The sequence below is a fragment of the Brachyhypopomus gauderio genome, chromosome 18 (assembly GCF_052324685.1).
Source record: "Brachyhypopomus gauderio isolate BG-103 chromosome 18, BGAUD_0.2, whole genome shotgun sequence".
In the NCBI taxonomy this organism is placed as follows: Eukaryota; Metazoa; Chordata; class Actinopteri; order Gymnotiformes; family Hypopomidae; genus Brachyhypopomus; species Brachyhypopomus gauderio.
This window is the reverse complement of record NC_135228.1, coordinates 10,877,972-11,016,350: the sequence shown is the minus strand read 5'-3', so window position 1 is coordinate 11,016,350 and position 138,379 is coordinate 10,877,972. Positions and strand designations below refer to the sequence as shown.

The 138,379-nt window shown below is 46.5% G+C and overlaps 4 protein-coding genes and 1 long non-coding RNA gene across 10 annotated transcripts; 4 read left to right on the top strand and 1 right to left on the bottom strand.

Annotated features, from left to right (window-relative positions):
* The first annotated feature begins 8,015 nt into the window (after positions 1-8,015).
* yipf5 (Yip1 domain family, member 5) lies at positions 8,016-14,947 on the top strand. The gene is made up of 6 exons (XM_076980055.1): positions 8,016-8,169; positions 8,562-8,678; positions 9,751-9,920; positions 13,205-13,350; positions 13,544-13,725; positions 14,305-14,947. The coding sequence occupies exons 2-6, from the start codon at positions 8,569-8,571 to the stop codon at positions 14,465-14,467; spliced, it is 771 nt and encodes a 256-aa protein (XP_076836170.1). The 5' UTR covers positions 8,016-8,169; positions 8,562-8,568; the 3' UTR covers positions 14,468-14,947.
* A 20,793-nt stretch (positions 14,948-35,740) lies between these two features.
* On the top strand, positions 35,741-37,175 carry LOC143482467 (uncharacterized). The gene is made up of 3 exons (XR_013122233.1): positions 35,741-35,860; positions 36,053-36,230; positions 36,410-37,175. It is a non-coding gene; the product is annotated as an uncharacterized LOC143482467 (long non-coding RNA).
* A 1,037-nt stretch (positions 37,176-38,212) lies between these two features.
* Positions 38,213-76,546, top strand: LOC143481375 (glucocorticoid receptor-like). Of its 2 annotated transcripts, XM_076979378.1 has the most exons (10): positions 38,214-39,429; positions 40,340-41,337; positions 59,682-59,848; positions 61,328-61,354; positions 63,141-63,257; positions 64,957-65,241; positions 65,990-66,134; positions 66,239-66,369; positions 71,069-71,226; positions 71,342-76,546. In XM_076979378.1, the coding sequence occupies exons 2-10, from the start codon at positions 40,349-40,351 to the stop codon at positions 71,492-71,494; spliced, it is 2,172 nt and encodes a 723-aa protein (XP_076835493.1). In that variant the 5' UTR covers positions 38,214-39,429; positions 40,340-40,348; the 3' UTR covers positions 71,495-76,546. The 2 variants fall into 2 exon arrangements, with proteins under 2 accessions (XP_076835494.1, XP_076835493.1); XM_076979379.1 differs by lacking the exon at positions 61,328-61,354 and having other exon boundaries at positions 38,213-39,429.
* Positions 76,547-76,802: 256 nt separating this feature from the next.
* On the bottom strand, positions 76,803-128,064 carry LOC143481373 (rho GTPase-activating protein 26-like). Of its 5 annotated transcripts, none has more exons than XM_076979373.1 (24): positions 127,724-128,064; positions 105,661-105,756; positions 103,710-103,771; positions 103,546-103,617; positions 101,840-101,941; positions 101,607-101,717; positions 101,298-101,402; positions 100,835-100,964; positions 100,466-100,566; positions 99,128-99,222; positions 97,842-97,923; positions 96,736-96,772; positions 96,512-96,577; positions 96,060-96,134; positions 94,563-94,647; positions 93,933-93,991; positions 91,133-91,238; positions 90,052-90,211; positions 83,007-83,157; positions 82,307-82,544; positions 78,649-78,684; positions 77,909-77,998; positions 77,530-77,621; positions 76,803-76,943 (listed from the first exon to the last, which is right to left on the bottom strand). In XM_076979373.1, exons 1-24 carry the CDS (start codon positions 127,908-127,910, stop codon positions 76,846-76,848), a joined length of 2,436 nt encoding a protein of 811 aa, XP_076835488.1. In that variant the 5' UTR covers positions 127,911-128,064; the 3' UTR covers positions 76,803-76,845. The 5 variants fall into 5 exon arrangements, with proteins under 5 accessions (XP_076835488.1, XP_076835490.1, XP_076835489.1 ...); XM_076979375.1 differs by having other exon boundaries at positions 127,349-127,866; XM_076979374.1 differs by lacking the exon at positions 127,724-128,064 and adding an exon at positions 105,914-106,094.
* Positions 128,065-131,394: 3,330 nt separating this feature from the next.
* On the top strand, positions 131,395-133,638 carry fgf1b (fibroblast growth factor 1b). The gene is made up of 4 exons (XM_076979931.1): positions 131,395-131,703; positions 132,221-132,437; positions 132,764-132,867; positions 133,182-133,638. The coding sequence occupies exons 1-4, from the start codon at positions 131,692-131,694 to the stop codon at positions 133,371-133,373; spliced, it is 525 nt and encodes a 174-aa protein (XP_076836046.1). The 5' UTR covers positions 131,395-131,691; the 3' UTR covers positions 133,374-133,638.
* Positions 133,639-138,379: the final 4,741 nt, after the last annotated feature.

Genomic DNA, 138,379 nt, shown 5'->3' with positions numbered 1-138,379 from the left:
TGCAGCAGCGGTTTAATGAACTAATGTCCGACCGAAATCGAAACCCGTTTTCAGTACCACGGACAGCGACAGTTCCGCTAACAGCCACCAGCACCCGCGTGGTCTTTACGAAGCCCTTAATAGAGCTCTAATGAGCATTACGGTCGTACCAATAAATACGTCGCACAAAATTGTTTCGATCTTTTGGCCTTCCACAAACTACCGTGTTTCTCCGAGAGCGAGAGCGCGCGCATGGAGTTATCAGGAACCTCTGTGCATTCATTTGTAAGTAGGCCAGAGCCGTTATCATGAATACATGCATGCTTTCGCATTTCAAGAGCTGCTCTTTTCTACTGCGACGGAACACTGTGGCTTTCTTTAGGTCATACTGAATGCTCGCTGTTGGCAGGTCAGCTTTCTTTCCTGTCGCTTCTGATGGCCAAGCACGTGCCCCATGCTTTTAGAATGTCTCGTGAGTTTTGCTTTTCCTTTTTAGTACTTCAGCACTTGGCATTCTTGGCAGGTTCCTGGCTTCTCACGAAATTGTCCTCGAGTACCTCATTCTCAAAATGTCTCAAATGTTTGATATGCCGTGTGCAGGACATGACGGTGCAAAACATATTGAAAAAAAGGTGTTAAAGTTGCACTAGAATCTGATGTTGAAGAGCAATGACTGCCTTCACCTTCATATTCGCATCTGTGTAATATTTCTTGCCCAGATGTGGGTCCTGTCTTTTACTCTTTAATCCTATGTGATTTGTTCTCCTATAGAGAGTCTTCCCTTCTTGGCTTTTCTGTGGATCATCTACTCTTCTAGGGCTTCTGTCTTTTGGTCATTACCCCGTTTTCACTTCGAGATTGTCAGAAGCTTCTTCATGTTAAATGTGGCTCTTCCGGTTCAGATGCTGGAGGACAATAGGCTGGACAGTCACACCGAACACTCCCGTTGTTATGCCGACTCTTTTGCTGTGGACATCTCCATTACTGCATATAATGTTCCATTATGGAAAACCTGCAAGGCTCAGCCTGATGTTTGGACCTTGGGCCTGCACACTTGTACACATATGCTCGGTTCAGAGGAAGGCCGCACTGAAAGAGTTCCACGTTTTCACCCATGCTGCAGTTCAAGGTCTTCAGATCTTCACTGACAACATATCTCAGAAGCTTAGTCCTGATCAAACCGACGCGTAGTAGATACTAGTCTCGCAGTGTCTAAGTCTATGTTTCCTTTTGTCTTTGATATGATAATTGGCAAACACAAAACATTTGAGTGATATGCTCTACGTTTGAACCAAACTACCACCCCCATTTTCAGTTGCTTCGTCTTAGACACGTACATGGCATGTTGCCTTTCTACAGTCAGAAACAAGCTTCTTTGTTCTGACTGAAGAAAGACAGTTTAATGAAGCGGGCTATATATAAAAAAGCATTTTAGTAGTCAAATGTTTTCTATGTGTCCCAATGGTTTTTTCTCTAATGGGTTTTTAAGCAAAAAAAAAAAAAAAAACTTTTCAAAGGAAAAAATAGAAGGAGAGACAGAATGAAAAGCAGAGAGCAGGACAGAAGACCACCATCAACCACCTCCATGTTCTGCACATTGGTATATGAACTACATGGCCCTACCTTATCCTGTACTGGTCCATAACTGACTTGGAATCAGTGGGCGATGGTTGTTACCTTGAGGAACAAGGGCGCTGCTGCACTTTAGCAGGAACATCACGTATACCCAGCGCTGCGGTCAGCACAGGGAAGGTTGGGCATTTGGCAAAGCGTTCAGCGTGTACACAATACCGGCACTGGGCGCTTCAGATTTAGTCTCGCACCAAGCAGGTTTCAATAGACCTCCAACAAACCCGCTGATATTTACCACCCTGCCCTTTGCTGACATTTCTATCCCTTTGCGACATTCACACAAATAAGGTTCGGATGTGTTTGTTTGCGGTTTTGCATGTACGTCAGACACCGACGTAACGGTACCTTGGCAGCCGCGTAGCTGGAGCGTTTGTGCAGAAGTTTAGCTTGGATTAAGAACGCCGGTGGTGGATGTGAGGAAGATCCAGCAGAATTTCATATTTGTGCGTCTTCAGAGTGTCGGGCTTTGTAGCCACGTTGCATCATCATTTCATCATCAATCTTTTCTTTGTCCCTTATGGGGCATCATAAAGCTTCAAAATGATATGTGTGGACTGTGTCCTTTATTTTTGCCATGGGACTAGTGACGTGTGTGCAGTCTGCATATGCAGCCATTATCTAAGATTTGATTTTTACATTTTGTAAGTTGTTGTAATGTTGTAATGATGTGTACAGCGCAGTGTCCAGTAAAGCTGATCAGTTTATTTGCAGTAACATGATGCTATGCAGCTTAACATGAAAGTCTGCAGTATCTTCCTAAATGATAACTTCGCTTTGAATTAATGGGCCCCTTAAAGTGTGTGTGTGTGTGTGTGTATCTGTGCCCAACCTCTGTGGAAATATGGTGTATAAATATGGCTGGGTTGTATATATATATAACTGCCACCCAATGTCCCTTATAATTGTATCCATAGGAAATGATACCTCTTTCTGATATGGTGATATGTGATTTATGATATCTTTTTCCTTCTCTAATGTAATGTTATCAAATATGACCATATCACAATGCATCACGCGTGCATTAACACACACTCACACACCCACAAGCATCCGCCGGGTTCCCGGGAGACCATCAGCCTCTACACAAAGCCTGATCCACATTAAGAGGGCTAGCCGAAGCTTGACCAGCTGGAGTGAGTGGCACCAGCAGACGGGAGTTTGGAAATGAAGGGGGGGGGGGGGGTCTAGCCACTCTTTGCAGCTGATGAAGACTGGCTCTTTCCCTCCATCTCTCTCTCTCTCTCTCTCTCTCTCCCTCTCTCTCTGTCTAAATGGGCTGGGGGTCCATTATCACATGTTGTGATGATGCGGGAGCAATAACGATGCAGCGGCGGGCGGAAGAGAGGAACAGGCACGTGCAGCGCTCTGCTGCGGGGGGATCGTTTACGAGCGCCGTAGGACTAATAACGATCACGAGACCAGCGCAGGGTCAGAAGGGGGCCGTTCGTTTGAGAGGCCCGTGCCGAAGAGGAGGGGCGTGGCACCAGCTCCCCTCAAAAGGGTCCGCGAAAGGCGAGGCATCCTTCTGTGCGCTGCAGTGGTGTCCAGTCTGCCTACTGACACTGTGAACGAAGACCTGTCCTCTTTTGTCATCTTCGGCGAAGCCTCCGCACTTTCGTTCCGTTTGCCGAGTAGATGACAATAACTCGACTCGTGTTTGCTGCGCGCGCCGAGGCGTTGCCAGGCGCTGGCTTGGCCTGAGTGCGGGGAAGTGCCACGTTCGGTTCAAGCTCCGCGGGGATTTGCCGCCTTCAGCGCCTGCGTCGTTTTGTTTTCTTCTCACAAAGTCCGTCACCCCTCCTCCTCTCCAGCCCAGTCCGCCCCCAATCTCTGCTAAACTGGCCACCCACAAAGTCTCTTTTTACACGTTCCCACCAACGCTGTGGCCTAACTGGATTATGCAACGAAAAATGATTTCTACGGCATAATTGTAACTAGGGCATGAAAGGATTGGTCTGGTGTAATTCCAATGAGTCTAGTCATGATACTAACAGTGATAAACATAATCCGGCCCTCTCTTCACAATTCATTGTATTAATGTTGGTCGGGACTGAGTTTTAGATGTAAAATATTGTCCTCACAAAAGATTCCTTCTGGTCTTTATGTAACACACAGCACAAACACCTCGAGGAACATGTAGCTATATGTTTCCATAGGAGAGTTGTTTACGACACGTAGCAGTGAAATGTCCTGCTGTGGAGTGAAGAATTTGCCATCTGCGTCTGTGAGCATGCAATATAACTAAGAGAGGCTTTACGTCAGAACAGCTGTACAACATTTCAAAGACACTGTGCCTTATGGGCTGATGAGGTTCTGTGGAGCGTAGCTTTGCCACAGACGTTTAACGCATCTAATGTCTGATCCAATGGCGAAACTCTCACCCAGTCAGCGTTGGGTTGTAGAATGGTATATCCCCACCCCTTTTGTTTCCCAGTGCATTGTATTCCACACTCCCATGTAGTCATTACATCCAAGAACAGGCTGCTCTTCCTGCCTCTATTTATAGAACTTTGCAGGGAATGGCACGCCAGCGCCACCGAAATCCCTCTTTTATTAAGCCGAGAAGGGTAACGTCTTATGGATGGATTATTTCCGAGATGCGGCTGGATCGAGGGTTCTGCAGCGCACGATGGTGAACCCGGCGGGAGCTGCAGTCGCTGAGGGCGTCGGCCACTGCCAGCTGTGATTCAATTAGAAGGCGTCTGCCACGCCCCTCTGGGGCGCTGCCCTCCTGGCTCCGCCCCCTTGTCCCTGCTCCAGTGTTCTCCCCGGGGGGGAGTCATGGTGTGCCGCCTTATTTCGCAAGGCAGGTTTTTCCTCAGCAAGCGCTTCTTGCCCTTAGGCATGTTGTTTAGGTTGGATTAGACACACGCACACACACACACACACACATACACACACAAGCACGCACACACATTCACACTCTTGCATTTTTATTTTGTGGGGGGTTTCAGATAAGCTATTGTCTTACTGTAACCATGGAAATCTTTTCAAATTGTTGTACACAAAATGCTTTTTCATGTTGACCAGTAAAACATTGCCAAAACATTATTAATATATTGTGTCAACATTATGGAAGATTTGGTATCTACATACATGCATGTGCACAAACCAGATACATAAGCAAACACATACACTCTCACACACACACACACACACACACACACACACACACACACACACACACACGGCAGTTTTTCAATCTCTGGTGCCTAATTACTAATTTATTGCCTATAACCCACATATGAAAAAGTTGTGAAATATACATGGAAGGGGATGATGCCCATGCTGGAGACAGTGGAACCCAGAACGCCTGCTTGACTGCAGGCGCCAGGTTGCTGTGCATCTGAATGGAAGAGGCGGGGCCCTCTGCCGTTAACCTGATCTACAATGGTGCATTTGAAAAAAAACAAGCCTGTCCTATTTCCACAGGTCCCTAATGGATGGAGTCGCATGGAACAAGGCAGGGTGCATGGGATTGTGTGTGTGTGTGTGTGTGTGTGTGTGTGTGTGTGTGTGTGTGTGTGTGTGTGTGTGTGTGTGCGCGCGCGCGCGTGTGTGTGTGTGTGTTGGCAAAAAAAGAAAGTTGTTGCACTAACACCAGAAAACTCTTGAGCTGAAAGGTAATTATGCACCGCAAATGCGCTGCCCTAGATCTTTATATGGCACTCCCACTGACAGTTTTCAATTCTCTTTCATTAATGCAAATAAAAAGCTGGAGCCGTGTGGTGAAAGTTTAAAAAAATGATTAAAAGGGATGATCATTGTACTACAAGAATTAAGGCTGTTTTCATGACCATATGGCAAATTGATTTTTGTTTTCTTGTCAGACTAATAAATCATATAGTCACGCGTGGCTAATAGACCCTTATATGAACACAAGAGCCCTGCAAGTTCATTATTATTTTGGTACATAGATATATGTCAAATGCATTAATCATATCATATATGACTTTTGGACATGAATTATGGATTATGCATTATGTATGACTACATGAAACTCTTCTACTTAGCGTGTAAAATGTTAAAGATATAATGTAAAGGTGAATTCCATTTTGGTGTATATATATATATATATATATATATATATATATATATATATATATATATATATATATATATATATATATATATATATACACACACACACACACACACACACACACACACACACACACCAATACACACACCCACTCAATCCAATCCACTCCCTCTTTCTCAGTCACCCACCTATTGACACTCTATTCCCAGCTGTTGTTCATTTCACCCTCATCAATGTGCCCTTCTTAAGCCCACAGGTTTTAGCCTCCAGTGCTGGATGTTCACATGAGCCTTTAAACATGTGAGGCTTAAACCCTGCCTAAAGTGCCTATGATGCTCCCCGGAAGCATCCACATATAAACCTGCACTGCCAACCAGCTCATAAAGGCTCCGTCACGTACGCGTTACAACTGACTTGTTCCTTGTCCTTTCTGACTCTGCTAGCGTTGTATTACGTTGTGACTCTGAGTCAGTCCTGCGCTGGTCTCTTCACCTCCATACTCCCACCTGCAGCCCCCCTCCCTGTGCTCCCGTAACATCGCCCTTTTCTGTGAGCTCTGTCAGCCGCTTAGGCGCTGTGGCGTCTCAGCTCGGTCTCTCCCTCCCTCTCTCTCTCTCTTTTTTAATCTCTATCCAATATGAATATGCACTGTGGGAAATGGAGATGTATCTTCTCAGCAGTGTTGACTTTATGGCCTGTCGTGTCTCGAACGAGTTGAGTGACAAACCTGAACAGCTACAGCCGAGGGCCTGACTTGATCTGCCACGCCTGTGTGCAATGTGCAGTTATGTTCGAGAAAGTGTGTGTGTGTGTGTGTGTGTGTGTGTGTGTGTGTGTGTGGTGTGTTTATAAAAAAATTGCTATCACGTCAGACACCTGTTTTACTGATTGGTTCTATTTTAAATATCTTCCCCCAGCAGGGAGTTTCCTTCTTGAAAGTCAACCTTCCACAGAAAAGACTGTAAAATCACACAGATCTGGAAAACATTATTGAGTACTTATAAACCCCACATCCTCTGTTTAATGGACAACAACATTCATGGTGTCTTTAGTAGTAGGCAATTATTTTTAAATGGGTTTCATCTAAGGTATCTTCAGGCCTAACTCTGTCTAGAAGTCTTTGTTTTAAGGAAATAACTCATAAAACCTTCTTACTAAGACATTCAGTCTAAGGAATGAACCCTTAACTCTAGGACTAAGAGTTCTAGATAGGAACTATTTGTCTAAAAGTATGTTCTTAAGGAGCTTCTTCAAGGACACACCCTCTACTTACACACCCTCTACTATTCAGATTTTCCTCCAGCTTTTGCATGCATAATTGCATCAATGAACATCTGCACATGAGCAGCACTCTAAGTAGGGTTGTCCTGACCTAAAGGCACACACTGCTAAATGAGGGGCAGTTCTGTTTTAAAGTAAAAATACTTGTGGGCTTTGGCATACAGTACATACCCTGGGTCTGAAGCACCACAGCCCCTAATGAAACTGACCTGTGGCACATAGAGAGAAGGAAACTAGAGAAGTGTAGATTTCTCATATTCTGTGTATGTTTGTGTGTGTGGAGAGCCATGTAAAATGGAGGCAACATAATGAGAGCCCTTCTCCTTCTCTGACCTGCAGTAATGATAGGACCATATCCCGAAAAGTACAAAGTTTGCAGTCAAACACACAGGTGTATTTGGGTCGCGTGCGTTTGGGTCGTGTGCTAACGTGTGTTTGGGTCACGTGCGTTTGGGTCACTTGCACTTGGGTCATTTGCATTTGGTTCATGGCTTCAAGCAGAGTTGTGAGCAGAGGCTCTTATTTTGCACACCACAACAAAAACTTGCAGAGACAGGCTTTGTTGAATTTGGGGGGGGGGGGGGGGGGGGGGGGGGGGTTGTTGTTTTTTTCATATAGTAATGAGATGGATATTGGCATTTTAATGCCTCTGGACACCATAACATCATTCCACCTTTATATAACTGCTATCACGTTGTTTGCACACACACATAATGAATGATTTATAGAGGCTTTCTAAAAACATTTCTGCATCAAGCCATTTATGCGCATATGAAGCACGACTTTGGTATTACGAATGCCTAAATGCTGGAAGTGCTTCTGTTGCCGTTTGACGGCCATAATGCACCCAGCGTAAATATTGAATTACGAAATGTATTCATTGTATATCAATCAAAAGGAAACAACCATATCATATTTCATTTAGGTTAAATTATTATTTTTCATTTTATTTTATTTTTTATTTTTTTGATTTCTCAAAATATTTTTGATCTCTCTGATTTCTCCACGAACGTGGGCAAGAACGTTTACTAAATCGTCTCTTTTTGACCTCTATAAACTACTCCCGTCCATAGAGGGAGGAAGTTACTTTTTCAGCCATATTTTGTTTCCGTCGTGTCAACGTCTCCCGACCCGGAAGTGCTGTGATTTTCTCCTGACACGTAGCTAGCGGGTTTGGCGTCGGTCTCGTCTGGTTAGCGGCGTATGTAAGACTACCGTACACTCAATATCGAACGGTAAGCCCAACTGGTAAAAACTTCCTTCACCTACACCAAACGTTTTGTATATTTCACATTTTGTCGACGTTCGTTTAATGCCTCGTTAGCTGGTTATATAGCTAGCTAGCATCCTAGTCAACATAGCTGTCCTAGCTAACTGTGCCTTAGGTTCGCTAGTGTTATTAATAGTTCCGTCTTTCCCTCGTTTACTTACATACATATTCACGTCCTGTATGTCTGTATATGGACGGTGACTTTCTTTTACACCCTAGCTAGCTGACTTAAGCCAGGCTATTTCTTTACACACACATATAATTGTTGTACTGCAATATATGTGAAATGTAAAGAGTAAATATAGTGTGAGATGATGTCTGTACGTTGACCAACTTTGCCTCCTTCATCTTTACTAGGTTTGCGATGTCTGGGTTCGACAACTTCAACACAGACTTTTACCAGTCTAGCTATAATGTAGACGACCAAAGCCAAGCTGGATATGGCTACAGCAACCCAGAGGACCAATACAACAAGTACACCTTCTTAATGAACCTTCTCACTCTGATTCTTTGGATGTTTTTTTTTCATTTGTCTGGGACTTCCAGAATATTTTGTGCTGTTTTCTGCTTCGCTTTTAGCATTATTCACAGCGTCACTGTAGGGCACCTCTAGTATATGTGTGCGGGTGCCAAGAGAACATTCAAATCAAATCAATTCAAATCAAATCAATTCAAATCAAATCAAATCAAATCAAAGTTTATTTGTATAGCGCTTTTCACAACACATGCTGTCACAAAGCGCTTTACAGGATTTACAAGGTTAACAACACTATGGGTCCAAATCCCTAATGAGCAAGCCAAAGGCAACAGTGGCGAGGAAAAACCCCCTATGATGGTTGGGAAATTAAGACCTGTGTGTACGTGGAACAGTCCCTGTATTAGAAACACCTTTTAGGTGTTGAACCTCCAGCCCGTCTGTTCCTATGTACTGTTTGTGTTCGTGCACGTTCTAGCCCTTCAACGGTGGCGAGGTTCTGACCGCAGCAACACTGCGGTGTGAGAAACACTTGAACCAGCTTAACACCCCGTAACCGTGTTAATGGCATGTTGAAGTTGCTATTATGGTCTGCCTCCCAATGGAACACCTACATCACACCTCCGTGCTCTGGTGCTCATACTTTGGTGCAGCTGTCTTATAGGTGTGTATGTGTAGGAGTTTAGTCCATCTGTCGCCGTGCAGAAATCGTCGACCCACCCTCTACTAAGTTTATTTGGGAGCCGGAGAGCATTAAATGCAGTAATGTGGATGTTGTGTTGGCATGGCAACAGATGTTCTGCTAGCGTGAGGGGAGTTGACACAGAAGTGTTGCTGGAGCAACCAGCCACCCAAAAGGTCCAGTCCCATGATCAGGAGCTGGCCAATGAGAGTTAGACAGTGACCAACACAAACCAGGCACGGCATCTCAGCTGCAGCATCTAAATGCATCTCAACAAAGCACCGCTGCTTAATGAACGGTTTAATGCAGGTGTTCCATTGTTGTAGAGTAGATTGGTAAGATCTGCTGCTCGGATGTTCACAGAGTCTTCGTGTTTGTTCCCTGCCCAGGCAGTTTGGGCAGTATGACTACCAACAGCAGTACTCGGCCCCCCCAGGGATGATGCAGCCCCAGCAGCCTTACACGGGGCAGATCTACCAGCCCCCGCCCACCTACACGCCCGCCCCCCCCCAGTCCATGTACACCAGCAGCTTCGAGGACGAGCCCCCGCTGCTGGAGGGTAAGTGTGAGTGGAGGGGGGAGATGTGTAGTGGAGATGCGTCTGGCCGCTTTGCCAAGGAGCTTGAACATGTATTTGTGTGTTTTAGTTTATGTATTTATATATGGTTTGGATGTGACCTGGGTGCAGGTTTTGTGATGTAGGCACACATGATTAATTAATGTCTAGCCTGGGAAGAGTTTGCCCCTCTCTGAAAAGAATTCAGGCTAATAATAACAGCAGAAGTATCAGTACCACAATAGTGAGCTTTGATCCACACACATTTATTTATGAGGTTAAAAGAATCACAGACTGCTTTAAACGAATGAATAATAATTGATTTAAAATGACAAGGAACTCTATAAAGCAAAGAAATGGACAGAGACTCTGTAGGAGCGTGAAGCGTCTCTACCAAGACCACAGCAGTGGGAGGGGAGGAGTTCAGTTTCCCGCATTTGGCAGACACTCTTGCCAGAGTGACTTGGATATCTAACAGTGTGACAGTACATGGGCTCCCGTTGGACTCTCCTGACCTTTGGACTCATGACCTTGATGCCTTTTTCTGCTGGCTCTGTGCTGTAGTGACTCACCTGTTCATATCACCCGTCTGTGTTTTCCAGTGCGTAAAGTTTTTTGCAAACTCTGAAATTTCAGATATGCATCCATCTCTAATGAAATACTAGCCAGTTGTGTCTTGCTGACAAATACTCCTGCTGCCTGAGACCCAGTAACGATCAACTGCATCTGTTCTGTGTTATATATGTGTTTACGTTGGTCGTATCGCGCAGGACGTTGCGTCTGTAATTAGATTTCTTCACTCATTTATTCAAATTTTTCGTTCGTCACCCATGCGTGTCGAAAGCAAAAAGGGTTCTGATTTCAAGCGCCCCGTATGGCTCGTTAGCCACACAAAGCACGGAGTCGTTTAATGTGCTCCCAGAAATGTTTACTGTTTAGTTTCCCGTTTAGCGCGATCCGTGGTCTCCGGAGCGTACGCTCTTCGTAGCGGAAACGGCGCCAGCGGAATCTCAGCTCCCGTCTTCATTAGTCCACGCTGGCATCTGTTTCTAGCTGGTTTCCTGCTATCACATCAGTCGTCGCGGGTGTTTTTCCTGCTGTCCCCATTAAGGATGTTTGTGGCAAAAGTAGGTCAGACTGCCTGAAAATCTTATTTTTTTATTTTTTAAAAGCGCACACAGCAGTGCTTCTATGATGAAGCAGGGATTGTTCCCTGGATCTGTGGATTTCCAATTAGCAATGCATCAACCATAGCTGTGTCCAAAATGGAGTACTACAAGACCAGTTGAGATCATTATTAATGAGTCTCATTAATGTCTCAGTCACTATCATTTAGAATCTGTATGCACTCAGAAATTGTTCAGAAGGCCTGCTGTGTAAATAACTCCATCTAAAGTCACTAAAGTCATTGCTAATAAGAGTTTTTAATACAGTACTACCACATACTACCATACTAAAGACTATGCCACCAATAGTAGATAGTACTAATTATTAGTATATGTGAAGCGTAATAAAGCATGGTTTTACCGTAATTATAGCCGGATGTGCATATAGTGGCAGTTTTTCTCCTAAAATGTTTTGTAGCAAGCCAACACAGAGAATGACAGACCAATCAGGCGCTGGCTTTTGTCCTACTGAACACTTGTCAATGCATTACGCATTGCCTGGCTTCCTTATAGTGACTGTGATCTCAAGTGTTTATTTACATGACAAGCTTTTAGAATGGGATAGGCTAGCCAGCGGTTGGGTTCAAATTTTAATATTTATAATTATTGGTTGGAAATATGATTCAGTTACAGGTGACAGTGTCGAGGACAGGAATCTTCTAACCCACTCAAGCTTAACCTGAAGTAGCTTTGGGCTACGGCCTTGGGCTGTGGTTGGCAGTCACATGGTGGGTGGCTGTGTCCTTACTCAGTGTCACTGTGGACTATGGCTGAGCATTCCTGTGGGATCTGACTGCCTGAGAGCAGGAATCTTCTTCCTCTGTTAAGCTTAACCTGAATGAAATGTAGAAATGTGTATCAGAGGGTCAACTAGCTCCCACCTAGATTCATCCATTTTGTTTATTCTTACTGTTGTTATTAATTACAAATGTCCCACCTAACTCCTCCAGGACTCCTACCTCTGTAACATTACTCAACTGTAACTGCTTCCTTGTAGATCATTAAAGTTACCGGACGGTCGCATGGACCACCTTTCTGTGCCACCGCTGACCTCAGATCTGTCGACTGGCGGTCAGTCAGACTTGCTGATTCGTTTTGAGTGTGGCCACTGTCCCTGTGGTCTCGTGCAGTCCCGCGGGTCTGCCCTCTGTGAGGTGGACAGCCCTCAGTAATTCTCCCAGCGCCAGTTCCACTAGGCTGTAGTGAGTTACCGGACCGCAGTCAGACGGCGCTGGTGCCAGTGGAGCTGATGGAAGCTCAGGTGCGCCGTACTGTTATTAATGACTTCCTGAAACTGTTATCGATCACGGTTCACGGTGTAGAATTGCCACCCCACCCACAGCCAGCTGTGCTGTGCAGACTTGCCAATCAAGAGAAGTGACATGGGTAGCCGAGTGTGGTGTTTGAGAGGGGTGTGATGTTTGAGAGGGTACATCTTCAAGATTTTCAGCGCAAAATAACTGCCTACGACATAAGACGCAGGACCTGGCCGAATCGCAATCCTTCAAAAGTGAAACGATTGAGCAGTTCTTTCAGTCATTTATTGTGCCTTCTATTTTAAAATGAAAACGTTTCAAAACGTAACAGGACATGAAATCCAGTACCAGATGAACTTTCTAGTCCTCACAGTGTTGTCGTGATAATTCGGTGAGAGAGAGATCGACACACACAGCCACACTCAGTGCACACTCAATGCAAATAGCCATTAAATGGTTCCCTCGGAGCAGTTGTCGGTATCGTGGTATTTCCGCTTTCAGAAGTTTTCCCTGTTCCCTGTCTGTAAAAATGTCACAGTGTAATTTTGGCATATTTGGATTGCAAATGCTCGTTTGTTTGAGTAGCCTTTGTAATTATACGAATGTTTGCTTAAATGGGATCATGTCCTTTTCTTCATTTGTTTACACACAAAAGAGTGCCGTTTTGGTTCTGTGACCATGAGATTTCATTTGGCTACTTAAACCCCGAGTCCTTTGTTTAAGAAAACGAGGGCCTTTTCACAGTCTTTGTTGCAGTGTTTGAAGAGCGTAACTAAATGTTTAGATCTTTCGGTCTGACCCGGTTTTGCCCAGCACACTGAGCGGTTTTGATCGTCGAGCATCATTTTTGCCTTTTGCTTTGCAGAGCTGGGCATCAACTTCGACCACATCTGGCAGAAGACGCTCACGGTGCTACACCCGCTGAAGGCAGCAGATGGCAGTATAATGAACGAGACGGATCTGGCTGGCCCTATGGTCTTCTGCCTGGCCTTCGGGGCCACGCTGCTGTTTGTGAGTGTCGCCGTGGGGCCGAATCCAGGGGGTGTGGGCAAGCAGGCGACTTTTAGCCCTGCGATGGGGTGGAGCTTGCTGGGGTTATACAACCACGTAGCTAATTTGGTCTTATTAGTTCATTAGTCCAAATTAATGCGAATGGTTTAGAACCTTGTAGGCTCCTCATGATCCTCCTCTGGTCTCACCACAGACGGGTAAGATCCAGTTTGGCTACGTGTACGGGATCAGCGCCATCGGCTGCCTGGGGATGTACTGCCTTCTCAACCTCATGAGCATGACGGGCGTCTCCTTCGGCTGCGTGGCCAGCGTTCTGGGCTACTGCCTCTTACCCATGATCCTCCTCTCCAGTTTCGGCGTGGTCTTCTCCTTGCAGTGAGTGCACCTCGTTTCTCTGGGCTAGCATGATAACAACAAGATGGCCTGCTAGTGGGCATGGTTGTTTCTCCATTTTGCCAATGGTTAGTGAATACGGGGAACTGTTATCTCCAGTGTTTCTCCAAGTAGAACATAGACAGACCAAACAACATCTCACATTGGCTTGACGTGGGCAAGGAACCTAAAGCTGACACACCAAACGTTACAAAATGAGGGAAGGAACGCAGCACGTCCTCCAACTTGAGTCATGAGAACCAGTAGGTAGCTTGGTAACTATCTCTGAAAACGAAGAGCTCATTTATTTTAAGGACGTTTGGAGTAATTTATTCCCCTTGATGACGAGGACTTGGAACTGTTTATCTGAGGGAGGTTCACGTTCCTTAGTAAGCAGAAGAACTTACTGGAAAGGAAACAGAAACTCTGACTGAAACCCCAGCTTGGGCCAGAGTGGAGAAAGCTCCAGTCTTTGGTTTGGTAGAAGCACGTTCGATGTGCGTTGACATGGACGTGGTGGCAACTTTCTTTCTGTCACCAAAGTGACCCGTCTGATCAGACTGTCCCCTTGTGTACTTCCAGAGGCATGCTGGGAATCATCCTGACGGCCACCATCATTGGCTGGTGCAGCTTCTCGGCCTCCAAGATCTTCATCTCCGCTCTAGCCATGGATGGACAGCAGCTTCTGGTGGCCTACCCCTGCGCCCTGCTCTACGGGGTCTTCGCCCTCATCTCCGTCTTCTGAGCCCGGGACGTCAGCAGGACACACGGCCACACCAGCACAGACTTTATGAGGACCACTTTGTCGTAAAGTGCATCACCAGTCACTATAGCCGCGATTTGGCTCAGTCGAGAAACGCATTCCATATTCATCATCTGCCAGAAGGGAGCGGCTGTAGCGTTTTTCTTTTTTTTTTTTTCCTTTTTTGTTTTCCCCGCCTCCCCCATTCCCGTCTAAAGACTGTGGCCCCAATAGCAGATTTATAAAGCCTAATTTCTGACCAGTTTTATTTGTTTACTTCTTTTTTCCACAGGTTGATTAAGGAATGAAACTTGTAAATGAAATCTCCCCCCGCGCCAGCCGGAAGGCAAACCTGCGGTGTGTTTAATGGTGAGCGGAGCGCGTAATCGCTACAGGGAGCGCTCGGTCCTCGGCCACGCAGCACACGCTTTGTTGAGACGTTAAAAAACAATAAAAGCACGCGCCTCGGTTTGTTTGCCAGGATCCGTGTGGTGTCTGGTGTTCTTGCCCCCCCCACCACCACCACCCCTTTCTGAATATGCATTGCCTGTACAGCTTGTGTTCGTTCGGATGCTTTGATCAGTATGTGGTGAACATGTGGTGATCACGTCTACAGTCGTCCATCCATATGACACAAGGCTTGGTGGAGAGCTGCTTTATCATTCTCAGCTTTCTTATTTACATGTCCTTCACACCTCCCCCACCCCATGTGGATTTAATTCCCCCCCCCCCTCTCTCACATTACAGCACAGGGTGTTGAAATGCACAGCGTTGAGGCTTCTTAGTAATTCAAATGACCTGTCATTCCAGTACTACGGCGCTACCTTTCCAACTTTCACTTTCATGAGAGTCGGCTTGCAAGGTGGGTTTGTGTCGACTCCTAATTTAGCGGGAAGCAGCTACCGTAGCGTTTGTTAATCTCCTGAGACCGCTGAAGCAGGACCTGGGACAGCTACAGTCTTTGCAAGTGCTCTTCAGTCAAGGACCGTCACAACTCAAGTCTCGTACACTTAAGACGACCTTCTCCGCTCTTTGATCCGCACGCTTCAAGCGAGGAGCCGCTTTGTGCCGCGAGTGTCGGTCGGCCTTGCGCCTCCCACTATATTTACTGCCTGTAATCTAGAGCTGTCCAGTGTTTGTTTTTAATCCATCTTGTCAAGTGGAACATCAGTGATGGATCGGATGGGTTTTTACCCGTGTTGCTTCACAGGCTGTTTTATGAAATAAATGGATGAGCTTTGGTGGAACATGTTAATGTGTCAGAAGAGCGTTTATTGGGTGTTGCCAGCTTGTGTGGGAGGCTGTGGTTGTATTTCTTCTTCAGCCTTTTTATTGGTGGCATCTAAGCATACCCTTTTAAAGAGGAAATGGAAAGCCCCTGCATACAAGGAGATGTGAAGGTTTGTGTAGCAGAAAGTTTTCCAAGCTTAGAGGCCCGTTAAGAGATGATTTTCAGTCCTTTTCAGAACGATTCTCTCATGACTACCCTAGTATATTCCCTATTAGGTGACATTTTAGAGCTCAGAGAGTTTTTTTTTTTTTTTTTAAGGTCAGGCCGGAGGGTTTCGCTCCAGACCTTAAGGACTTTTCACGTCGTTTGTTGTGTCTCAGTTCCCAGTACATCTCAACCAGACACTCTCTGCCTTTAATTAGCTGACTAATGGGTATAAAATGGAACAGAACACAACTGTGTCCGGGGATGGGTGCCTGGGTTGAAAACTCTTTCCACAGACAACAGTAAACCAGTCTTCGGTGTCTCGGGGGACTGCAGCGCTGCACTATTTAACACGCTCCTGCTCAAAGAAACCCATCGAAATTCAGCAGTTACTCATCCAGCCCGTTAAGAATGAATGCAGCTGCCTCCTGTAAAACGCTGAACTCTGCTGTAGCTCTGGGGACCGTGTGCATGGTGACGCTGAGGCACAATGAGATTTTCTATAGCTGGATCTAAAAGCAGACTAATAAAAACCTTTTGAAACCGACACGGCGGACAGTCGCAATCCACAGAGCATAGGATTAGTTTGAACAAAACAAACCCAAGGATGTTGCATAAGCGTCTTCAGTTTTCATACATAAAACGTGTCGTGTGAAGTCCACCTTTTGGAACCATCGGGGTGCCTCAGCATAACAATGGCGTCTGGACAGGTGCGTCCCGACAGAAGACCCTGAATGCGCCGTGTGAGTGCTGGAAGAATCAGCTGTCATGCAACGCACCCTGTGTCTGGGCCACAGCGGGCCCTTTTGGAGTCGTGGTCTGGTGTTCTGTGCAACGGGGCCGATGAATCACTTCTCTTTTGAGTCCTCGTTAAGAAGAAACTAAATACCACTTATGCCACATCTGCTGTCTTACTCCAACTGTTCAACCCCATATTTGGTCCCTTCTACCCATTAGATGGCAGTGTTGAGTCAGTGAGCGACCTGGTTCTCCTCGTGGACCAAGTCAAGCGTGCTCACGTCCGGCAAAGTGTTGCGTAATCCGCTCAGCTGAGGCCCAGATGGTCAGCTTGACGTGACGGCGCTGTGGAAAGGTCTGCTCCGGCAGGGTGTTCCAAGAAAGAGCCGCCTAGAACCCTTCTGCGATTTCGGCGCACGAGGAAGTGATGCGATAACAAGGACCCAGTCAAGTGCAAATGGAAAGTAATGGGCAACGTTTCATCACGCGACAGATCTGTCCGCCGTCGCCGCGCACCCTCATGCGTAATCACTGCCGTGTGTTTTTGTTCACTTGAGCTGCCCGGCCCAGTCCAAACAGACGTCTCATTAGAGCTAAAGGTGTATGCAACCGCTTTGCTCCGACACCTTCACGCCGCGCTGAAGCGGACACGCGCCGACGTGCAAAAGACGCGGCTGTCCAAAACGAGGCGCGAGCTTCAAAAGACACTCTGTGGCAACACCTTCGCACCCGCATTTCTTTAACGACGGTTGTTGTTTACCACAAAATGATGTCTTCTGATTCTTAAAGTCAATATATTTTATGTTGTAACCAAGGACAACTATCACACAGTTGAGCCAAATGAGGCTTTTATGATCGTTCAGTTCACAAACCGTAACAACGAGAACACAAGTGTCGTCATTCCCGCGCATATTGCTTCAGGACTTTACAAATTTACACAACACCGTTTCGTTGTGCAGCTTCAAAGAGAAGCTGTAGCCTACAGCTTTTTCAGAGCCTTAGGAAAATTGGGCTGCATTCAGTAATGCCTTCCTAGGGTTTTCTTTGCTACATTTGTTCTTGAGAAAGGTTATAAGAAAACGTCTACAGACTAATGACATGGATTTTTAAAAATCTTTTTGTTATAATGATGAATCCCTATGTAAAAAGAACGCGCGTGCCAGTTGTACCCAATTAGCAAGTAAACGTCCCGCCAGTCCTCGTAAAAGCTGGACACTGCGCACACAGAGATATGGAACCTGAAGTGTGTAAAATCATCTCACCCCTCCTCTTTATCTTGCCTCCAGAATACCTGCCTCCGTGCTAGTGACACAGAGAGAGAGAGACAGACAGATTTCTTATTTACTACACAGGTGAGGTGGCTGGGACCTTTACTTCACTGATTATTGAATGGCACTATTCTCAAGAAACATAATTTATGATAAAGTATTAGTGTTGTGTTTATTTAAGCCTAGACTAAATGGCCAAAATAAATTTGAAAAAGTTTATTATTGGTATTTTAAACCTATAAAAATATTTTGCACAGATATTTAATCGCTTAAATATGCATAGACGTGCTCAGTGTGGACAGCAAATCTCAGATAAGAAACCACCGAATGTCAGAATCTTTGTTAAAACAGCGATGGTTTAAGAAGAAATGAATTGATAAGAACGGTTGGTGAATTAAGTGCATTGTTCTTAACAAGAATTCTTGGCTATGTGGCCTCTGTTCAAATGGTTAAATAATTGAGGTTTAGCCTTTCATAATTAGATTTCTTGAGGCCATGATGATATGTGCCTTTCCTGGTAGCTTATACAACACAATGAGAAGGTAAAAAAGTTATTAAATGTGAAATGGGGTCTTTACCATCCTACACGACAAGTGATTGATTCCAGTTTCTGATAGTGTTATGACACATTAATGCTTGTCTTGTTGACCCCTGGTAAAGACGGCCACGTTTCCATCTTCCAACGTGACATCCATGGTGCCGTGACACGTGTCAAGACTGTGCGGAACAACGTCACATAAAGATCCATGTCAAGGCATGTTGATGAACGGGGAAACGGTAGACCTGTCTCAGTGTAACCCACAGAGGTACTCGGTCATAGTTACTTAATGCGTTAGGCCTACCGTATAGCATACCGTCCCCATCAACCATCTACAGACCTTATTAACTCACCAGTAGCTGCAAAGTAGTTATTATTAACACATTACTGATCTGAGTTGCTTGCTTGTTCCAACTCTTTAATCCAAACAGAGCATTATGGCTGAACCAGAATTATGTTGGTAAGAGGAGCGAGCCAAAAATAATAATCCCAATGAGTGCGATCGGTGCGGTGTTTGGTGGGGAAACATGGCGATTGGTATTCACTAGCATGGGGCATTATGCAGGCGAGCCGTCGGTGCATGAATATTCAAGGGCGCAACTGTTGCTCGGGCACTGATTGTGACTTCCTGCTGTGCGTGCACTTCATTAGGCTAATTGTTGAACTCGTCGTGCGAACTCCATCAATTCAGAACTCGGTGAACTGCCAGCCTAGCACAAAGACCGCCCAGCTAGCACAAAGACCACCCAGCCTAGCGCAAAAACAGCCAGCCTAGCGCAAAGACCGCCCAGCTAGCGCAAAGACCGCCCAGCCAGCGCAAAGACCGCCCAGCCTAGCGCAAAGACCGCCCAGCCTAGCGCAAAGACCGCCCAGCCTAGCGCAAAGACCGCCCAGCCAGCGCAAAGACCGCCCAGCCTAGCGCAAAGACCGCCCAGCTAGCGCAAAGACCGCCCAGCTAGCACGCTGCACCGGGGCCCACGTGCGATAATCCCGTGAGTGTGAAAGTGAGTACTGACCTGTCCATTCCATTTCCATTGAATCGACGTATTCCACATTTTGATTTTAAAAAAGATAAGTAGCTACATTGAATACTTTGTCATTTGATTGTAATCTCTTCACTATCAGATGATGGGTAGAAAGACTTAAAGACCCAAGACTGTTAAAGTTAATCATGGCAGGAGTCCCTTAGTACTATAAAGACCTTTCATAGCCTCAGAGCAATGTGCTCGAGGTTTGTGACACTGCTATTACTTTGATGCATTGTACTAGCCATGAGCTACTTTGATGTATTGTATTGTACTAGCCATGAGGAAGGCTAAACAGAGTTTTAAACATGCCACTGTTTACAGTAAAACCAACAGCTTGTTTATATTTCAGCTTGTATATACAATTAAAGAAAAGATATATATATATCTGTAATACAAAAAAATAAGTTTTACATAAACATTTTAAGGACCACAGAATAACTCACATTGTTTCCCATATTCTTGCATTCCTTTCTAATACCTGCCATATCAATTGTTATTAGGTGTCTGAATAAGATAAGCGTTTTAATTCTTTTGTTTAAGGCTTTGTGGGAGGAAGCAAGTCTGGACATGCTTGTATTATACACGATTCATCCACGTTAAGTCCAGCAATACAGACTCTCATGAACAGAGTGACTGAATCAGTTGAACATTCACATGTTGGCAAGCGATTAGCATATCTCCATAGCAACTAAAACACTAGGTGTAATGAGCGTCAGGTGAGTCCTGATTGAGTCAACTGAATAGTGTTCAATAAACTAAGAAATGCAAAGATTTAAAGCCAAAAATGGGTGTGTTGGCAACTATTACTGCTGTAAAAGAGCAGGATTTACAGGCAAGTGGGCACTCTTCTTTGAGAGCTACAATCTTTGATCAGACACCAGCAAAAAGCCACGTTCAGAATTTCCCTAATGTGATATGGTTATGGCAAAAGTGAACCTTCATAGTGTTCAGAATGATAATGTGCTATCACCGATCTATAGATAAAAGGTTATCAATGCATCTTTAACCGTATATCATTATCTCTTCTGTTCTCACAGTAGCAGAACGCAACAGATTTTTTTCTTCACCGTGGTGCCTTATCCATGGTGTTATTTCGCCTTTCAAGACAATTATGATTCTCTTTATCTGACTAGCATGTGAGATGAGTTTATGCACAAAACACTCAAGTGAGCAAGGCGGCGTCATTCTGGGACAGAATGTTTCAGTCAGCTTCTGGGTAAAATGACTCAAATGGAATTTGATGACTTGAATGGCTTTCTGTCTCAATAAACACGTCTCATGCACTAATGCACTTTGTCGTTTGCACCTTTCCCCCTTTTCTTCAGTGTGGTCGTTTGCTTGTTATCTCGGTCGTTGCGCGGCAGAGTAAAAAGAACGTCTCCGCTAACATCTCCGCTAAAGCACCAATTAAACGAACATTCTGTGAGGTCTTTAAACAGCTTTCCATTGGCAAGGATGAGCTCAGTGTGAGATCTTCATTTTGTGGGTTTTGCACACTCTTGTATGTACCTAAGGCGGGTTATCACAGTCCTTTAAGATCCAGCTGTATTGCTCTCCTGCCTGGCCAGTGCCTCTTCTACTACTTGTGCAAGTTCTTGCCAGAAAAGATGCATTTAGTCGATTCAGGTATTTAAACAATGATAACAGGGCATGGGCCGAACTTGATTACAATAGGGAATGGAAGCACCATCAATAAGAAACGTTAAGTAAAAGTGCTGTAAAGAGAATAAACAATAACAATAAAGTAAACAATTGAGTAGAGAAAACGATTGAGTATTTCTGTGTTCAAATGAAAGATAAATTATGGAGAGGTATATTTTGTGAATTCATAGGCCAGATGAGTGTGAGCGATGGCACTGCAGTGGGAAGGTTATGGACTGGGAGAGTCAGAATGCCCTAGAGGCGACGGCCTGTCCATCCTGACAGGATTTGCCCACAAGGCAGAGGCCACCGGCAGTCCCCATTTAGAGGGAGGAAGAATCTGAGAGTGAAGAGAAATGAACCAAGAACCTCTTGTGATGGATGTGGGTGACATTTGAAAGCCTATGTTATTTGCAGGAAAAAAAAAAACTTGTCTCAGGTTACTGCACAAAAATGTTATGGAGTGACAGGAAAAAAAATGGCCTACTTCCTGCCTATCTGATGGTCAGAGCAACTCCGGCCTATCACGGGGCACACGTTGGGTCACCTGTGCGGATTTAGGCGGTCCTTTGTGTATGGCTGGCCTGCGATGACATGTGAGCGGCAGGTTGATAGGACATTGCGAGCTTCATGTGTGCTAGAGGTACTGCTCATCCTCCCAGGTTGAGAGCCAATGTTGCTTAGAGGAATTGCTAAGTAGGGGACAGAAAATTGCAGAGACTTGCGAGAAAACAGTGTAAAAAAAACATTCTAAAAACTTTTATTGAGTCTTCAGATATTTTGACAGCTCGCATTCGGGCTTGCCAGAGAGCCATTTGATATTTTTGAAAGTACTTTTCCTCTGACTATTCACACTCAGGCCTTCCAAGATTGCACCACATCTCACCACCGACACTCTTCAGAGAGGCAGAGCTAATGTAATGATTATTTTAGGACTTGGCATAAATATGCGAAAAGTAGCCGGTGCCCCGTTTCCTCGTCAGTCCCATGTTGACCTGGAAATAATTGAACTGCTGCAGGGGTGGTGGTGGTGGTAGGGGGTGTTGGTGCTCCAGCTCTGCACACACTCCGACAGAGCTCTAGATAAATGTCGCCGGGAATGCAACAAAGTGATGGAAATGGCGGAAATGAGGAGATCGAGGAGAGGACGTGTCCGCAGACGCCGAACCGGAAGGAGGAGGATATTTATTACCAGATTATTTCCCATCAGGCGTCGATAGACTATCTTCAGGCCACAATACGGGGCCATGCATCTCGGCTCCTTCGAGGGGCGCTTCTGTGGAACGCACAGACAAAGTTGCATTATAGTATGTAGCAGTGCTCCGCAGCTTTGAAGAACCAATGACGCGTGTCCTCCATGTCCTCCTCTACTCAGCAGATCATGCCAAGGCAAACCGGACACGAATGGACAAACACGAGCACCCTTCTGCTAGCTACATGCTCGTGCCTGTTCACGTTACTGGCATATGGGATCGGTGTACACACAGCTACGGTTCCAACCACCAACAGGGAAACAGCGAGGTGTGGAAATGGCGCTCATACAACCAATAAGAAATATTCAGGAATAGCAGATTTGTTCCACTGTGGGCGCCCAATTAAGCATAACAGTACCAGTGGGGAGAAAAGATCTTGGAGTAAAATGTATTTTGCTTAAATTGTATTCGAGAGAATGATATTAGTTTTTATATATTTTTTACATATTAATAGGTTTTATATTCTTTAAGAATCACACAGCAGAATACCTGAGGAGGTGTCATGCCCTGCTTGCAGGACTTGGTTAAATCAGCACTTTGGAGACATGAATTATTCAGTAGCTCGTTAGATCTCACCGACAGTGCTTATAAGAAATGATTCGGTTATTAGCGTCTGGGTGAGTAATAATTGCTGTTCTGTTTACAGTAAGTATGAGTTGGTGATGAATAGGAGAAGAGGCGTTTAGTGCTTGTCTGGTTTCCAGCTTTAGGGGTGTTGGATTTGAAAACATGGACGAGCCTGAGAACCCATGGTGCTTAACTCTTTATGTTGATGAGCACTTGCAGGATGTGATGACAAGGTATTATGGGAAAAGCTTGGAACTAACACACACACACACACACACTCAAATGTGCAGTTTTGTGTACCTTTATTGTGCATGTGCCTGAAATAGCGGTTCAACATATGAACCCTGCACACACCAGCCACTCTACTGTATTTGAGACCCATCATGCTGGGCCCAGTTTTCCAGTACTTCTCCCTGGACATGACGGCTCAAGTTTTCGGACCACGTGACCATATTTTATGGCCGTTCAAATGCGTAATGGTAAAAGACTTGTTATGACACTGCAGTGAGAATCGAAAAAGGTTCTGCATCCACAGAGATGTATGAATACTTGTTCAGGTTCTTTCATGTCCAGGTGGACACACACGCATACTGTTAGAGTTCATTCAGATGGAATTTCGCTGCGCCCGCCCACGTCGTACATATCAACCTCTCCACTGTTCCACAGAAGACAGTGGGTCAGGCCAGAGGATTACCTACAGCCAGTGTTTTTGTGTGTGTGTGTGTGTGTGTGTGTGTTAGACAAAATCCTTTGTGTGAAGCTAATTAATTTGTGTTTTTGCCATTTTCCCCCCATATGGATTATAACTGTTCATTACTGAGGAATATAGGCTTTTCTCTCTCTCTAACAGAATCTCTTAAAACATTACATTTCACAATTTTTAGATGCAGACACGTGTAACCAACCGTGATTCTCACGTGCCTCTCTCCAGTCTCCATTACTCCATCTGTGTGAATGTAGCACACGTATTGCCCACACTTCTCCTGTCCAGGACCAGATTGGATCATTGGATCCACACAGCTTTGGCCCGTTCTACCCTGGATCGCACCAAGCGACGTGTGAGGGTGGGGGTCGCCGTCTAATTATTGTCCCTGCCTAATTCCTGGAGAAAGCTCCCCCCCACGCACTTATTGGTTTCCCTAATCAACACTTAATGCCGTCCCGCAGCCCTGCTCCGCCTCCACCTCTGCTAATATTTGGTCTGGTCCGTGGCGACCAGCTGAATGGCACGATGAACGCCGGCCCTCAAATCAGCGAAATTTACCGAATCGGGCATGGCGGCTCTGTCAGAGAGCGGCCAAGGGAACACGGACCAGGCTGCATTGTAATATGCGATTAACGCAGTCCGTTCTTAATAATCCCTAATAAAGACATCAAATTGGCTCGACAAATAAATCTGAATTCTATTAAGAAGCCAGGTACAAAGGTAATGAAATGGCTGCAGTTTATGGGGAGGAGAGGTGCACATAAAAAAAAACCCAATAACATAGTATAATATGATAACATGATAATCCTGTAATCCTATATGTGGTAATACTGCAAACCATCATCACGTACAAATGTTTGTCATCACATACTTTTTCTGATATTTGGCCCTTTTTTGTATTGCAGACATGCGATGGTCATTAAGATTCCATTCTTCGTTGGTTATTTGTGATGTGTGCTTGAAAGAAACTTTTCACTGCACTCTGACAGAATGTGAGAGAGCCGTTTGACGGCCCCTGTGTGAAGTCCGCACTCCAGCCGCGCTGGATGAGTGATCACACGGTCCCACCTGACAATGTTCCACCTGATCCATAAACGTGGTGCCTGTACAGCTCTGCTCTGGATGCCTTTGCTAAACTCACCGTTTTTTTTTTTATTGATTGACGTGTCGGGGGGGGGGGGGGGGGGGGATGATGTCATTTCCTCAACCTGTACTGTAGTCGTGATCGTGACTTTGCCCATAGCAAAGTATGCTGTTTGCTACAATCTATGTATCTGTAGTGCGAAGTCAGTGTGGCCCTGTAGATCTGTGTGGATGGAGATGTGTTAGAATAACTTGTGCAGCCACTATAGATCTTACTGTATTCATACGTGTGAATTTGTGTGTGTTTTCTGGGTCTTTCCACCCACTTGTGTGCATTGTTAAATAGGTTTTGTATTATTGTTATAGCATTAAAGCAAAATGCTCTTCTTGTTTCCTTGTTCACTACAGAGTGAAACCGAACCACAGACCGTGTTCCCGTCGTCCTATATGGACGGCTTTCCTCGACCACAACTCCCAGTACCTCTCTACACTGGGCAGTCTCTTTCAGTTGCACGCATTTCCTCAGCAAACTGAAACTCGCGTGGCAAACGTGAACCGCAGAAAAATTTCAGAAGCATGAGCCGTGAATGTTACATCACACTTTCATCTTTGTAGTAATAGTCAGTAGTTCTGTCAGTGACTACGGATTTGTATTCTGACCTTTGTTTTGGAATGAGCATTCAAGTGTCTTGGTTGCGAATTCTGTGTTATCTGTGGAGAAATTCAGTTTGGCCCGTGTGTCAAGGAAGGAGACCTAGCGCAGAAGCTTAACGTATCATCTTCTCCAGCCTAATGAGAATAAAACAGCTCGAGTCGGAGGTGCCATTAAAAGGCTTGCGGACGCCTAATGGCTGTGCTAAGTTGTATCCCTGCGCGCAGGTAAATAGTTTCTGAGCATGTGACAGTGAGGCAGCAAAACAAACGAGAAAAGGTGCAGGAATAAACCAAGAAGGGAAGTGTGACTAACACCCAGCTGCTGATAAACACATTAAACCGAATGAGGCTCAGAGAAAGACACACTATATGAACACGATTGCTGCCGCCGGGTCCCGGTGGGGGGAAGGGAAAAAAAGCATGCCGTTGCTATGGAAACGGCAGGGGATGAGGCCAATCGCTGATCTGGGTCTAAATAGGCTGTGTAGAAGTCAAACTTGTCCTTCGACCTCACCTGTGCCTCTTAATGAGCCCCTGCCTGCGTGTGTGTGTGTGTGTGTGTGTGTGTGTGCCACATCCTATCTCCCCCCCCTCATCCCCTATTCAAGCCTTTCACATTCGTTCATGACGTGGAAGACCATGCCATGTCATTATCTGGCCATTCGAGCCACAACTCTACCGTTGTGGGTTCAGGGGAGGAAACGAATGACGTCACATCCGTCGAGGTCAGGTCCGAGCGCTGTGCACATGTTGGAAGATCTCGGAGGAAGTGACGAGAAGTGGCGGAACTGAGGATTGAGGGGGTTGGTGGTTGGGGCACTTCTTTTGAGCTTGCCAGACTCTGGCTGATTGAACTAATACAGTATAACCAAATGGGTAGTTATGAGACCATTTTCTTGAATGCAGAATTTAAAGATATAATTTAAATGAAATCCTTGTAAACACTGGTGGACAAAACATTATGTTTTCTCGAAAAACAACAAAAAAAACCTTATAGTGTAACCCTTGATTTTCTTATAATTGGTGGTGCTGGTGACATTTGTCAGAGCTGTCATACACCCCAGCTTCCGCGGATGTGGTATGTGTCAGAGGTTGCTGTAGCCCACATTTTTTGGCTGGACTTCTCCCTTCACCTCAGGTCACCGTGACCTCAGTACGAGCCAGATCGAACACGTTCTACGGGTTTGTTTTACGACCATCTCTCATGACCGACATTTAATTAATGTCTTGGGGGATGTCCCAACACTGGACCCCCATCGGCGAGGGCCCACGGACCGCGTGCCACTTGAGAAGTACCTGAGTTCCCGTCACATGCCGCAGGTGTCATCCCCGCCACACTCGCTCGTCTGTTGTGACGGATCAGACACTGCAGATTTTTGCAGGGATTTTTGCAGGGATCCTCTACTGCAGATTCTCACAGAGGTCTATGGGGTGTCGGCTTATAATAGACCAGCCACAAGGAGCCTTAATATAGGCTGGACCAGCGAGGGTGAAAAACACTTCACTCTATGAGCTCTGTTCCACTGTGGTTTTAGCTGATGGAGCACAAACTGTCAGGTTTTGATAGTCAAAATGCAACTCTGGAAAATTCCACGTCATTAGTTTGCTGTAATTGTTTTCTGTAATGAGGCTGTAAGTCTTTTACATACAGGCCACCAACAGGTGACGTGAGGGTAGCGGCAGGCACGAGGGGGGGATGCGGGCAGCCCGATATGACTGGCCACCCACCCGACTGTGTTTTCCACATGGACAATGTTCATGCGGCGGCCTGCTAACGTTGGCGACCTCTAGCAGATATAGCTGTGGTTTTATTGGTGAATTTGTACGTGTTTGATAGGTTGTGTTTCTTTTTGGGTAAATTAGTGTTGAAAATGGAAAATGTTGCCCTCTATAGGGGAGATTCAAAGGAAGTCATGGGAGCCATGCACCTGTGGCCAGTGGGGCAGAGTAACCTCCAAAATATTAACATTAAATATTATCATTTTACTTTTGGGAAATAAGGTATAGACCATTTCTGCTCGTTGACATTCTATTTCTGCACATTAAAAGTAGAGAGTTGAACGTGTTTCCACCTGTCTGCTCAGACTAAACCTGCCATCTCCATATCATGCAATGCTTCTTCAAGAGTCAGTCAGTGTAGGGCTGATGTATTAAACATATTCAGCTACCTTTCGTCACAATAATGTCCTCACATTACAGTAAACACGTTTCTGGTACTGTTTCTTTGTGGGGCGGGGTTGGTGTGGCGGTTGGGGGGTGGCTGATACATTTCTGTTAAGGTTCAATTCTATGTAGGTGTTTGGTTAGTGTCTGCTTTACAAAGGCAAACTATCATCGTCCTCTAAGCTCTCAGTTGGCCTGAGACGTTCTAAAAATAATATTTTTAAATCAGTTATTTTATTTCATATTTTGACAAACATCTAATCAAATCTGAATGTAAGCAAAAAAATAAATAAATCCTTCAAAGTTGGTTTGTTTTGGAATCAGAGGTGTCAATTCCATGTTCAGAAAGTAAAAGTCCTCACCAGGATTTTGCTCAAGCTTGCTAGATTTTCTAATTAGTGCAATCCAGGTAAACCAAGTGGAATCAACACAATCCAGGAAGCCTGAGCAAAATCCTGGTGAGGACTTTTACTTTCTGAACCTGGAATTGATGCCTCTGTTTGGAATGTGAAAGGTTAAGTGGAGAAACGTTTATAGAAAGAATGTTATTGGTGGGCGAGGTATCACTTACAGAGGGTGTAGCAATAGTCATTACAAATCGTAATCAAATTACGATACAGTAAAGTTCATTAATCATCTCTAAATGAGTGGGCTTTGTTATCTCTAACGTTATGACAAGTTCCGCCCGCTGTGGGTACATGAATCACAAGCTTGCGAAAAAAAAAAGGCAGCTAGTTAGTTTATGATGTAAGTGAGTAACGTTACTTCTAGCTAGGACACCGTTGCGAAATTATTCTTGCAAATATATATTTATTATTGTGACAGTCTAATAACAGATTATTTATTATCAATATTACTTGTTTGTGGAGGTAGGTTCCGTTCACTCTCCATGGCTGTGTCGCTAATGTCTTGTCACTAATAGCTGCCTGGCTGTGTGCTCGCTGTCATGGTGAGATGGATCTGAAATGTAGGTTGTTCGTTGTAGGAGGGGTGGCACGTCTCCACATTCTTCACAAGTGTAGCTCGTCCAACTTTAGAAGACACGGTAATTGTTTTTGTTGTTTTGGGGTTTTTTCAGTCGAGTGTAGGGGTTCAGAGGTCCAAGTTTTAAGAGTCACAGATCGCTGAGATTTTATGTCTATAGACTTTTTCGCCAGCAAACATCTACCGTTAGTAACGTTAAACGTTAGGATACTTTGAACAGGATCAAGTAATGGAAGGTACTTCTAAATAATATAAAATATGATGTGCTTGACAGAAATGAAATATTTGCTCTCAGCTAATAATAATAGACTAATGATAATGATTCCTTGCATGATCTGATGTGAATCTGATCTTGGGATATTCACATTAGATCAGCCAAGGAATAAAACAAAATACTTCTTCTCTACTATAGTTTGGTGTCTTTTTATTAACCTGCAAACCCTGAAGTTTCCCACTGACCCCATATAACCCCCACCCTCATCATTTTCTGCAGATGCCCCTGTGTGAGGACACGGTGGAGGAAGAGGTGAGGTTAACCTTGATTATGCAAAGCAAGCTGATAATAGTGCCCTGAGCTAGCTGCCATCATCAGATACAGATCAGTTTTAGCGTTTCACAACTGCTTCAGATAACTGGGGGGTCAAAGGCTGGTTTACAACGAGGGGAGGTCCCCTGTGTGGCATAGCATAGCTGCTAGCCTAGCTCCCCCATCATTTCTCTCAGCTTCCTTGGCTTCCATTCAGAAAGCTTTCTCCTCCAGACTCGACAGCCTCCTCTCCAGGCAGCAAGAGTTGCCTTGTTTCAGAACATAAACACGTTTCCTCAAGGACAGAAAAAATAAATAAAAAAGGTGAAAAAAATAAAAGATCGTGACCTGATTGCGGCTCTCTGTGGTAGACATTGCTGAGGTGAAATTCCAGGCACAAGTGTTTTGTAAAAGAGAACATGAAACGATAGATGAGAAGTTGTTTTTCTGACGTTTAAATCACAGGCTTCTTCGTATATTGTGGTGCTGTTTTCTTGTAAACGGGGTCTGCACTGATTGCGTTACCTATAGTAGTAAATTCTGGTTAGCACTTCCTGTTCACATAAACTCAATGTACTTGTTTTCCCCCTCTCTCCACTATTCCTGTTTCCGATAGTCGCCAGGCACTTAATAACAGTAACCATGATGATAACAGCCTGTGTGTGTGTGCCTATGTGTGTGTGTGTTGTGCGTGCGTGCGCATTTGTGTGGCTGTGTAAGGGAAAGGGACTACACAGCAAAGGTCTTTTGAAGCATGTTTGTATTACAGGGGGTGTTTTCATGGATGTACAATCTTCAATATTCACCCTGTAGTATCGACATTGTGTTTGAACGAATTTGAACACCTTTCAGGAACGCAGTGCAGTATTTAAGCATATGCCTTCTGGAATCTGCATTTGGCTAACAGCTGCTTGACTGATTGGGTATGGGGTGCGTCACACCCGAGGTAGTACAAAAATTCTAAATGAACAGGTATTCTTTCCTCTGCGAACGCATTTAAGATTGTAGAGCGCACAGACATTTTCCTGTTTACCATGTCCTCTGTTTCCAGGTTAACTACTGGAATGCAAAAGTAGGTTAAGCCCATTTATAACCCGGCAGCTCAGTATCACCATAAGCACACGAGTTTGCATGGTGTCGGACCTCCTTTTCCCGCCTTGTGTGTTTAACCAATTGGATTTCACTCCACTCTAACAGTGTGCCAATCACGATGAGTGGAATCGACGCCACTAAGCATGAGGTTAGGAGTTCGGTAATAGGAGAAGGGGAGAAACCCTCATGGAGTCCTCTAATATTCCAGTAATATTCCGATAATATTCTGCTAATATTCCGCCCCCATCTTGTTTCCAGGGGGCATAGCTTTTGGGGGGCAAACATTTAGCAAAGATGACCAGGAATGCAGAGCTAAGCTTTGTGTGTGTGTGTGTGTGTGTGTGTGTGTGTGTGTGTGTGTGTGTGTGTGTGTGTGTGTCTCCTGGTTTGATGTGAGTGATGCGTAAGCCCTGGCTGCCTCTTGGTTTCAAGATGAGTGGAGGCACTGAAGGCAGGAGGGCATGAAATGGCCCTGAGCTTCAGTGATTTACACAGGCCTCTGACGGGGGCGGAAAGAAGTGACAGAGCTTCGCACATCTCCGCGCTGAGTTCAGACTCTGCGCACACACGCGTTTGTGTGTGTGTGTGTGTGTGTGTGTGCGCACTCACGTGCCTGTGTGTGTGGGCAATACAGTGTGTGGGGTAAAAACAAACCTGCACAAGGTTTGGGAGAATGTGCAAATTGCCTGATTCGGTCGCGGTGCAAAATGTGCCGTCTTGTGGCAAGTTTTTGTGTTTTGGTCCATGGCGTGGGTTGTTGTCTATATGTGTGCCTCTGAATGCGTGCTTTTCGTCATGTCTGCTGTACACAGTACACATCCTCCCCTCAACATGCCTGACTCACACACTCGGTGGATATTGACTCCCTTCCACAGCCTTTCAGGTGCTGTCATAGCTGGCCACAGCTTGCAGGGTGTCCTCAAGGTCCATTGTCTAGGTGTAGGTGAAAATGTTAAGTTGACGATCCCATAGTCATTGGGCGGGCGAGGTTGGGTTGGTGGGCCTTCAGATAGATGTCCTTGTGTTCGCATGGCTTACTCAATATCCCATATACACTTGAATTAGCAGATGTGGACTTGAAAGTAAAAGTCCTCGTCAGGATTTTGCTCAGGCTTCCTGGATTGTGTTGATTCCACTAATTTTACCTGTCTTGCACTAATTAGAAAATCCAGCAAGCTTGAATAAAATCCTGGGAAGGAGTTTTACTTTCTGAACCTGGAATGTCCACCTCTGTGAATTATTTACCTAACCTTCCCTTGCTACTGGCAACTTATGTTGAGTTGCCTTATAAAAATCACTTGTCAGCAATTTATGGAGATTGAAAGAGAAAAAAAGCCCCAGATTAGAAGCACATCGGCATTCAATCGGGGCTCAGAAATGGACTCTGTCAAATTTCAAACAGACTGAACATCTGGACCCGTTGCCAAATCCAAAAGTGTCCAGAACTGGTTATGACTGTTGGTGAGTGCGGAGATGAGCCTCAGCCAATGAGAGTAAAAGACACGGACGTGACCCTGGGAAAGGAGCTGTATATCAACAAACATGGCCATAGCAGAAGGCATGCGGTTGGCTTTTTCCTCCTTGTTTTATTACTTCAAGCATCACTTCTTTCATTCTTTGTGCTTCTTCTTGTGTATGTTTTCATAAACATAATTCAGTAATCCAGAAACTAGAGACTTGTATGTTCCTCCTAGTGAAAGATGTTATTGGTTGACCCCCTTTTCCTTTTGCTGCTCAGTCATGTGGTGTGCAAACCACAACGACTTTTAAGATTCACAATAACAAGATGGTGTGAAGACATAATATGAGCTGATGTCATCCGTTGTTGTGTGTGTGTGTGTGTGTGTGTGTGTGGGGGGGGGGGTCAACATGAGGACAAGTTTTATTATGTCATGCAGTGTGAACAGCTCTAAATTCATGTAAAGTTTTTCGTCAGAATTATTGTAATGGTCTGTCATTTGTCCTCATTATCTTCAGCAACATCCAATGCTAGAGATTTGTTGTACAGGGTCATCTGAAAAAACACAAGAAGACCAACCTACATGTTGGGTTGCACTGGCCATGTCTCTCTGAAAAATTGATGGTACATTGTCACTCTTCAAATCTCTGGAATAAACTCTGGAAAATGGCTACTGGTTTTGTCATGACATACCAGATTTTCATATAAACTGCACCTCTTTCTATACTGCACCATTGGAAATGGATGTGAAAATCAGAACTTTGTTACTGAAAACAGAATATGTGTCAGCCATTGTCCTTAAAAAAAGAAATTTAGCTTGCAAAATAAAACTTATCTGATATAATTTCATGTTGCATTATGCTAATGACATTGCCCCACCTGCAAGCAGTGATGTCAGTAACTCGTTACTTAGTAGTTACTTAGTAATGTCAGGAGATACATTGTTACTGTTAAAAATGCACTTCCAATAAAGTGAGTATTGGAAAAACACATTTTGCTGCTGAATGTAACTACTCAAGTAACTTGTAATCTAATGTAGTTACTTTTAAAATCAAGTAATATGTAACGTAACTAAATTATTTTTTAAAGGAGTAATCAGTAATCGGATTACTTTTTCAAAGTAACTAAGACAGGATTGGTTCCTTATGTTTGTGATGTATAAAATGCTATATGTCTGATTCATTGTTTCTGAGACACTGCCATAGTGCCAAAATGTTGAGGTGTTGCATCGATTGCTTATTTCACTTATGACTTGTCCATGTGATGTTTATTGTAGAAGTCATTAATAAGGTTTAAAACCTTTAATTTAGAGGTGTATTCAAAGGATTTTCATCGTCGAATCTGATTCGTCAGATTTTCCCTTTAGTCGACTAATAGTCGTATCGGGTTTTTTTTTTCTTCTAGAACACCTTAAACGGTGCACCTTTATTTATTTATTTATTTATTTATTTATTTTTAAATGAGACGTTAAGAGAACATTAACCGTCAGTGCGCATATCGAACTGTCAGACAGGCACTGTGCAAAATGTCAAAAATATTTTGAATAAAATATGCCTGCCTGAAAATATTAAAAAATTGCCACACAACAGCAAAAAAATTATAAGTAAAGGTTCAAGTAACGGGGTTTAAAAAGCAAACAACAACAAAAAATGTTTATAGGCCTACTTGCCGAGACGCACCACGACGAGACGACACGACTGAAACGACAAACGGCTGAACTGTTTTTTTTTTTTTTTTGCCTTACGTGTTTTAAATGGTATGCCATGTTGGTTGTTGTCGTGCAAAATGAAAGACGTTGATGACAACTTGCACTTTACTTTGTTTGATTCATCTTTATCTTTTTCAAAATACTTTTGAAGTTTTTTTAGTAGCCATTATAATCTCGGCAGATACTGATCATGTAGCGTGTTCAGCTCCGCTCATTTGGATTGTGCAACTGCAGGGTGTGATTTATTAATGTGTAGTAAGGAAGATGCCTATTGTTAATGCGCACACATCATTTTAAAATATTTATTAACAGAAATTAGGATGATTTTATTTGACAAAGGCTATATATAACGGAAACAAAGACATTTCATGTAACAACTAATTCTTAGCAGCATCCTTGGGCACCCCCATGCAGTTAGAATGGTACATTCGACTATGGCGTTCATAGTCGACTAGGGGGTATAGTCACGTTGAGGACCCCGGCCCCTCCCTTTTGGGCATGTGTTTACGTTGTCCACGTGTACTCGTCTGCGTCTATGGATCTTCGTGGGTGTGGTTGTGTCTTGTGAAATCAGTCTCACCTGTGGCTCGTCTCGTAATCACGCGGGGCTCATGTGGTTTGTCTATTTAATGTGCGCTCGCGCAGTGTCCTGTGCTCGTCGTTGTCTAAAGTTTACACTTCTCTGTGTTGTTTCATGTTCTCCGCTACATGCGCTATATTCGTGTTTAGATTAAAAGTGACGTTTGCTGCCACAAAGGATTTGTGTCTCGTCCTTGACGCCGCACCCACCGTCACAGGTATAGTCGACTATAGTCAAATCAGCGACTATTGCAGGTCACCCCTACTTTAATTGAAGAGGGCTTTTAAGGATTATTTCACATGAAAACATCCCATTCTTCGACTACTCTTCAAAGTCATAGCTCTAAATCTAGTGAGCCCTCCGCAAGATTATTATTCATGTACTTAATCAGAAAACACGACAGGTTCTTGCAACCTGATACTAAGGGCAGTGCATTCCCCAAGTGACTCTTGGACAAGTGGTGGGGCGCTGATGCTGTACGGTCCAAACACGCCGATCCACACATTGAACACGCGTCCGGCTCAGAGCCGCTGTGTGTCTCGCACGCCAGTGGTCCACCGTCAGCAGCCCGATTTAACCGCTTAACTGTTTTGGATTCAAACGTGAGTCACGGCGAGCTGTATCGGGTTCTGCCCCTCTTCTTCTACTGGCACAGTGGCAGCCTGCATCTGACATTTCAGTGCCATCTCAACATCCTGCTATATTTATGCGTGCCAGGACGAGGAACGCAGACAGGCAGGCAGCCGCTCGTGACACACAGGAAGGTCCCATGGTCTGCTAGACTAAACGCCCCTTAAAGTCTCGTTGTCTGTAAACGATTTTGGCTCAGGTAAGCATTATTTTTGGCACCTGGAAGGCGTCAGGGCCGTACATAATGTGGAACCATAGATCTCTCCGTGAGACGTTTCTTGACTCTTACACATGTGATCCAGCCCGGCGTAGCCAGAAGTTCACCATGCTCCGCGGTGCCTTACAGCGTCTGGGATTCTTCACCTCTGACTTCAGCGAGTCTGGCAGTATAATCAAATAACTCTGCACTAACTCAACTATTGCTGCCAAGTGTTTTTATTCTGCCTTATGTTCGGCCCACAAAAAAAGCAGTCCTATTCCAGATAAACAGACGTGTTTGCCCTACCTAAAAACATAGCAGAACGCCAACTGCAACTGCAGGATTTTTTTTTTTTCAGATTCCCGCAGGGGAAAAAACGTCTTTATGCAGATATGCTCAAATGATCATTATAAAATTCTTGGCATCTTTATCGAGTGTGTAACGTCATTGGTGATTTCCTCTGTGCTTCTTCATCAGTGTTCAAAACAACACTGCCCACACAGTGACGGCTTCTCTTCAGTTATTCGTGTTGCTGAGCTGGCCCGGCTAGATCAGAAAGCGATGTGAGCACGTCTTACGCGAAAGGCAAGCTATTCCTGCTTCCCTCTATCATGAACTGCAACCTGAGCAACCTTGAACACCTCCACAAATATTTTTAACAAAACCTTCTTTTCCTGTCTCTTAAAAATGTAGAAGAGTATATGTATGTATGTCTCTGGGTAAAAGGAGTCAGAGCTGTATGGTTTAAGCGGTGGGCTGGATAAAAGGATATATAATGCAAGCCAGGTAGACACATCAGACACCACTCAGGCACAATTAAAATCAAGCCCATTTTTGAAATGTCAGTAGAATTAAGACAAACACAGAATCCATTTTGCTGGTATAGCAGTGTAACATGTAACAGATTTTTTGTCAACTAGCCATGAAGAATGCAGCAAAAATCAGGGGATTATGTATTTCTTCTATTTTTTTGTTTAACTGTTCTTGGTTTTTGGGTTCTGATGCTTGAATGCAGGGTGGAGACAAGGGTCGCGATGGAATTTGCTGTTTCTCCGAGTACACACCGACACAGAAGAAGCTCATGAGTTTCGCTACAATTTTAGTAATTTCTGAGGGTTTTCATTGCAACAAAGTCAAAGTAATGGTACGGATGACCTTGCAAGAGTCTTCACTCTCCTTTTACTTTTCAAAATTATCCTTAATTCTGCTTCAGTCTTGCTTGAAACTATCCTTCGTGCCACTAAATGAATGACTAATTAATCGATACCTTCAAATATACACAAATACACAGGTGTCGGTGTGGACTAGGTCAATGTGATTCACGTACACCCCGCAGGAATCATCCGCTAATGGAGCATCGGAAAGCAGATCCATCCGTCATCGATGCATCCTGGTGAAAGTATGTCTACGGCTGGATTCGGTCTTCTCTGGCAGTGGCTCAAAAGGCCTCTTATTGACGTGGGCCTCTCCAGCACAGGTGCCTGAAGCACTTCCCTTAAAAAAGCACCCGAGAAGTAAGTCGTTGCATTCCAGCTTTCTCGAGAGCTCTTGATGAGAAAGGGAACGCGGCACAGTAGGCTGTGTCACCCAGACAGCGGGCCAACTGGCTTCGCCAGACAAGTAACTTGATTATTTGGGCCGGTGTAGTCCGTGACATTTTGGCCGAGAAGGCTGTGCCCTCCCTGCTGAACAGATGCTGCGCAGCTTGTACAGAGCTGTTGTGATGAACTGCGGGTAAGAAGGAGCTACACACAGCCAGCTGTTTGTGCTGGCACAGGAAAGGTGAAAGGGCACTGCAGGAAGCGAACGCGTTTGCCAAGTGTGACAAGTGCCTCATGATTTCATATCTCTGGGTAAGTTTTTTGCTAAATTAATTTGTCAGCTTTCAATTTCAGAAAATGCCATAAATAAACCTGCACACCTTAAATATTTTGACAATAGCCTGTTCCATTTGTTTAAATTGGTTCCATTTAAATTCATATGTATGTTGATCATTTGTGGAAAGTAACTATTAGTGGATGAGTTTGCCATGTTGTCGAAATTCAAAGTTTTTTTTCCCTCACTGGCAAAGGCAGCTTACTATTCACCATAGAAAAATGCAGCTGTGGTGTTGAGGGTTAGGCTTGTGTGTGAAAAGACTGCAGCTTTATGGCGAAGAATAGGATGCCATGGGTCAATGCTAGAATAACCCTCGGCTCGTTGTGAAGAAGAAGCTGGAGAGAGCATGAAGTCACGTGTTCCTCAAAGGAACCTTGAAGAACGCGACAGCAGACCGCAGGAACACGGCACCGTTCTCATCCAGGACACGAGTGATACCAACAGGAGAACAGGGCCTTCAGACACAGAGGCCATACTCATGGTTCTTACTGAATACCATCAACCTGATTTCAGAGTTTCACAAAATCACCAGTGGCTCAACTCCCATCGGATTCCCCACAATGCCGAGCGCTGTGAATCGGGTGGTGTCATTGGGGGCGGAGGGTGGGGAGCATGGTGGAGGCGAAAGGGGTGTGTACGCTCCGTGTTTCCCGTCATCCTGACCCTGGTGATCTGAGGAAGCGTTGTTTGCTCCAGCTGCTCTGCCGGTCTAAAGAACAATGTGATTCCTTCAGGCCAGCCCGTAGAGACTGCTGGCGCTGCCCTCCTCTCGCGCTGCCCTCCTCTTGCGTAATTAGCCACGCGCATGCCTGCACCACACCCGCGGGCCCATAACGAGCTCGTTGGCATGGGCGGATGCATCTGCCTTGTCTCCTCGCTCTCTAATACCCTCCCTGTCTTCTCAGAGGAAAATAGCTCCTCCCACAGCCATGGGTGGCAATACAGTCTGCCATTTTTCGCCCTTGCAAATAGACGGTTTGACCGAGTTCACTGGTCCGCGGTTAATTATGGTTGTCAATGCATAAAAGCAACGTGTCGGCGACGTTGCTTTTGGGCATATGAACGAACGGAAGCGAAAGAGAACTGCAATCCAGTACGCCGTTCTGAAATGATTCACTTAGGGCGTAGTTTATTAGAAACACCCCTCACTCACATTTTCTCACAGAAACTGACCATCGATGAAGGACTGAAACATTAACAACACTGTACCGCAACAGATATGGTCACTGACTACACACACGTTTACATTTAATTAAGTGTGTTTTGGCTGTACAGTTTTTCTCGTTACTAAATGATGACGTGAAAAAGAAGTGGGGGTAAATGTGGTGAGATATTTGATCTAAATGCTATCCAGGATTTTTAGATCCGAAAAGGCCTAGTTTATAATGCACACTTCAATTAGAAATGCTGACATATTCATATGCAAAATAATACATTCATTCTATAAATAGACAACAGCGCTGAACTATTGCGAAATATAATGGAAAGTTACCGGTGGTTAACGCATATCGTGTTACCTAAATGCCTCTCACTTGCGCAGATTATGAATGCAAAATTGACAGATCCATTCTGCGCATGTCTGTTTTTTTCCCCTGTAAATTCGCCAAGGTCTCTTAGCAAGCAGTTCAAAGTCTCCTGCAAAGGTGTTTTATATTTATTTTCGAGGTTATGAGCATTACTTAATCGACGGCTACTGCGCTAGGAAATAGTAGATCTCATTAGACTTGTCTTTTAAAAACTTTGGCTGAACGAAGACAGTGTTGCGCCAAACCAGCTCTTCCCTTTCTTGTTTATTTCCAGTTGGTGTGAACATGCCCTTCGCCCTTTTATCTAGACTGTGCTGCGCCATCTGCTTTACAGCCTGCAGGTCCTGCCTGCAACTCTGAATGCCCGTCAGCCGGTATTGGAGTGTGCACGGCTGCGTCCGTCCTGCGTACTGAACTCTTCATGGGGAGAAAAGTCTTGAATTGTGCGCAATTCGTGGCGTAGGACGCTAACGGAGGAACAGTCAGATAGTCGGCATGTTTTTAAGTTGGCGACCAAGTTGCCACACCAAGTTGAAATGTGGGGTTTTTGCGTTATCTCTGCCACGACCACGGTCCAGTTTAATACGCAGTAAAACACGGCAAGGCTGACATGGTGTATTCCGCCTGAATTATTTTTATTAAGCTCGTAGACAGTAAAATTTGACAACTTTTCTCTCTCTCCTAAGTGGCAAATCGCGATTAATCGACACGAATAACCTTTGTAATAGTTTACACTGCAAGTGATACGTTGCGGAGTTTTCTGCCCGCTTCAGCCCATTGGCAGGAGTCGTGTAGTTGTTCGGAGGGGCGTTCACCGCTCCGGTACCGAGTGCTAACGGCGGCTAGCTGAGCCAACACCGGGCGCGGATCACGGGCTGCTGGCCGCCTCTCCGGCTGACGAGCCGCTTATGTAACGTTGGCGATTCCGCCTCTGACAGCCTAGCGCGCTAAGCTAACGTTATTCTCCATAGGCGGGCAGTGCGGGGCTGTCTTTACCGGGGCGAAACGTCTCAAAACAGGCGGACGTTCGCGTCTCGACGACTGGGCTTTTAAAAATTTCTTTTAATTTCCTAATTTCCGTCGTTTTTTTAAGGCTTAGCTGGATGGTTGCGGGTCTGTGTTTTAAGGAAACGAATGTGAAAACACCGGAGCTGGTGGTGAAAAACGGCGACGAGCCTGCGATACAAACAAGCGGGGGAAGTCGGCAGAACTGACGGACTTGAGGTGGAAAATCCTTCTGGGTTTTTACAGTGACATTATCAACCGACAGCTTGGCAATGAACATGCTTGCTTCGTGATTTTCACATAGGTAAGCATATCTTAATTCTTTTATTCATTTTTATTTGCGTGTGGTTTATAAAAGTCGACACTAGTACTCCACTGAAGACGTTTAGACAGAGGCGTGAATATCTTTACTCAACCATAAAATCACTTATCTGTTTAATAGCAGTTATATCTCCAATTACCTACTCCATTATGCTAAATGACTATTCACATAAGTTATCTAGTTAGCTATCAAGTTAGGCTATTGCTTGGAAGACTGCCCTTTGTTCCCCGCAACAACCCGCTTTAAGTAATAAACAAACAAACAAAAACAACAACAACCCCCAAACAGATGTCAGTTGCCGGCTAATAAGTTGAGGTAGGCCTTGTGATTATTTGTTTTACGTATTCTCCATCTCTCCCAACGAAGTTAATCCGCGCTTAGTTTTATTGCTTTGGTTTTCGGTGTAGTAGCTATAGACAACCAACAGGTTGCACTACTGTGGTAAGAGGCTCCCCGTGGGCTCAGGGGGGGGGTTTACTGTGGACGTCCTCCAGTGTCTCTCATGGTCTCTACAGTCTCCTGGTGGAGACACGCACTTTGTGGCACACGGGAGCGTCCATAAAGACGTGTTTGTAAACCTCCAACCACATGGCATCGCTTATATGAACTCTTAACAGATCCCAAATAAAGTATAGCAGCTAGATATAGGTTATATATATTTTTTAAATGCTTAGGTTAGGTGTGAAGTTTTAAAATTTATTTTCAACACGGCAAATCTAGAAAGGCTTTTTTCTGTAAGGGGCTCTTTAGGACAGTTTGGTGTTTTAGTGTGGTGTTTCTTTATAAACTCGCACAGAGAAGGCTTTAAAATGATTTTGCAGATGTACTTTCTAAAGAACCTTTTTTGGTTTGCTGGTGGGAGAATTTTATGCTCGTTATATTTAATCCGCAGCTTGGAGAGATGGATCGCGTGCTGGAACGCAGCAATAATCAGGACGAGAGTCTGGCATTAGGAGACCGCGCCATGAGAGGCCTGTTGACAAACATGTGTGGCGTCACGTCCACCACCTCGGTCTCCGTTTCAAGCAGCGTCTCCAACGGACTGAACGGTAATCGCCTTCAGCGGGAGGTTTCTATGGCTGGACCAGCATCGGTGGGACGTAGCACTCAGGAGACCGATATCAAGGTGTTGGCAAAACCCTTCAGGTCGGCGCAGAAGGATGCCTTGGGCTCTACCTTCGGAGATAACTTCGCTCTGTTGGACGAGAGCATCGCGGAATTAAGTCGCACTTCTACCTCAGCCAGTTCTGACGTTCTGGTCCCCGAGTCGTTCCCTTTTAAAATGGAGGAGTTTTCCCCTCCAGAAAAGGGCAGCTATGACTTCGCCCCCTACAGCCAGCCGGACAGGGACGCGGAAGGGGCGGACAGGCTGCTGGACGACAGCGCCCTGGAGATCCTGCAGGACCTGGACCTCCCTGACCTGGGCGTGGCCGAGGACGCCTTGTTGTCTCTGGGGATGGAGGACGCCCTGCACGGGGACGCCGGCGGCAGCGCGCTCAAGGACTCGCGGCCCACGGGAGACTTCGGCAGAGTCAACGGCGGCGGAGGGCGGGACGCCGAGCCCCGCGCCATAAAGACGGAGGAGGAAACAGAGTACATCCAGCTGTGCACGCCAGGCGTCATCAAACAGGAGAGCGAGAGGCGGAGCTACTGCCAGCTGTCGGCGGCTCACGGAGGGGGCGTCGGCCGCGCGGACAGGCAGTCGTACCCATACGATGCAGGGTCGTCCGCGTGCCTGCCTGACCAGAAGCCCCCGCTGGGCTTGTTCGCCTCTATGCCAGCCTCCGCTGACGGCTGGATCCGAGGTAACGGGTACGGGGATGTGTCGGGTCTGCCGAGGGGCAGGGAGACGATGCCACAACTCTTCGCGCCCACATTCACCTACGGCAGGTAAGCTGTGCGCTCAGCTGGCGCTCATCTCCAGATCCCGTATGCCATGCTCCCCCTCCCTCTCTCTCTCCCTGTCCCTCTCTCTCTCTCTCTCTCTCTCTCTCTCTATCTCTCTCTCTCACCTTCCCCCTTCGAACGAGCTTGCTAAAGCAAACTTAAAGTTGGGTTGGTTAGATTTCTGGTGAGCTTTGATTAGGCAAGATGGGTCAGGCAGAATGGTGATACAGAGGCAGATGTGAAACAGCACGTCATAGGTTTTTGTTGGCGTGAGCACTACTCGATTGGTATGTGGTGGGGTTTTAATCATCTGCAGATCAGTTTATCCAGTTAGGATATTTTAGATTTAACAAGGTTTAAAGATGGCCTATCCATGCTTTAAAGTTAACTCAATTCTGGGTAGCTCACATGATTTTGGAACTCTTTGGTATTTTAATACATTTTCAGGTCACTATCCTTAACAACACTGCACAAGGTTTTTAAATCATGCATTGATTTATCCATTTAGCTAGTTGGAGTGCAGTTCAATAATAATTTGAATAAAATTGTGCTTAAATGAAATTTAAAAGTTTAATGACACCAGTTTCTTAAAAACCATCTCTGATATGTGACTTTGTGCAGTAGCATACAATATTAATCAAAGAAATATTTACTATTGGCTCATTAGAGAAAAGCCCGTGTTTGAGTAAAATGGAGTAAAACTTTGCACTACCGGACTTGGACAGTTCTTTCCTGCGTTTATCGCATTTTTCAAGGTTCATTGCACCCTTGTGCACATACAGAGCATCAGTGGTTAACCTGTAGCGGTCAGGATCAACAGGGTAATTTGGACTGGAAGAAGCTGCCTCTCTCTCTCTGTCTCTCTCTCTCTCTCTCTCTCTCTCTCTCTGTCTCTCTCTCTCTTCTCTCTGAGTTTATGTTCATTCTACACAGTTTGCCCCATGTCGGTCTGTTCTATGCTCTTCCTGCTGTTGTGGGAGAAGATCTCTGTTAGCTACCTGCTCTTCACCGGGATTAGCCAGTCTTCTGGTGTTATTGTAGATTTAAGATGTAGCACGTGAGCTGGTATTGCCAGTTGAATAGTTGCCATGGTTTAGATGTTCCAGTTCTTGTCATTTCAGAGAAGTAGCAGCTCACTACCTTTATCTACAGAAGTGTCGCTGATGTTTGATCGAGTCAGTCTGGTCTTTCACAATTGTAGAAATAATTCTAATCCATAAGAGGGTTGTTATTTTAAATGGCAGTTTGGAGAGAAACTGTATTTTTGCTGTTAAAAATCATTAGCATTAAGCATGAGGACATGGGTTTAGAAAATAGCCTAATTAACATCCCTGGCCTTTATTTAAATAAAGGTAACATCTCTCACCTCTGCTTAGTAAGAGTCATACTGTTGTGCCGTACAGTGTCTCCCACCAAACCACCGATTGTTGGCCTTTTTTATTTAATTATTTGCTGTTAAATTGCAGTAACATTAGTCCAGCACTTTGAGTGGACCGGAAGGCTCAGGGGGGACTCATTGGATCTCGCCCACATGGCCATCACTTAGAGTCCCTGGACCACAGCCTCTCCACGGCACTCACTCGCTGGTCTGAAATAGCAGGCAAAGCGGCTGGTTCCTGTGTGTGTGTGTGTGTGTGTGTGTGTGTGTGTGGGTGCCCTACAGGTCTTTGTATACCCCCTGCCAGCACAGATATGAAAGCTCCATAAATCTCACTTCTCTCTACAGCACGACACCCACAGGGGGGCTCATTAAACCCTCCCCAAGGTGTTGTCAAAGGGCCTTGGGGCCCTTATTTACCATGTCACATTTTAGTGCGACAGTGCTGATCTGATGTCAGCGTTTACCCCTTGTATGCTAATAAATAGCTACATTAAGAGGTGTAGGAGACTGATTAAAGTTCTGGGACACTGAGTAAACATTACATTACTGTTCATAATAATGATGGTTCCATGGGAGAGTGCTGTGAAGATTTGCTGCAGCTAGAATAAGGTGCGTAGTATTATTACTAAGGCAGAATGTGTCATGGACACTTTGAGAGTAGGACAGGAAACAACACTTAGCTACATGCTCCTTCAGAATTTATTTTTGTTGAAACTGGGACCTCAATAATGAATAATGGTAAGAATTTAATTATATTTAATTAGAGACTCCCAGACGCTGGACAAACACCATAGCTGTTGTGTAGTTGAGAGGGGATATAATGTAATTTGATTATTACATTATAATTATTTTGATAATCTGATTTATGCAGTTTGTACCACAACCCACAAAAGTACTGTACTTCTGTAATGTTTTACACGGATTACTATTGTGCATGATTATCACTTCCATGGTCGTATTGGTCTTCACAAAAGCACCGTCAATCCTGCCTTTCAGGCCTGCTCGAGATCATGCACAGAAATTCCTGAAGGGCTTTCCCATCAGGTTCAGCAGTGTTACACGGGAACAAGTTTTGTAGTGTGCTAGGAAGGCCAAGTCAGAGCTATGCAGGTCAGCATGCTCTTCAACCTGAATTAACCTGGACCGTCCTGCTGTAGCCCAATCAGAGGACGGGATATGGCTGCTTCGCTATAGCCCCTCCCCCCCTGCATATTCTTCTACTTGACATTCTTGAGCTGCTTTTCCTGCTTTTTTTTGACATTTTCTGTTTCGCAAACTCGGCTTTCGGGCATGAGAGCGCACCTGGGCGAGTTTCGCGTTGTCATGACCTGACAGGCATCCCTCTCGCTTCCACCGCACTGGTTTCTGCATACCGGATAAACAAAGCACATTTGTACAGTGTGTTACTTTTGTGTCTCCGATCGGTGGGTGAATACGTCACTGTACATGAAGGGGAATTTCATAATATTTTTCAGCATTTACCGCAGGGAAGTGATCTGCGAGGAGACTGTAGTCCAGACTACATGGGGGGGGGGGGGGGGGGGGGGGGGGGGGTCACGGATTTCACAGTTGAAACTTTAAAGGAAGAATTGTGCTAAAATGTACAGGTTATGGTCTCGCCTACTGACTCGTCAGCGCAGAAACTGAACCAGTCCGGCATCTCACTCCACTCCAGTGTGATGTAGGCCAGCTGATTGGCAACGTTTGTAATAAATGTTCAATTACAGCTTTTTAAAAGGTCAAAGAGCAGCCATCTTGAAATAGAGGCCCAGGTGAAGCACAGCCCAGAACCCCCGTTTGCTGCATCTGGGTTTGTATCGTTTCTAAAGCAGGCATTGCTTTTAAAATAGAGCGATGCAAGCGATGTTTTCAGTTTACGCTCCGGCGGTATGCAGCAAGTCGACTGAAAGGAAGCCAAGAGGGAAAAAAAAAAACATAAACCAAACAAAAACAAAAGAAATGCAGGGTTTGAAAATGATCAAGCCTGCATGACGGACTGGAACATTAGAACTGCTGGGGGGATTTTCACATGTAATAGACCTGAAAAAGGGAGAGAAAGCTTAGACGCTGATTCTATATTTGTTGGACTTTGAATCGAAAACTTGGCTAATCCTCTTAAGAGCCCTGGAAGCCCCAGAGCAGGGGTCAGGAAAAGTGTCTTTTGTTTGCGTTTGCACTCCGGTTCCTTCCCTCTGACAGCTGGGTCAGAGTGTAGTAGTACAGTCAGCTCTTCAGAAATACACTGGGAGCAGTACAGTCAACTGTGAAGTGCAGAACCTTAAACGTCATGTTGCGGCCTACTGTAGTGGCCTACTGTAGTGGCCTACTGTAGTGGTCTATTGTAGTGGCTTACTGTAGTGGCCTACTGTAGTGGCCTACTGTAGTGGGAGCTTTGACCTGCAGATTTGCAGGGTACCTAAATACTTGGAATTATGAAATGTAATTCAGTTGTGTATCCCAAATAGACTTGGATATTGCTGGTCAGATCAGCCGGATGCTAATTGTCGGTATGACTAGTGAACGAATGCCCTCGTGAGTATTCCGAAGTTATGCAACCGCTGAATGATTGGCATGGGCTGAACTCCGCCTCATACCAAATGACGCGAACCGTGATGACTCCGCTCTGGCCTCTCCCGCCAGCGCCATGAGCTCCTGTCCTGAGCCGGGCTGGTCCATTTCGGTGCCCGTCACCGGCGTGTGCGGAGTGAGCATCCGACAGACAGCCCGGCGCTTCCACGGCCCGGCCCACGCCGCGCTCGCTGCCAAGTTCCCAGCCCCTCCTTTTGAATTCTTCGGTTCGTTTCAACTTGTTTTTTTTTTTTTTTCTTTTGTGTTTTGTTTTTGTTTTTCCAATCTCAGAATCGAGGTGGTGGAATTTGCTTCAGTGGGGACTCTGATGATGCGTTTAGATTCGAGGAGAAGAGGGAGCGGGGGAGGGGCTGTTGCACCCCACCCCCTCACCAGCTATTTCGTAGAACACGTTGAACTCGTAGGTGTTGAGTGGTTGCAAGACGCCGATGTTCCGCCCCCTTACTTTCTTTGATTTGCATACTGATTCCTCCCAGGTGATGGTCAGCCAGCTGTTCTATGAGCGTAATAGTAGATTCCTCCCAGACCCTCCTTGTATGTCCGACACGCTTGGCTGAATAAAGTGATTCTATTTTGGGTTCTAACTTCAACCGTGCGTTTGTAGCCGCCGGATTCCTCTGCTCGGCGTGAAGCAAGTGGGCTGATAGGAAGCCAGATTGAAAACGAAAGATACGAAGGGTTTGAAACTGATTAGGTTTTGCCCATGCAAAACTGGGTCATGACCCACAGGGCAAGACCGATACCCGGCCAGCCGCAGTCTGGTGACCAGGGTTCCGTCCTCTGCCTTCCAGCCAGGCCGACTTGTTTACGGAGATCAGCGATCCCAAGTGACGAGACGTCCGCGAGTGATGTACGGAAGTGCTGACAGAGGGTGGTTCAGGTCCAAGCTGTGGTTCAGGTCCAAGCTGTGGTTCAGATCCAAGCTGTGGTTCAGATCGAACGCTGGTGCTGCAGTGGAATGAGGTCCAAAGGTCATGCGATGGTGCACTTCTCCCTGATGAGATGCAGATTTCATGGTGCTCTAGCTCAAAATGCATCTCCCTCAGAACAACCACCTAAACGACTGCTAGTATAATTTAAAGTTTCTACAGTGACTTTCCATTTCTTTTAAACTTTAAACGCATGGCTCATTTCTACATTATATTTATAGTCAATGACCACATGCAATGTCTTGGGGTAATTCATTTTTATATAACGCCAGCTACTGTAAATAGCTTTTAACGATGAGGGGGAAATGGTTGTTCCTAGAGCCTGGATGAACACTCAAGATAGGCGATTTTGTGTTTAGAAAGATGAGGACATTAGTGGCTGACCATTAAAGGATGCAGGTGATATTTTGCATGGTTGTACTGTGAATGTCTTCTGTGTTTCTCAAAATGGTGTCTTTTTATTTTTTTCAAAGTCTTGTTTTAATGCTACATTTGGCTGTTTAGATGACTGTCTATTTATCTAACTATATTTTTGATTCCTGATGCCAAGACGTTTGTTAAAGGCTAATTAATACACTATGTTGCAGTGTGGTTTTTGTAGTTAACATTCCAGATTGTAGTTCTCAAACTGCAGTTGTATAATTGTCATCATTTATACAATTGGGGATTTAATTCTCTCCTAAATGTTTAAATATTGTAATGTATTATAATGTGAGAGTTTCAGTGATGGTTTTGACTGGTAGCTTAGGTGATTTCAGAGTTCTCTACTTTTAAAAGCCTTACTGTTGAAAGCTGTTGTCCAGCTTTTGTCCCTGTTTCCCAAAAATCTTCTTAAATGAGAGAGAGAGAGAGAGAGAGAGAGAGAGAGAGTTCAGTGTAATGCTCGTTCCACCATATAAAGATATTTCTTTTACTTTTTGGAAACCTAGCACAGACTGTAATTTAATTGCATGTAATCAATGCGGCTTGTGCTGGGCACATCTGTAGTGTTTGAACAGGGCTTAATTTTGGGGTTTTTTTGGAGGGGGGGACACACACAAAATAAACAGAACGAAGGTTTCATAACATCTAATTTTAGTTTTATCTGCAGTGATCTGCTGTATTATTTGACCTCTTGTTTACCCAGATCTGGTCACGCATAATTTACTGTGGATCTTGGTTTTGCCGTTTTGTGGGGCAGTAGACTTACTCGTTAAAAGAACAGATGCGTAGATCTTATTATATTTGTCCTGTAGTGCGACTTTAATTAAGTTTCTTATAAACTGCACACGGTCCCCGGCATTGACTGGTGACCCACGCCTTCGATTTGTGTGTTGCACAAGCGAGAACAGGCGTACGAATCTGAACCCGTATGATTGGCCCGTGCGTGCGAGCGGTCCGGACGCTGACGGAGGCTTGCTGAGGCCTCTCCCAGCAGAACGGCCTTCGTCCGTCACCCTACGCAGCCAGCCTCGAATTCATCCGCACCTCCCACTCCGCACCTCCTTCCTGGACCCGTCTTATCGCTGTCTTTTATCTGGTCGCGGGACGGTGGGACATCCCCCATTTTCGTTTTTGTCCCAGCGACCGACGGAAGAAAGCCGAGGCTCACGCTTGGGGGAAGAGCGGCGGCTGCCGGCGCTTGTCTGGCGATAGCGTTTGGAGAAGGGAGGGTCAAAAGGAGATGTTACAGTCATTAAAACGCTGGAATGTAGCCCACCCTGAAATGCCTGGCAAGCTTCGCAGGCCTTAATGAACATTATCTCCCAGAGAGAAGCAGCGCTAGCCGCAGCGACGCTGGGATTTGTTTTGAGGCAGGATCTCACGGCCTGTTTGTTTAGTTGGATGGCTGTTGTTGTTGTTGTTGTTGTTGTTGTTGTTTGCTTTTTGGCTCAGTCAAAGGCATGCGGCGGCCTCCCTCTTAATGTGACCACGGAGGAGGAGAGGGCCGCTGCCCCTAACGGTCCGCGGGCCATCTGGTCTCCGCCGGCAGCTACACCCCCCACCCACACCGGACAGTCCCTCGCTTCCGAATGTGGCCTGCACCCCCCCCCCCCCCCCCCCCCCCCCCATTAGCACGCAACCGCATTTACACCACAGGCAAACGAGCGGCGTTGTGCGTTTTGTTTATTTTGAGGTTGAACCAAGATTGACCTCTGACCGGGATTAAAGGTTGGGCGCGGGATTAAAGGTTGAACGCGGGATTAAAGGTTGGGCGCGGGATTAAAGGTTGAACGTGGGATTAAAGGTTGAGCCCGTGTCGGTGAAACTGTGCGCAGCTCCTCACGGTTCTCCCTCTGCTGCTTCAGCTGATGCTCCAGAACCGCTTGGAGCACTTTGAATTCGAGCAAAACCACAATGTTGTTATTGCACTAGATTAGTTATGTTGGGTCATAATTTAATCTGGTGGTTTACGGCTTTGAACGAGCCAAGTGGTCACCTCTCAGTGGTCATTAGGTCACAACCATCAAGTAAAATCAAATCTTCGAGAGGTTTTGTGACCTCACACCCCCCCTCTCCCCCTTTGATTGTCTAGTGTATTCCAAAAGCTAAGCTTAAAGAGAAGTCCTTTTTTGATGTACTGGTGTCATTATTTTGTGTGCCATACCCCCCCCCCCCCCCTCCCCCGCCCACAACACACACACACACACACACACACACACCCCTCAGCCAACTCTTCTGCAGTCCTGGCATGACGACATAACCCTGCTGTGAATGAGGAGCTCACCAAATGCTCCAGTCTCTGTGGTTGGTGGTGTAAAGCTTCCTGCTGGTGAAATGGCACCCCCAGCCCGCAGTCTTTCAGTCTCCGCCTCCTACGCATTAGCTGCAGCGTTTCGCGCTCTCCTGTCCGCACCCACGTGCTACGTAGCTAGCGCCTTCCTCTCTATGGTCTCCTCAGCCATTTGCTGCTGTTTCTCTGCTTTTGTCTGGACCCCACCACCACCACCACCACCTCCTCCTCTTTTGCTGTACAGCATTACAAGAATTGAATGCTTGTTGGTGCGTCGTGCCGGTCTGTTTCCACTCACGTCAGCCGTCTTCTGTGTGTCACCTCCACACCTGGAAGATCTTTTTCCTCCACTAATCACATTCCATTCAGCTTTGTTTTCCTCTCCGCTAAACCCCCCCCCCCCCCCCACCCCGCTCTGTTTTGTTTGTGTCTCTTTTCTGTTTGCGGCGACTGAAGTTACCGGATTGCTCACACGGAGGGCAAAGAACGGAGCAAAACCCGGGCCTGGTGGGGAGTGGGCGGAGTTAGCATGAGCGTCACTCCCCCTCTCAGGCCGACCGGCTTCGCTAGCTCGACGGTCAGAAAGCCGAACGACGTTGCCGGGCGAATCGCAGCCGAGCCGCTTGCGTTCGAAGTAACGGATCAGCCGTTTGAAACACCGAACGGTGACCTCATCAGTAGGAACCACAGCAGTCTTGCACAGGGCGAGTTATTGATTTTTAATGCAGGTCTCCATAGCATTGGTTGCTATGGAGAACTACTCAGGTTTGTGCATGAGCTCAGGTTTACCTCTCAGAAAAGCTCTGCCTCCACACGGTATCGGCTTACTGTATATGTTATTCTGAGCTACATTAAATTACTCCATGTTAAGTATTCAGTATAAACCAGTGCGTGCACCAGTCACGTGCTGGTGAGGCCTAATCTTGCATAACCCCATTCACACTCAGGCAATATGACCAAACTGGTCCGAAATGGTGCAGATAATGTGTCTAATATCATGTTTTGGATTTTAATTGGAATGCATGTTTTGGTCTTGTGCTCAACAGCTGTTTTTTTAAAATTATTATTTTATTTCTATTTTTCATTCATGCCATTTCAGACTTTCTTACTCATTTTGTTTTAGGTTGTTTTATTTATTTGCTTCACATAGTCTTGAAACCATCAACTGGTCAGTGTCTCCTCAGCAGGCAGCCGGAGAGGACGCGAGAAGCGTTCCATGAGTTTAAGGTGTTCCTTTAAGACGCGTCTCACCTCGGCTTATTGCTGCGTGGTGCTGCCACCAGGGTTTCGTCTGGGTTAATGATTGGCAAGTATTAGCAAAGTAAACAGGTCTCTGCTGACTCACAGCGGACCGCCGGGCGGCTGTCTGCTCCGGGAGAAGCGGGCCAATCAGCTCGCGCGTCATGCAGGTGGGATCGGCCTACTGGCCGCCTCCACCGGCCCTCGCACGGCGTAGACCGGCGGATGTCGCAGGACGCTGGGTGACCTTGCTTGTAGTTGGGAATCGATGACCGCTCACGTAAGAAACAAGAAAGATGTGCTGGGCTAAAAAAATGATAAATCCAGATCTCGCTTAATCATTTGTTGAGAACGTGTGTGACGGTTGACATGGTGACGCAGGCAAAGCATTACATGCTCCTGCAGCTCACGGATGTTTTCCGTGTGTTCTTGGTTCTTTGCACACAGTCTGCCAAAGTCGGTCTTCTGTATCTTCAGATGAACCAGTACCTTGCATGGTGTGTGTGTGTGTGTGTGTGTGTGTGTGTGTGTGTGTGTGTGTGCGCGCGTGTGCGTGTGTGTGCATGTGCATGAAATATATTGGACTCATGCATCATATGAAACTCAATATAACTGAAGTGCCTGAAGGTTTACTACAGTAAACGTCTAGTTGGCACAGCTAGCCCATTTAATCAATACTCATGAAATCAACACATTAAAACAAACAAAAAAATCTTTAGAACCAGAACTCCGAACCCAGGCTTTTAAATTAAGGTTAAAATGGCTGACGTGAATTCTGAATTTAATGATTGTTTTTCCTGGCGGCTTGAGCTCTAATCACTTTATTTGGAGCCCACAAATGCTTTAGTGGGGAGACACCAGCCTTGCTAAGCCAACAACTAAGTGAGAAACCTGGTGTCCATTCAGAAGGGTCTTGTGTGCGTGACAGAAGCCGCAGTGGATTCAAACCCAATCGCCATTCACATTGAGTCGCAGCTCATCTCAGAGAATCTGGTGTTTATAACCGTGGATAGCGTATAACCTGAATAGCGTACACATTTTTCTGACCGACAAAGCTAGTTTATCCTGCCTGTTTCACAGTACTGCTCTCTTAATGTGAACGAGGCCCAAGGAATTTAGAAGACAGCCTAGGAGGCATTCAAGGCTGACGTGGTGCCTTTATTAGCCAACGCTGATTTCCAGTGTAAGGGACTGGAATCGGTGCAGTTTGCCACGATTCTTTGGCGGCCATTTTTTTTACCAGGTCCCACAATGCACCTTCTCCGTGATCTTTATCTGCCACTGCAAATTGGGGGCAGGTTCTGCTCCCCGTCCAGCTGCTGCTGTACCACTGTGTGCGTGTGGGTCCAAACGCCACCACCTCCCCAGTTAGAGGTGCCCTTTACTAAACCATGGAGCACATCCAAGAATTTGTAAATTGCATCCTTTTCCGTTCAGGCATGGAGGTGTAGCTAAGCAGTCCAAACTCTGAACGGAAGAGGGTTCTCACAACCACGGAATTTATTTATTTTTGTTTGGACTTGGATGCCTGGGTCCATTTTTTCATAACACAATCTTCCGATACCTAGTTTTAAAATCATAAGTTTTTTAATTATTTCTTTTAAAAATGTATTTATTTACTTGCTTGCTTGTTGTTTGTTTTTTCAGTTGTTACAGATGATTGATTTTTACCAATATATTTTTCACCTTTTAGGATATTTATCCGTTTGTTGGGAGTGTTTATTCATCAAACTGGTACTCGTGTTTCGCAGACACATTTCTCAAACTGTGTCAACAGAAAAGAGTGAAGCCTTTTGATGTTCAAACATTTCCTTAGCTGAGAAAAATGAGTCAGCAGAACTAATCAATAGCTCTTTTTCCGTATGAGTAAAACTTTGTTACTGGAATCTTGACCATACACGAGGAACACTAATCCCAGGACCAGCCTAAACTACTTTGTGTCTCCACATACAATAACAGCGTGTCACCGTCAGCCATTTTGGAGCTGTAACGTGTTAAATGAAGGGTAATCTCATAAAAGAGGGCGGGAAACGGACCAATGTCCGCAAGCTCCCTCGCCATTTGTCTCCTTTAGCGCTGAAGACGTGGCAGAGTGTAATCGAATTTGGGTTCTCTCTCCGGATGAGCCGTGAAACCTTTTATTGCTGCCCTTGGCGGTGGAAGGGAGCGCTCTTTGAACGTTTCCTTTCGGCCAAGTTACTTTGCCGCAAGCCACAGTGACTAAGCACATCAAAAATGTCTCGCAAATGTCACCGCTTGACGTGCACATCTGCGGTGGGAGTAATGTTCGTGTAATGCTGACGGAGCCGATATGGGGTCCTGTTCAGGAGCATTCCACAGTGTGCACAAAATATTATACTCGTTATTTTAGTTGTGCAATTGCAGTATATCTTGGAATAAATTATTTGTTAAGAATGTGTTGTGATATGATTCTAGACTGGCTGGTGGTATTTTAATAAAAATTATTTAATGTTTCTCTCATTCATTCATTCTCTCGATTCACTCAAACCTCAAAAACATGCTATAGTGTATAAATTATTTTATGCAACCTCAGCAATATTGGTATTGCCAAGGGCAATATCGCGATACCGATAACAATACATCGGAGCGGCCGTAGGGCTCAGCAAACCCGTGCATCGCAGTCTTACTCTAGCCTTTGTCTCGCCACGTGCTGAATGACGGCTGAAGCCGTTTCACTAAGAGGCCTTTGCTGGTCTGCTGGCCCAGACTGCCACTGGCACACCATGCTTCTCCCTTCATTGATTCTTTCTTTCTGATTACATTTTGGTTCGAAAGGTGACGTCCGCCCTTTCCACGTGTTTACACCGCTCCCTCAGGTGCTAATGAAATGGCTGTGACATTCTTTAGCCTGAATCACCACAAGGATCAAACACCCATGTCACCCTTGTTTAACGAGGGCATTGATTGGGTACGGACAGTAGGGACGGGTCCCTACCAGTATTGTCGCGATATGGATTCTTCCCTGCTAATTTTTGAGGGAAATTGTTTGTCATATTGGAGCATTCTGATCAGATCATTAGAGGCTACGTCTCTAAGGCGACCAATTTAGGCATGTTGGCATTTGATTGGCCGTCGGAAGCCTCGTGTCACATGCAAATATCGCTCTCGCTGCCAGACATGGAAAAAGGCGAGAGCTGATCAGCGTGCTGACGATCACGCCATCACTCAGAACGTAAAGGCTGGTAAGCTAACTAGCCAGTGACCAAGTTGATTTAAAATCCCACGACAAATGTCACCCCTGATGAATTGTGGGAAACGCAGCAGCATGTTAGGGAAGTGGAGCAGACAGGTGAGGAAGGAGACACAGCTTCACGCGAGGTCCTAGATCCTGAATGAAAGTTCAGAGTTGTAGGGAGGCGTCCGCATTGAACGTCTTGTTCAGCACATGTAACCTTTTGAAAGTCAACATGATTGTTCTTGAGTGTATTCAGGAAGGGGGGGGCCCTAAGAACAAGTTTCATTAGGTCCTATTTACTCCAAATCTACAGTTGCCCTAATGGTTTTGAATGACACATTTTGCAATGTAGGGGTTGGATTTGCAGTGCAAGAAGCGGTTGTTCAGAATGGCTGGTTTGAGTGTCTGTTACTTTCATTGTTATTATTTTTAAAAGGATATCTGCAGTTTTCCCATGAACAGTTGGTGTCGAGTCTTGTTTTAGTAAACGTTTCAATGCCGGTCCTGCCTTGCTCAGACTCAAGTTGGAAAAGCAGTCAGACGCAAAGTGGGTGGAGATACATGGGGGGGTTTGGGGGGCTGTATAATTCTAATGACTCCCTTAGTGACGTGTTTAAGACCATGTTTTCTGAAATAGTCAGCCTACAAAACACTGTGTTGCCTTATTTGTTTTATGAGCTGGTAAGCATATTAGATAACCAAATGTACGTGGACAAGGCAGGAAAAAGTTAATTTCATAATCTGTCCCCTTTTAACAACTTGCCTAAACTGATGATTCATTCTGAATTTTATGGTGATTATGTAAACTGCACACTGATTCACACAAAGTAGACCAGAGGTTTGTGTGCCAGTGTTTGTAGGTTATTGCTGTTTGTTCTTGGTTGTTGTTATTGTTTAGGTATTATTGTCGGATGAATTCATATAATGTAAAGAAATCATTGGTTAACCTGTTTATTTCCTTGTAATAAAAGGCTTTCATTTTAGCCAGGCACTTGCTGTCCTGCAGATCTTCCTTTTAGAGAGTCCTGTGTTCTGGTGCAATTATGGTGGTATTAAAGAAGCCCGTGATTCAGTTGAGATCTCGCTTTTTCTGAAGAATGTCACTGGAGTGAATGTTGTCATGTTTTTTTTTTTTTTTTTTTTTTTTTTTTTTTTTGTATTATGCAACTGAATTTTAAAAGGCTGTATGGAGAGAAATTCTCCTGAAGCCAGTCATGTTAAAATCTTAGCACTTTGTGGTTATGCAAGAGTTATTCACAATGTACTTTTTTATAAATCTTACTGTCTGCGAAGTCCTTAATAGCCTGCTCTGCAAATACCAGGAAATTCACTGCTGTTTACTCCGTCTGTCCTTGAACTGTTAGTTGAATTAGCAAAACAACGTGTCTTTATCACTGCATAAAAATTGCTTGTGGTTGGGTGTTTTAAGGTTTTACACAGAAACCCCCCCGATAAACAAATACGTCAGAGCGAGGTACGCATTATTGTGTTCCACAGCGGTGAGCAGCTAATGAAATGCTAATTAGTCATATTTAGGCAAAGCACAAGAGCTCTGGTGTGTGTTTTTTTTCTGAATGGGTGTTCAATGTTTCATTGGCAGCTTGAGTGGAAAGTGGCAGTAATAAGAATCCCTGGGTGTTTGGCTAATCATCCTTTATTGGTCAAGGAAAACTACCATAAACAGAGGCTTGAGCATAAGAAGAAGTGGAAGCTCATTGGGTTTGGATTTGATGAATAGCAATAGCAAATTTATGAACTGTTCGGAGGGGGTTATTTTCCCGGACATGTCTGTAATTTTACCCCAAGACTTCTGTAATGTTTATGACCATTTCGGATTGGATACGAAATCACTGTATAAATTACAAAGATGGGATTGGCTGCGCATTGGCATTACACAAAATGTCCATGTAGATTTTGCTGGTTACAAATACAAACCGTTGTTTGCTGTTTTTTAAACATTATGTAAGATTATCATGAACAAGGATACTTGGATTTGGTGTTTCTCACTTTTCTGGAATCCTACAAAATGTTGATATTTAATAAAGACAATAACTTGGGTTTGAACATTGGCAGGCTACATCGATACAGAATTATTTATCTAGTGCTACCAGAGGTGGCGCTCCTCTGACATGACGTTTGGCATGTAAATGCTTCCTCTTTCTCTGCTTGGAGCTAAAGAGTGGAAACTCCTTTTCCACAAGATATGTTAGAATATTTATTGGCATGGCAATTCGAGCAGGATTAAAATATCCTGGAGTTATACTTTATCTGGCTTTTCTTGGAACGTCAAAGATACTGAAAGATAAAGAAATCTTTACTGACGTGGCGGGTTGGCACAGGACTTGTGTCACTGGGGGAAACGTGGGTAATGATTCCGTTCCTCTACCGCCCCGCGTGAAATGAATCCTGTCTGAACAGGACTTCAGAATCCTAATTTAACTGTCCGTCCTCTGTCTTCAGGCACCAGTGTGGAGTTTGGCGTCGTGTTGAGGTGTTGTCTCAGGAGGAGAAGGTATGCCTTGGTAATGCAACTCCAATGTGCTGAAGGTTCTCCTCACACTGTCCTCCAAACCGCGGGGGGGTCTTGCATCTTGCATCTGTTTGCAAGCACGGAGGGGAGGAAAGGGGGGGGGGGGGGGGGGGGGGGTAATATCTCACATGTGTGTGTCTGGCTGTCTCTGGGTAGATGAATCAGATAATCCCATGATCTGTGTGACCTCCTTTATTCCGCACCAGTGCACGGGGGACGCCATTGGCGGAGGCCAGTGGATTGCAAGAGCAGGCCTGGCTGTAACGCGAACCTTATATAACCGCCTCGTCTTGCCTTGGAAGGGAGGCAGGGATGACGGGGCAAGGGAGACGCGTTGGGGGGGGGGGGGGGGTGGGGTGTGGAGTCTCTGAGCTTGGCAGCTGGTGGTGAAATGCAACACTGATGCTCTCTCACAGTAGGAGGGCCTATCAGGATGCCTTTAGGGCAAGCACTGAGCGGAGTGACCTGAGAACCCCCTCCAGGGGATGCTGTCTGGCTCTGTATCCAGACGTGCCCGCAGATGATTGAAGAAAAGCACCATAACCCACAACTGGGTTACGGAACTAATAACCAGAGACGTTGGACTGGCTGTGTGTGTTCAGTCTGCAGTTTGGGGCTGCTGACATGAGGAATGACTGGATCTCCGAGATATCTGCAGTACTCACGGATGATTCTCAATCTATTTTTTAGTTTTTACACAATGGAAAAAGGCAATTAAAACAAAGTTTCTTTTCTTTAGACTGGTCTTTGGCTGTGGAAAAAAACATTTCTATTTCTTTTTAAATATCCATTTCTTTTAAATATTCCTGTTTCTTTTGAATAGGCTCAAAGTTCTTTAAAACAAAAAAAATATGTTTTTTCTGAGTCCATTCAAGAATATTTTTGTCTATAGTTTTTCACACCAGTAATTTCTCTTCATGTTATATAAACAGCAGTGGAAAATGAAGCAGCTAATAGCTCTTTCAGTGGATGCTTGGGTGTTAAAGGGCAATTTGTTTTTTTCTTTGCAATGTAGTTTGTGTTTTGGACCAAATTTATCATGCTGCTTTTGGATGAAGTCACTTTGGATATACCTTACACTTCATGTTAACTTGGTCCACATCTGATCCATACCGGTTCCATACCGCTAGTGGCCCATTGGCCCAATTTCAGACTCCGCCCTTTTTCCAGCTTGTGCCCCTGTCTGTCCCCCTTAATCTGTGTACCTACACCTCATCTTCCTGTCTCATCTTGTTGGTCAGCATTGTAATTGTCTTTTGCTTTGAGTCTCTGTGGTTTGTTTTGTAGGTGCGGTGTTTTTTTTTAACCACATGTCTTTTGTCTTAACGGTTACCTGCAGGCTGTGTTAAGGGTAATGAGAACGGATTTGCCCTAAATGAACCTCTTTCATCTCCGCTTATGTGTCCTTCCTCATCTGACTTCGTGGAAATTCTCTCTGAAGTGCCTTGATTTACTTCATTAGGGCTTTTTAAAATCTAGATCATCACATTTGGAGAATGGCGGTTAAAACATTAATTACGCTGTAGTGAATGGAGGCCGCGGCACCTGTGTGTTGGTGTTGCATGTGTGACAGCAGTGCTGATACGTGACTGCTCAAGTTCCTCACTAGCGATTCAATCCAACGCCAATGCGAACAATTGTGTCCAAATGTCTTCAAAAAACGTAACTGACAAACTGTCAATGCAGTGTCTCGGAGAAGTCCCAAACCGCCGGAGATGACATGTATTGACTGAGTGTGCGTGTGTGTGTGTGCGAGCGAGCGCGCGCGTGTGTGTGTGTGCGCGCGCGCGCGGTGTGTGTGTGTGTGTGCGCGCGCGTTCTGTTGGCAGATGCACCACTTCTGTGCGGGTTGGTGTGTGAGGTGTATTCGGTTGCTGGTGCCATACCGCAGGGAGCAGAGGAATACGATTGCTGGAATCGGTTGGCAGACGTTTGCTCAGCACTGAGAAGCGGAGGCGCCTTGCCACCAAACGCCATAGGCACTGCCTCGTGTCTCAGAACAAGCGGGTTTAAGGCAGGGCGGGGGAGCATGGGGGGGGGGGGGGGGGGGGGTATATGCTGCTGAGCACGCTGGTGCCTCAGCCTTGCAGGCTTCTTCTATGGGCCAGGAGGTCTCCGTGACCAGCCAGATAGTCACCTGATCATCAGCGTGAGAGGGAACCAGGCAGTTGTTCTGGAAGGATTGGTGAGGTGGTGCAGAGGCTTCACGCTTCCTTGTTGATATTTAATGTGGAAACATGGGTGTGGGAATGTTTACACTTTTTTGGGAGGTGCTTCTTGTCATTTTTGTATGCTTTCTAAACACGTATCAAGACTGCGCTGTTCCGTTATGCAGAAAACACCTGCAGGTGCAGGCTCGTGCGGCTGGATCAAAATGACCCGGGGAGTCCACGTTTACCTGCCCGACTCTTGGCCCGCTCCCTGTCTCCACCCTCTTGGAGGGGGTGTGGTTCTAGCTTGCAGGTGTGGGAACACCCGTGAGTGACGTGAGTGAGTGAGTGTGTTAGACACCCATGTGCTCACTAGGGATTCACTAGGGCGTGCATGTGAGAGGACAGTTGGAACGTGCATCCCACGTTCTGCAGGGCAAAGCGAGCTCTGCTGCTTGCTTTCGTAACGTACCGTAACCACATAAAAGCCTGTAAAGAAGGTGCAACGGTCCTTGCGTTTGGTTGCAGTAACGGTAACGCTGCATTAGCGGTTTAATTTCACATGCAGGCCCACGTCCTAACGCTCGAGTGCACCAGATTGTAGAAATCTTGGACCTGTTCGACGGCGCGTGCTGGCGGGGGGGGACCTGTGTGCTGGCAGGAGTGTCGGGCTCAGGCCCGTTCACGCAGCGACCCCCAACGGCTCATCAGAACCCGTTTGTGCTCGAACCCCTTGCCACCCGACGCAGGAGTCGTCCACGGAGCTGAGGCCCTCTCTTGGGCGCGAAGACTACGCCATTCTCGTGGCTTCAGCGATGACTGAAGGAATGTGATGTCGACACTTGCCCCGTTGCTAATCTTAGCTGACATTTGCCATGGAGGCCTTGCTGCAGTTGAAGTGGCATCGGTCCGGATCACACAACTCCGCTTGGGTTCGCTTTGGTTTTCTTTTTTGGGGGACGAGGGGGTCATAACGATGACCCACATTGCTATGAGGTCGTTCCAGTCATAGACCCGAAACGGGTGTGCGGCCCACTCTCCCTTCTCAGGCACGGTCTCATCTTTCCCGCGAGAGTCCCAGACTGCCTGCAGCCTGAAATTAGGTCAGACTTGTTTAGACTGCTTGTCACTTGTGTCAAATATAAACATACTTTTGGCAACAAGTGCCTTAATAGTGCTCAGGCAATACAGTATCCCTTAACCTGAGACCATTATCTGCCCTTTGTTGTGGTGTTCCAGTCAGCCAGGGTGGGGAAAGTCTCTTTTATTTCTTCTTTTGGTGGGCTGGATGTGTCTGGTGTCTGGTGGTCTAATTTGTGCCTTTTGAATGGTGGTTAAATAGGGCTTTGACCAGACAGCAACTTGAGTGAGTGCGGCCCATGTGCTTTTGTTTGGTTCCTGGTGGCCAAAGCGTGAGGCGTGTGAAGCCCCACGCCGGCAAACTTGTTCTGGATGTTGATGCCATGCAGGATTGTTGTGAGGGCACTGTTCAAAACTAAAATTTTCCACGTCCATTTTTCTTACTAGACGTTACACAAATGGCGTTTGTGTCCCCTCCTCAAGGATGTTTGGTCGGTTAAAAATCTGATTTCATTCTCGTGTGTCTGTTCGCACCCACAGCTCGGCGCCCCGGCCGGATGGTCCCGCCAGCACCTCTGGCTCCGCCTCCGGCCCCGCCCGCCCTGCCCCCAAGATCTGTCTGGTGTGCTCGGACGAGGCTTCTGGATGCCACTACGGCGTGCTCACTTGTGGCAGCTGCAAGGTCTTCTTCAAAAGAGCTGTGGAAGGTGAGCGTGCAGGACCCCGGCCTGACCCCATGACCCGCACGGCCCCGCCCCCACCAGGGACCAAAGACCCAAACGCGTCTTGATGCACAGAGGATGATGTGATGTTTGTTTTGTTTGTTTGAATTTATTGTTTTACTGCTAATCTAACATAATACTGTGTATTTGCAGTTTCTAGTCTGCATCATGCAGGCGCTCCTGGTAACATTTACACAGATGAGTTAAGTTGCAAATACCTTAGGTGTTCATTTTACATACGGTGCACATACAGTGTACATAGTGTCTGAGTGGAGTGGGTTTGATTCGCTCAGCTCCTCCAGTCTATAGGAGGGGAGTGGATTTGATTCGCTCAGCTCCTCCAGTCTATAGGAGGGGAGTCGATTTGAATCGCTCAGCTCCTCCAGTGTGTCTTGAGGGGAGTGGGTTTTGGCGTTAGAGTAAGCAATGCTAAATCATGTTTCCTTGTTTCTCACCAGTGAAGAAAGCAGAAAATTGTGGTGTTTTTTTGTCATGGCACGTCATAGATAGGTGGTAGCACCTGTAGCCCACCGTTAGAAGGAAAGCAACTTGAGCAACTTGTTTGTCCTCAGACTTGGGACTGTGTCGTTCACTACAAAGCGTGAAGACTTGTGGTGTCGAGTTACATTCCCCTCCGGCACCCTCGCAGATTTCATTTCTTATCTCTGCTCTTGTGAGACGCCTTTATAGATTCCATGCATACGGAAGGGCATCACTGCAGGGCCAGCGTAAAGCCAGCCAGCCCTGCCTTTAAAGCCAGCCAGCCCGCCCAGCCATGCACCGTACTCAGCTTCAGGCCAGTCCGCCCTAGAGCCCACCGGACCGCCCTAGAGCCCACCGGATCGCCCTAGAGCCCACCGGACCGCCCTAGAGCCCGCTTGCGCCGTTTTCTGTCCGAGTGCGGTTCCGGCTCACAGGATCCTCGCCTGTGAGGCAGTGATGGGTGCTGTGCCCCCCACTGAAGGACCCAAAGCGCTAACCTTCAACGAGGCTAACCTCGCTGCCACGGCCGTAGCCACGAGTGCATCGAGAGCACGTCCAGTAACGGATAACGGGTGTCGATTCGTACACCTCGTCTGTGAATATACAAATATAATAAAAAAGGCGGTTAGTTTATATTCCGACGACACTGATATGCAGAGAAACGTTCAAAGCGGAAATGACCTGCTGGTGCAGCCGGTCAGAATTTGCTCCTCCATCATAATGTGAACAGAAGGCAGCGATTGGCACGCGGGCCCAGTGCAAACGACAAAAATAACAGATATGAATGAGGAAAAAAAAGAAACAAATGTAAATGTGATTTGATTTACATAAAGCACTTATGCATGCGCTCATGAAAATTGAATCTATAATGTGTCGATGTGTGCTATATACCTTGAGCTGTGTCTTCGGCTTTGAGTCGTTTATATCTGTTATTTTTGTTTCTCTCCCCCCATTTCTACGGTTGTTCTGGCAATGGTGAAGGATGGAGAGCACGACAAAACACAGATGGTAAATAACCCTCCCCTTTAATCATGCTTCTGCTTCCTGTTATGCTCCGCCCCCATCGCATTAATCGCCCCTCCCCCTTACTACACTCCTCCGAATTGCATGCGTCTCGTGATTTGTTGGCGGGACAACGCTGATGGTGGTGACGACGACGATCATGATCACCACACAGTAATCTCATTCGAAACGAGTCGCGCTTGTCCTGCGTTATTCGACCACAACGGATTAAATCGGCAGAGGCCGTAGACGTCTGGCGGCGTGATAACCGTACTAACGGCCTAGAAACGACATTTTTGTCTGTTTGTTCGTGGCCGTTTGCGTTTCCGTATGGCTGTTGTGTTTGAGTTGCGGGGTGTGATGTTAAGGGAGTTAAATCGCTCAAGGGTGAGGCGGGTATGTCAAAGCGGGGGGGGGGGGTGTGTGAGGGCAGTGTGATGAGGACTACTGCTTCTTTGTCTCATCTTTTTGGTAACTGCCTCAGTTCAGTGTAGCCTCAGAACTGTAGCTGTAAGCTGTGAACTGCCTTTGTGTCTCTCTCTGCGTGTGGAGGCTGGAAATGTCAATTCCAAATTGTAAACAGGCTCTTTAATTGCGACAGCAAGTTGCATTAATCACAATGTTCTGCCGTAGATGAATTACAAACAGCAGACGCCGCGTGCCGACTGGCACGTTTTGTTCAGCTGCAGGTGGAAAGTACAGCTGACGCCATCTCCCCCGACCCTAATGGGGAGTTGAGGCTAAACCGAGGTCTCCCAGTACCACGGGGGGCACGCTTGGCGAACGTGCCTCTGGGTGCTCTGGAACCCACAGCAGGCCACGTCTCGCGTGGGACGTGCACGTTTCCCATGGGTCGTCGCATGTTCCCGTAACCCCCCACCCCCCAGCTTCAGCTTCAGCTCGGATAAATCGACAGCATGGGCTTCTAAACGCGGCTCCCAGGTCCCATGCTCTCCCGCGGCTTTTAGAACGCCGTTTACCGTTCCTGTCAGCCCATTACCCAAAAGAGTAGCTTGTTTGTGTGTGCTGCCCGGTGAAATCAGACGCTTAATTGACTTCTCTCAGCGGCAGCACATAAACGTGCCTGATTTCTGGCCCGTCTCCATCACCCACACTCTCCTCAATTGGCTTGTCGCTCTGCAAGGGCTGGATGACCGCTGCACGGGGCAGAACTGCTGTACAGAGGCGGGTGCCGTACTCCGAGTACTATTTACCCTGCGTTTCTTCCAAGTTAAAGCATTCAGCACGAGTCTCACCGATTAGCAAATTGCATCTTGAAAACCCGTCTGCCCAGTGATGCGATCGCCACGGTGAAGACTGCGTGTGCTGTGGTCTTTCTCCCTGTGTACGTATATGATGGGGAAGGTGGGCGAGGTTCCTTCCGAGCTAGATCCTGAACACGGGGCCGGCGCGGGTCACGCCCCCCTCCTCCCTGACGCTGACCCCTCTCTCTCGCCCCCCCTCTCTCGCCCCCCCCTCGCTCCCCCCCCTCTCTCGCCCCCCTCTCTCGCCCCCCTCTCTCGCCCCCTCTCTCGCCCCTCTCTCGCCCCTCTCTCGCCCTCTCTCTCGCCCCTCTCTCGCCCCTCTCTCGCCCCCTCTCTCGCCCCCCTCTCTCGCCCCCCTCTCTCGCCCCCTCTCTCGCCCTCTCTCTCGCCCCCCCCTCCTCTCGCCCCCCCCCTCTCTCGCCCCCCCCCCTCTCTCGCCCCCTCTCTCTCGCCCCCTCTCTCGCCCCCTCTCTCGCCCTCTCTCTCGCCCCCTCTCTCACCCCCTCTCTCACCCCCCTCTCTCTTAGGCCAACACAACTACCTGTGCGCCGGGAGGAACGACTGCATCATCGACAAGATCCGCCGCAAGAACTGCCCCGCCTGCCGCTTCCGCAAGTGCCTCCAGGCAGGCATGAACCTGGAAGGTAACCTCGGCCCCGCCCCCGGCCGCCGCCCACTTCCGAGTCCCACTGGGTCACCTCTATCCCCATTAAAGCACGGGCCACCAAGCTCCGCCTCCCACAGGCTTTAAGAACGCGGCAACAAATCGGCCGTAGCGCGCTTCACGGAGCACGCGTGCGCTCATCTGTTTCTGTTCGCCAGTGTAAAACTGTGCATGATGCATTTGTTACAAGTGTAGTGTGGGAGGAGCGGGGGGGTGTAAAAACCATGTCTGTGCAACAGACTACCGAATCTGGGGTTCAGTCAGGCTCTTAGTTGCCATAGAAACATTTACAGAGGAAAATTAAGGGGCAAAAAAAAAAATAACGTAATGGGACTAAATTGGACGGTAACCTCCTGAGTGCAAGTGCAGAGCGAATTTCAGTCGTGCGGAGGTAGCGCTAACGAAATCGCGCACGTTTGCATTGCGACCGTATTGCATCGAGGTGCGGACCAGAGGCCGCGTGCGATCCGCACACAGTATGACGGGTCACGGCGGACCCGGCCTGGGTGGTTTGGGACTCTGCACTTTCATCTTGGCCCTAGTGTAACGGTAATCTGTATTCCAGCTTGATTTTTATCCAGAGAACCACACATGAGCCCAAAGGTGCTTGAGCCGGGCCGCAGAATAGCAGGACCAGAAATAAAATGCTGAAGCAGATAAGAAGAGTCCTGCATAAATATAGACCATCTGTACACGGGTGGCCTCCTTTTTAAAAACAAAAAAACACCTCTGCTCCTGCCAGCCACTTTATTAGATCCACAGTCCTGTGACTGCATTTTATAGGTGTACAGTTACAGACTTCATCTCATCCTCTGCAGGTAGAGCGAGCCGCTACCAGCACCAAGGTCACGGGTTCGTCCGCAGCGCGCGTACCGTTCTACTGATCACTATGCGGGCCACGCCACAAGAGCACATATTTCTCAGAGACTGCCAAACGCCGTAAACGGGAGTTGTAAATGTTGCATTCGTCCCCCAGCGTCTAACCCCATTGGCCGGTTTCTGAAGGCAGCACCGTTCCTGGGGAGTGGGGACTCGCGTGGCCACGCCCCCTTGCGCTGCTCTATAATGGGACGTTGTCGTCGCTGGATTATTTACCCGTGGTGTCAGTCAGATTTATGTATTTGGCTCTTTTTGAGACGTGTGCGGCTTTGCGAAAAGTATGGGTCCGGATCCCTGTCGAGCAGGGCAAAGGTCAAGGCCGTTGGTGCCATCGCTGGGTTCAGAGAGGTCCGCCACCTAAACACATCCAACCTGTAGTGTTCCTGCTTCATTAACACGGCGGGCCTGAAAACGTGCCCGGGCATGAACGCTTCAGCAGAACCGTGACGAATGAGAGAAGAGGAATGTGGCGAAAGTTACAACCCAGCACACTGACTTAGCCATAATGACTTAGCCATAGCCAGCACTCGGTGGAGTTTAGTAGTGCCGGTGATTAAACTGAATCAGCTGGCTTAAAAAAAAATTAAAAAAAAACCCCAAATATTACAAGAAAGGTCGTTTTTCTGTTTGCTTGTTTGTTTTTATGAGGATTTCATAAAAACAAGGTTCAACAAGGCTGCCATTCTTGGCACTGTGCCATTTTCCTTCATGTCCTCATAGCACATAAAGGTCGTCGAAGTTTGATTGAGCATTTGCTGTCTTCCATCAAACCCCCCCCAACCCCCCCCACCGCCTTACAGCACGCAAGAACAAGAAACTGATCCGTCTGAAGGGCCAGCAGCCGGCGGTACCGTCCACCTCGGCGCCGGTGCTGTCGGAGGACCGGGCCTGCGCGCTGGTGCCCAAGTCCATGCCCCAGCTGGTGCCCACCATGCTGTCCCTGCTCAAAGCCATCGAACCCGAGATCGTGTACTCCGGCTACGACAGCACCCTCCCGGACACCTCCACCCGCCTCATGACCACCCTCAACCGGCTGGGCGGCCGGCAGGTCATCTCCGCCGTCAAATGGGCCAAGGCCCTGCCAGGTGAGGCCAGAATCTCGCACCGCCCGCCTCTGAAGCAGGGCTAGAGTCGGGCTGAGAAAGCGCACAGATGGTTAGCTGATACCTCGGGCTGTTTATTCTGCCCCCCCAGAGGTTATGTGAGATCTTCATGGCGGGCGCGTCAACTGTCGGTAGCCATTTTGAACGTTACATGTTCATCCACCATGAACTGGGCATCGATGCCCCTGTTGGAACATTTGAATGATTTCACTGTCCCATTTGGAAAGCTGTGTAACTCATTTAGACCATTATGCAGTTTTAACTGTTACAGACCTGTCACTCTGTCTGCCAACTTTACGTCCTGCGTACACACAAGCTGAATTAGAGAAACGAGATGAAATTTGACCGGCAAAGTGGGAGTATTTTCAGCCTTTAGAACCCAGCCGTCCCTCTGAGCACACGCCAGCTAGTCGAGCCCAGGTCTGCCCCTGCTCTCCTGCAAACATCCCCTGCTGATACAGAGGCTCGCGTGCACCAAGGGAACCCACGTTTGTATCCCACAATGCCCTACAATGAGGCATTTTCCCCCAACGAGCCTGCAGAGAAGCCGGCAGAGTTATTCCCCCAGTGACAGCTGTGAGTCATTCCCTCCCACTGTGTGTCATCGCATCTTGAAAGGAGAGTGTAGCGGTACGAGTGGGCCGACTTCATTCATCTCTGACACTGGCTTGATAAAGCCATTGATTTGGCGTGTGTGTGTGTGTGTGTGTGTGTGTGTGTGCGCGTGCAGGTTTCCGAAGCCTGCACCTGGATGACCAGATGACGCTCCTCCAGTGCTCCTGGCTCTTCCTCATGTCCTTCAGCCTGGGCTGGCGCTCCTACCAGCAGTGCAACGCGGGCATGCTGTGCTTCGCCCCCGACCTAGTCATCAACGAGTGAGCACGCCTCCGCACCTCACCTCATTTAAAGTCCAAAATCGAGTCTCTCTGGCGACCCGGAGCGGGCGGCTGGGCTAAGCGCTGGGCGGCTGTGGTTTCAGGGAGCGGATGAAGCTGCCGTACATGGGCGAGCAGTGCAGGCAGATGCTGAAGATCGCCAACGAGCTGGTGAGGCTGCAGGTGTCCTACGACGAGTATCTCTGCATGAAGGTCCTTCTGCTGCTCAGCACAGGTGAGTCGCCACTGCTCCGCCCGCCTCTTCCGTCCCGCGGGGGGTTTCGCTTTCGCGGGCGCCGCCCTTTTCCGCACGCGGCTCTTGCTGTCGGGACGGAAGGGCCGGCTCACCCCTGCTAATCCACGAGGGCGGAGTCCGCTGATCGTGTCGGGCATCGGTTTTCCGATTTGTGATGGATGGGGACTTGTGTAGCCACCACTGTATTCATTCATTATTTGGAAGGGGGCGGAGGGGCCAGTCTTTAGTGTCTGATTAGAGCGGTGCGGGGCAAGGTAGGAAACCTTTTTAACGCTGATGAATTGAAAGCATCAGTCAGTGACTGGGCCCTAACCATGCACGCTAGACGCTTAAAGTGTATGTAAAAGGAATTCAGAGGTTTGTTTGTAATACGTTTTACATGTTGGAAAGTAAGTGCAGAAAGCATGAAGGGATTGTGAGCTATTTAGTACTGATTTAGCTATTTAGTACTGATTTAGCTATTTAGTACTGATTTGTGGAATTTGTGTTTAGACATTTGTAACCTGTTCATCTTTCTGGTTGTTGTGGATCTTTTGGGCAGGTCTGAATGCCTCAATAATGCACTGGATCCTTCCCTTAACACTAACATTATAAAAACTAGAGACCCTCCCCAACACTCTAACATTATATAATCTAGAGCCCCTTCCCAACACTGTGATATTATATAATCTTAACACCCCTCCCCAACACTCTAACATTATATAATCTAGATCTGCTCGAGTGGATTAGCATCAGTGGTACTCCCACTGGATTGTGGGTTAGCGTCTACAACCTGTTACAATCTATAGTTAGTTATATGCTAATTGGCTATACCTTTGTCTTGAAAATGCATCTTCCTTGGATGAAGTTTGCAAAGCTGCTTGGTCTCCATATTTAAATTTCCTAAGAATAATGAGATGAAAATGTGGATTCATTATAATTTTAGACACTTCACGTAGCTTGAACAGGGGTGTCTAAGATAGCTGACATGATATGTGGAGCATGGCGGCTAATGATGTGTGACTATACAAACAAATAAAACCAGGCCAGGCTGGTACATCTGAGAAACAGTCTGGTAAAGTGATGAAATATGACTCGCTCCATGTTGTTTACTGCTAGCCTAATGCTATTTGGCTAGTTTATGCAAGCCAGTAATAGCTGTTGCTAGCTTTGATAAATCAGAGGGAAACAAATGACAGTTGTGTTACAGACTGAGAGCAGCCATGTTGATTCTCGGCTCAGTCGGGGTCCTCTGTGTCTAGTGGTTCACGTACGGCAGGCCAGAGCAGTCTTGGCAGCCATTTTTCAGATCTTGGTGGTATTTGACACTATAGACTCCACCTCTCCTGCAGTTGGGCAGGCTTTCAAGGCTTTCAGCTTTTTTTTTTATCTTTCATATTTGATTGGTTGTTTTTTTCCCCCCCTGTGGTGACACACAGAACACGTGTTTATTACTCTCCATGACGTCCAGGCCCGTGCGGCCCATCCTGAGAGACTTCCCCGAGAGCAGCAGCGGCCCAACAGCCTCTTCCGCTGGGCCGCCATAGCAACAGTGTTGTGTCCTTCCTTGGTAACAGCATAGCAGAAAGAGAACAGCAAAAAAAGTACTGAAACACTGAACAGGTTGGACATGCGTGTTCAGAAGTTTAGAGAAGGTCACATGTAAAGATTTGAGCACCTTTTAGGTTCATCCTGAAATTTCACCCAAAAGGCAAATGAAGGAACTATACTATAAAACCAGATAATGGGCAGATTTAGAATAAATGTCCTATATTTAGACAAGGACGAGGATGAGGAGAAGCTGTGAGGAAGAGGCTTTCAGTTGTGCTGAAATGAGGCGTACAGAAGCGCAAAGAGCTGCAGAGACCATGCACGAACTTCAGAACCTCAGATAGTAAAGTGATAGACATGCTGTGGTACCATAGATACTACAGTGATAATGATGTTGTGGTACCATAGATAGTAAAATGATTGTGATATTGTGGTACCATAGATAGTAAAGTGATTGTGATATTGTGATACTATAGATTGTAAAGTGATAGTGATATTGTGGTACCATAGATAGTAAAGTGATAGTGATATTGTGGTACCATAGATAGTAAAATGATAGTGATATTGTGGTACCATAGATAGTAAAATGATTGTGATATTGTGATACTATAGAGAGTGAAGTGATAGTGATATTGTGGTACCATAGATAGTAAAGTGGTTGTGATATTGTGGTACCATAGATAGGCAGTCATGACCTGGTGGTTAGGGAACTGGTCTTGTGACCGGAGGGTCGTGGGTTCGATTCCCAGACCTGAGGCCATGACTGAGGTGCCCCTGAGCAAGGCCCTTAACCCTCAATTGCTCACTTGTATAAAAAAAATGAGATAAAAATGTAAGTCGCTCTGGATAAGGGTGTCTGCCAAATGCCATAAAAAATAATAAATGTAAATGTAAAGTGATAGTGATATTGTGGTACCATAGATAGTAAAATGATAGTGATATTGTGGTACCATAGATAGTAAAGTGATTGTGATATTGTGATACTATAGATAGTAAAGCGATAGTGATATTATGGTACCATAGATAGTAAAATGATAGTGATATTGTGGTACCATAGATAGTAAAGTGATTGTGATATTGTGATACTATAGATAGTAAAGTGATAGTGATATTGTGGTACCATAGATAGTAAAATGATAGTGATATTGTGGTACCATAGATAGTAAAATGATAGTGATATTGTGGTACCATAGATAGTAAAATGATTGTGATATTGTGATACTATAGATAGTAAAGTGATAGTGATATTGTGGTACCATAGATAGTAAAATGATAGTGATATTGTGGTACCATAGATAGTAAAATGATTGTGATATTGTGATACTATAGATAGTAAAGTGATTGTGATATTGTGGTACCATAGATAGTAAAATGATAGTGATATTGTGGTACCATAGATAGTAAAATGATTGTGATATTGTGATACTATAGATAGTAAAGTGATTGTGATATTGTGGTACCATAGATAGTAAAGTGATAGTGATATTCTGGTACCATAGATAGTAAAAGGGCAAAGAACTGATCCATGTGAAAAAGCATTAGACCTCAGCCAACCACTAGATACAAATATATGGTGGGAGACCATTACACACTTGCTAAGATAAGCAAAGTTAGAAATAGGTTAGTAGTCCTTTAACTCTTGAGGGCCCATGCCTGGCTTCTTTACAACTGGAGTGATAGTTTCCCATTTTAGACTGAACAGGACTAAGTGAGATCTAAGAGAGGTATTGATGCCTTTGGCTATCAGAGTGGTGGAAGACAGGCTTTAACCAGAGTGGTGGAAGACAGGCCTTAACCAGAGTGGTGGAAGACGGGCTTTAACCAGAGTGGTGGAAGACGGGCTTTAACCAGAGTGGTGGAAGACGGGCTTTAACCAGAGTGGTGGAAGACGGGCTTTAACCAGAGTGGTGGAAGACGGGCTTTAACCAGAGTGGTGGAAGACGGGCTTTAACCAGAGTGGTGGAAGACAGGCTTTAACCAGAGTGGTGGAAGACAGGCTTTAACCAGAGAGGTGGAAGACGGGCTTTAACCAGAGTGGTGGAAGACGGGCTTTAACCAGAGTGGTGGAAGACGGGCTTTAACCAGAGTGGTGGAAGACGGGCTTTAACCAGAGTGGTGGAAGACGGGCTTTAACCAGAGTGGTGGAAGACAGGCTTTAACCAGAGTGGTGGAAGACAGGTTTTAACCAAACTTCCATCTACTGGGGTGAAGGTACATGACAAAAAAACCCAGCTGGTAATAAAAGGTTGTGTTAGAATGTGGATATCTATAGACTGCTGGAGTTGTAAATTAAAATGATCAATCATGTATAAAAAAATGGAATATAAAAACTTTTTCCCCTCTAATTTGAAAGAAGCAATCTGCTTGGAAAGCCATTTACTGCTCAGTAGACACCATCTGATGTCCAATAGCGGACTCTTAATTGGCATTCAAAGAATCGCTTTATGCCTTTCAGATTGCTCTAAAAATGAAGCTTTAAAAAACAAGGCACTTAGGAAGGCTTTGATTGCTTCTTTGAGAAATGGAAATTGCATCTCTTTCCCAAAACCCCCGTCCCCCAAAAAACTAAGGTCCTGTCACCTCATTGGCTAATATCCGAGAGGAAAATGCTGCTCGGTGAGCGTCGGCCTCATGTGCAGGTAGAGCCTGGGGTTAGTCCCAGCAACCCTGCATTCAAGCCCAGTATCAGTGGTGGTTTCTCTGCATTCAAGCCCAGTATCAGTGGTGGTTTCTCTGCATTCAAGCCCAGTATCAGTGGTGGTTTCTCTGCTGGCACAGGGAAGCAGCGCTGGCTTCAAAATGGTCGAAGTTCCCTTCGGATTTGCATACAGTCCTGTGATTAAATAGACAGCATCCACAGGGGTTTTCATTTCTGGAAATGCCGTCCTGTGAATACAATATGGAGTCCAGCTAATTATTTGTAGATCGTGTTCTTATTAATGTACATGAATTTTATCATTCAAAATACTTAACATACTTAATGATTTTAGCATACAGCAGAACATAGAAAAGAACAGGATAATGAATGAATGGTGGAAACAAAAAATATAGTATTTTGTTCTGACGTAGCCTTTGACTCCATTCAAGACCCTGTGTGACAGTTTTTTTCTGACATGGTGAGGTTGTGTGTGTGATTTGTTCATGGCAGTACCAAAGGACGGCCTGAAGAGCCAGGCGGTGTTCGATGAAATTCGCATTACCTACATTAAAGAGCTGGGCAAAGCCATCGTGAAGCGGGACGAGAACTCCAGCCAGAACTGGCAGAGGTTCTACCAGCTCACCAAGCTTTTGGACTCCATGCAGGAGGTAAGGGCAGAACGGCCCGAGGCCCGTGGGTAATGTCAGCCCAGCACTGTAGCCTTGTTTGGTTTCTTTGGGTCGAGGGAGTGAGCTGGGCTGATCCCTCGCGTTTGCTTTGCAGATGGTGGAGGGGTTGCTGAATTTCTGCTTCTACACGTTCGTGAACAAGTCGCTGAGCGTGGAGTTTCCCGAGATGCTGGCCGAGATCATCAGCAACCAGCTGCCGAAGATCAAAGACGGCAGCGTCAAGCCGCTCCTCTTCCACCAGAAATGACAGCCGACAAAGGCAACGCCTTAGCGCACCATGAGCCCCGCCCCCAGGTGGACAGCCACGCCCCCTCCCTCCCAGAGTAGGCCCTAAGCTATCGAGGACTGAGCATGTGAGACCATGACTTTTTGTTCCGCTGTGTGTGCGCATCAACAAGCGTGGGAGAAACTCGAGAGACAGAGGAAGGACCGTAATGAATGTTTGTGGCGACGCTGAGAACAGGATGAACCCAATTTCAACCTTTTACTGTCATGTTTCCCACTGAACCACCTAGACTGGAGCAGGCCAATTTCATAGATTTCAGCAAGAATGGAATATTTTCTATAGATTTTTTTTTCTATTGATTTATTTGCATGTACACTGCTACGTTGTTTACCAAGGTATATCAGAAAAGGGAAAATGTGCCTTTAAAAAAAAAAAACAAACAAAAAAAAACAGCTATTCCTCTGTCCGGTGCAAGTAAATGGCATGTGCGCTGTTTGTGTTGGTGTCTTGTTGCAGCCACGACCCCTTTTCCACTTTCAGAGTTTCTCAAAGCCACTGCGTTGGTTTGCTTCTGGGCAAACTGGGCAGCCTTCCGGGGTGCTGAAGGAGAACAAGCTTTTGTTTGAGGTAACACCGCGGCCCTCATCCTGCCCTCTTCCGCGGCGACCAGGGCCGCCCCCAGCACCCTCACCCCACCGAAAACAAACGTGTTGCGGTTTGGAATTGCTGTCGGCTTCTCCACAAGCAAAATTCATGCTTCATGGTTTTGACTTTCCAGACGGGGGTGTGGGGAACGGGAGGGTGGTTGTGGGATAACAGCAGCATTAATCAGATGGAGCACTAATCCTGCAGGCCGTTTCCTTTCAGAAACAAGAAAGGAAAGTAAGATTTCTCCTTCTCAAAAAGCACACCGAAAACGTTTTATCGCTCTTGACTGCGACAGGCAACTGAAGCGAATCCGGAAAGGAAAAGAGTTCCCACTTGACCCACCACACAGCTGCTGTCGTCGACCTCGCACCAACTGTCCTATAAGGCCCCAGCTTTCAGGAACAAGCCCACAAGGCTGTTTCCTGTACGATTGAAAGGCAGGGGCGCGGATGGGGGCACAGGTGAGGGGCAGCAGGATAGCACGGTACTATCCAGTAGGATCTCCTGTGAAACACCTGTGGTGCCAGTATGGAAAATTACCATTGGATCTGGTTTTGGACCGAGACAGATCGGTTCTCCCATGAGTGTTTTACTGAGCTCTGTTCAGGACTGGAGTGGACTGTGTTCATTGATTCTTAGTGCTAGAAATTATTTTAGAATGCTTTTTTTTCCTACTAAGTGACTGACACATTTCTTTGTGAAGAAAAATTCCCTTTCCTCAAATGCACTTACTAGCTTCGTCTTGAGTCTGTGTAAATGACATGACCGATACAGCTTGTGCGCATACAAATAATAATTTTAAAAGATTGAATTCCAAAAGAATTGTTTTCAAACTCTGAGCACTTCATTACGTACCTGTTATAATGTACCTGTTAGTTTCGTTTTTAAGACCCTAGTGCATTTGATGCAGTCCATTTAATGAACGCAAGTGCATATCACCGTTCGACGGTCGACCTTGAGGGACATTTCTGATTGGCTGTTCATTCTAAATTTGGCATGATGACTGTTTTTTTTTTTTTGTTTTTTTTTTTTTTTTTTTACTTTTAATTTATTTTAAGCTCATCTACATAATGTCGCATTATGTGATTGTGTTGGTGTGCCGAGGCAGTGTGCTAAGCAAACATTGTGTTTTACTCCAGGCAATGTAGTACAGAACAGGTGAAGCACGTGTCGTTAACTTGACGTTACTATATGCAATTTGATGGAAAGGAGGCACTCGAGGAGGCGGGAGGCTTAAAACTCATTATAATCGTTTTATGAAACCTGCATCTTCAGGAAGGAGACATTTTTCTCTGGAGTCTTCTTTAGCGCAAGTGCAGAATACATGCGTGTCATTAGTGTTTGGCGTTTTCAGGTGTAAATACACACAGGCGACAAGGTGCGACTGACCTGAGGCGATCTTTGGTCGCTAACGGTTGTCATTAGCTTGTCACTGTCAGTTCCGTGTGTTCCTTATGTCAGCTCTGCCATACTCCGTATCGCATTTGAACCAGTGGGTTAACTTCTAAAGTTTAAAAGAAAATATGAACAAAACAGCGTTGACACTGTTCACCATCTTCGCACGATCTAGCACCGTTTCCCCAGGGCTGCGTCGACCAAGGGCAAGGTGCGTTCTCAAGGCCCGAGCCGCTGTGTCATGCTCTTTCGAGCCGCCTTCATTCGTCCTAAAAGACACATGCTTTTGGTATACTGCCTGGTTCGCAGCGTACGCCGTACTAGCACATAGATGGACAAGAATGTTTTGTGTAGATTTTGAATGGACAAAATCGTTAATGGGCTTTGTAAGTTGTGTCTTTTGTTCTGTTCTGTTAATTCACAGTAGGCCTTGCTAAAGGGAGACAGTGAGCCATAAGAAGTATTTGAATTCAGGAAAACTTAATCCAACAGCCACTCGAGAAAACTGAATTGTCTGGAATCCTTCACTAATTTGAAGTATATTAAAGTTCTATTTCATATTTGAATCGCTTTACTATAGAAAATTGTATTGCGTATGACACTTTTATTATTTTTTGTTGGTATTTTGTAAAAAAAAAGAAAACAAATAAAGTATTGCACATTTACTTTTTAAATACTTATAATATTTGACTTGTAAATGTATATGTAAATAGAAATTCTATAAATCCGTAGAAAAGACGAGAGAGAGAGAGAGAGAGAGAGAGAGAGAGAGAGAATCACTGTGTTAAAAAAATAAACACAGTTTGGGATTTAAAGTAGAGCGGGAGGCGGGGCTGGTGTTTCATAGTGTGAAAGAACGACCAAAGCAACACAGATTACAAAACAAACAACTGGTGTTTTAAAGCAGTTACATTTTACAGTAGCACTTACTATCCCACGTACGTCTAGAATGTATCGTTTTATCTCCTTTTCTATTTCTTTTGTAAAGTTCTAAGGATTTGGTCTAATGTGTACTGCTGTGAAAATCAAGTTACTTCAAAAGGAAAAAAAATGGGGTTGGGAGTGTGATAAAACTGTGTGAAAATAATCTACCAGAGTTTGGGAATTTGCACTACCCTAATACTGGTCTAAGAACGTCTATTTTGTACAAAATCCATGCAAATATTATCTTTAAAAATTAAGGGCCGATTATATTTCACTTGTATATGGCTTATATTGAAGTCTGTTTTGTTTGTGTTTCATTTATGTAAACGTAATCCAGCGTAAAGAATAATGTCTGTTTTAAAACAAAATAGTTTTGTATTACACTTAAGTAGTCAGTGTCAATCTTTACACCAATTTGATTAAATGTTCTACACAAAGTAATTTTGTGTGGGAGGGTGGTGTTGTTTTTCCTGTTCAGTGTTTGCCATGTGTGGGATTAGTATGTGACCTTTTCTGACCCAATTTTCTCATGTCTGTTTGGGTAGAATTACGGTGAAGGGCAGATCCTTTCTCTCCATTGGTCTACATTGGCACCAGCACATCTTGCCATTTGTTTTTTAAAAAAGACCATAGTCATTAAAAGTAGGTCAAAATTAATTTATAGAACATTCTTGCATATAATTCTGAATTTATGTAAATTTATTACATGTTTATTAAAGGTATCAACAAGTGAATTAAACTAGTAAGGGCTAAATTATTGGAACTGGAAAAGGTTGCAGGATGATGTCCTGTTTTCGGTGTCCTGCGTTTGAGCTACATCAGGTGTGCTCTGTTCTCGATGTCCTGCTCCCGAGGTCTGAGACCCTAAAGCCGAAACCGCTTCACCGATCTGGGCTGACGGGTGGCGTCTCCTCCCTGCTGCTGGTGCTCGTGGCTGTCGGCGTCCACCGAATAGAGTGCATGGGTCTGACACCACATACACAGTGCTGATGTACGTCCTCCTGACGGGATCGAAGTCCCAGCAGGGTCATGCTTGGCTTGGTTCCCACAGTACAGTACTTACAGGTAAAACCACGTGAAGCTAGTCAGCGGGAGACGATCCGAAGCTGGTCTTGCGCTGCCAACCTTCTGATATCCATCATGAAGGTTCCTTCAAGGGAGCATCTGCGAAGGCTCTTGCGACTTGCGTCTGCATACATTGCTACAGTCTTGATAGTGTTTATATCACTGCGGTTCCCAGCCTGCTCTGCTCCGTGAGACACAATGCCCACATCGGCAGAAAAAGGCTGGCAGAATCAAGGAGGCCCTGCCTCTCTTCCCTGTGAGATCTGCAGAAGTCTGCCATGCCATCGTGGCTGAAGCCTCCTAATTTGGTTTGGGTCCTGCCAACAGCCCCTGAGGTGTATTCCAACACCCACAATAAGCAGACGGAAAGCTTCCATTCTGAGAAACCCCAGTGCCAGACAGAAAGGTTAGGCGACCACAAACAAACGAATACACCATCGCTTAGAATTTCATCATAGACCTTTAATGACCTGAAGGTAATTTATCTGGATTCATTGTATTCAATTTTCAAAGCAACTGAAAGCTCCAAAATCTTTTTATATATATATTTGTTTTTTTTATGTAAAAAGAGCAAGTGTGATGCCAAAAAATTAAGTTAGTAAGGCAGTACAAAATATAAAATTTTATGTAAAAATTTGACCTTATCAACTATTATTTACAGTGTTAATACACTCCAGGAGAGCATGGACCTCAACTGAGTGAAGGAATCATAAATAATCGCAGCATATATATCACTACACAGTTCCATTCACATTAAGACTCATTGAACATTTTACCCTTTTTACAAGTTTGCTTAGAGGAGGCGGAGGTTTATCAAACTTAAATACAACCCTTTACACAGAGAGCAAGTTTCTGTTTATGGCCCTAAATATTGGAAGATGCGATTGGTGGAAGGCGGGACATTCCACAGGCCCCGCCTTTACAGGAAAACTGGGTGTGGCCTGCCCCACCCCAGAAGTGAATCAAGGCAGGCCCACAATCCCAGTGTTCATAGCAAGAGGAGACTTGCAAGAAAAGAAAAGCAAAGAACAGGTTTAAGGCCCCTCACAAAAAGCTCAGTTGCTTGACTATAGGAACGGCAGCAGTGACTTGGTCCCAGTATATGAAAACAGGTGTATATATGTACACACACACATCTACCCCTTTTCTCCTTGAAGAAGACTTTCGCAGATGTTATACAGGCCAAACACTGAAGCGCTATGGGGAACAGCCAGGCGTTCTGGCCCTCACACATGCGCACACAAACATTTGATCTTTGCTCTGAATCTGGGAACACGCCGCGGCCTCCCCGCCTCCTCTCGTCAGTCCTCTAAACACTGGGTGAAGTGGCAGTTCATATTTCAGTCCATGGCTATGAATTCCACGTAGTTCTCGGGTATTAACCCCGTCCGCCCGGCCAACGTGCCCTCCAGCCAGCCAGGTTCCCGTGATGGGTGAACTGGTGGGGAGGGGGAGGGGTAGGGGTCATACACACATAATACATTGTTATGGACTATAATGAAATTTCTATTTAATTTCTTTTCTGATCATATACATAACCTAAATGTGAAAATAAACGATTTCTGTACTTCATAACTGCCCTTTGCAATGCTGGTCATTTTTATTAAATAATAGATGACAGATAAGAAAATTCTCTGGTTTAAATGGCATTTCTAATCATTCTGTCTGTATCACTGTCTTTTTACCTGGAGGGCACTGGGAATAGATTTTCCAATCGCCTCAAATGTAGTTCGAATGGCCCCAAGATAAGATGGCCTTTCTTCCTGTGGTTTCTGCACTCTGATCACCAATTAAATAAATGCTAACTGTATGATGCTAATTGTTCTAAGCTTGTAATCTCTTTTTTTGAGCTATTTTGCACTCAAAATCTGCGAATAAGCCCTGGAGAACGTTTGCTGCTCAAGCTCTGCTGTCAGCATGTAGAAAAAACTTTGACCGTCCAACCTTTGCCACTACATCAATGCTAATGCTAAAGTAATGCTAATGCCAAGTTGGATAACGGAACCAACCGGGTGGCGACTCACCGTTCTCGAATACCGTCCCTGCGAAGAAGGAGAGCTCGGAGTCGTGCTCGGCCTTGCAGGCGTACAGTGCGCGGGCTTTCTGTGGTGCAGGGCTGGAGAGAGAGAGAGAGAGAGGGAGAGAGGGAGGGGGCAGGGATCACTTCTGCTTGGATGGCTCAGGTCTGCCTCTTTTTGCCAGAGAATCATGACGATTTACATTTTTTCTAAAAATAATAGTGAACCCAGTTGTTAAGAAGCCACCAGGTGCTTGAGCACAGCAGCAGGGTGGCCAGGGTTTGGGTTGAGTGCTCCAGAAGTGTTAAGGTGCCCCAGTGCAGCGTGGGAAATGCAGAAAGGTGGCGAGGGTAGGAGGCGTGGGTGGACGACCTCAGGGACACACCTGAGCGGGGGGGAGTCTGCGGAGGAGGACGGCTGGGGGCTGGACGGGGCGGAAAACATCGGCCAGGAAGGGGAGCGGGGTGAGGTGGGGCTGTTATATACACACACACACATGCGCACAGACACACACACACACGGAGTGAGTGGTGAATAGATATACAGGTTAATAGAAGCTGATGCTTTGTTAGGCCTCTATTTATGGTGGGTGTCATTGGAAGCACATGCACACCGAGGTGACCCAGTGCTAATTACTTAGAACGGGCTTTAGTGTTAATAGGGGAACATCAGCCATCCATGCAATGTTGTTCTGACCAGACAATGCATTAGATGTGCTATATAATAAACACCAGAGTACAATGAAAAAGGCTTACGATAGTTCACTTTGTTCAACATTTAAACTTTCTGTAAAGTGTGATAGGTTATAAACTGGTTTGAATGACAACTAAATAGTATATTTACTTCAACATGGAGTTTATCAGTTTATATATAAATCTCATTCTGGCCCAAAATGCAATCGCTAGCATTAGTCAGTACTTTAGAAAGTTTCAAAGTCCTGAACGCTAACCATTAACTGGTCTTTTATAAGATATGAAATGTAAAAATGAAAATTTCTTGAGCAATTTCTAGTCTAATGAACTGTCTAGAGACCATACCAGCCAGCAAACTCGACACTGTACCCTTAGGTATATCAGCATATCAAAACTGCTTATCAGATTGAGGGACCACACAAGCTTGTCTTACCTTGCTGATATACTGCCACGGCTTTTCGGGTTTGGACTAGAATACAAAAGGAAGGGAGACAAGGTGCTTTTGTTTATTTTTCCTACGTAATGTGTTTTGCAATTTTAAAGATAGATTGTGTTGTGTGTGTGTGTGTGTGCGCGTCTTCGGAAGACATGGTGCAAAAATGACCTCCCTCATCTCCCTCATGCTTCCACAATGTATGGATCAAAGTTTAACTTCTTCTGTAGCGCCTATAATATGCCATTAAAGCAGTGACACCAGTAGTTGTTTCCACCTTGTAGTAAGACCTGATAAAGTACAGAATGTGTCTGATTGTCGAACTCACCCAAGCCCTTTGTGTGGATCGTGATTCCCCAGAAAGGCATTACACAGAAAATTTATAGACTGCTGTAACCGGCACAGCATACCGTACCTTCAGGTTTGAGCACCCTTGTGAGTAATCCCCTAAATCTCACCTCCTTGCCCTCAGAAGTACATGTAACTGAAGCCAAAGCAGCCAAAATACCATCCATCAACCCTAAAATCGCAAGAATCGCATATGACAAAATATTCATTTCACACAACAACCCAAGCATATCACTGAACAATCTTTCATGGCTTAATACCAAGACATGGTGCCGTGACCCGTGAAAGGCTACGTAAATGAGTTTTAGCTTCAATTCCTCCATCTAATTAAGAACACCAGTGTTGTGAGTATATAGGGCCTCTCCTGACTTGAGGCCTCTGCAGCAGTTTCTTCCGTCCAGCGGCCGATACGCTGAATTCCCTCTCCAAGGTCGAGCACGCAGAGCAGATGGAGCAACGGTGTTCGCGTCTCTTTCTGCAGCGCCCCACAACAACAAAGTCTTCGTTTTGCGCCGCGATTTTATGCATGCAGATCTCGGAAGCGCCACTGAGAAGAGCAGTCAAATAAGCTCTGTGTCTTTGCCTTTTTATACGCGCTCGATGGCGCGAACAAGTCACGCCGTTTAAAAATGGCCCTTTGGAGTATCAAACATCAACGGGGTTATTCTGTACTTGCACGAGATTAGACGAGTCCTTGCACACCGTACGGGGGACCACGGAGTTGGCAGCGCCGAGCACAATCACGTCCTCCTGGACTGATGAGCATTCAGAGGTTGTCATGGGAACGACCCAACCTAACACGGTGAGATAAAGTAACGTGTAATTCATAGCTCTGGTTCCCTAGCTTAATAATAGGTTACAATTGATCTATTATTTGACATTTTCAATTCCCAACAATTGCCACAAAGACAAATTCACAGTTTGACGTGCTAATTCCATATCCTACTCTTAAAGTCCAAATTACTCCGTAACTGCTGTTCATTGCCTACTTCCATTAAATCTAGAGCGGGCTTCACAGATCCAGTGCTTTGCACAAGTGGTCACCTAATGGCCGCTGAATGTAACCTCCCCTCGGACCTCTTTCTGTTTCTTGCCGGGCTCCAGTCAAATCAGCACGGGCTCCCCCTGAGCAGCGGGCCGTGGGTCCGTCCAGCTCCCCTGTACCGTCTCAGCTGCACTGACTGCTGGGATGTTTTCTCAGGTGATGAATCAGCGGCGTGACTCCGCTACAGCCCGCTGGGACGTGGTAGGCTCCATCACACTCGCCGGGGCTTGTTAATCCACATGAGGTTGCTAAGCGCTGCTCTCGTGCTGTTCTACCATTCATCTTCTCGCAGGGTGGTTGAAGCTGGGCCAATCACCCTGCGTGAGGGGCGGGGCTAGGTGCGGAGAGCCTATGGAGTCTGGGTTCATCTTCTCGCAGGGTGGTTGAAGCTGGGCCAATCACCCTGCACCAGGGGCGGGTGGGGGGGCGGGGCTAGGTGCGGAGAGCCTATGGAGTCTGGGTTTGGTTAATAAATTTTTGTTTTGTTGTTGTTTAAGACCACACACAAGATTGTCTCCAGAGGCTGAAGTAACTAACAGTAACTGAAATTTCATTAAGTTATAATGCTTGGATTAAATAATGTTAATGTAGATACGTTGAATTCAAATTCAAGTGATGACCTTTAGAATACACTTAATGTATATTATACATTTAAATTATCTTCATAAAATCATCCTTAAAGTCTAAATGGTTCATTCATCGTTCATTCATCCCGGCAGAATTCCATTCAGAATTCCATCTCCAGTTTCTCACTTTAATGTTCCATTCAGCTGAGCCTCTAACTTATTAAAAGTCTTGGCTTTACATATCTTGCCGAGGCTGTAATCTGGTGTCTATTTGTACGGTGTTGATGGAGGAGGAGACTCCAGGACTGGGAGCATGCTCTGGCCTGCCCAGGAGCCTGAGTTATAGCTTTGGGTATGACAGGAGGAAATGTTTAGATGATCGTTTTCCCACAAAAACGTCTAAGGCCTGAGTGGTCATAGTATACCACGTTAGTATTCCTCCCTGCTTCTCCTACAGTATTATCAGGTATCGATCACGGCCTTGTGCTCTTCCTGTAACTACATCTTTTTCTAATGAAGTGAAAGGTGAGCGTACAGCTGTTTGGCGGGAGAGAAGGAAGACGACAGGGGGTCCGCCACATCCCCCCGGGGCTCGCCAGGACCCTGGGAAGAAAGCTGATGCAATTCAGACATCAATGATAACAACGCTGACAGGAAATTGAGTGAGCATGATGGTCTTGTCTGGCACTGTAATTTCCGCTCCCATGATAAAACCCCAGAGCCAAGACTGAGGACTGAGACTATAAAGTACCGAAATAAAACCTACATCACGTCCTATGGGAATCTTCTGTAAAACGCAGGGGTTTGATGGTACAGCCCATACTTAAACTCTCAACTTCATATGAACTATGAAGGTTACATAAATGGACTGTATCAGTTTATGGTTCTTTGGAGAATGGTAAAGAATCCACACTACACTGAACTTTGTAGTTCCTTGACAATCTTAGCTTAGCTTCAGTTCAATAATATGCGCCAAAGCCTTCCAGCAATGTGAACAAGTGATGTAAACAGACCTGAACACTGACTCCGAGCGACTGCGTTCATATTGTTTTAATCATGGATGGTGAATAACCTTGTTTCTTTCAGAATCAACGCAGAGACATTCGATTGTAATTCATCTCATGTTTTCCAAATGAGAACTGCAAGGTTGTAGCAGAGTACCCGTTTGTCATACGCATTGCTCTGATGGCCACCTCAGGTAAAAATCCCCACCTCACAAACACACACACACACACACACGAAAAAACACGTGCTGCATAACAGTCCATCGGTACAAAAACATCTCGCCGAGTCCCATGGCTACGGCCTTCCTTTTCACTAATGGCTGAAAATTAAGAGTGGTCACAATGGTGCTCACATATTAGTTCAAAAATCCATTACCAACCCCATCCCTGCCCTGTACAATGGTAGAGTGAGAGAAAAAGAGAGAGAGGGAAAGAGAGAGAAAGAGAGAGAGAGAGAACGAGGCTCCACTAATAGCACCAAATAGAGGTGCACTCTCTTTGCTCCTTTTACCAAGCCAGACCATGAAGAGAGAGAAAAGGTTGAAGGAAAATATGACAAATGGAAAACACTAGAACTGTGAGTGTGTGTGTGTGTGTGTGTGTGTGTGTGTGTGTGTGTGTGTGTGTGTGTGTGTGTGTGTGTGTGTGTGTGTGTGTGTGTGTGCACGTGCGGGAAGGTGTGTGCGCATGCTTACAGTGCCGTGGGCCGACTGGGCCGGGCTAGCAGAATCCCGTCTTGGTCTCCTTCCGTGCTGCTGGGGCTGCTGGTTCTGTTGGGAGTGTTGTTGCAGTTGAGTGTGGAGGGAGCCGGCGGCGTTTCTACAGCGGAGTTCAGCATCACGTTATTCCTCACGTCCGCCACTGCCGTCCAGACAGACACTGACGCTAGCTCCTCGGGAGCACTGGAGCGATGGAGAGGGCTCGTCTGGAGGTCTGGGAGTCAAAGTCCGTTTAAGATTTACGTACAGTGTGTCACTGTATTTATTGAAATCATTTGACATCATTATTGAGCTCATCTTGCAAGAATTTAAAGAAATCTTTTTAAGAAATTATGCTCATGGTTAACATTAGGCAGAAGATGATTACATTATAAGAAATACTCTTCAGAAGTATGAATAAATTGCACTGTGCTCTGACTGTAATGTATTACACTATTAAACAACTGAGCTAGCTTTAGACGTAGGACTAGACTGCTGTTCCAAACTGTCTTTCCTGCGGCCCACGATATGATATATTTTGGACATAAATCAGAACTCATTTTAACTTCCACCTATAACAAACATTTCTGAAGTAACAATTCTGGGCTGAGCTTAAAAGAAATAGGCTAAAGACTTCAGCGTGACGTGTTGCGTGGTACACAGGAAAACGACTGAGATCCCAGCCCCCTCCCCTCACCTCTGTCTTTGTCCGAATGTGTGGGCGTGTGGAAGAGGGTGAGGGGCCTCTCGCTGCAGGACGGAGTCCTGGTCTCCGCACTTCGTCTCCTGGGCAGGTTGAGCTGCGAGACGCCCTGTCCTGCTCCTGAACCTGGCACGTCTCTGAAGATCTAGGGAAGAAGGAGGGATGGGGGATGGGAAGAGGGGAGCTCTCAGTGAGGCCAGAGAGACTCATCTGAAGTGCATGCACAGTAGACGTGAGGGGTAGAGGTCACAACCCCGCCGCACAGCCTCATCCCGAACCGGGGCCAAGGGTCGCGGAGAGAGTCGGTGGAAGTGTGCGGTGTGGAAGTGTGCGGTGTGGAAGTGTGCGGTGTGGAAGTGTGCGGTGTGGAAGTGTGCGGTGTGGAAGTGTGCGGTGTGGAAGTGTGCGGTGTGGAAGTGTGCGGTGTGGAACTCGAGCGCTAAAGGGTGATGCTTTTCCAACTGAAACAAATCTTTGAAAAAAAAAGGATGTGTTCGACTGCATTTTGAGCCTTTGGTTTGCCGTTTTTTTTGGGGTGTAGGTTTTGATTTGCACTCACGAAACATCGTTGGTGACATCGACCAACGGCTGAGGTTAAGGGCGTACTCACACTAGGCTCTGTGATCCGGGCCCGGGCCCGGATCAGTTAACCGTGCTCGGGGCTGCTTGAAGAGGTGGGCCAGGGCACGATTCATGTGGACTCGGGCACGGTTCGCTTCTAGTGTGAGCGCTATCCGTGCCCGGGCCCGCTTGGTGCCTCGTCTGATTGGTTCATTTCGCTGGAACTCAAACATGACGTCAGTGATGCGACGCTCACGTTAAACAGTCATAGCGGCAAAGCGATTAGCAGACAATCGTTGTGTTAAATTATCGATAAATCTGTGCTTGCACCGTGTTTCTGCACTCCCAAAACGACTCCAAAAATACAATAAAAAGAGAATCGTGAACTCCATAGTGTTGTGTGAGCGCGCTTTTTTCCAAATAAAGTGGCGTTGTGATGACGTAAGCGTGCTCAGGCCGGTTTGATGAAGCCAGTGTGAGTGCAGGCCAGAGGGGGAGTGGGGAGGGGGGATAACCGGGCCCCAGCACGGAACCAGCAAACCGTGCCTAGTGTGAGTACGCCCTAACTCAACAGTCTAACAAAGGGTCAAACAAGCAAACTGTATTTCCTCACATTCAGATGCAGTTCAAACTTATGCAATTTGATACCCAGCTTGGCTAAGAAAACATCGACATGACATACTTTTTGTTCTCTACAGGCGTTCTGTATTAAATAAACATTTCCAAGATGCATTTCTGATACTTTATGTATATACATATTCATATGTTGTACATATGTTGTACATATTCATGGTTGTCACAGATGAATATTATATATTATATTTCACAAATGAATTATGTTTCTCCTGTAAATAGAACTTTTACAGTTTTACCAGCAAAACAGTGAAGATACTCTCACAGTGGGATTTCTGAGCTGGTGTAATAAGGTGCCTTCTCAAGTTTTTCTAAACGAACTCCCTCCAGTTGTGTGAGCTGGTACAGTTGACGCCTCCATATTGATGTCCTTCCGTCTTTCAGCTATTTTAATCTGAAGCTGAATGTGAGAATCCTTTTTTCTCATAGATTTAGATCAAATCTCATTGTTTTTTCTGTTTTAGATGTGCAACCAAACTATTATTTCATTCCCTCATTTTTTTCCCTCTACTGAATTCTCGCCAAACTCATTTTGTGTTTGTCCTTCATCTTACACCTTATTACAGTTCCTCTCATGTTCATTTTTTTAGTCTATGAAGATGTTTCTATGGTTTTCCCTCTGGAGCCTTCAGTGTTTTCCACAACATGAGAGGTGAAAATGTCCCTTTATCATTCAACTCAGAGTACAGACTAATGTTTTAATTTACTCCTTAAACAGGGCTCACTTGTACTGTTCTCTGGGCGAAGATGAACATCAACAGATAGTTATAGGTGCACGGACACCTAAAGCCACTGTTTCATCCCATAGCAAGGGTCTACTTTGTCTTTCCCAAATGTTATGAACTGCTGGTGTTCCCATCTACACTATATTGCCACAAGGATTCACTCATCCATCCAAATAATTAGATCCACGTGTTCCAATCACTTCCATGGCCACAGGTGTATAACACCAAGCACCTGGACATGTAGGCTGCTTCTACAAACGTTTGTGAAACAATAGGCCACTCCCAGCTCGGCTCAGTCACTTCCAGCGTGGTACCGTGATAGGATGCCACCTGGACATCAAGTCCGGTCATGATATTTCCTCAGTACTAAATATTCCACAGTGGAATTCCACGGTATTGTAACAAACAGGAAGTGAGTGGGAACACCAGCATCTCAGCCTTGTGGCAGGCCACATGAAACAACAGGGCGGGGTCAGGGGATGCTGAGATGCATAGTGCACAGAGATCAGCAAATTTCTGCAGAGTCAATCACTACAGACCTCCGAACCTCATGTGGGCTTCAGATTAGCTCAAAGTCAGTGTGTGGAGAACTTCATGGAATGGGTTTCCATGGCTAAGAAGCTGCACCAAGCCTTAAGATAAGATAAGATATACTTTATTACATCACCGAGTGCAATGCAAAATGTCGGATGCAGTGGTGCAAAGCATGTTGCCACTGGACTGTAGTGCAATGGATACGTGTTCTCTGGAGTGACCTTTTGGCACTCCGTGGCAATCCGATGGACGAGTCTGGGTTTGAGGGTTGCCAGGAGAACAGTATTGTTCTGGAATTTTCCAAGTTTTGTGGAGGGGGATTATGGAGTTGGGTTGTGTTTTGGGCTCGAAATGGAAATCGTAATGCTTTAGCATACCAAGAGATTTTGGACAATTTCATGCTCCCAACTTTGTGGGAACAGTTTGGGGATGGCCCCTTCCTCTTCCAACATTCCTGTGCACCAGTGCACAACGCATGGACCACAAAGACATGGATGAGTGAGTTTGGTGTGGATGAACTTGACTGGCCTGCATAGAGTGCTGACCTCAACCCAACAGAACACCTTTGGGATGAATTAGTGTTGAGACTGTGAGCCAGGTTTTCTCGTCCAACATCAGTGTCTGAACTCGCAAATGCGCTTCTGGACGAATGGTAAAATATAAACGCACTCTTGACCCTTGTGGAAAGCCTTCTCAGAAAAGTTTAGGTGTTATCACTGCAAAGGGTGGGCTGACATATTAAATCCTATGGATTAAGAATTCCATGGATCACTCAAGTTCATATGAGTGTGAAGGAAGACGCGAATACCTTTGCCAGTATAGTGTATATTCCCCATTACTATTATATATCCCTCCTCCTCATTCCCCATTACTATTATATATCCCTCCTCCTCATTCTCCATTACTATTATATATCCCTCCTCCTCATTCCCCATTACTATTATATATCCCTCCTCCTCATTCCCCATTACTATTATATATCCCTCCTCCTCATTCTCCATTACTATTATATATCCCTCCTCCTCATTCTCCATTACTATTATATATCCCTCCTCCTCATTCCCCATTACTATTATATATCCCTCCTCCTCATTCCCCATTACTATTATATATCCCTCCTCCTCATTCCCCATTACTATTATATATCCCTCCTCCTCAATCCCCATTACTATTATATATCCCTCCTCCTCATTCCCCATTACTATTATATATCCCTCCTCCTCATTCCCCATTACTATTATATATCCCTCCTCCTCATTCCCCATTACTATTATATATCCCTCCTCCTCATTCCCAATTACTATTATATATCCCTCCTCCTCATTCCCAATTACTATTATATATCCCTCCTCCTCATTCCCAATTACTATTATATATCCCTCCTCCTCATTCCCCATTACTATTATATATCCCTCCTCCTCATTCTCCATTCTGTTCATAATGCAGCTTGTACGTGCTCTGCTAGGTCCTGCTTTATACGAGGACTAAAACAAATGGATGGAACCCATTTTCTCTAGATTTCTCTAGATCTGAAAACAGGCAAAGGAGGTGTGGTCCCAAGACTGGGGTCTTCACTAGCTGACCCAGGGTGTGTCTCCCTCTGGGGCAAAGGCTCGCCTACCAGTGGGCAGATGAGACCCCCCACCTCACCCCCACTGCACCACCCAAAAGTAAAAAATCTCTGTCCATTACACAGTAGACATTCCTGTTCGTCCCTGCCATACACATGTTCCCAATTAGATGGGGAAACGGCTCAGATTGCCAAAGATCTTACAAAATCAAATAATAGCAAATCCATTGTAAAATGCAAGTCTCTTAAGATGCATACAGCACCCTCTATTTTGGATTTTGTGTGGCTTATCAACTCTTTGAGGTTAGTAGGGATGTCTGGCTCTCCGGCAGGCGACGAGAGCTGTCTTCTGGCTAACAGGTCTTCTCTAATGATGTTCTCTCGCTGTTCTTCTATGCCTTGCTGTCACAATCCTCTCACCTTTTCCCAAGTGGAGCAGCAGAGCTGCTGAACGAGGCCCTCTCTCCCTGTGATCATGCTGACGCCTTTCCTCCATCCTTCGTCTCTCCGCTCCATCCGTTGGAGGTGGAGTATGTAACGGAGGCTACGGCAGGACCGTTCTCTGTCTTAGCCCTTGCATTCGCTTCTGAATCCTCCTTATTCTCCTTACTGATTCATCACTTTTATCATCCTAAATGTTGTTTTTGTGTCTTTCCGGATCTCCTCCAAGACGTGTTGTCACATCTTGCAGACTGGTTTAGATGTTGGCCTTGTATCAGTGGACCAGAGCTGCTCTCCACTCTTTACTTTGTTTGCAGACTTTTCAGCTCTGCTTTTTGTGTTCCCATTCATATTTCACCATTAGTACCCCATTAGTACCCCACTTGCCAGTTCACGTGTTACCTAGTCTAGAAATTATGTATTTTAAGGTTTATCTGTGCAAAAGAAGTGCTTTTTTTCATAGGAGCTATTATTTTAGCCTGTCATTGTGGGTTCTGACGTTGCCAGAACTTTCAGAAGAATGTTGTAATTGCTACTTAAAAGCATAATTAGGCAAATGCAAACCGGCCCTGAGAAATAATTACACCATACTATAGAAGAAAGAGTACAGCAAGCTGTTCCCATATAAGCCAACCAAATGGGCCATGATCTAGCGCTGGACAAAACGACTCATTTTGCAATGACTCTGGTGTAGGCTGCGATTGCAGCATGCCTTGCGACAAACTAAATCACGTTGGTGCCGATATAGGATGGCCTGCAATCTGAAGGGTTTGTGTTTGAATGCACATGTCGGTCATTCATGAGTCATGATTCTTAGAACAGTCATCTGGAATGTCTGAGATTGGTCAACACGCTCACATCTTATCTGCATACTGTAACCTTCTGAAGAATCGGTATTGCAGGTCTGTATTGTGATAATTGATTCGATATATTGCGCAGCCCTATGAAGGTCACAACAGGTCGACTAGTTAATTACCCATATTGTTTTTCTCAATCATTAAGATTGCAGTAACACGTGACACTTAACACTTGTTACGTGTCAGCAGCAGGGCTACATAACATAGCTGAGGAACAGTTATTGCAGTATTGTGCAATATTACAGTGACCCAGCTAACAAATAACAGTTTTTTTGGGATTGTGTGCTGTGAGCATTCTGACTAATCACAGACATTCTAGATGAGTCTGCGACGAGGTCCGACCAATCAGAGTGTTCGCACAATCCAACAAATGGCACAGATGGGAGCGGACATCAAGGTTTGACCGACACATCTACAAACACTTCCCACTTTACTCGTGTTAAGCTTCTTAACACGAGACCCACACAACTCGATCTCCGACTTATCTGATTTGACAATTTCTGTTGTCCTATTTGGTTGTCAATTTTTTTTTTAAACGTAGCTGATTCTCCGATAAGACGCGTGGGGAATTTTTCTCTGCAACCACTCGGTGACAGTGACTGCCATGCCGTACACTGGAGGCTGGGTGTTTTTGTCTCTTCATCTGAGGAGATAAAGCAGAACCCGTCAGCTCTGGGGTGCCTGCAGACACTCTGCGAGCGCGTGCAGGAGCAGAGAAGCGCTGCTCGCGTTTGCACACTGCTGTTTCCTGTTGTGACCGTGACTTCTGCAGGGCTGTAGTGGGATTGCTACGATGCACCAAAAGAAAAAAAAAAACAGAAAATGCACAAAGATGTGAAAATGAAAGTTTTGGTGTATCCACAAAGTTTTTCTTTCTTATATATTTTTTTCATTACGGTCTTCTAAAAAAAATGCCATTACCAATCCCTGCTTTCATGCTACAGGGTTGGACCATCTTGACCTACACTGGTCCTAATATCGGCGTGTCTTTCAGATTTTTACATGGCTGTTTTTTGGTCCTTCTCATGGCAAGCCACTGGCCCCGTGTAGGGTCCCTGTGGGGGGACACAGCGCTCGTGTGAGGACAACGAGGACACCGTGCTGGGTAAAGTCACCCAGTCTGTCCGAGTCCTGGTCATGTGACACGTGAGTTGAGCTTTGCCACACGGCTGGTTGCCATGGCAACCACGTGTCAGCAGCTTGCCCTTTAAGACATGGCTGAACCGAACACGTATACACAACACCACACACACACACACACACACGTACACACACACACACAGCATTATTGTTATGTGTCGTGGCTAGAACAAGTGTGTTTGAATAGATCAGACCTGGGTATGTATGCTGTGTGGCTTTATCCGCTCTGTTCACACGTCTGTGTCAATGAAGGAACAGCACACTCGGGCTGTTAGCACTCAGACGCCTGACGTGTTTACAGCAGAATGAAAAAACCCACCAATCTGAGTATTTAGACTGTACTGACCTGAGGGCTGTTCTCAAATCAGTCCAAAACAAAGACAGCGCCTGCTTATTTAAAGCCGGAGCGATAAATAGCCCACCAGGCAACACTTGCTAGCGCCCAGCACAGGAATAGGCCTTCAAGCGGCGGATCTCATGATTCTCCGCTGGGAGACGGGGTGTGCGCGGGTTCCCGGCTTGCCGCCCGTTGCCGAGCGACGGCCCAGCGAGCGCAGTGCCGGGTCGGTGGATCTCACCCTCTCGTGGTTCTCTATCAGGATCTCCACCACGATGTTCTGGAACTTGATGTCCATGATGGCGGCCACGGTCTCCTCCTGTGGGCGGAGCAGCGTGGGGCCGAAGACCACGCCCAGGTTGGCCACTGTCATCAGGTTCTGCTGGTGGTGGTTGGCCACGCTGGAAACGAAAGCAAAATCAACAACAAACAAACAACAACAACCAAGTGAAAACAACAACCATGGTGTGAGTGACATAATATGCTTAAAGACTTTTCTGCACTGTGGTTACTTGTGATCACAGCACTTCCTGTTCGTGACGCTGTACTGTAACTGTAGTTCCCCAGGTAGAGCGCGATGCTAACAATTCCAAGGTCACGGCTGACGTCCTCAACAGTAGCAGCCATGCTGTCATTCTGTTAAATATCTAAGTCCCTCTGGACAAGACCCTCTGGCAAACATTTGCAGAAGTTGTTTTAGACTTCCCTATTTATAGTACAAAGCATGTTAAGTGTGCATAACATGTAATCTTGCTGTGGGAAAACCATATTAAACTGAGCTTTTAGTTTTGAGGGAAAAGTCACTATCAACCTTTTTCCTCAAACGGTTTCCATTTCAAACACCTTTTTGTGTGTGTATATTGTGTGTGATACATTTTTCCTCTAAAAAGTTGTATAGGGAAAAAGTCATTATCAACCTGCGATTTGTGAAGTGTCTGCACAAGTTATGGACTTGTGAGTCTTCAAGCCAAATGTATCGTAAGATGTGTAAAGGGCCCGAGGTACTGAGGTACTGAGGAGTCCAGCTGTGAGCTGGTGGAGGGGGAGGGTCTCTGTGCTTTGCTGTGGTCTTCAACTCTCACTTCTCACCTAAGCCTCATGTGAACGCGAAAGAAAGAAAATGGTTGAAAAATCCTATCTGGTCATAACCGCACTTGGGGCTAATGACTTTGGCAGAGCTGTGGAAAACCTTCAGGGATAATCACGCCCCTGAAAATGGCAATGGTCCCTCATTCCAATCAAATATATTCAAATTAGCAAGGGGCGGGGTCAATTTATGCACACTCTTGCGGGGGGGGCAAAGGGGGCAGGGCTTAACATACTTGGCCAAGTGCCGGGCAAGCAGCTCCAGCATTTGCCGGTTCTTCTCGGGAAGGCGATGAACGATGGCGTGGACCTCCTCCACCCGCGCCTCTGGGGTGTCCAGCTCTGAGAGAGAGAAAGAGAGAGAGAGAGAGAGAGAGAGAGAGAGAGAGAGAGAGAGAGAGAGAGAAAGAGAGTGACAGGGGAACAGAAAGAGAAAAGACGACTGAGGCAGATGAAGGATTTGAAGAGGAAGACGTTTCTAATGCATTCTGATGCCGTGTCTTAAGGAAGCCCTTCTCAGGAGTGATCAAGCCTGCTTCTGTTCAGGGAGAGCACGACCTAGAGTCAGAGGAGCCGGTGCTGGCCGGGCTGACCTGCCCATACGGCCTTGATCATCACCGACTTCTATCGGCGCAGAACCGCCCGGGACCCATCCATGACCCAATAAAGCGGCTCACAGTAACGCCTGCACAAACGCAGCCCTCGCCTGAGCGCAAAGAGGGCACGAACTGTACAGGACAGAGTTACAGTTATGAATGTGCAAAACCACAGTTTCTCTGTTTGAGTAAGCACAAGCGGGTACAGGCACGTCTCACACACACGTACACTGCTGCCAGTTTATGAGGCAGACCTGCTCTGTAGCGGTACCTATGGGTACCTAACCCTGCAGTTAGAGCTCTGTTTGTGCTGGTTACATCTCACCGGGGGAGGTTGTTGCATGTTTGTTTTTTCCACCTGCCACTTACATGATATTTAAATAGGGTCGTGTTGTTTCTACATACAAAAAAATTATACATAAACGGAACACACACACAAACACACACTGTTGTTGTTTGTTTGTTTTGTTTTTTTCACAAACACAAATGTAGATATAAAGCATTTGCAATTTATTACACGGCTGTGTGTGTATTTACACACACACACACACACACACACACACACACACACACATATATATATATAAATGCACACATTTACAGCCTCTCCTAACATCTGTTTTGTGAAAAGGTCGGCCAGGGTTCACAGAATGTTCGCCAGGGTTCAGTCTACCACAGCAGTGCCAACAGTAGAGGAGCAGAGTCTACAGACTGCCAGGACAGGTGCTGAAGAGACCAGTCTATACATTCATCCCATTGTAGACAGTTTAAACAGTACTGCTGTGGTCTATGTGTGTGTAAGAGGGAGTGGCGTATGTGTGTGTGTGTGTGTGTGTGTGTGTGTGTGTGTGTGTGTGTGTGTGTGTGTGTGTGTAGTGGGGAGCATGGTGTATGTGTGTGGGGGCATGGCTTACGTCTGTGTGTGTGTAGTGGGGGGGCGTGATGTGTGTGTGTGTGTGTGTGTGTAGTGGGGAGCATGGTGTATGTGTGTGGGGGCATGGCTTACGGCTGTGTGTGTGTGTGGGGGGGGGGGGGGGGGACTTTCTCCATTTTCTCCATTTACTTCTTTCAAGTTTCTATTTTTCATCCCACCTCATGCACAGAGGCAGCGCCTCCTACTGGCGTGAAGTATAATCACACCTAAGCCACAAAGCCTCTATTCTCCTCCGGGATGACCCGTCTGTCGCTGACCCGTCTGTCGGTGACCCGTCTGTCGGTGACCCGTCTCGACCCCTGCGGACGGGAGCCTGCTCTCCTGTCCTGGTCCAGGAGGACGGGTGTAGGGAGAGATGGAGGTGAGCAGAAGGAGATCACACGGAGGTCTGGCACCGTGTCCACACACGCTTCACCCAGCCGCCACGCAGCGTACAGGTGGTGTAAGGGCTCGGGCGGTGGAGGGGGTGGTGTAAATATAGAGCAGATATTTGGCAGTGGAGATCTGGGTGGGGCAGCTCAAACTGGAGCCTGATCCAGAGAATGCCAGGGGCAAGAGAGGTGGACTTTCTCTCTCTCTCTCTCTCTCACACACACACACACACACACCACCTTCATCACTGCACTATCTCAGTCGTGTGTGTGAGTGGGCCGAATTCAGATGCGCTCTTCCACTCTGGAGCGCCCACGCAAATGCACTTGCATAGACATTCCGATCCCCTGACACTCCCTCCCTCCCTCCCTCTCTCTCCCTCTCTCTCTCTCTCTCTCTCTCTCCCCCCCCCAACCTCTCCCTGTTCCAGACGAGAGGCAGGCTCCAGGTGGCACCATGCCCTTCATTCGCATAACCGTGACGGGGAGATGAAGAAGGGAAAGGGGGGGGGGGGGGGTGTGGAGGGGGGGGAGTCTCCCAGGGTTCGCACGAGGACAAGATCCTTAATTCACCCCATTACTGCCCCGTGTGCCAAATCTGAGAGAGAGAGAGAGAGAGACAGAGACAGAGAGAGACACAGACAGACAGACAGACAGAGGGAGACACACAGAGAGAGAGAGAGAGAGAGAGAGAGAGAGAGAGAGAAGTGGAAGTTAGGAAAAACCAAAGGCAGGGCAGAGGGGAAGGGGGAGAGTCAGCGGAGGAAGTGCTGGGCCTCGAGGGCTTCATATTAGAGGCGGTAGGAAGGAACCCCGGAGGCCATGCTGTAAAAAATCCCCTTCCTCTTCCATGGAGCTGACCCGCCCTGCCTTCCTGCCCCTCCTGACCGGGATGGGGCGGGGCCACCAGCTGGCCTCGGGGGCGGAGCTATCGGGGAACATGGGAGCGAGAGCGTGGCGGCAAAACAAGGAAACAGAGACGGTGCGCTCACGGAGGACATGGGGGGGGGGGGCGAGAGAGAGAGGGAGTGAGAGAGAGGGGGGAAAAAGGGAGAGAGAGAGAGGGAGAGGAAGAAAGGAAAGGAAGAGGAAAGAAAAGGAAAGCAAGATAAAGAAGAGAAGCAGCTGAACTCACTGGCTGCCTTTATGAAGCTTCTCTGGTACTGGTAGGTCATCAGAGGGGCCGGGAGCATCCTGTCAGCAGAGGAAACAATAGATTCACACAAACAAACAAACAAATGGAGACAAACAAGGTGCTAAAAGGGGCGTGAGAGCTACCCACAGACCCGGAGGCTAAAGTACAGAGACTGAGGTCAGAGAGGCAGCTGCACAGACTACCAGCTACAGCTGTCGGGCTGAACAGAAGGAACTAATCACACCAAATCACACTAATCACACCAAAAATCTGCTTATTTAATCATTACAAATCATAAGTAAACTTTATTTAGAATTTTGGCATCTACAATGCATCAGAAACATATTTAATATTAAAAGAATACATTTAAAATGCAGTGATTTTCCAGATCATGTATTCCTCCACCATGCAGTTGACAGGATAACAGGACACGTGTGGATTGGAGGTTCAGGAGGCTGGCGGGTGGAGGTTATGGTGGTGGTGGTGGTGGTGGTGGTGGGGGTGATTAACTCCCTCAGCTGGTGGCCCTCAAATCAGCAGGTGTCTTGCTTTTGCAGGGGAAGTTCAGCAGTACCCAGCAGAGCCGTGTGTGTGTGTGTGTGTGTGTGTTGTCAAAGCGGAGGGCCGTACCTGAGGTAGTGTTTGATGGCACTGGTGATTGTCTTTATCTCCCACTCGGTGCCATCCAGTTCAACATCAGCACATGTCTTGGGATCTGAGGGGAGACGACAGGTTCACGGTACAGTATTGACCCGTCCCTGCAGGCGCTGGCTGCCTGTGGTCCAAACGGGGGTGGCGCAACATATCATTAACAAATCTAATCCATCGTGATAATAAAAAATGTTAATAAATCCATATGAATGTCAGATATTCCAGAGGAACTTTCTTCTGGTGTTTTAATACATCATTCACATGCATCCAACAACCATTTATACTCTAAGTCCAAATAACACATGCTGATCTTCACCAGTGAGCGTTTGAATGTATGGGTGAGCATATTTAATATACGGCGAGGCATACAGCCGTATTTTGGCAGCGATCTGCAGGCTGTATAAACACTCCTGAAAAACTGCCAGTCTCTCTGGCGGTACCGTGCAATTCGTATGTCAGAGCGACAGATGGAGTTAACGGGGGGGAAAAATATAGAGGAAACGCGTGGTCATGTTCACCTACTCCACCAGCTCGACGCCATCAGATGCAACGACGGCGCGATATTTGCACGCGAGCGGGTTCGAACCAGCGTCTATACACCCGAAACGCGGCCTGGTGCGAGACTCCGCTTGCTGATTGGTTGAGGCGTGGGTTGGGGGCGGGTCCTGCTTTTCTGGCGTTCTCACACCATACCAGACCAAAGAGGTCATTTCATTGCAGCGGAGCGAATTCCAGCTAATACCATTAAATCCCCTGACGTTCTCTGTGACTCCGTGTACGGAAATAAACATTTCTTAGCCAGCGAAAAGATTTGTGTAAATCTAAATCCTGATAATCTTTTTTCCCCCAGAATCGTATAAGATTATAGTCTACTTTTTAGATATTTAAATGTAATTTAATCTTGTCAAGTGTAGGTTTCACCAGAAAAGAGAAACTGGTTTGCCATTTTAAGGCAGCTTAAAGGGGGAGTTCTGACCTTTTTATGTATGTTTGCAAGTGCAAAACAGTAAAACTTCAAACTTTACCCTGTGTATGGCACTCTTGGTACATATTCAACCATTTTTTAAATTTGATATTCTAATTATGACCAACCAACACCATGTTATAGCACTAAACTGGGGTTTATTCGTGTCGGTGTTCAAAGTACACATTTCTACGGTACACCATCTGAGGAAGAACTGAAAACTGTCACCAGTGAGTCCTTTCACATTTGCTGACAGATGCCTGGTTTTACAGAATAGCATAGAGTGGGTCACAATGCAGTTTTGTGCCAGGCAAAAAACCAACCAGCAAGGTGTCCATCACTCAACACCAGGCTTGTGCACATCGCCCAGAGGCGTTAGCAGTCTTGGACTGCCAGCAAAAGCACATGCTTGCTCTCATGACTCATGGCTCTAGGTGCCGTGGTTGCTCACCAGCCCCACCTGCTGGATGCTCTGGGCAGTTTTTTTGTTTGGGTTGGAGGTGCTTTCTTACCCATTGCTAGGTTAAGCAGCTTTTGCACACGTGAGCTGACTCCGACTAGCCTGTACAGCCCCTGCTCATCAATGCCTGTTGGAGAATAGCATGAGAGCAAAACACACACACACACACACACACACACACACACACACACACACACACACACACACACACACCTGTAGTTATGAGTCAGACATACATGCGCAAGCTACCAACCTACCCACCCACACACACACAAGCACATACACACAAGAGCATGGGAAACAGCACATCAAACACACACACCTGTAGTGATGCATCACAAACTGGCACACACATACAGAAACACACTTACAGTGATGTCTCATACACACACACACACACACCACACACACACACACACACACACACACACACACACACACACACACACACACACACACACACACACACACACACAATAGTGGCTCCCATGCAGACACACGTACCTCTTGTCTCTACAGCATGGATGAACTTCTTGATGACATTGAAGCCAATCACATCTAACTGGGCCACTGGAAAGAGAATAAGCGTACTCACTAAGTACCATGACACACATGCTATGTGTTATCATTGCAAGGCAGTTCTGCTTGTGTGTGTGTGTGTGTGTGTGTGTGTGTGTGTGTGTGTGTGTGTGATTGTAACATATGGAGATGCCCAGCACAGCACATACTTCCTTCATTCTGGCTGTCTCGATTCAAGTTGTACACCTGTGGCAGAAAGACATTCGGTTTTACAAACACGCCCCCCACGCAGCAGCGAGAACATCTGTGTGCAATCTTCGTTAAAACGACATGGCAAACACATAAGGTGCCGTATTCTGTGCAATTGCTTTTCCATTTGCACTGCGTGAACACTGTTGGTGCAGTGGGAGTGTTTCTCGGTATGTGGTTGTGCAGTGGGGGTGTTTCTGGGGACGTGTTGGTGCAGTGGAGGTGTTTCTGGGGACGTGTTGGTGCAGTGGGGGTGTTTCTGGGGACGTGTTGGTGCAGTGGAGGTGTTTCTGGGGACGTGTTGGTGCAGTGGGGGTGTTTCTGGGGACGTGGTTGTGCAGTGGGGGTGTTTCTGGGGACGTGTTGGTGCAGTGGAGGTGTTTCTGGGGACGTGGTTGTGCAGTGGGGGTGTTTCTGGGGACGAGGTTGTGCAGTGGGGGTGTTTCTGGGGACGTGTTGGTGCAGGGGAGGTGTTTCTGGGGACGTGTTGGTGCAGTGGAGGTGTTTCTGGGGACGTGGTTGTGCAGTGGGGGTGTTTCTGGGGACGTGTTGGTGCAGTGGGGGTGTTTCTGGGGACGCGTTTGTGCAGTGGGGGTGTTTCTGGGGACGTTTTGGTGCAGTGGGGGTGTTTCTGGGGACGCGTTTGTGCAGTGGGGGTGTTTCTGGGGACGTTTTGGTGCAGTGGGGGTGTTTCTGGGGACGTGTTGGTGCAGTGGGGGTGTTTCTGGGGACGTTTTGGTGCAGTGGGGGTGTTTCTGGGGACGTGTTGGTGCAGTGGGGGTGTTTCTGGGGACGTTTTGGTGCAGTGGGGGTGTTTCTGGGGACGTGTTGGTGCAGTGGGGGTGTTTCTGGGGACGTGGTTGTGCAGTGGGGGTAATTCTGGGGACGTGTTGGTGCAGTGGGGGTGTTTCTGGGGACGTGTTGGTGCAGTGGGGGTGTTTCTGGGGACGTTTTGGTGCAGTGGGGGTGTTTCTGGGGACGCCCCGAGTGTTCAGCACACTGGTTCAGGATCTTAAAGTCAGCCGCCATCTTTAATGCTGTGATGCGGAAAACCACGGCAACACACCGGCTCCCTGCCGTCCATAGCTTCCATCCACAGTCTGCGATCCTCTTCGGACAGAGCCTGCATGGTTACCATCACACCCGGCCTGAGACACACACACACACACACACACACACACAAATTCAATAACCATAACGATATGGTTTTGCTCGTATTTCCTCACAAACACCCCCACCCCACCCCGCAGACCAGACACGACAAGCCGATTTTCAGGCCTCCCAGCCGCTACCACGATGGAGACATTCTGACCCCCCAGAGCCAGACCGCACACGCACACCTACACACACTCATAAATCACCAAACACTGATGTCTCTCCCCCCACACTCGCTCCTTCACTCCCGATAATGGCCTCCTCTCCACTCCTAACCCATCAATCACAAATGACCCCCATCCTGAAGACTCAATTCAGCTGCTCTGCTGTATGGCTGAACTGGCAGTATCTCTAACCTTCAGCCGCCATCAGTTTGACGTGTGCGAATGTGTGTGTGTGTGTGTGAGCATCTGTTTATATATGCATTTGGATTCACTGTTTCCGCTAGACAGAACTGTGTCATATTGATGTGCATATTAAAAGGTGTTCAGACATACAGTGATCCTAGTAAATTGCAGGTGTAAATCAAAGTGCAGAATTTTCCTCTCTATATAAACCTGCATGGAGACGTGAATAAACGAACAGGTCAGTTCTGCTCCAGACTTCACGCTGGTTTGCTAGTCTGAGGACACCATTAAGCTAGAACCCTGTCAGCTCACAAAAGCTGTTTTCGTGTTAGTAGAAAAGTAAGTGAATGAATGATGGTTGTTCAACTGAAGTGACTGGCACTTATGAACTGGAGAGGAGAGTCTCTAGTCCACATGTGAGGACAGTAAGAGACATTGAGGACAGCTAGAGACACTGATTTATAGACAGGTAGTGGGAGTTCATTCTACCATTCTGGGTGTTAATACAGAAAATAATGTCTTAAAAGGTAAGGTATGAGGAATGTCTCTTAAAGAGGTGCACACTCACACTCACACACAGAATACTACATGCATTATTCATCGTTTGCCACAGGGCCACGCATGCCATAGACAACTATGACCTCAGCACCAAGCCACTCCCTCTTCCTGGGCCACTCCCTCTCCCCTGATCCACACCCCCACTCTGAAGCACAACAGCTGTTTGGCCGAACCCACCCGCACAAACATGCACGCCCGCCAGTCCAATTCGCAAGACATCTGCCGAGCTGGTCAGGCTCCCCTAGCCAAACACAGCGCCCTCTGATGGCGGCCACTCGCCACTGCGACTCACCGGTCGACGGCCTCCACGTCGAAGCAGAACCTCTTCTCAATGGAGTCCGTTTTCCGCCTGGTGCAGGACTTGAGGACGAAGCTCTCCTCCTCGCCCTGGAAGGAGAAGAGAAGATCTCAGAGAGTAACTCAGAGGGTATCTCCCACACACCCCTGGTGCATTTTTGGAGATCAGCGTCGGCCAGTCGATCAGCTCAGCGAACAACTGGAGTGCAGCTTCTACTGACAGGGATGGTGACATGGATCTGACCTATTTCCATAGCGACGCTTCACCTTTCTCTCAGCCGCTATATGCCAGCTCTCTATAACACACCCACCCACACACACACACACACACACCTCACACATTCCCTGAGAGTTCCGGTAGGTGGCACGGGGAGAGCTCCGCCCCCTTCAACTCCCTCCCTCCACCGCGTCAAAAAACACGTCAAAACAAGGATCTCATTAAGATTCGTGTCACTTGTGATTCAGCCGCAGCAGAATTCACAGAGCGTTCTGAAAACATTCCGCTCAGCGCGGACTACATTCCCGCGCACACACTCCGACAGCAGGGACGGCACAGAGAGACGTCTCGGGCCAACACCGATGAGATCACGCCACTCAAGCTGTTGCGTAGTTCTGTTCATTCACACACAGGTCATCCAAGGGACGCTGCATTCTCTCTGGCCAGGGTGGTTATTCAGGGCTGACTGAACAAAAGGATTGCAAAAGTCTGTCATTTTGCAAAAGTCCGAAATGACGTTATTTTGAAATGACCGCGGGAAGGGAGAGTATGTTAAAAAATGTTCAGAGAAGGATGTTCAGATTGGAAACGTGACTTATACAATAAATTACAATATATTTTTTAAAACACTCTAAATGTTATAAATACACGCAAATACACAGTGCCAGTGTGTACCAGTGTGTAGGTGCTAAATTGAGTTTCCACCCAAATTCATATTTTGTCATATTTTGCCAACGTATGTTTCAGGTATTGATCATTCCTAACAATTCCTATTATATAACTACCTAGTCCATGATTTAAGCCTTTTAAGTCTTTATCACACACGCATCACTTCTGGCCGGGTACTGTGGGTGGTGTGGTGCCTCGGGCCTGTTGGGTCGTGTGTAGTGGTGGAGGAATGTGGCTAGACAGGGTGCGTGTCGGAGGCGATAAATCCCCCACTCGCGCTGGCACTGGAGAACAGGGTGGCATGCCCGGCTGTGGTACCAGCCTGGCACACGGGCACGCGGGCAGACACGCCCTCGCTTGCCGACGCAACAAGGTCACGGCCCCGGGGGAGGGAGGGAGGGAGGAGATCAGGGGGGCGGGGAATAAAAGGGGGCGGGGAACACTTACGATCTTTCCTCCTGATTTCTGGTCGAAGAGCACCATGGTGAGTCTCTTGGGCTCCCGCTGGTACGTGCAGTAGTACTTCACCCACGTGGACACGAAAGATCCTGGAACGAAGATCAGAAGGTCAGAGCGGGAGAAAGGAGATGGAGGAACAGGAGGGCGGATGAGGAGAGTGAACAGGAAGGGAGCAAAGGGTGAGAAGAGGGAGCAAGGGAGCAAGAAATAAAGTGAACGAGTGAGCGTGGGCGACCGAGACGAGACCAAGACGAGACTGAGAAAAAACACTCTGCCTCTGCCTTTTCCTTGAAAGGCTTGTGGTGCGTGTGTGAACGCAGCCGCGCTGGAGGAACCGGTGAAGGAAACGTCACTCACGCTTCTCCAGGATGAACAGGTAGCCCTCCATGGTGTGAGAGCTCATGTTCTTGTGTTCGTGCGGGTTTTCCTTCATCTTCCTCATCAGGCTCTCCACCTCTGAGCGCGTGCTCTCGAACCGGTTCCGCGTCTGACAAAACACGGGAGGCCCGTTGAGCACAGCGTGACGAACGCCCATCCGAACGCTTGTGCTAGCACGAGACAAGACGCGGCGTGACGACGAGGACCGTTCAACGAGGAGCGGCCGTGAAGGCGTATTTCGTACAGACCGGAATTCTTCCGTATGTTGAACAGGGAATGTTTTGCTGCGTGGACTCACAGTGTGCGTTGTTAGCACGGTCCTCCGCAGAGTTACGAGGAGCGCTACGAAGACGAGCCGTGTGTGTGTGTGTGTGGTGAGGGTCTGCTCGGCATGGACCCGTCCCATTTACAGATGGAGCGTGCGTGCAAAAGGCTCACTTACGTTCTGAATGCTGATGGTCAGATCGGTCTTGAAGTGGTTAAAGTCTTTGGCCAGCTCGTAGCCATGGTGATAGTAAGTGAACAGTCCCTGCAGAAAAGCCAGCAACTACAAACCAAAAACACCATCAGGAACGTCCGTCAGTCAGAGCAGCCAAACGCTTCCAGAATCCAAACACTCTTTTAAAGTATTGACTACAATCACTACAGCCGTCAAGGCATCGCTATGAACAAACACATTTTCATACATTTGAATGTGTACTAAGAGTTAAACTACGGACGGTTGAAAGTCTGTGAATGAAACAGCACCTACCGGCTCCACAAACTCAAACATCTTCCTCTCCTGGACCTCCTGCACTTTAAATACATATTCCAGTGACACCTCGTAGAAATGCTGGCGCACCTGGTCCACCTGATTGTCTGCCTGGAAAGAAACTGGTTCGTTTTAGCATTATGCACACACACAGACACACACTAAGTTTCTCTGAGACGGTGCAGGTGGTCTAGATATCATGCAGATCCCAGCGGGTGTCATGGAGTGCGTACCTCGTGAAGGTGTGCCTCCTTCTTCTTGGCCGACAGGCTGAGGTGCTTCTCCAGTACGGCACAATATTTCTCAGTCTCCTTGTCATATTTTTTCTTCTCCTCCTTCAACAAACGAGAATATGCCAATGTCACAGGAAGCTAATTTCAAGGAAAATATTAATATCGTAAAAGCTGCAAGATTTACTACATGACAAGATACAGTTTTACACAACACTACACAGTATTACACTATACTACACATTATTACACAACACTACACAGTATTACACTATACTACACAGTATTACACTATACTAGAGAGGAAACCTGTGCAATGACAGGAATCCCTTTTTACGTTCTTTTCTCGTTTAACTATTAACTTTCACGGCTTAAGAAAACATTGTTAATTTCGAGCACTCCATATTGTAGAGTTGCATATTTGAAGTCTGAGGGAGTTTCTGGCTGTTCTTTTTTGGATGGAGAGCTAAAAACCTCTAATGTAACAACAAATGGCGACTAATAACGCCGTTTAGAGCCCAATTTGCATAATGGAATTAGCATATTTGCATATTCGCTCACACCTGTGGTTGCCTGCTTCTTTTCATCAAAGGAAACATTAGCAATTTTGGCTAAAGCAATTCATCTAAGTTAGCCAAAAAGCCACGAGTGTAACTCATTTTTCCTGCAGTCTTGTCCAGTACATTGGTGCCTTTTTTTCTTTCCTAGAATCCCTATTCAGGATCCTTACAGAGAGACAGTAAAAATGTCAAGTGCCTATAGGCTCGTCTTCATGTCATGCCGTAACGCCTGACGTGCTGTACAGTACTAGTGTGTCACTTCTTGGCAGCAGCGCACAGATTCCAACACTCCTCCCGAAATGGTCCGGAAGCCTCGCCTGTAAACTACATGTCGGGGACGAGAAGGAACTGCAGACGTGCCCCTTTACTCTTCGAGCTCAGCTAGTGTTCTTCGCTAAGATGCCGGCTGCTTGACCTCGGCCGACCACGCGATCTTTCCCCTCGGACCGCATGTTAGAGGGTCTGTAGTAGAGTCCAGATTGTCTTCCTCCGCTTGCTTGATATTCTCGAGTTGATCGTTCGTGCCCTAACCTCCCGACCTCGGACACCTGCTCGCGCCCATCAACTTTAACGGCTTTAAATGAAAGTGACGGGTGATATTAGGGTGTGTGTGTGTGTGTGTGTGTGTGAGTCAGTAAGAGAGAGCAGGAGCGCAGAAGCGACACGTGCTAGTGATGATGTCATACACATCACATTTCCACCACATTTCCAAATGAGAAATTTCTATTTCTATCATTACGTCTCTAACGATTTGCATGTGACCTTAGAGCTTTAGGATGTGTTCTGCTGTTTTTCGCCAATGCAACAGTACTGTATCCAATGCAAAATGCATGTAATTTTCCCCATAGAGCACCAGACAGGTTGCGCCAGCAGATGGCAGTGTTGAGCTATAAGTAACGTTGACAGCGTTGTTCTCCCTTCAGCACTAGAGCACCAGTTAAGTTCCCATAATGCATTTTAATTAGTCGATTGGGACTTTGGTGCAACCTTAAGCAGCAGCAATGACTACAACACCTTTGGCTTCACTCTTTGGTTACTGCTACCACAAATTCCGTAGTAAAGGACAAAGACAACACCCCCCTCTGTTGTTGTGCCCCAGAGCATTTTAAAACAAGGAAGACGGCACGCTGACGCCAAATGTTTTCATACCTTTGCGACGCCGATCTGCTCCTTCCTGAAGCGCTCGAGGGGTGCGATGAGAACGTCGTTTGCGTTGTCGATCTAAAGAAACACAAGACGGCAGGCGCTGGAGTCAGCGGCGACGAGGAAGACGAGGGAGACGAGGAAGACCACGGGGCTCTGGGTTTACTCACCATCCGCGTCCTCTCGTCTTCCAGGTTCTGCAGAACGCCAGCGAACTCCTGCAGCGACCTGGCTGTTGAGAAGGAGCGATACGGAGGAGTTCAGAACCGGCAGCCTAACACTTAACCCACACCAGCGCCCTGGCCTTGACCTCTAGGTGTGCAAGGTCAGATGTGGAAGAATTTGGGCTGTCCAGCGTAACAAGATTCAGATAAATTCCCAAAGATTCTTTAAAAGGGAACTCTGTTCCTGGATCAGCCTGGCCCCGTCATGACCGTGACCTGTACAGATATGGAGAGGCTGATAGCGGATAACTACTCCTACTCTTGTCATGCCCGGTGAATTCAGCTTCCCGTCTGAAACCAGGACGAGTTCAAAACTCTTGCACCACATCGAGTCTGCCGAGTCCCAACTAGTGCTGGAGGCCAAATAACAGGTCTAGGCTAGATCACTCTCCCTTCAAAAGTGGCGGGTGCTGAGATTTCTGTCAAACATCGTTTGAAACTCTTTGCCGGATCTTAAAGGACCAGTCAGGAACAGCCAAATCAGACTCACAGTGGCTCCTGGATTAGGGCTGAGTTTAGAGAGAGCTAAAACAGACTCACAGTGGCTCCTAGATTAGAGCTGAGTTTAGGGAGAGCTAAAACAGACTCACAGTGGCTCCTAGATTAGAGCTGAGTTTAGAGAGAGCTAAAACAGACTCACAGTGGCTCCTGGATTAGGGCTGAGTTTAGAGAGAGCAAAAACAGACTCACAGTGGCTCCTAGATTAGGGCTGAGTTTAGAGAGAGTTAAAACAGACTCACAGTGGCTCCTGGATTAGGGCTGAGTTTAGAGTGAGCTAAAACAAACTCACAGTGGCTCCTGGATTAGGGCTGAGTTTACAGTGAACTTAATTATAGTGATACTAACAACTGGCCTGCAGCTCCTGAGGGTACTTTAACTCTGCAGCACTGTACGGTTAGATAAGAGCTTTCTCACACGAGAGTGATATGAGAACCGTCATGGTGAAGTAACAGGAAGCTAATACTCAAAAAGATGGGTTATTGCAGATTCTATAGCAACTTCATTGCATAAAAATAGTTGCTTAAACAGACCACAGCTAAAATTTCTGCAACACTTTGCCATGACACATATTGGTTAAGGTTCCTATCTCCTAACACCACTAACTTCTGCTATAAGATGATCAGCATTAAGTCTGCCCCCCCCCCCCCCGCCTCTCTCTCTCTCTCTCATACACACACTCTCTCATTCTCAACATGAAACACTCTCTCGCTCTCAACATCACACAATGCAGTGATCATATTCAACATTTTATATTTATATAAAATAAAAAATAGGAGTCTCTCCTAAATCCCTCCAGCTCTTGTTTGGCGTGAGGTTTCTGGCAGCATGGCTCAGGCAGCAGTGTGTGAGAGGGCAGCTGTGGTACGTCCTCCTCTCCGTTAGGGGGCGCTGTTCGAGCTGCGGCCTGCAGTCCACGAATGCGAGTTTGCTCCTGCAGTGCCACCAGAGGCTGGCGCGGTGAGGAGATGATGCAGACGCCTTCCCACGAGCTGCTTCTCTCTCCATATCGGAGGATTTGAGAAAGGCAGACGGCAGTGGGACACGCAGGCCGCCCTCAGGCCCAGCCTGCTTTGGGCCTCGACAGATTCTATGAAAGGTGTCATGAAGCCCCACTGACCCCGCCTTCTTTACAGTTTGGATTTTCTGAATCGTTGAAGCTGAATAGTGAAAGGTCAATGGGAAATTAAGTATGCTCATATTAAAATGAAACAATTAGAGCCTCTATCTGAGAATGTTTGCCAGTACATAGGTCTGTATGATAGAGCACTGATATGCCCCATAATGCATCAAAGGGATCCAAAAGGTCTAACAGTCGAAAAAAAAGTGCGAATGTCAGTTGACAACTGCGTGAGGTAAAACAGAGCAGGTGCGTGCGGCGGCCATGTTGGGGTCTCACCGATGCAGATCTCATCATCCGTTTCAGCGTCTCCTATGCACTGAAACTTGAATTCGTTCAGCGATTCAGCGAACTTCCTCTGCGCTGTGGACAGATCTGCAAAACATGTGAAGAGGGGTGTTAAAACAAAAAAAAAAAGGTCTATCGCGTATAAACAGCACACATGCAGCCTGCATTTCCGTCAGTGTTGAAACCACACTGGGTTTCAGTTCATGTGCGCGTCTCTGAATTAGCTGAAGGATGACACACACACCGGCAGCTAAAACAGGCGGATGGGCCTTAACACAAATGCCTGTTGTGTTTGACTCAGGAAGATCGAGAGGTGGGAGAAAAGTGTACGAAGCAAAATAAGACGCCGGTGGATTCGTGAGTCGCTGGCCGATGATACACGGGACTGTCGGTTTTTGCATTTTCACCATGTTGAGCAGACACGTGTCGGCGGTCCTCACTCACGATGTACGGTGAGTGAGAGGCGGAGCTATGGGAGCCCCAAGAGAATGATTGAGGCGTGTGCCGGGGGGGGAGGGGACTGAGGTGTCAGCTTGGGAACAACTGCCTTGAAAAGAATGGTGTCTCTAAAATAGGACTGGCAGGATGGGACAGGCCAGCACAGCCAAGCCCAGCTATGGGTGGCCTCTGAGAACCGAGTAATCAGGGTGGTGTTTAGAGGAAGCCCTTCGTCATGGTTTAACTGCTCCTCCTTAAGGGGTTGGCTGTGATCCGGGGAATGCTTGCCCTCTGACCCTGATCTAGGACCAGCGCTGGTCCCCTCAGCTCTAACACGAGCATTAGGGGTGACAAAGTTCAACTGGTCACAGATCAGTGAAGGCGTAGGAGGTCCAAACGATGACTACTCCTTTTTTGCACTCGTTCCAGAAGTCAGAAGTCGCGGTGGGGTGGTGACACTCACACTCAGATACAGATCTGTTGGCTTCTGCTCTACAGTCACATCTCCGTCTCATTAGTCCTATCTTGCCCAATCGACACAAACTGCTCTTGGTTCAGCACGTGCCGTTGTCCCCTGAGCGTTCCTTAACCAAGCCTCCCGTTCCCCCAATCCCTCTGCCCCCACACACTGGCCCCCACTGCCCAGAAAGCCACTTTGGCATGGGGACTCTTTCCTGATGTCTGACCTCTGACCTGTTTGGGATGGCGGTGGTGGTCCTGCAATGGAGCGCCCTTGGCGTGGAATCAGTTAAGAGCACAGAGTTGAGGTCAGGAGGTGTTATCCAATGGCGTGTGCAGCGCAGGAAGTGTGCGGTGTACCCGTGAAGCCATTCGCAGTTTTCTGTGAAAGGTCTAACTGCACCGAGTTCGAACCCTGGTCATAAAGTACAGCAAAAGATGCGTGCTAGAGGAAAAGGCCAGTGAGGTGCCCAGGGACCTGTTCCAGCAACACTGCGAGAGTAAAGTCCAGCAGTATCACCGTCCTGTGGCGACACCACGACGTAAGGCGCTACAGCTCAGGGATCGTCTCCAAACTGTCACCCTCGGCTGGAAGCGTAACGGCTCGTTCTGATGGCTTTGTAAATACCTGCCTTCACCTCCCAAAGAGGTTTTCTCTCACACATCACACAGAACGAAGGGAAGAAGTTATGACTCACAATACATAGGAAGAAAAAGCCCTTGCCCCATGTATGAATCCCTGCTACTACCAAGGAAACAAAATCCGTAGCGATTTATGCCAACAAGAAGATTGTTTTATTTTAGTTCGTCTCATTGCAAGATGTCAGATTGTGCTTGCGTGTCATACTATACCAAGCCCCTGAAAAACGTAGTCCTACAGCAGCACTGCTCACTAACTGTGTCAACAGTTAATTACAGTGCAGAATGAATCACCCATTATTCACCTGTCACCCCAGAATGACACAGCATGCTCACTCTCTCTACCCCTCCAGGACATGTGCAGGAATGTTTACCAGCCTTAAAGCACATGGGCCATCGCACACGAGTCAACAGGTACCAAATCCAGTCATACCAACACAAAAAACGTGTCCACATTTACTTTTTAACCCATTCGTCTGTAGAGCTGAACTACATTTCCCACATATCCTATGGTTAATTACAACTTTACTGTATTGTACACTTTTTTTTTTGTCTAACCAACCACAAAACCACAAGAGAAATTGAAGCAGTTTAAGCATCTGCCTCGATATTATGGGGTTAGTGTCCAGTGTCCAGTGACACAAGCGGACATTGCTGATTTGGGCACTTGAGAGTCCCAGAAGACCAGAGGGAGGACAGTGAAGAAGAACCAGGGTCTAAAAATAATCCAGGCTGATCCAGGCCGAATGAGGATTTTCCCTGCTCCCGTACTCTCCGCGTGCAGAATTCCCAACCATTATTCTCTCCTACTGTCTTCTGTTTCCTGCTCTCTGCCGGCTGACACAATGGTGCCTCCGGAACACACACACACACTTACACACACTCGCGCGCACACATGCGTGCGTCCACACACCCACAAAAGCCCACATGACAGGAAATCGAGAATGTTTACAACGTTGCCAAACGCTTCATACAGTGGAACAGTAAGACCCCGTGGATCAACAGATAATGTCACCACAAAAGGTCTGGCTCGATAATAACGCCACTCTGCACGCAAGCCGGCTGCTGTGAAAACAAACCTTCTCCCCGCGTGCTTTTGGACGTTACGCCGCGCCGGCTGGGAGGATCGTCCGCCAGCTGCCGTCTGCAGGCCTCTAAAAAGAAGTCGTGAGAAGAAGGACGAGGACAAAGACTACGCCCTCTCTCTAGGAAAACCACCAAATCGACCAGCCGGTCTCTCTGAAAGCCACTTAGCACCGTTTAACTCGTATCAGCTCAATTCCTTCCAACTCAATTAGATTCACGTCCAACGATTTGATTCAGCTGCACGGTTTCTCAAAGTAACAATAAAACGAAATGCCCTGATCCCTAGCCTGGCTGAGAGATTGAACCCCATTTTGCATCCTGTTGGCATCAGAATCATTACTGCTTTTCCGAGCCGTGAGGATGTCAACGGCGCGTCTCGTTAACGGCTCCATCGGGCGTCTTACATCCTGGCACTTCTGTAACCTAGCCGTGGCTTGGCACGCGTTTTGGCCGGAGCGCGGACGGTTCACTGAACAGACTGGCAGCTGAAGCCCGGACCTCACACAGCTCACCATCAGCAGAGTGAGGAGGAGACGTCAGTTCATCTCACCCACATGGAAAGCATTCTGCTGTAGGTCCGCGTAACCGCTCTGTACAATAAATTGGAGAAGGTGCGTGTGACTTGCTACGGGACCAACACCAACACCAGATGGTCTTTAGAAATTGTCGGGAAACACTCGTACTCGGCAAACGTCCCGAATCGAAAGAACACAGCGGTGGGGACGTACTGCATGTTCACGTGCAAAGCGAAGTTTCTCTGGACTCATATTTGGTAAATGCTTTGGTTATAAAAAGCTCGGTTGAGTTTGTCTCTGGCTGCTGTCTAACCACAAATGCCATAAGCGGAAGAGGTCGTGACCTCAGGGCAAGACGGAAGCTTTTAGCACTGAAAGCGCTGATCTTTCCAGATGGCCAGAAAGGCAACTCTTCTCATGAAACACAAGAGCCACAACAGCAGAAAATGAGATTTGGGCCACAAAGAGAGAGAGAGAGAGAGAGAGAGAGAGAGAGAGAGAGAGAGAGAGAGAGCAAGATAGAGGGGGCAAAGCCAAAGCCTATGTCAGCAACTTCACCTTCCAAACACAACCACTGCCTCCATGACCACATCCACAGCTAGAAGCTCCAAACCAGCACCGCCTGCCAGCGCCACTGACTACGATGTGTGTTACAGACTGTCCTCGTGTGCTTTCTGGAACATTCTGGAACTAAATCTGTCAAAGTTTATGGTTCTTAACGGGGCAGCATCCACTAAAAGCGCCGGTGTAAGGCGGGGCTAAATGCTACTCCGCCCATTTGAGGAGGAATAATGAGGATGGACTTGGAATTTTGCAGCACCAAAGCGCAAATTAAATGCCCAGCAACCCTTTTTCTGCAAATGTGGAAATCAATAAAGCCGTATGACAGCAGACTGTCTCCTGATCTAATCATAATGGAGATATTGTTCGATTTGGTGCAGAGTCTTACAAAAAATGAACTTCAGAATTAAAGCCAGTGGTTCCAAGAATATTTTCCACATGTGATTGCATGCGTTATTCCTATAATTCAATTTGTACTATCTTTCCACTTGAAGGAATATGCCATTGGAAAATGCTAACAGCAGTCGCTAGGTGATGAAGACTGTTCGTCAGGGTGAGGGTGATCTATACTGAATGAAGTATTGATTCTTTCAGGCTCATATTATCTATAAGTGATCAGTGTCTTCAGGTGAGGTGTTTTCTAAGGCTCCTCACACCTCAAACCAAACATGGGGCACCTGCAGATCGGTCTTCTGTCACGTGGTCCAGTCTAGATTAGGAAAGTGGCGACCGATGGTGAGCAAGGTTCTAAAATGTTCTCAACTGCTCTAACCATGTCCCCCTCTACAAGGTTGTGAGGCGCGTTGATCTGGAGAAGCACGTCTCCATGGGTGGGCTGGGACTCGGTGGCCCACATTTTCTGAGCTGACCATTCCAGCTATGGAACAGTCAATAGACCAGACGTGAGAAGATACAGAGGTCCTGCATTCTTGCTTCAGCAGGGCTGGTGGTGTTGAGAGTATGTTGGTTCTGTGTTTTATGGCACAGCCTGATGGAGGCCTGAAAACCTGCAGGCCACTCTGTACAAACACCATAGTTACAGTGGAACTACACGCTGTACAACACCATTATAACCATCATGGGGCAGTCATGGCCTGGTGGTAGGGAACTGGTCTTGTGACCGGAGGGTCGTGGGTTCGATTCCCAGATTGAGGCTATGACTGAGGTGCCCCTGAGCAAGGCCCTTAACCCTCAATTGCTCACTTGTATAAAAAATGAGATAAAAATGTAAGTCGCTCTGAGTGAATATCGAGTACATATAGAGTATTAACACGTTTGTTACATAGTATGATGGCGGTATAATGTAAAGAGTTATCATTAGAAGTTTTTCTAATAAACGTCCTGAATAATGCTACACCTGGAAGATGGAGAGTATCACCATCTCACACTTCCTCCGTTCACGCTGCGGTGGCCCTACTTGAGCGGACACCGATGCCCGTGACACAGGTAATCCCCTCTGGGCAGGAAACACGTAATAGAAGAGCACGCTTCCCTTTCACACCGTCAGCACCTCCGACGAGGCCATCGGCTAAACGCTACCAACGGCACCCGGACAGCGGGGCGTGCTGCCTGACGAGGATGTGACCCTTCCTCGAACTTCCCTCTTCCGCTGACGCTAGCTCGCCTGCCCATTTCCTGCAATATTACCTCGCCGTTTCGCCGGCCCGGAGCTGCAAAACCCGCGCGTTAGCCACGGTGCCGGGGAGCGTGGGTGACCTCAGCCCGGCGGTGACACACCGGTCCAAGGCCGCCTCACCACACAACGTGTTTGTAATCTAATGACTCTGCACAGTGTTTGACTGAGTCAAGGGTTTAATCCTAAATCTTCCCTTAAGGGGGAAATTTCATGTTAGTCATAGTTTGGAACTAAACTGACTCATCAAAAAGCATTGAAAACAATATTGGTGTTGAGAAAAGATATTTTTGTCCGTGTGTATCACAAAAGAGAGGGTACAATTCGGAACAACCCGACCACTTGAAAACAATTGTGTTTCTAAATCCAATGTAAAACTGTAAATCCCGTGGGGGGTGGCTTCCCATTGTCATTGGCACGTTCTCGGAGGAAAGAGTCCACCGTTCCACACAGAGGAAGGACCTCCCTCCTGTCAGACGCGCACGTTCAGGGTCGTACTGCGCTTGACACTGTCCTGCTGGCGAAGGAGCAGACAGCCAATGACAGAAGTCCTTCACTCTGCCACGCAGGAAGGAGTTTTATTAGCACAGTTATAGAGCTGTAACTTTGACCACCCATTCTTCCTGCTGGCAGGTGACTGAGTTGCTGTGCTAAGTTAAAAGGGCAGCCAACTACACAGTTGCTTCCTGCTAATGTAATGGTAAGTCTATCAGTGCCTTCAATTAAAAACAACCAATAAAAAAAAGAGCTGACAACGGCCACAGTACGAAAGCCGAACCACAGAGAGGAGCTGAGCGTGTAAGAGGCCCATTCGAGTGTGTGTGTTACGCCACTGATCCTAATGGTACTGCCATTTGACACCATGTTAATTATTCAGCGCCATGTGGCCGCGAGCATCACGTACGTTAGGTTCTGCAAGAGGAACAGGGAGAGGGAGGTTGAGAGAAAGAGAGAGTGAGTATGAGAGAGAGAGAGAGAGAGAGAGAGAGAGAGAGAGAGAAAGTCTCACAATGAAGGTAACAGTAATATATAACAAAGCAACTGTATCGCTACAGATTGACATTTTGAACGACGCTGAGAACGCACTGAGATTGGACAGGAAGCTCATAGCACACAGGAAGAAATGCTGTGATGCGTTTGAGATTTCATTTGCATATTGCAACAGCCAATAGCGCAACAGCGATTAACAAATGACGCCTCGTGCAGCAGCAGTGGATGAAAATAACAGAGAGGAAGTGAGAGACGCAGGGAGACTCGTCTGCGTTGAGCCCAGAAGGCGTCAGCAGAAACCGCTAACGTGAGGCCGCCTTGTGACTGGGCTCTGGCGGGGATGTACAAAAGAGAACCGTGATCCGGCTGCTGGAAGCACACCCTTTGTCTCTGCTAGCGGCTGGCTTTCAGCACATCACCATGTGTCAGCATGTAGTGTGTGTGTGTGTGTGTGTGTGTGTGTGTGTGTGTGTGTGTGTGTGTGTGTGTGTGTGTGTGTGTGTGTGAGGTGAATCCTGAGATGGAGAACTGGTCCTGACATATCTCTATTGCAGTACCTCTTCATAAATTACATCACCACACTGTGATGTAACACACGCACACACACACACACACACACACACACACACACACACACACACACACACACACACACACACACACACACACACACAGTCTGGTGTGTAGGACCAGTAGTCCTTACTGTCACAGGGAGAAAGCACAGCTTGTTAGCTGATCCGCAGAGAGGGAGCCTCTTAAAACACAAGCACCACAAGACTCACACAGTTCAGGGGAGTAAAACCAGAGTGTTTCACACCACATCAACAGGGGCCAAACTACACACACACTTTAAGACACAAAGTGTAGCTGCAAAAACCTCTGGATCGGACTGGCCCGCAGTATTAAGACACGCAGACAACTAAGGACTGTGAAGTCTCTCCTGCTTTCTCATCTTTCAACCCCACCTTTCATTCTTTCATTCTTTTCTTTCACTCTTGCAACTCCCCCCCCCCCCCCCCCTCTTATTTTCACCATCCCAAACTGGCCACAGTGCTTGGCCACATAGTTCCTGTATCCTAGTTACGAGGACAAAGAGGTTACCAAGAAGAACAAAGAGATTTCTTTTCTATCTTTCTATGTGTGTGTGTCTCTCTCTCACCCTCTTTTCCCAAAAAGCTGACGGAATTCTTGTCCAGTGTTTCTGGCCTGGCCACACCCGATGCTGACACAGAAAAAAACACGTGGAGGTTCCTCCAAGGGAAAAAAAATATAAATAAAAAAATGCTCGCCCGTGCTCCCATCGGGGGGCGCAACAGCTTTCGGCTTTGTGTGTTTTTTGCTTTTGCCTTTTTTATGTGCTTCAACAATGAATCCACGAAGGTGGGCCGGGAACGGGAACGCATGTAAAGCAATCCAACGCAACGTGACACAGAGGTCAGCGAAAACACGATAAATAGACGGCAGGCACGACGTGCAAAAGCATGGCCCACGTCCCAGTGAAAACTGAAACAAAAACAACTCTTTACTCAGGACTCCGGTATCAGGACTCTGATCGGTCTCCGAGTGCGACATTGTTTTTCGTAGTGTGCATGTCAGTGCACATGTGGTGATCGTGGCAATTTTAATCCTTCTCACTTTGCACGAGTGTCAATTCCCCAGTGTCAGGGATATTTTGAGGCAGTAACAGGTTCCCAGTTAACAATCCCACCTCAGGATTACGCTGCTGGCCTGAAGTCCCACGCACCTCTCATTAGCTGATACGCACTGCAGCTTCAAGGGTAGAGAAGCTCTTGCTTCAGTGATCTGTGAATGTTCCGTAGTCGGGCTGTTCCATGACATGTGGCGGACAAGACCGCTCGGAAAATCTGGGCTCCTGGCCGCGAATGATCTGAACTGATGTTGTGCAGAAGAGGGTGAGGGGAAACCAACAGACACAGCCGGGTTGCTGAAGGCCACGTAGCTAGTCACCTAACGGATACCTTGAAGGTCAGGATTCCTTTGCGTACTCTAGTCATGATAATAATTAAGACATTTTACAGTGTTGCATCTCTACCAAAGAAAGTTTAAATAAACAAGGACATTAATGGGAAAACGTATGTGATCCTAAAAGTGAAAATTATAAGTTATAAATTAAATAAATTTATAATTTATAAATTATAATGATAAGTAAATAAAGTACTAGTTCCAGTCGATTCACTTGAGTTTGACCTTACCAGCAAAACCGCTAGTTACCTGCTCCTCAGAACAGTTACGTTACATCATGTATTATAGTGTGCTATGTTAGGATTACCAAATGTCCGTATTTCCCGCGCCCCGGGTTTTTTTTAAGTGAGGAAATGTCCTGGTTTTTAAATTACCTTCATTGGACCATTAAAATTTTAATTTACAGGCGTAATCCCTGAGCCGCATCAGTGAGGGCAGCCCTGTTCTAACCCTAAACCTTTTCTAACCCTAAACCTGTTCTAACACTAACCCTGTTCTAACCCTAACCCCGTTCTTACCCTAACCCTGTTGTTAATCACAATGTTGACAGCAGGACTGTCAGTACGCAACACCCCCCCACCCCACCCCACCCACTCCAAGGTGTCCTGGTTTTCCCAAATGAAAATATGGTCACCCTATGCTATGGTCCAATTATGAATTAGATTACTTAAGAGGTCACAAAGAACATGTTTGGAGAAGCCCATGAAACCTGTTGGAGGCAGTGTGGGGATGTGGGGTGGTTGTGCTGCCTCAGGGCCTGAAAGGTTTGCTATCGCTTAAAGGCCAATGAATTACAGGCTGTTTTTCAGCAGAATGGCTCCGTCTGAAATGCCGTACTTGCCTACGACACAGTACAGTATGTAATAAAAGGTAGTATACCTGAAAGCATAGTATGTACTACAGAGTTGTATAATCCAGGTTCAGAAAGTAAAAGTCCTCACCAGGATTTTACTCAGGCTTCCTGGATTGTGTTGATTCCACTAATTTTACCTGGATTGCACTATGTAGAAAATCTAGCAAGCTTGAGCAAAATCCTGGTGAGGACTTTTACTTTCTGAACCTGGATTATACAACTCTGATGTATTAAACAGTAAGCAAAAAGTACCCAAATGGCTTACTGGATCAGGAGCCATTTTGAAGTATGTGATTGCAGCACACTATCCTAATTCAAATGGAGCATTTAAATACGATCATATGACATCATCTGTCATATGACATAGGTAAAATGACAGACGTAGTATGTCCAAGGTTGTATGCATACTGCCCAGTCGCCTACTGACGGCTTGAGCCGGTTGAGCAGAACGTACTGCATTGAAATCTAGTGTCTACTGCTTAAGTACGGTATTTAGGATTGAGCCAATGTCTCGGCTCGGCAGTGCTGTATGACGTCGGCCCAAAACACAGGAGCCAATCAGCATGAGCCAATCAGCATGAAGTTCAAATCACAGAAAATCCTGTACTTCAGAACGGCCCTACTGAAATGCGATCTGAAACAGGCTGTTTAAGCAATATGCCCCAAAGGTCTTCATAAACCGGAATCATTTCGTAGCGAGTAGCATGCCAGAAAGCCTGCTAACTGCAGGGCAGGACTGATCGGTAGCTGCAGTGTTTGGGTGACGTTATGGCCAATAAAAGCCTAGTTATTAACTGTATGGGATCACACACGTTTTCTATTTCCACACTGAACCGTGTGTTCGGTAAACAAAGGGCAATGAGAAATGGGGGTGTTGTTTAAGAGCTCATTTTATTTGCTACTCATGCATAAAACCCAATGAGAACCCACATTGTAGCTTCCTTCACTCAGGTATAGACGTTTCAAACCAGACAGGACAGCTGTGTTTTTAAACCCCAGCCTTTCAGAGGGAGAATGAAGGTCTCAGCTAACAAATTGTGCATATTTATATGGCATCGCAATTATGGCCGACTAATGTAATATATCGCACGTGGCGGCGGGTGTTGTAGTTCGTTTGGCCCGTGCATCACGCTCGTGGTTGACAACTTTACAAACAGTCCTGCTTTTGGAAGGGCTAAGACGATGAGTCACAGACTCATCACGGCACACTCTGCCTTGCCAAACTGTGCAGTCCGAGCCTTAAAATGCGAACATGTCGACGGTACGTTTAGCTGTGAGCCCGTGAAATGAGCCCCAGCAAAACCTACGAGATTATAAGCAGATCAAGAAGCAAAATCGAGGGTCAGCGGAGATGGTCTACTCCTTTCTTAATTAATGCAAATTGAAACAAAGCAAACAGGCCATCTAAATGCGAAGACAGCTCAGATCTGTTATCGGTGAGGTCAAATAACAAATATATCTGCCCTCTACAGTGTCAGTGAACAGCTTTATCGTAAATGTTAAGTCAAACAGACGATGTTCAGCTAAGCTGTCAAACAAAGCAGGCTCGATGTTATTGACAACAACATCACACTTCAGGTGTTACATATTAATAGAAAACCGAAACCCATTTCTCTCAGATCTGTTTCAAACATGCACCTGTGACACCAAAACAGTCCTGTGTCTGCCGTGACATAATCACAGCGTCAGAGCTGATGATGCGCGTAAGGAGAATGTAGGGTCGGCACCGCTCAGTTCTGGCACGCCGCACCGCTACGCCTGACGCATAAAGAGAGCGTCTGTTTTCCAGAGCTCTCCGCCGACCTCATTCCGTCAGCTCTAGCTCCTGCTGGGGACCCTGGGACAGAGAGACGGGGGGGAGAGAGACAGAGGCCAGGAACAGCGGCCCCAAAAAAGGGGGACGCAACAGCCTCTCTGCGTGCGCTGAATGAACCCACTTAGCATGGGCTGTTTATATGAACGATACACCTATTGTGGAAGATAGATGTTTCTCGTAATTCGTCGCCTTGCATGTTCAGAAATTCCTGCTGTTTTCACTAAGATTACAAAACCCTGCTACCAGTACCAGCAGTGAGTTAGCACTGTGGTGGTTCGTTGTGACTTGAATATTTTTTCTTGACACTCAGGGATTGTAGTCATGGAGACATTCTCCATGGATTATCTTCAAATGCAGCGGTGGGCGGCTTGGCCACTAAGAAAATTTGTCCCACCTCAAGCAGAATAAACCCAAATGGTCTTTGATTCTGCCTGAGGCCCTAGCACTCACCACAGACCCCTCAGTTCTTGCCATGCCCCCTTCCCCCCTGGCACTCGTGATTGGTCGCTCGCGTGCGCCCGAAGGGAACAGAGACCAGGGCAGATGCATACGCCATTTGCCGGGGGCGCGAGCACTTTTTTTGTCGTGACGTCTGCATTTTTGTGTCACTCCTGGTTAGGACACCTGCCCTCTCGTGAGGAAGCTCTGAATGGCAGAGGGGTGGTGTGTGGTCAGAGGGCGCGGGGCCTAAGGCCTGTTATCTAACTACAGCAGGAGGCTGAGCGGCTGGCAACGTGAAGCCGTGATCGCTCTAGCAAAGATAAGCGCGTAAGTTTAACCAACGTCCCGCCTGTTATTGCCACGGAGGAAGCGACTCTTAATGCGAACAGAAGTCGTCCAGATTTGAGCCCTTCAAGGTGGCTGTCAATTTGTCTTTTGGGCAGCAGCAATATTTCTAAGAACATCCTTCTCATTTCATGACTATTCTGAATACCATTTTGGAGGGCAGTTCACAATGTTGAACTGAAACTCACAGCATGTGCAGTTTTGTGTTAAAGGAGGGGGAGTGGTTGAGGGGGGCTTCCTAAAAAGAGCGGGGGATGGGCCCAGCGGTTAACGGGCATGGTTTGCCATGCGGTTCGGGTCGCGAGCAGACGACCGAGGTGGGCTTGGGCTTGGAGAGGCAGGGAGCGTTAGATAGAAACCGGGTGCGTGAAATGGCAAAGTTAACAGGATGGTATGGGAACAGGAGGTGGATCAAAAAGCAAATCTCGAGGGCAGAAAGAGGGCACAGGAACAAAGGAACAATGCAGCAAGCAGGGAAGAAAGCACAGAGCCAGTCTGGAAAGTGTCCTGAGAACACTGCCGAGTTCAGCACAGGTCAATCATTTACGCCGCACCGCCACCGGATTCCTGAGCTTGTTTTGCCCTTTGTGTTCCACTGCGAAATGGAATAACGTTTACCATGTGATTAGTATGATTAGGTTTACAATGCAATTCTGTCTGCATTTGAAACATTTTCCTAAATGTAGCCTTGACAACCTGCCATAAAGAACCCAGTCTTATCCGTAGGCTTTTAATGAAGTAAGATCAAGACTTGTGTTGTGTCTTCAGGTCAGTGTTGATCTGGAAATCCATGTGTGATTTCCAAGTGAGGTAACGCATTTGGTCGGGGACTGGCCACCTTCACGATCAGCCTGACAGCTGTCATTACCTCCAGACCTTCGGATTGCCTTCAAGTCCCGCTACGATTTGATTCGAAATTTCCACAATATCTCAGCCTGACGCAGCCCAATGTGGTTCAGCACAACCCTCGGGTGGCCCGGAGTCCTGACACACACACACACACACACACACACACACACACACACACACACACACACAGGAGACCGGCGCAGAGAGGCAAGGATAGCGGGGTTGGGCCCGCCTCCTCTGCCGGGCGAGGCCGGGACAGCAAGCCCGATTCATCGCGCAGAGGGAGGACGGGGGTGGCAGCCATCTGTCAGTTCCTCCCTTCCTGGGAGAGAAGGATCTGGGGTTGTTCACGCTTCCGGTTGGAGGAGAAAAGCCAAACGGTAGCGGTGCGGCCAGTCTACGAACGAGTAGCTGACTGACTGACTGACTAACGCCATCATTCTCCAGTGCCCGTGAGAGAGAGAGGGCTGAAAAACACAGCAGGGGCTTTGGAGAAACGCAGGACTAAATCCTGAAGACATGCAGACGCTCACACGTTCTCAGGGTAACGGTGTATCTGAGGGCTCCTGTCTTTGCTACAGGGCAGAACACAGGTGCAAAGACACAAGCTCACCGAGGGTTAGAATCACTCACACAAAACATGTAACCAACGGTTATGGGTTAGAATCACTGAAACCAAACATGTAACATGAGGTTCACGCATTAGATTCACTCACAGGACCCACAGGACACTCACAGTTCCTTTCCAAACTCTTTTACTACGATGGAACACAAAATATTCTTGCCCGTCAAGATTCAATCTGACTTAATACATACTATTAAATCTAACCATTGCAATTAGCCTTGAGCCTAAATTATAATTCAAAGCTCATTTTCAACATTCCTTTACTACCTTTTGTTAGTACAGCACTGACAGCCTTTGCCCAGGGGAGACAGGTTTTGGCCGTCTGCCGCATGTGACAGTACTAATGTTTAAACACAGTACGTGGCCCAAGAACAGGCTGAATAGAGAGTTGGGCCCTGCATCGCCCAATCAGAGATGTCCTGGTTAATTATTCCTCATTTCCCTACTACAGGGTCATCTTTATGGGCATCATCAAAGCTGTCGTGATACTGTCATACTGGACGAATTAACAGAATCGACGAGGAGCAGCAGTTACAGCGATCACCTTTCGCCACAGTGTGTTCATGCTGGCATAACTATAATTGTAGCAGTAATGGCAATTGTAATTGTACTTGTAATTGTAATTGCCTTCTGAGGCTGCAGTGGTCAGTGGTTGGTAGCGCGTGCAGGGAGTCACGCAGGCAAGCAGACTGATAAGGTTGCTGCTCTCACTGATAGCCATGGACCGCAAGGGCACACATGGGACCAGGGCTATTCTGGCTCTACCTCGTGGCTTCAGTGGTGCTTCTAAGTGGCAAACAAAATACTTAATTCAAAAAAATAATTCCAGAAACTCAAGTTCCATAATAAAAGTCCACGCCTGCCTGTTTTGGAACAAAGACATCTCAGAATTACAGGCTGTGCTTCGGTTATGAAACACTTCATTAAAATGGCAAAGAAAGTTTAACTTGTGAGCTTAAACTGCAGCACAAACAGGCCCTTCCTTTTCCACATCATTAATTAATGACACCACGTTTAAAAATGTGATATTTACTGGGAGCTTTCCTTGCATGTTTAAGATTTTAATTTATTTTTATTTTTTTAAGAGTTTAACTTCAATAATAACAGTATAGCTTTACCTGAGCTTTAGTTTCTGACTATGCTATGCACCCATTCACCTGTGGGACATGAACGATGATGTATTCACCTGCGGGATGTAAACAATGATGTATTCACCTGCAGGACATGAACGATGACGTTTGCACCTGCAGGACATGCTGTGCTCCAGAGAAAAGCTGTTTAAAACAGATTGCAAATGGCAGCAGATCAGTTGCCCCCAGCGTCTGAGGGGCTATGGAATGGTATGTGTGTGCATGTGTGTGCGTGTGTGTGTGTGTGTGTGTGTGTGTGCGCATGTTTGTGTGTGTGTGTGTATGCATGTGTGTGTGTGTGTCCTTCGTCCATTTCATCAGGATCAGCATGGCTTCACAAACACTGCCTTGTTGTCCTGCTGCTAAGTGGGCTCATCTAAAGACGCCCTGCTGCTCCACACAGAGCTGGGGCACAGGACAGCAGGCTGCCCACCACAATGGTCAGCATTCAGAGAGAGAGGGAAGAGAGAGAGAGTGAGAAAGAGAGAGGGAGGGAGAAGGAGAGAGAAAGAGAGAGAGACAGAGAGAGAGAGAATGAAACAGAGAGGGAGAGAGATAGACAGAGAGGGAGAGAGACAGAAAGAGGGAGAGATAGAAGAACACAGAATGAACGAGAGGGAGAGTCAGTGAGGGAGAGATAGAGGAATACAGACAGATGGAGAGAGAGACAGAGAGAAAGAGAAGGAGGGAGAGATAGAGGAAGACAGAGAGTTAGATACAGGGAGAGAGACAGAAAGTGAGGGAGAAAGACGAAGAGGAAGAAGGGAAAAAAGGAAAAGATGGGGAAAATGAGGGATAAAGAGTAGGGAGAGAGGGGGGCCTTTGTTTTGGTGACAGTGGTGTTTAAGTGAAGGGGTGAGAACATCCAAATGTAGGATTTAAGTTCATCCTTCCAGCTCTACATTAAGATATAAAAACAGAACAGCTGCTGGTGCTAAAATTCAGAGGACATTTAAAACACATCAATCTGGAAGAGAAGAAGCAGAACTCAAACTCATCAATCTCTGTCTTCTCCAGTAAACAAATTTCAAATGAGATCTTAAATGAGGTTTTGGGTTTACCTCGTATCGGCTATGCTGAATACCGCCTTTACGAAAACACACTTCAAAAAAGCACAAAACATGCTCTAAATAGCCTTAAAAGTGAATATACCTAGTCAAACAGAAGACTGTCAATGGTTTTCAGTATACGGGACAAAGAGAAGCCTTTTTCTTGGGACAATGATAATGAAAAAAATACACAACTATGTATGTGCAGCATATGGTGGCCCCGCCCCCTCCTCAAACAGCACCCCCCCCCACACACACAGAGGATGAAGAGGCGGGGCCACGCAACACTCCACTGCGCCAGAGCCAGGCTGCTCCAATACACCTTTCCAGACCTTAACGGGTGGGCGACACCAGAAGCGACTCCTGATATAGTGTAGAAGGGGCGGCCGTGCCTAGCACAAAGCTCCAGTTGCTTGTTTTCAGATCTCCAAGCCATCCGAAATGCTTCAGCGTCAGTGTCCTAACTGATGGATCGTTGCATGCACTGCGTTGTGTGCGAAGAATGCACGCAAGGCCCCGAGAGGGCATGCAACCGAGGCCAGGGCTGCTTTGGCAGTCAAAGCACTTGCTCCCAATCAAAGAAATCGCTTTTGTGATTGGACGGTTCTGGACAGGGTTGCATACCTTTTGAATGAGGCTGCGAATTAGCAACGAAAACATATTGAATCCAGTTGTCTTCGGGGCGCCGGGTTCGATCCAAGCACATCGCTCAGGAGGGGTCGTTTGTGGCAGGGCCGGGGCGACCATTCGTCGGTAAGCACGGCTATAGCTGACGCAAAGCACAGCTCACCGAAGACTCAGGCAAAGTTCGGAAAAAAAAACGTCCATGAGCGTTCAGGCAAGTCACAGCCACCACCCAGATGGCACAAACACCTCCCTTGTTCAGACCCAACTGAAACTTCAAAGGTTCCCTCATCTGTATCACCTTACCGCAAGTCTTTCTGGGATCACAACGGGCAGCATTGCATTTTTCCCTCGCGATGATGGATTAGTGCCTGCTAGCCTGGCACGCCAGCGCACTACACTGCTCTCTGGCAGTCTCATGCCTCCGCAAGGCATCAAAATGTGACATCAGAAAGCAGAGCCCTGGCAAACTCACTGATCTGATTATGCCCCACCTGGGTCCTCCGAATCCACGGGGACGCCGCACTGCAGCTCCCGTTACCACGTAGCCACGGGCTCACGTGAACGTCCGTGGGGTGTTCGTACGACAAGCTACAAATAGTGGCTCTGCTTCCCTGGTGCCGCAACGCAAAGAGCATCATTGCAAGTTAAAGGAGTCGCCCCTCTTAGCACCCGAAAAGCATCTCAACTTGACGACGTTTCACGGAGAATGAGCCTGGTGCGATTTCTTGCTTGTTTCTTTGATTAGTGTATTTATCGGAATAACCGGCCAATCAGAGTACTGCTCCATGCCGCGTAGATCGTGCATCCTCTCGGGAGACGGCGGGAAGACGGATTACGCAGGCACGCCAAGCCTCGCATACTTGGAGTACAGGAGCTGCAGAGATGTTTTATGCTTTTAAACCCAATGAACCGCTGCACCAGTTTCCCGTGCAGGTATCACCGTTCACTCTCCAGGACTCGCTCCAGCTCCAGTGTGCAGCCTGTGACGTACGCAGTCACCACGGGGATCCCACGAGCACATCTCAGCCATGTGCAGCACCTTTTCTGCAGTCCGACCGTAATCTTTCACGGCACACCAACTGACCCTAACCGAGTACCTCCGCATGGTAACTCCAAGCACGACCTCCACGCAGAGCTTTGTGAAAGCTGGATCCGTTTCATCATCAGTTTCACAAGTGCAGATGCCCCTTCCTGACCCGTGACCACTGTTCTAATTAAAACCTCCTGGGAAGCTCTGGGAGAGACACCTGCAGTAGTTCTTAAGTCGACACACTTCACGTCCAGACCTGCATTTGCCCTGGAAGACGGAGCTGTCTGGCAGACACCACAGCCCAAAGATCGTATCACTGAAGCAAATGACATCAAATGACCAAGATGGAGCAGTTGAGGTTGAACAGTCGGGCAGGGAGGAATAACCAGACTGTGTTTTAGGAACACAAATGAGAACGAGAAATGTCACCTTGAGCCGGAATGGAAGATAATGAACAGAGAGGCTAGAGAAGAGCACTCAGAATGCCGACCCATCACAGAGCAGAGACAGAAATCAGCAAACTCTAACTAGGACAACTAAGGATGGTGTTTGTGAGGGCGTGTGTAGGTATGCATGCATTGCTGTTGAGTTTGTGAGTGGGCCTGTGTGGGTGTGCGTGTATGCCTTGTGTGTGTTTTCGCAAGCATTTTGAGGACTCGTGAGGACACGGCGGTACGCACGCACACATGCGTGTGGGAGGGTGACTGGAGTCCGTCGTGCATTCTGACATTCCTCTGCCGATGCCCTCCTGGATGGAGCTTTTCCGCCCAAAAACAGATCAAGGCCCTTTCCCGAGACTCAAAGCCTATAACTGCAGTAAATGTCAGACTTAGTGGAGGCAGAATGAAGGTGCCTCCTCTCTCCAACTTTACGGCTCTGGGAATTCTTGAGAAGCACACAGCACACCTCCTCTGGCCATTTTTTCTTCTCATTTTTCCTTCTGGCAGAGCATTCCTGCTTCAGAATCTGGTCGGCGCTCCTTTGGCACTTCCAAGTCCAGGAGTTAGCCCCTGAAATACCGCCTTGGCTCTGAGCAGCTGAACCCCACTCCCCCCTACCCTGCTCGGGCAGAGGACAGCGGAGGCCTGCTTCTGACAACCGTGGACCCAGTGCATACTTTTTCCAGATGTAGACTTTTGCATAACAGGCCCTAGAAGTGGCAGAGCTGTAACATGCTCTCTCTCTCTCTCTCTCACTGCATTGTCTTTTCCTCTTCTCCCATGCCGTCTTCATTATCTTATTAAGATCAAGTGCGTGCCTATGGCAGGGGGAACAATATGGCAGTGAATAGCAAACCCGAACTGTTCCATTAGCAACGCTTGGCCCCAGTTATGCGGCGCCCGCTTGGAAGAACACCACTGCTCCCGAGCTTTGCGAATTCATATCAGGCCTCAATGCTGGATATATGGCTTTGAATTTCAATGAGCAGGCCAGAGGACAACTGGATTTCAGAATGCGGACACGACGAACATATTATTGCACCTGCACTTGCAATGACGCCACCTTTAATTAGCTATTAATGAACTTGCAGAAACCTGTGGTGCACGTTGCTAACGAACACAGAATGCTGTTTTCCTTAGCATGCTTGAGGTTGTGGTATTAAGTGTTAGTGATTTCACAGCTCCTCTGAGATCGAATGCAGTAATGAGGTCTGAGTCTCCTCATTTTGGAGGGCATGGAGGGTGAAGACCGAGCCCAGTTTAAGCCTGCTGCCTTGGCCACTCCCACTGGCTTGGCCACGCCCACTGGCTGGGCTAAAGGAGGCTGCAGGCATCTCTGTCATCATAAATCGCCCATACACATAATGGTGCTAGGAATGTCACACACACATCACACTCCTTGTGTCACTTTGCTCCCAGTGAAGCATTGATGCAACAGCCGCGCGCACGCGCACACACACACACACACACACACACATCCTCACCTGTCATCTTGTGAGTAGAAGCTGGAGAAGCTCTCTCCTCCTTATGATTACACACATCCTCTCCACACACAGGACATCATCCACTTCACACACCTCACTTACTTCTCCAACTATGCACTAAAATAATACACATGACCAACATGTAAAAACATAACGCCATACCATGGGCAAACCAGAGGTGCCAGGCCCATACAGGACAGGTTCCAGTCAAAGCAGCCCTACATATCTGCATAATATAAAGAACTGTTTTATTCTAGTATGCCAGCCTATCGAAAATACAGCTGGTCATTTCATACACATCATGTCATTTCTGTCTAAGCAGGGCCTACTTTACAGTCATCTACCCAGCATGTTGACAGTATGTTGAAACATGGAGGGAGCCTGTCCTGGCTTCTCTGAGGCTGGGATGAGCTATTTCTGTTTGGGTACTACTGCATGTGCTGTTTCTTTTTGCAGACACGCTATTAGCACATCCCTCAGGGGTGAAAAGGATCCCGTCTCCGTCTCCGCTGTTGAAAACACAGCCGACCGCACAACTACTCTGGGGACCCAGGCAACCGACAGCGAGCAGCGCAGCTGGGACGTGAACCGAGGTCCCAGCTGCACGACAGAACCGCAAACAGTGGAACCACGCTTTTACAGGTGCGCACTACGGCGTACAAACCGATTCCGTGTATAACCGTGAGAGATACGTGTTGCTGCCTTGTGAATTTCTGCAGCAATATATGGTGCTGCATCGATTACGGTATTTGATCTTTGTGTGTATTTTTCTTATTGCAGATATTTAGACCAAAGAACTATGAATATGGAAACAACAATGGCCCAAAAAACATTTTTGTAATCATTAACAGTCCCGTTGCGATGTATGATGTTATTGTTATGGCAACGCTGCAAAAGCCTAATAGATCTTAGAACAGATATTTGCCAGCATCCAGTGTTGCTGTCATGATTCGTCAGGCTCTGGAGTCCCATGCGAGCTCTGGACCACTCCATCAGGCAGGGGTTGGGGTGGGCGGAGCCAACTGGCCCAACCAATTGTAACAAAGCAGCGAAAGCCAGCTGGTAAAAGCAAAGCGGCGTCCGTAGACACTCGCCTAGTGTGGAGAGTGTCGGCAGTGTTTTAGTCATTAGAAGTGACAAAGGATGAGAGTCGACCGCCAAGACGAGGGGAAGTTTGTCTGAGTAATTGCATGGTACACCACATCACCCTTTTTGTTTCAGTTTGCAGTTGAGGTTTACACAAAAGCAGGTTGTTACTAATTCCAAGAAAGGATGGAAAGAACTGGTATAGTAATATTTTGTCTAGTTGTTACAGTGCAGTAAATCTCTGCCGCCATGGTAATTAACATCTTATATCACTCAGAAAGAGCTGAGGTTACATATTATATGGTTTTATGCCTGCGGTGAGATAATCATTTGCATAGGAAATGTGAAGTTACCAAACAACGTATGCCTTGCTTACTGAACACTGCCACTAATCCGTCGAACGTGGCTCGTCTTTCGGCACTGTAAGCTAAAAACGTGCCTATATTAAAAACAAAAAGTCTGATGCTGTTTTTCAGGTTATTGACTGGGTGTTGTCAGATCATAGCGGCAAGCAAGTCTGCCGCTACTCAGTAACTGATCCGTTCAATGTTAATTAAGATATCAAAAATAAAACCACCCATTCATGTGTGCAATTTTGCGGACGGATTTAATCCATGCAATTTAGATCCATGAGTGTAGTTAACATTCTCCAAGACTGCGGCTGTGGACACAAGGCTTTCATCGTGTGGTAAAATAACTACAGGCAAGCTGCAGATGCTTATTGGTGTAAAAGCTGTGAATTTTGGCGACCCAGAGCACAAGTGTAATAACTTTGCTAACTGAATGAAAGAGATGCCTCGCTCCGAGAAGGGCCTCTGTCTTGCACGGTGCAAGTCTGTTAGGTCGGTGTCGAGGCTTCATTCCTGTGGACTGTTAGCACAGGTTTCAACACAGGAGTTACAACAGAACTTGTTGAAGTCAGCAGCCTGGGACTTGCCCAGACAGCAGGTTTCGTTACAACACTTCATGCCAGCGCCACAAAAGCCAAGCTGAATGACTGGGCCTGTTACATCTCAACAGCTTTGATCGGTTAAACCAAAGCAAATCAAACTTTAAATGAAATACCACGAGCCAGTTAAGTGACTTTACAACTTTAGATGAATATAACTCGGACTCAGGTGTGGCAGGCTTGTTTATTCGACTGAGTGTGTTTGTTTTGAATGGTAATGTGTAGTGGGACGTGCGAACAACAGGAGCTCACTTGGTGGTTACAGTGTGACAGAGGACTTGTGAACTCAACACCAGGTTTCATCTCAGCTTCTTGTGCCTAACGTCTTGACATTTTTTTCGGGTCAGAAATGTGGATACCGTTATAATTATACGTGCCATATAAAAAAAAAAAAAACACTTAGTGCTTTCGTTGCACTGTAAAAATGATGGGGTCGAGGTTTTCTTTTTTTTCTCCTCACAATTGGAAAAAATACTTATAAAACGGCGTTCCTGAATGACAAAACATGCAAAAAATGATGAATAGATTTACTATGATATTGGACAAGGCACACTCCGCCCTGCAAGCCAAAGAACTACAGTGCATTTTTACAGTAGTCAGGTCATGTATCAAACTTTGTCATGCCCGCGAACAACATAAAGATGATCTTACTTTTCAGCGCTTGAACGAGCGCTTTTCCGTCCTTGATAAGCTCCTTGATAAACTTGTTGGTCTTGTCCAGCTCCAGCTCGTGAGACTTCAGTCTCTCTCGAAAATGTGGGCTATCTAAATAGCAGTCGCTGAACTCCAACGCAGGCAAGCCCATATTTTCTTCGACACCGAACCCACAGCAGCCAGCCCCGGACTACGAGGAAACGTCGAGCGGAGGATGTGCAGTCCAGAACGGGGCGAGGAGCGGAACCAGGCGTGCTCTAATCGGCTATAATTACATATCGACACGGAAATCTCCTCAGCAGCACACACTAATGTCTAATGGACGCTTTTAGCTAACAAAAAAAAAAACCCAACCGCATCTCAGAATATTACCTCGCTGTGACAATATCTGAGGGAAGGAGTCCTCGAAATGTTTGACTGGAGTGGTCAGGAGGTTCTGAGGTGAACCTGTGCGCCTCTCATGACACCGTGGGTTCAGGGGAGGAGGCAGGAGACAAAAACGCGCTGAGTGCGGAGTCCTCGATGGGCGTTTTAAACTCAACTCCTTCTTTAGTCCCATCAGCCGTACCAACCTACCATGAAGCGGATAATCCGATGATTGATTGGTCTCTCGGCCAATAGTATCGCGGGATTCCCAACCAGTGCGCGAGCGTAAATCCGACGCGGCAAATCGCACCGTGCGCGAGAGGATACGGTAGGCGCCGAGCAGAGGGTTGGACGAGATGAATGATGTCATGGCAAAGCGGGGTTTTCATCCGCTTCTGCGGAGCAGAAACGACGGAATCCGCTCAACTATCAAGTACCAGTTGCTCTAATAGAGCCAAATGATGAAAGTCGCTTATGCTGGATACTTAAACATGTGGATATTTTCGATGTTTTATGGTTTTCATTAAATTCACGCTCGCAGCGCAAAGTTTTTCCCGATTAATGTGTCATATACATTAACTAACACTGGAAGAACGTGAACGTGATATATGATATGTGGGGTACTGAGCTGAGGTAATATTTACCATGCGGGGGGAACGTGAACGTGCAGATTGGACACTATTTTGTGTTTGATATAACAATAGGCCAACATTGTTACAATATCTCAGAAACCGTTAAGGCAGGTATTAATATATTTGTGGGCCCATTATAACTACTGTTCTGTTTAATAAACTAAGCAGTTTTATGAATATAACTGATTCAAACATTTATAAATTCACTCAACCTTGTTGAGCAATATTCTATAGGCCTACATAAACCAAACCAGCTTCCATTGGTAATTATTATTTTATGTTAGCGCCTTTTTTTAAAGGTCATTGTTCACTATGCTGACTAATGTTAACTAGGCCTATACATATCTTTGCACTTCCAGAGCACTCCACTATTTTAGGCAAATGTTATTCTTCAAAACATGATCTCATTCATTTACTTGCTGATGTGTGTGGTTTGGTTCACTTGCGAGCTAATGAAGTCATTTTAAGCCCCCCGTATCAGGCCAGCCCCGGTGTCCATCTCTGTGGGGGCTCTGGGGAAGTGACTGGTGCGGACACGCCCCCTGTTGAAGGCCACACGAGGACGAGCTGCGGGCGAGGAAACGACGGAAACGGAAGACGGACGTCTAATAGGACGCCGTTAATTAGTCCTAACGTGCACATTTCGGCACAGCTTCCTCGCTGCTTGCTGAAAGCGGTACGGGGGAGTGTTAAAACGTCGGTGGAAAGTGTTGGTTGGTTCAGAGGTGCGCTGGTAGATTCAGAAGTGTCCTCTTGTGACAATTGTTATTCTTTGCATATTCTTTGCTCCTTGAAAAGAAATTAGTGATATGACACGTAGAGCCTATAGGGCAATGATAACCATTATATGATGGTGTTACGGCCTGTCATAACAATGGCATTACTCAAATGGCATTACTCAAACGCCACACAGAGAACCATTCTCAACAACCACACAGACAGAATAAGAGAAGTAAACTGTCCCAGGAGGCCTTACCCAGGTTACAAGATGGAGAGGAGCCTGAAGATATGGAAAATGTCTGGCCTGGGGCTCAGACCTGGACTGGATGAGCTGAGAAAGGTGCAAAACAGCAGGGACAAGGACAAACGTCCTAGGAGCTAAGACACAGCAAGTGGGACAGAGACATTCTGGGAGCTAAGACAGCCACTGGGACAGAGACATTACACATGCATGTGGGACAGACAAAGGCAGAGAAACAGGCTACTTTTGAAATAGAGTTCATGGAGGTGAATTCCCCCAATGTAATAGCATGAGAACATCCACCTCTGAATGACCCTTTCATTCTGATGAACAGGTGTCAGATGAATGCTTTATTGAGCATAAGCTACTGTACTGATCATTTATCTAATCAATAGTTAACAGGTCTAGTAGCTATTCACTCTTTAAAAGTAGTTTTATTATAACTCTTTTCCTAATGGAAAGTTTTGGCTTTTCTTCTTTTTTTTTTTTGCATTATTCGCTCAATACAGCACCACAAATAACACACATCCACCAAGCATATTAACTGGAAATTCTTATGTTTTAATAAATGTAGTCCTGTAGAATTCAGTTTGAAGGTTTGAAGGTGTCTTCCCCAAGGGTGGGAGAGAGGGAGAATTAAACTACTTTAGTTACGCCCTATGGGTAAATACCGACACAAAGATGGACATGTACAATTCTCACAGTGGTGGTTTCATGTATCAGTGGAATACCTGCCCTTGAGCATGGGGGTTTACCTGTCTGAAATTCAGAAGTTTATTTTTCCTGATTTGAAATGGGCTTCCTTCTTTCTCTCAATTGGTGACAGAAGCTACTGACCTACTGGGCATAACGACTGGCTTAGTTACTGGCGTGGACTCTGGCGCCACCCAGTGTACAACTCCGGTCACAAGTCAAAAATATCCTTCAGATGCATTTCTTGCAGAAATGTCATTAAAAAACAGCGTTTTATTTGCTACGCACATGTTTTTATAATGTACTCTGGTACAAAGAGCAGCGAGACGAGGAAAACGGATTTATACACATTCCTTCACTTGGATCGAGATAAATAATTAAAATTACAGATGTACTTCATAAATTCAGAAAACATTTTGGATAGCATTTCGACAACTTAGACCAAAAGCTGATACACTGGCCCGAATATGTGAATATATTATGTCTTAAATTTCACATCCTAAATATGCGACAGAGAGCCTCCGTGCCAAAATAGCCGTGGGCCTGAGCTCACTAAAGTGGAGATTATGAATTTATGAATAATATGAATTCAGTGAAGCCTTTAAGGAAAAACTCCATAAATGTTTAATTCTTTGTCACCTCCACAAAATACGAAATATATCTTTTAGGAAAGGTGGAAAAAGAGGAGACAAGAAATCATCGGGTTTGTATTACATGGACAGAGCAGTTAGGTTTTCTGGACCTTCTCTTGCTAACTGCTTAAAGCTAGATTGAGGGGAGGGGGGCGTTTATTCTCGCAGAAGTGTTAATTTTCCTTACATTTCCTGAAGAGAAACAAGCGAGCTCTTAACCGTGCCTCAGATTTCACACAGCTGGTGGAGATACCTCGAACACACGAGAACTGTGCGGCCCTGTGGTCCCTCTGAGCAGACTGGGTTTTACACATGTGTGAGACGATGCTGGTGTCGTTTGGGCCCGTGTGCAGCTCGTCCTGATGACCTCGGTGTTACAAATATTTTTGGCTTGAGTTGCTGAAACGTGCGTGCAATAAGTACACAATGTGCAATTCATTTAGCGACTTTATCATGCGCTTTAAATACAAAATTACTATGTAGGAACATTAACACATAAACACTTATTTGGGCTACATGTAGTTTAGAATATCGTTGATGACCTTTGTGAAAATACAGTACTAAATACCAGGGGGACTCAGGTATCTGCCAAACAGGTATCTGCCAAAATTGGACCGCGGACAAATTTAGTTGAGTACGCCTGAAATACAGCCTAAGTAACTTAAAACCAATTGCACAACAGTGTTTCCGTCTATTTATGCAATGAATAAATCTACTCTATCTCATTCAGGATATGCATAATACAGCTCTCTTAAACTCGAGCAATGAGACCTTAATGATAAAACCGCACGAAGGAAAATGGACTTGCAGCCTAGTTTGTAAAGCGCAGCGCGGGCCCGTCTGGAACAGCTCACGTCACGCGCGCGCCCAGCAGGCCCGTGTAAATTTAGCGCTGACGAATACCGGCGGGAATGGACGATGTTTCTCGTCACTAAACACGTCCAAAAGCAGACCCTCCGGAGTCACCACGGAGCCCACCTCGCCTTAAGAGACCGCTGGGAGCCTCGTCGTCCCTCACTTAAATACTAAAGGTCGATTCCACGGACGAGGAGAGACATGCCGGCTCAGGTGGGACTAACATGCTCTTTTTTCCCCTCAGATAGCTGACCCCCCCCCCCCCCCCCACCAGTCTCGTTTGTATGGAATCCAAATACTAACAAATATGTCATTATTTTGTATGAATATATTATGACACAATGTCCTAAATATATATTCAACTTATTGTGGTTGTTCTGTCAGGAGCTAGAGTGAACAGAGATACAACATTAAAATTAGTTTAAACATTTCAGTCAGTTCAGTTATGTCTATTTGGAAGAAAAACTCTGAAGAAAAAAGACAGTATTTTCTCGTGGAGTTGCCAAACTGCGTTCGTGCCCGCACATGTAACCGTTTAACTCGTCGGTGACCCCCTTTGCGCAGGGCGTTTCGTACAGCGGATGTTTGGGTGACTGCTCTGCCAAATTATAAGGCGGTGTTACTTCGATTTCTTGTAATACTTAGCCCATGGATATAACTGAAACGTTACTTTTTAAAGGAGAGACCTGCTGACGTCCTCTGACGATACAATATTTCATTTTTGCCACAGGAGCGTTTGTTGGACGCAGGACGTACTGATTCGGGATCTCTCTGCAAAATGACGGAGGGGCAAGTAACTGTTTTTGCGCCGGGGCCGACGAAATTTGGGCTTAACCAACCGAATTATAACCCTCTGAGAAGACTCTACTGTAAGAACGGAGGATATCATTTACGCCTGCTGTCCAACGGTGCTGTAGATGGCAGTCGTCAAGAAAACGACGTTTACAGTAAGAAACCAGCGAAACCTTCATTTGGTTCCTTTCCTGTATACTTTAGTTCTGTCAGTAACTATAAAGTACTGTATGCTACGCGTTTATTGTAACGGTAGCTTACCCTATTAAATTCCAAAAATTATGAAGAGATAATTACCATTATCTAAATAGCTGGCACAAAGATGACTTAAATCACATTCTGTTACTGACAGAATCACATTAGATAGATAGTATAATCATAAACTGTAACACAGGACACATACAGTGATATACAGTGATTCCTTTTTTCAGCTGTCACTTATCAACTCCCTCTCTTTTTGTCATCTTCTCATTCAATACAGCCACCATAAAGGTGAGAGCGGTGAACGCAGGAGTGGTAGTGATCATAGGGCACGAGGCAGAGCGTTACCTGGCCATGGACAAACACGGGCAACTTTATGGCACTGTGAGTGTTGGCTCATGGTCAAACACCGTCCTGCAGATGAACAAAACTATCCACACCATCCACAAGAATACACCATATGTGGCATATGATTGCGATCTCGGGGTGGTTCTACTTTAAACTTGTAAAATAAAGATAGCTAGCAGTTTCCAGCAATCACACCAGACCTCGGTGGATGCGACCTGATGCAACTGGCAATGTTCGAACTTGTTGCGTCAAGTTCACGATTCATCAGTCGGGTGTGTGTGTGTGTGTGTGTGTGTGTGTGTGTGTGTGTGTGTGTGTGTGTGTGTGTGGGGTTCTGTTCCATATTTTAGACCACGCTGACAGATGAGTGCTATTTCATGGAGAGGATGGAAGAGAACCACTACAACACGTACAGGTCACAGAAGTACAAGGACCTTGGCGACTGGTACGTGGGCATTAAAAAAAGCGGACAGGCGAAAAGTGGCCTTAGAACCCACCGAGGCCAGAATGCCGTTTACTTCCTGCCAATTCCCATTACATGACCTTCTGCATCCAATGAGGTTTCAGCTTGCTGATGTTGTGTGTCCTTTTGGAATTAATAATGCACACCACATCGCATATGGCCGAGAGAGCAGTCTACAAACACAATTACTGGTGTATTTAAAGAGGACTCACCTGAAAGATGTGCTGCTTCATTATTTATTCTTTTCTTCAACGTGTGTATGTTAATAAGAAATATGTGTAATTGTAATGTTTTGTTTTCTAAATGATATTCATTATATATGTATATATGTAATTATTATATGTTAATTTCTACTCAAATAAAAAAAAATTTACACTGGGTCTCTCGGTTATATAAGTTTATATACAGAGTTGTGGACATTAAATTAGGTTATGCAAATTACATGCTAAAATATCAGTATAATTTTGGTGTCAAGGAATGAAAAATTCACGAGGTTTGTGAGAATCAAAAAGGTCTTAAATTCCACAAACCAGTGTAGCATACAAAATAACATCACAGAAAGGTCTGCTTGGACATGAATTTCTGTAACAAAAATAGATCATTCGCCAGCACCGTAGAATCTAGCCTGTCCAGACCTTCAGTTTTATAACTGAAAACACTGGATTAAATACTGCAGGACAAATGCAACAAAGGTCAGCACATACTTGAGTTACTAAAGGTTTTACACAGAAAATTTAATGAAAAAGGTTTCACATAAAGTAACGGAAATAAAATTGCCTGGCTCCACAGAGCGTTAATTACTAATCTGTGAGCACCATTTACTAAGACAAGATTGTTTGTAATTTGCTTTCAGAAAGATAAGACCTTGGACTGTTTAGTATATAAGGAAACACAAATGGCACCTTATTCTTGTTCTCTCTGCCATTAAGTTACTTTGATTTCCACATACAGCAGGCATGGCTAAAAATTATTAAGTGATGACAAAGTCCAAATACAGCAACTTTTACAACAGTAAAGAATAGAAATAAGGGAATGCAGTATTATAAAGTGATATGGTTCTCCTGTCTATGGCTACTTTTACATGACCCTGAGGGGGTGTTTTGTAAACACGTCACTCATGCACACTTGTAAACACAAATACCATTACCATAAACCAGTTTGACACCACGCTGGAACTAAAACACCAACTGGGTTGAATTACATTCCTGGCCACAGTGGCCACAGATACACCTCACAGTCCTTTAAATAATCAGTGGTATGCATGTGGTGATGCTGTACAATTAATGATATATACACTGTCAGCTACTGGATGACCAAGGTGCTGAACATTAAAAACATTTACCACATGGTGGCAGTATAGTGTCTAATTATTTGTGCTAGAAACCTGGTGAGTTTTAACAAGCGAGTGATCCACATAAAAATGTCTGAAACTTCTGGTTTTGACGGATTGGGACTTGAAAAATTAGACCCAGGTTTTATTTATTTATTTTTGGTTTGTTTGTTGAAAACTTATAGAGTATTCAGTCAATGTATATCTCAGTGGTTTCTGGCTTTAAAAATTAATTTTATGGTTTGTTTTAATGTTAATGTCTGTGCAAGACCACGTATGGAACGCATCCCACGTGACGTTATCTGATTACATGGACTGACCTGATCTCTGCGCGCCGAGGCTGTTTGATTCATTTTACGTTGCTTGCATTAAGTGTCAACCGCTGACAATCACAGCCATGTAGCATCATTTCAACTATTCAAAGTGGTTTCACATTAATCATGTCAACATTTAAGGTGGGGTGGGGGCCAGGCAGCTCAGGCATGTGGCCAACGGCAGCTGTGACTGTGGGAAATTAAGTCCACCCCCCCCCCCCTTACGCCCACCCCTGCGCGGACCAATCAAAACAGTGTGCTGAATCACAACTAGGGGACGTTCACTGGAAGCTCATTATCAGACATGTGTTGGATTTTTTAGCTTTACACAGACACAAAAACCCCATAGACTCAAACAGATGTACAAAACCCATTTCCACCCACACAGGCGCACACACACACACACACACACACACACACACACACACACACACACAGTGCTGCACCCTGGCCTTCAGCCCCTGGGTCCATGGTCAGAGCAGGAAGGGGGCTATTCACCGTAAACTGAACAAGCAACAGCTTCCTCTGGGAGTCCCCTAGCGCGGCCGCAGCCAAGATACCAGCGCCATAAATCGACTCAGACAGACCCCTGTCAGGGCGGAAGACAGAGCCCCCATCAACTGCGCAAACACTCATCTGCTTTATAGGAGCACACACATGGGCCCAGCACGCCTCGCCCTCACAGCCTTCTAGATGGCGGACCCACCGGGTGCGAGCACACGAGTTCGCGGAGGCGCGCCCGTCACCTCAGGCCGCGTCCATAACGTCCATAGCGTCTTTTGGCCAGGCTTCCCCCCCTTTAAAAAACGCCGCTGCGTCTGCTAAAACGCTTAGCGAGCTCCCTGGCCACCGTGGAAACGTGACGGGGGCTGTGGGGAGAGAAGGAGAGCTAAGAGGAGAACCGTGCACTCCACCGACAACGGAGAATTTCTCCTAGTGTGCTTCTCTCCCACTGCCGATTATATGCCGCGTGGACATATTTTTGAGATCAATACTGTGCTCTGGAGGCGTATCTTCCTGAGGTTTACCAATGTACTTGTACTTTTACAAACTTAGCTTATTAAATTCACGAGGGCACCATTTCGCATTATATGCCACTGTGGAAGCCACTAAGTTCCAAGCATTGCTGCATTATCACGTATCTATTCGTATTTAAATTGATTCTGTAATATCTGTTCTATTACACGGCCATGAAAGCTTTATTGTTTTTTTTTTATTGTGCTGATAATTCATTGATTTGTACCACACGAGTGCATTGCAAACACGGAACAGCTTATTTGGAAGTGATTTCTTTAAAAGAGGGACGTTGTAGGTGCCTTGCTTTGGGGCATTTTAGCCAAGGTGACTGCTGGTTACAGAGCTCGATCTGCCAATCTTATGGGCCCAAGTCCATGTTGCTAACCTCTAGGTCTCAAACAGCCTTGCTATCAGAATGTAGGGGGTGGGAACTGTTGATTGTCCCTCTGAATTCCAAGGCCTAAATGACCAGAATTTAAACAAACTTAATTCTGGTGGACATACTGCATCATAGAAGACCATAGTGTCATCCAAGCATTCACATCGTTTATTTCCTAAAGCCTTCAAGACTTGGTTTGTCTTGTTCTTTCTCTCCCTTTTTTCATATCCATTTCATAAACATGTATTATTGTATCTTTCTCACTGATGCCAACAGCTTACCTCCTCAGGAGTATTTAAATTAAAAAAATTTGCAATTTATGAATTCTAATAAATGATTTGTTATTGTTATTATTATTATTGTTATCAGTGGTAGTGCTAGTAGAATAGTAGATTAACTATTATTATTACTACTACTGACCAACTGTAACAGTATTTAGAGGCTACCACAGACTACCACATTAGGTCAGAATTAGTACTCAAATTCTGTGGGAAATCTGTGACATTTCCTCATCCTTCAGCATTCCAACAGCATGAGCACAGTCTCATCCCGACACCTGGCCATCTGCTTTTTTTTTAACCACATCGCTGGTCACACCAGCGATTCCACAAACTGGAAAAAAATAACGGACAGGAAGTATACAGCGTCCTAGGAGCAGGACGTCCGTCCAATAACCACCTTAGTCACTAGCTCCCCCTCTGCGTGTCACACTCGAACAACGTCACACCGCGTCACCTCGTCCGTCTTCGTTGGCTTTTAAAGCTCTCCAGTGCCGCCCCCCCCCCCCCCCCGCTTCTAGTCTCCAGAAGGGCAGCAGCTACCCCTCTCTGACCTAGCAACAAACAAAAACCACAAATCCTGAGGCCCCATTTGCAGCAAATGTTTTGCATTCCGTGTCCGACCAAGGAATCACTTCTCTTTTACGATGCCACTGCTGAAGGGTCTCTCCTGATGGCCCTCTCCCCCATCTTTTTCCTAACTTCATTCACTGTCTTTTTGGCCATAACGTCTCCTGTGATTACTCCCTCATTCACAGGAACGTCCAAACAAACAGGTCCCTTTCATTTTTCTTTTTTTTTAATGAAGTGGACCATTGTTTCAGTGTGGGGGTGGAATGGACCATTGTCTCAGCATGGGGGGTGGAGTGGACCATTGTCTCAGTGTGGGGGTGGAGTGGGCTATTGTCTCGGCGCGAGGATGCAGTGGGCCCCAGCTCACCCGGGGCTTCCTGTGAACTGAATGTTTCGAAAGTACCTGATGACGGAAGGCCTAATTTTGGAGTCTGAGACAGATAATCAGATCCTTCCTGGGAAAAAAAATACAGGGCACTGGGAAAGGTTCAGGCTGAATAGAGAGAGAGAGAGAGAGCCCTCAGGTGTCCACTCCAGTGAACACTCTAGAGAGCTAGAGGGAAGTGCAACACACAAGGCCTGTCACTGAGTATTTTCAGATTTGTGCACGCAATCTTGCTCCCACAACAGGCGTGGCACACTGGTTTATAGATTTACCTCATCTACCAGAAGAGCAAATAAAACAAAATCCAAGACGGCTGTGTTCTGCCCCTAAAACTCATTTCTGTTTCCATCCTGGGCCTCGTTGGACTTGGCACTGATTTCAAAAGGCCAGCGTTCGTCTGGGGGCACGAATGAAAGCGGCTTCTCCTTAAATGCTTGTTTCACCGCTTACACACTAATACACACAAGGACAAACTGAACTTGTTAATGCTAATTACTGCAAACTGCAAATTCGAAATGTCATGGACATCAGTTATAATCAGTGGCATGTAAAATACACTTTTAGCAGACTAGTAAAGGTAGTCTTAAAGGTGGTCATCTCCTTCATGTCCTGAAGTGGTCATGTCTCCTCCTCAAAGTGGGGTGGATGGCCAGGACAGTTGCATCGGTTGGTTGCATATTAGAGTCGGACGCCTAAGGATGCTTTAACCCACAATGCCATTCACCAGCACCTCCAGCCAGGCAGCAGGAAGGCAGGCTGACGCAGGTCGCTGTTTCGGGTTGCCATTCGCAGGGTAAATCCTCTTGCGC

Excerpts from the sequence above, each read along its gene's own strand:
- yipf5 (XM_076980055.1), top strand. The coding sequence starts at position 8,569 with ATGTCTGGGTTCGACAACTTCAACACAGACTTTTACCAGTCTAGCTAT. Across the intron at positions 9,921-13,204 it reads CGAGCCCCCGCTGCTGGAGG|AGCTGGGCATCAACTTCGAC; the intron begins GTAAGTGTGAGT and ends TTTGCTTTGCAG. Across the intron at positions 13,726-14,304 it reads GGCGTGGTCTTCTCCTTGCA|AGGCATGCTGGGAATCATCC; the intron begins GTGAGTGCACCT and ends GTGTACTTCCAG.
- fgf1b (XM_076979931.1), top strand. Across the intron at positions 132,438-132,763 it reads TCAAGAAAACGACGTTTACA|CCACCATAAAGGTGAGAGCG; the intron begins GTAAGAAACCAG and ends CATTCAATACAG. Across the intron at positions 132,868-133,181 it reads ACGGGCAACTTTATGGCACT|ACCACGCTGACAGATGAGTG; the intron begins GTGAGTGTTGGC and ends TCCATATTTTAG.
- LOC143481375 (XM_076979378.1), top strand. The coding sequence starts at position 40,349 with ATGGATCGCGTGCTGGAACGCAGCAATAATCAGGACGAGAGTCTGGCA. Across the intron at positions 66,370-71,068 it reads CCTTCTGCTGCTCAGCACAG|TACCAAAGGACGGCCTGAAG; the intron begins GTGAGTCGCCAC and ends TGTTCATGGCAG. Across the intron at positions 71,227-71,341 it reads TTTTGGACTCCATGCAGGAG|ATGGTGGAGGGGTTGCTGAA; the intron begins GTAAGGGCAGAA and ends TTTGCTTTGCAG.
- LOC143481373 (XM_076979373.1), bottom strand. The coding sequence starts at position 127,910 with ATGGGACTAAAGAAGGAGTTGAGTTTAAAACGCCCATCGAGGACTCCG. Across the intron at positions 100,567-100,834 it reads CCTGTTCATCCTGGAGAAGC|GATCTTTCGTGTCCACGTGG; the intron begins GTGAGTGACGTT and ends TCTTCGTTCCAG. Across the intron at positions 76,944-77,529 it reads AGGGACGGTATTCGAGAACG|TTCACCCATCACGGGAACCT; the intron begins GTGAGTCGCCAC and ends CCTCCCCACCAG.